The following is a 144,179-nucleotide window of genomic DNA, read 5'->3' on the forward strand; positions in this document are numbered from 1 at the left end:
TACTTTTGGTCCAAAATTGTAAAATTAGTATAGCTTTGGCTACTTTAATTTGAGAACCAGATACTATAGCTGGTCACAAGCTATGTACTTTGCTTCTGATAAAAAATTAGTAATGTAAATATAGGGACAGTTGATTGTGGAGGTTGCGTTGTCTTGTTTTCCTCCCATAACCTTTTGTCCGAGTATATTGGTTATTTCTTGAAACTATATTGGGTTGGATATGTCGTATTATCATTGGTGGTTGTAAATCGAAACTTAGAAAATGTTAATTCTTCTGGATCTAGTCACCCTGAAAACTAGATCCTTCCTGATCCAAACCCTTTTAATAACCTTGCGTTTTGGAGGCGAATGGATTTGTTTAGTAGTCGTTTTAGGTTTAGTCGTGGGTTCCTTATGTCGCGGTTTTTCAGGTTGTTTTGGAGGAGCTTTGGTTTTGACGGGCTCCTTAGGTGTTGGTGTTTGTTTAGCTTTAGTATCCTTCTTGAAATCATAGCTCATATCATAGAACCAACGATGATCATTGTTGCGTTTTTCACTGGTACTTGGTTCATATGGGGTATTGACGCTTTCCTCGAAGATAGTGTCAGATGCTTTGACAAAGTTAATTCCTTTTCTTAAATCCTGAGCATATTTGACACAATTTTCTTGGATATGTCCAGTATGACCACAGTAATTGCAAATCAAGTATTCAGGTAAGTTTGTATATTTTATCCTTCTGAAGTCTCGTTCGGAAGGGGTTGATTTGCATTTAGAGTGATCTCTACGACCGTAGCACTCGTGCCCTAAACCCATTTTCATGTTATTATCTGATTGCTTAGTTAGGAAATTTATAACACGTGTGCTACCTTCCCATTTTTCATGAACCTTTCTAGCATGCAACAGAAGTTCTTTTAAGGAGACTATTTCCTTATTGCATTTAGAATGGTCTGACTCTATGATTTTGGGAGGATGAGTCTCTTCATAATTGTTACGAAAGTTTTGGAATCTTTCATTTAGAACTCGAACCATCTCGGTATGCATTCTTTTAGTATTTGAAAGAACGGTTTTGAATTCCTTTAATTGCTGAGTTAAAGATTCGATCTCCTTCTTTTGATCTGAGATTACGGTTTCTCTAGCCGTAGCCTTGGACTCAAGAAGCTCTTTGACTTTCCTTAATTCCAATGTTATAGCTTCACTGGCTATAACTTTGGCCTGAAGATGCTTAATGTTGAGTTTTAGGTCTGAGGTTATAGCTTCATTAGCTATAACTTTAGACTCAAGAACCTTCTTCTCAGCATTTGTCGAATCTGAAGTTATAGCTATATTAGCTGTAACTTTAGATTTGAGCTTTTTGGCCTTTGCCTTAAGAAGTTGATTCTCTTCAGCAATATCGAGAATTTGTTCTTTCAAATCTTTCAATTCCATCTCTTGTTGGTGACACTTATCAAGAGATTGCTCAAAATATTCTATTAAAGCATTCTTAGAAAGTTTCTTGACACTCTTTTTAAGTTCAAGATAGCTTACCTCTTCTTCTTCTTCTGAATCGGAATCTCCTAGGAAGCAGCAGTAGGAGTCCACACTATCTTTATCATCATCTGAGAAAGGTCAAGACTAACGTTGCTTAAACATAGGTTAACAACTTCTTCTTCTTCTGATGCTTCGTCGTCCTCAGGGTCGAGATCTCCCCAGCAAGATGCTATCATAACTTGCTTGAATTCCTTCTTGGTTTTCTCCCGTTTTGCTTTGTCCTTGATTCTCTCCCATGTGGGACAGTCCTTAATCATATGACCGGATTCTCCACACTTGAAGCATCCTCTATTAGGAAACGTGTTCTTTGTCTCTGGAATTTTCTTATTAGAGAACTTATTATTGTTGTTGAACGATTTTGCTTGCTTATTTCTGAAAATGCGTTTGTTGAACCGTTTAGCAAACAAGACCATCTCGTCCTCTATTTCTACATCTTCCTCTTCCTTAGCAGAAGCTTGTAGAGCCATGCTCTTCTTATTACTGGACTCGGCCTCATCGTCTTCCAGGACGAGTTCATGAGCCATGAGAGCGCCAATAAGTTCTGCATAAGGAAGGGAAGTGAGATCTCTGACTTCTTCCATAACCGTGACCTTGGGACGCCATTTCTTGGTTAGACTCCTAAGTACTTTTCTAGCAATATCCTCGGAGTTGAAAGTTTTACCAAGATTTTTGAGCTCATTGACTATAGTAGAAAATCGTGCTGACATGCTATCAAGTGATTCATTATTTTCCATTCTGAAGAGTTCATATTTTTGAATCAAAAATCAATGCGATATTTCCTTACAGTCGATGTTCCTTCATAGGCCAACTCAAGACCATCCCATATTTCCTTGGCCGAAGTGCAAGAAGAAAAACGATCGAATTCAGTCGATGTCATGCCGTTTTGTAACAGGCTTATCGCTTTCGAGTTTTTCTCAGCCTTCTTGTAATCAGCCTCAACATAGTCTTCTTCCTTTTTCTCATAGGTAGTGCCTTCCGAAGATGCGACCAAAGTTTTGTGTGATCCGTTCTTTATAATCGTCCAGCACTCCCAATCATGTCCTTTTATGTAGTGTGTCATCATGTTTTTCCAAAGTCCATAATTCTTCCCATCAAAGACGGGACACTTAAGATACTTGGAATCCATTTCATACGTGTAAGGCAGCGGAATAAAAATAAAATAAAAAGATAAAAAGATAGACGGATCTAGCCTCTTAGCGGTTAGGCAATCAAGAGCACGAGGCTCTGATACCAATTGAAGAGTCTATCACACCCGAAATACTCGAGAGGGGGGGGTGAATTGAGTATTTAAAAATTATGCCTACTTTTTATTTTATATCAAGGTAATTAATTACTTAAAGTTTATTGATTAAACTTTAATTAATTAATTAATTGATTATGAACGTAATGAAATGACTGAAAAGAAAGATGCAAGGACACACGATATTTGAAGTGGTTCAGCTTCACACGTCGAAGCCTACGTCCACTATTCTCGATTAATAATTTTAGTACCTTACTCCGGATTACAAAATTATCAACCCAACTCGTATAGTTAACTCTAACTATAACTCGATTTGAATATCACTAGATATTCGATTTGACTATCTTAAGTTACTAAGAAAGCACTTGATTGTTCTTCTAAGTGTTCACACAATTGAACGAGTAAGAAACAATATGAAGTACTATTATCTTATGACGTAATCTTTAAGAAAGATAAGCAATTTGAAGAGCACGACTTTTCGCGAGTATTTTCCAAAACAAAACGATAAGACAATTAAGAATTAAACTCAAATATGTTTTGCAAAGATTGTTATATTTCGAAAAGCTTGGATAAATGAAGAATGATCAATTGTATTTATAGTAGAAGTGGGAACTAGGGTTTGCACGAAACCCTAGGATGCCGTGAGATAGGCGGCTAAGGCTATAAGAGATAAATCTTTATCTCTTTCCTAATTTAATCCAAGATAATATAGTTTAGGTAAACAAGATAAAAGTAAATCTTATTTAACAATTAAAACTATATCTTTAAGATGTTAGGATATGTAAACAAATCAAATCATATATTATAAAGATAGGAAAATATCTTATATAAATATAAGCTAGATTTGATTAGATAGGTTACTTAAACACAATCACCTCACACGCCCCGACGGTTTGCAGCTTACGGTTGAAACCCTAGGCCCGTGTCCATCTTGGATAAAACCTATCTCCTTGGATTAGGGTTAGATTAGATAGACTAGCAAACCCTAGGTAGCATGACGACCCATAAGTCGTTTTACTAACCAATAGGAATATGCAAGTCACCAATTATAATAACCCATAATTCAATTCTACTATATACACAAAAGATTTCGAAATATGTTTAAAAGAATTTTATCTTTTGAAAAACGATTTTAAAACTATTAAAATCGTGCCTTTAAAATGCTACCTAAAGTTATAGTAGAAACAGCTATAACTTTAAGTTTGGTTAGTAAAGTTATAGGTGAAATAGCTATAACTTTACTTTCCCAATACTCTTATCTTAAGATACCGTCATTAGATGAAGACCTATACTAACTAATCTTCCTGGAGATCTTCAGTAAAGGATCTTCTCTTTATCTTGACCAAAAAGCTCTTCATCTTGAGCTTTGTTAAAGACTTGATCTAGCCTTTTGCTTGAATGATCGTCATACTTGAAACTTGTTACAGTTGCTTATGATGCTTTAAGAACTTCCAATGTTATAGCTCAAGCTGCTATAACATGACTTGAATGATGCTTCACAAATCTTCAATGTTATAGCTAAGAAAGCTATAACATTACTTGCTAAACTTGTAATCTTACGTTATTCTAACAAAGACTAGACAAACGATTACAAGCAAGAGTATATATGAAACGAAGCATACACTTGTCATTATCAAAACTTAATCATATATCTATATGGTCCAACAGTAGTTTATAGAAAGTAGTCCGTTTTGCTTCAGACCGCAAGATACGTCTTAAACAATAAGACCTCTCACAAGTGGAAATCACATGGGTGGTGGGACACCCCATGTGCTTTCACACTCACTTCCTAAATGGGTATTTTGTGAGAGAAAATGGTCCGTCTTATTATTTCAGACGGATCTTGCGGTCTGAAATAAGAATTTGTGTATAGAAAGTGGTGTGGTTAGAGAAAGAAGACATTTAATTAGGTTCTGTTTAATCGCAAAAGTATGGATTTTGGATTAACAACAGTAAAGAGCATTTTAGTTTACACCTTTTCTATTTCTTCATTTTTTATTTTTTTATTTTGTTTTTTTACGTTTCCAAAATACAGGTTTGAAATTGTTTAGTTTGCATCCTGAAGTAGCATTCAGTTATTAGTATCTTAGTGGTAAGGACCAATCACGTTATTCACGTATTAATATTTGTAGTTAAACGCGGGTTTGAATCATGGTAGACATTAATTTATAGTACGAATCTTAAAGAAACCATGACAATTAGGATTTTAAGACAGTTAATTAATTGTCCTCAATTCAGCAACTTAACAATGTTAATTGTATTTTTATTTTGCGTCCAAGGCTCAGGAATTATGAACCCATTTTAGTATCAAAATATTTTTACTTTAATAGAAAACTATATCACAAATTCTCATTTAACAGTTAAAATCGATTAGGGATTGGCAAAATAATTGTCCTGTCTTAATAAATAAGGTATTATTTGATCCGTTTTATTCATAATATGGGTCTTAGAGATCTAAAAGATAAACATTTATATGTCAAGCGAGACTCGGGCATCAAAACTATCTATATAGATAAACCGTATTACAAACATCTCACAAATTTAATAAATAAATTTAATTTCTAAAAATTTAATACAGCCCCGTGAATTTTCACGGGTCTTACACTAGTAGTGTATGAAAGACGTAAAGAAGATATCCCTAATGACGGATTAAGGCCCCTATTTATAATAAAATAGGGGCATAACGTAAAGTTCCAAAAGGGGGTCAACCCCGATCGAGGTTGTCAGCCCCGATCGGGGGCGTGGGTTTCCGGGTATTCTTCTTCAACTCTTGCTTTAATGCTTCAAGGAATCTCATGCAACGTAATTAAGCCTCCTTAATCACCCGGTTAAATATGATATTTAGCATCTTAAGACCTTCCAAATAGCATCCTAAGTTGAGCATCTTATGTAGAATTTTGTGGACTTGTAATGTGGGCTTCATTTTACATATATTAAATTTTGCATGACTTCCCTAGTCCCTAAACTAAGGAAATTTAGCTACTCATATTAAAATGTAAGCTACAAACTTTGATATAAAAAATGATAGACATGTTTATAGAAATGATATAAACTAAATGATGAAACATAATATCTAATATTAAACTAATGTGATATAATAAAAGTACTAATGATAAACTATGTGATAACTAAAATAGAAATGTAAACTAATAAACTAGAATTAGAATTACCGTAATGGAAATGGAATTTAGGAACTAGACCTTGCAAAGAAGAACATATGTGAACCAAATGCTTCAGTATATAAATAACCAAATGTTTGATAACCAAATGCTTAACAATATTGAAACTACAAATGAAAACTAAGAGAGAATTTTGCTTAAGGCTAAATGAGAGTGAAATAGTGTATGAAAAACATAAAGAAGATAACCCTAATGACGGATTAAGGCCTCTATTTGTAAGAAAATAGGGGCATAACGTAAAGTTCCGAAAGGGGGTCAACCCCGATCGAGGTTGCCAGCCCCGATCGGGGGCGTGGGTTTCCGGGTATTCTTCTTCAACTCTTGCTTTAATGCTCCAAGGAATCAAAAGCAACGTAATTAAGCCTCCTTAATCACCCAGTTAAATGTGATATTTAGCATCTTAAGACCTTCCAAAGAGCATCCTAAGTTGAGCATCTTATGTAGAATTTTGTGGACTTGTAATGTGGGCTTCATTTTGTGATTTAATTAGCATTCTACATTTCACATTTCTTCATGCGTGGCCTTCTAATTTCTTCCATGGTCCATTTAGCTTTCATACTTATCCATATATTCTAGTGCTTGCAAATGTGATAAGAAAAAACCTCTAAATGCTTAGATCCCTACAAAATGTAACAAATACAAATAATACACCTTGAACACAAGATTAGCTTACAAATTTACTAATTAAAGTATGATATGCAATCAAAACCGAGCTAAAATGAGGGGTAAAAGTATATATAAAATGAACACATCACTCATAATACTACTCCCTCTACAAAGCTTTGGTGTAATTTGTGCTTGATTTCTTCCCAAATCCTTCTAGTTCATCCATCTAATCCGTTTCCAAACTAATTCAAGATGCCGAGAACTGCTGCCACATGACAGACTAAGAGGACCCGAGCTAACACTGCCGCCACGGAGGAGGTAGATGAGGGGAGCCAAGGACCCGTTGTTCTACCGGTACCCGAGTACCCGACGGTAATCTTTGCTGATTTCAAACAAAGGGATGCCTTTCTTAGCTTGCTGAGTCGCAACTTGAGACCAACAAGGTGCATAGATCCGGTTGTTTTGCAGGAGTTAAAGATAGAGGTAGATTTCCATCACATCTTTGAGATCTTGGGTTTGGAGGGATTGTTTCGGTTGAGGAAGCATTCGTATGTTTTTCTGACCCTTAAGTTTATGAGTTCCTTTCCTTATGACGTGGCTGGGAAGATGGTGGGTTTTCGGTTGATGAACACGAGCTTTTATCTAACCCTTAACCAGTTTGCCGATCACTTGATGCTTACCCGGGCCAAGAAGGGATATCTTAGTGATGTCCCGACTGAGTCCGGTGCTAGTACTTACCTGCCTTTGTTTACTGGTAGACCTGCCCTTACTTCGAGTGCTATGCTGATCAATGATGTTCAGCACATGACCTTATAGATCTTTCTCCGGTCCTTGACTTGTTTGTTATATAGGAGGAAGGATGTGAGTAAGCTTAACTTACATGAGGTGATATTGTTGATCTCGTACCTTAACCCTACCCGGGATAAAAGTTTTGCTTACAGTGCCCCGGTGATAGTATCTGCTAGTTTGGCTTTGATGGCTAGGTCTTCGACCCGCCACATCAGTTGCGGCGCTATCGCCACCCGCCTAGCTGAAAGGTTGACCAACTTCGAGGCCTAACCGACTCTCAAACCCAAGTGTCCAGTTGTTCCGACCTTGGATAAGGACTACTTCATTCATCAGAAGTGGTTGCGGGTGTTGGATGATGGAGGTTTAGCTTGGAGAGTGCGGGGTAGGAGTTGGATAAGAGTGCCTGACCCAGACCGCGTTCATGTGACTAAGTCGTTGACTGAGGCTGCCCCTGGTAGTGCGGAGGCTACCCTTCCTGATCATACGTACTTGATCATTGACGACCTCCTAGAGGCGATGCCTGAGCCGTTAGAAGGAGGCCAGACTAGGAGCGAGGACCAGGTGCCCAAAGAGGGTAGAGGACCCCGGAGAGCTAGAGAGGTTATTTGGGAATCGTCGTCTGTTCAGCCAGGACTACCCCATTACCAGTACTTCGGTTACCCTTCTTCCTTTAGCCCACAGATGCAGGTGAGCGAGCTCCCAGAGAGTGTGTCGAACGCCTTGGTGCTCCGAAACCTTCACGAGATGGTCTATGTTCAGGGTGTGGGGATAAACCTGGCCCAACCGGTATGATGGCGCGGCGTAGGGAACGATAGTGGTGTCTTTGACTCCTACGGGGTGGATCCGACTACATGGGGAACCCCTGAGAGCTACCCTTACGGATGCCTAGCGCCGTGGAGGAGTGGAGGAGACCCAGGAACGGGAGCAGCTACCGGAGGAGGGTTTGGAGGAGGCACGTCAGGAGCTTGCACCTCGGGAGCAGGAGGAGATGATGACATGGAGGAGGATCGTGGCGGTGACCTCGAGTGACCGTTTCTTATTTTCTGCTTGTTGTCGTGGACTTAAGTTGGATTGTTACTTTTATTTTGGTATTTGGATTTTATTTCGGTTTGTAATCGGCGATAAGGTCATATTTTTGTGTTTGGATTTTCTAAACTTGGTGTCGGTATAATGATGTCGGGGATGAAACCTGAACTATGGTATATTTCTTTGCTTAACACGGCATTTGAGGGTATACTGAACTGGAGATACTCGATCGGGTACCTCCAACTCGATCGAGTACCATGTATATGGCGTTTTAACGAGCATTCGGACCTGCACATACTCGATTGAGTATGTCTAACTCGATCGAGTACACTACTCTGTACTCGATCGAGTACACCTAACTCGATCGAGTACCTCTGCTTGAATATAGAGACCGTTTTACTTATGTCACTTGGAATCATGGGAGTATTTGTTTACGTTATATGTCGTTATCATGGTCGTTGATTGTTACCTTATGTTTTATACTTGTGTACGGGGTGTATCTAGGAAGTATGCAACGATTATAATTCTATGTGGTTACTAATCTTCTTTAATTATGATTCTATGCGGTTGTTAAGTTTATATAATCTTTTCGTAATCATTCTGGGGTGGTTATGTTTGGTAATCATTTTGTCATGATGTTACATGGACGAATTACTTTTAATTTCTATATATACCGGGTGGTATTGCTGGGCATGACAAATTTGTTTTTGTGTTGATTTTTCTATATTATATGTTAACATAAATCCATGATTAGTTTGTAATATCAAAGATAGGTGATGGTTTTTGTTTTATCATAATAAAGCTCGTCTTAAAGGCGAACTTCGGGGACGAAATTTCTTTTTAGAGGGGAAGAGTAATGTCGCGCGTGAAAATGCCAAAAACGTCGTCTTTTAAAGCAATTTAGTAGTAATTTAATTGTTGTTTCTTTTAGGATAATCAAAATGTTGTTTAAATGATTTAACCATTTGTGGAGTATTTAGTTGTTGCATTGTATAAAGATATGAATTTGGTTGAGTAATTTAATTGTGTTGACCTTGTTTGGGTATTGTATGGTGTTGAATTTGCTTGGTAAAATGGAAGTAATAGTTGTATGTATGCATCTTTTCAATTTTTAATGTTGGATGCTGACTCATGATGGAGTTGTGTTTTGATTGTTATGTTCACGAGAGTGGATGATGGTGATTAGTCCGCATGGGAGGTTGGGTGGTATGGTTGAGTATGGTTATAGTGGTTCTTGTCAGGTTGGGTTGTTGTTAGTTATCTTAACTTAGAATACACCTTTGGTTTGTGGGAGGTGATGAGTTGAACTTCGGGGACGAAGTTCCTTTTTAATGGGGGGAAGACTGCAATATCCACCCTGTTAAGGACCCGTTGACTAGCTGCTGACTGACCTTAGACACATGTTTGACCTATTGGAACCTTTACTAGTTCGGACTTGCGTCACAGTAACCTTTGGGATGTGGGAACTCGATCTAGCGTAGGCTACTCGATCGAGTAGTCTAGTGACTTGATCGAGTAGAGGCCACTCGATCGAGTAAGTCCCATACTCGATCGACTATGACGAGTTCAGCAATAAGTTATAAATCGTGAAGTTGTAAACCTAATTGACGATACGCCTTCTCCCTCACCAACCTTCTACCTTTTGAGATCCTTTACATTTAGAGACACCATGGAGACGGAGACTTGAGTTGGGTAACGGTCTTGTCGTCGGAATGCCGAGCATAGGTAAATTATCAGCATCATCCTTAGGTTTCGTTATGACTATGGTTGTTAGTAATAGGGTTTTTCCTACTGGTTGTGATAGGTGTCGATGGAGGTTGTCTTGCCTTCATATGGATGTATGTAGTGTTGCTGCTGATTGCTAAAGGTAGGTTTTCCTACTCAGTACAATTGATTGGTTATCATGTGTGGTGTGTAGTATCGTTGATTGTGTGATAGAATCATTGTGTTTGTGTGCGGGGTGCGTCCCTGGCTGAGTGGAGTCATCGTTGGGAATGGCTTCACGCCCTTGATTCGCCCCTTGTGGTTACCGTCACAAGGGGGATTTGCACATTAATAGACATAGATAATTCGCTTTATGGTTTTGAGCGGGGCTTAGGTGGAAAGGCTGCGGTCCCCACTAGCGGTGTGGAATATCTATTGTGATGGATATTCTGGCAGGACTTTACCTTCGAGTTAGTCAGATGGTTGATGAGTTATTGGACTCAAAGAGTGATGTGTGTGTGTGTTGTACCTTGTGTTGTATGTTGTTCTTCAGTTACTGACCTTGTGTGGTGTTGTCTGTGTTTCTTTCTTGTTATGTGTCTGCCGTGATCCATTATGATGAGTAGTCAGTCTTAGCAGGTGTTGATATGTAGAGCTTATCTGGGTGCGTTGGAGGGATGAGTCTTTCACCTGGTTTTGGCATGGAGTAGTCTCACCGTAGTTGCTTCTGTACATCGGTTGTATCTTTTCTTTTGTTGAGTTAAACTTGTAATAAACTTTAATAGTTCTTTTATTGACGTTATGATATACTGTTCCTCGGGCAACTGAGATGGTAATGCCCGTATCTGCTAGGGAAGGTCTTGTGCTCCTTGGTAGATAGGGGTGTTACACGTGGAATCTAAAATATCACCTAACTTCTTCAACAGCACTTGTAGCACTCCTCGGACTCGGTAGGAAGCATAGAACATGCAATTAAGAACAACGTTCCGGTGGGTGTGACACCAACCATCTCAATGACTGGATTCTTGTATATGTTGGTATTATACGTCGAATCCATGATTACCACGTAAGGATAAGCCAGGAACAACTTCACGGAATCAGGATATGCCATGAAAACATGTATGATCTCTTTTGTCTCGGTATTACACTCATGCCAATGCACGTATTTCGCTTGTACCGCTAGAGCCAACCTATGTTGAGCGGTGTTCCTTTCACCCCTAACTTCTTGTCTAATTTTCCTTGTCTCGTTATATATCTGGGTGCTTGACGGTTGAGGTTTTTTGGTGGTTTTCAAATGAAGATCGTTTTTAATATCTCTCGGTAGAAGCCCAGCCATAGTTTGTGCCTAACATATGCCTTCTCCTCCGCAATCAATCCCGTGAAGTGCCGATCCCCGTCCTTATAAACTGCTATGTTGTGGTTGTTTCGTCCGCTACCCTCAGAGGTTACAATGTTCCAAACTATCGTCACTTGATCATTTTTAACCATGTAATTTTGCACGGCACGAATACGGAACAAGCATGAACACTTTTGCGACCTCCTTTGCTTCTCGGGATCATCCGTTGGCGGGGGTAGCCCATGTCTTTTACATCGAAAATAACTTGCCAACAACCCGTTTTCTTTTCTGTTTTTTGCTCCGTTATTTGCTTTAACCAAAACAAACCCATTCTCGAACGCAACATTATTAGCCCAATTGAAAGCATCATCACGAGTTTCGAAATCTAAAGTTGTCACGAACAATGGGTTGTAATCAATTGAATTCTCGCCAAAAACTCTCCCACGAAACCTGCATCAAGCAATTCGGACAATAGTTAGACAATAAAAACTGTAACACCCGCGAATTTCCCATTTTGACATTTATAATTTAATTAACCATTCTATTACTTTATTTTATATTTTTAAATTACTTAATTTAATTAATTATATTTTAAGCCTAATATTTATAAAATTGTATTTTTAAGGTTTAAGTTATATAAAAATACATTTTTTAGTCGGATAGTAATAATAATAATAATAATAATAATAATAATAATAATAATAATAATAATAATAATAATAATAATAATAATAATAATAATAATAATAATAATAATAATAATAATAATAATAATAATAATAATAATAATAATAATAATAATAATAATAATAATAATAATAATAATAATAATAATAATAATAATAATAATAATAATAATAATAATAATAATAATAATAATAATAATAATAATAATAATAATAATAATAATAATAATAATAATAATAATAATAATAATAATAATAATAATAATAATAATAATAATAATAATAATAATAATAATAATAATAATAATAATAATAATAATAATAATAATAATAATAATAATAATAATAATAATAATAATAATAATAATAATAATAATAATAATAATAATAATAATAATAATAATAATAATAATAATAATAATAATAATAATAATAATAATAATAATAATAATAATAATAATAATAATAATAATAATAATAATAATAATAATAATAATAATAATAATAATAATAATAATAATAATAATAATTTCCGTCTTAAGTTATAATAGACTTGAGACGTATTTCCGTCTTGCAAAAGATCGTCACATTTCTCATGTGAGACTTAATTTAATCCGGACCAACCAAAAATCGACAACACACTCACCTACCTCTCTTACACTCTATACTTAAATTAATTTTTTTATTCCCTGACTCTCTCTCAACTCACCGTCCCTACCCCATTCCTTTCTAATTTTTCGAGTAACAACAACAATAACACAGTACACAACTCAAAGCTATAAACACCGTTAATCGTCCACCTTCAAGCTAAGATTTCTCCTCCGTTTCTCAACCGTTTCCTTTGATTTTTGCGCCATTAGCTTCCCCTTTCCATCTTTCAACTTTCTAGGTAAGAAAGTTCCACTCTTGTTGAGTTTTCGAAATGACCCGTCTTATGGGAATTTCGGTTTTGAGCTTAAAGATCCCGTCTTTCTCGTTCTAGGTGAAGGAATTGAATATCCGGAGGAAGACTCGTGCCTTGTGGACCGTTTATTTGAAGATTAAACAGCTTTCAAGGTAACAGTGATAGGTTACTCGACAAAGTGTCGATATTTTGCCATTTCTACTCGGTTTTCACTCTTATTTGTCGTAAAGTTTAGTTCTTTATGTCTTTCTCATATATGTGGTTGAATATGTGGATTTAGTGGTCATTTTACATGTTTCCTTGAGTATTTTCATAGCTTATTTCTCCTAAGTGAATTCGGCTATGGTGTTGTTCGAATGTATGTTGTTGTTCTTTTTCACGGCTGATTTGGCTGCGTTTTCTGGTTATTCTTGAGCCTTATTTTGGTAAAATTTGTGGTGGTTAATCATGTTTTAGTCGTGCTTATTTTCGTCTCAACTTTGCTTTCATTTCCGTCTTAATTTAGAGTCGATTGGACTATTTTGTACTCTATTTTTGGAAGCCGTGGAAGGGGTGTTTGAACTCTGTTTTTGGGCGGTAAATTGTCTTAGTTGTGGGCTGTTTTGGCGACGTTTTTCATGGTGGCCACGGGACTGTTTTGGACAGTCGAAATGGCGGTTGTGTGTGAGCTATTGTTGGATGGTATTTGGAAGCCAATTTGGGTTATGTTGGGTGTTGTTGTATGTGTAAACTATTAACTTCCGTCTTGTTTATCCTTCTAAACTTATGTTTAAAGTTGTCTCGAATTGGACTGCTTTTGGCTCGCTTTCATGCGGCTGTAATGGCTGTTTTGGAGTTGTTTTTGTAGCTGTGTATGGTCGGTTTGGGGCAGCCGTGGAGGGGTGGTCATGCGGGCTGTTTTAGTGGGTAAATTTTGGTTAATATAAATGGAAAAACCAATGTGTATTCTCGTCTCAAGCCTACTCATGAACTCGTCTCGTGGTTTACATGTATTGTTATTTTGGGCTTAATATGTTAATTCAATTGGGGTTAATATGTTTATTCAATTGGGCTTGTTATGTTTTCTCAATTGGGCTTATTATGTCTTATTAGTTGGGCTTATTATGTTTTATTAGTTGGGCTTGTATGCACCCTTTGGTTGTTGGGCCAACCCAATATCATGGCATAGACTTATGAATGACCCATTTGTTGTTAGTTACTTTTCACCTCGTATTTTACATAACGTAAATTATTCATTACCGTTTGTTATATTTTATTTAATTAGCATGTATATTTATGAAAGGAAATGCTTATCGACCTAATACAAGTATGAAAGATTTATTATAAATAATTACTTGTGAGGAGTCGTATTCTTATGATAATGCTTTTATGCTATACCTTTCTGTTTGACTTATCTTTACGCCCTACTTGTGCCGATCTGCCAAGTATGGGTTTAGCTCATATCTTCCGCCTCTTTCGGACTGTACTGCCGATTGTGGGTTCTCGACTTTCGATCTGTCGTTCGAGTCTTGGATGTGGACTGTCCTGCCGCATGTCGAATCGAGAACTGTACTGTCCCGAGAGTCTGGCCAGATTTAGACTAGGACTGAGTCTTTGTGATTATCATTGTCGTCCTACCAGGGGAATTATATTTAATGAGTAGTAAAGGTCTTGCTTGGTTATAGATATTGTTATATATCATTCATGGCAAGAGTTATGCCTTATATTGTTTGGATGTGAGAGTCTTGGTCCTATCGGATACTAGAGGTGAGATGCAAGCCTTCTAATTGCGATATGATCGCCGAGATTGATACGCCCATCCGTTCTTATGGTGAGATGCAAGCATAAGTATGAATGTGACATTAGTAGCCACGTCCCGTGCAATGTTTGTTAAAAAGGTTTCCAAAGTAATGGCTATGGTTTCCATTCACGTGTTTTTGTATTTTGGTTGATCCCTTACTTATCCACTTTATATGATTCGATGCCTAATCTCATATCTATGTTATATTTCCATAAAATGCGTGCTTTTGTATAAATGACCGTATTCTTGTCTTTCATATTATCTAATTATCTCACATGAATAGTGGAGTCTTTATTATGCTAATGTTGATCTATCTTGTTTCATCTCATTTAATTGCCATGTTTAAAGATAAATTTTGATGTTCATGTCATTTGTAATTATCTTACATGATTTACCTATTTGAGTTCCTTGTTATGTTTGTTTCGACAATTTGTGGCTGGGAGAACCTTGAGTTACTCCCCACTGACTGTGACTTTCATGTTTACATGAATGACATGTTTGTGAAGATGCATTTGTGGGGTTTAGACGTGTGAGCTAGCGAGCACCTTGGATTAGTAATTTGATTACTAGGATTGCTTAGACTCACCCTTTATCGTCTTGTCATTCGAGGGATATATTTTCCCTCATCTTTGACTATCACGTTTGTATAAACTTAATTTTATTTCTGCATACTTTATCTTGTTGTAAGTTTTATTGAACCCGCGCTTTAAACTTAATTAAACTACGCATCCTAAAATTGGTTTAAACATCCTAAAGAGACTTTTAACTAAAGTAAACTACCCTAATAATCCTAAACATCCTAAATTGGATATTAATTAAACTAATTTATTTTAACAATCCTAAACTTAATTAAACTAAGCATCATAAAATTGATTTAAACATCCTAAATTGGCTTTCAACTAAATTAAACTATCCTAATAATACTAAACATCCTAAATTGGCTTTCAACTAAACTAAATTATCCTAATAATACTAAACATCCTAAATTGGCTTTCAACTAAACTAAACTAAACTATCCTAATAATACTAAACATCCTAAATTGGCTCAACTAAACTAAACTATACTAATAATACTAAACATCCTAAACTAATCATAATTAATCAAAATAATAACCATAAACCCTAATTAATCAAAATAATAAAATAAATTAAACAAACCTTATATTAAATTAAGTGAGACAAAGAGATAAGGGGAGGGAGGAGCACGACGGCGGCACAGCAGGCGGCGGGCGCGGCGGACGGCAGGCGGCAGCAGGAAAGGGGATAGGAGAAGAAAAGGGAAAGAAGAAGAAAGGGGAAAAGGGAAAGGAGAAAGGGGAAAGAGGAGGAGTGATGTGCGGAGTAGGGTGGTGGTAGGAGTGGTGGTGGTGGGATATATGAGGGAGACGGGTTTTTAGGGATTTTTGGGTAAAAATAATTGAAGAGTGATAATGAGGGAGACGGGTTTGGCTGCTATCCGTATAAAGAAATCCTGCGACGGAAATTCCGTCGCAAGAATAAAATATTAATAAACCCTGCGACGGAAATTCCGTCGCATGATTAAAATAATATTAAAATTCCAGCGTGTTGTGAACTGTACAGGTGGACATTAAAAAAAGCCTGCGACAGAATTTCCGTTGCAGGGAAAATAATATTTTATTATAGCGATGGAAATTCCGTCGTAGTGTTTATTATTATTTTATTGTTGCGGCGGAAATTCCGTCGCAGAGTTTCCCGCCATGTCAGGAAAAATTGGCGCTCTAGGAGATTTGGCTGCTACGGAATTTCCGTCGCAGGTCCGTCGCAGACTGCGGGTAGCGACGGAATTTCCGTCGCAGTCGTTTACTTGCTACGGATTATGTTTCCGTCGCAATGAAACCTTTTTTTTTGTAGTGAAAATTTCCTAAATTTCAGCATTTTCTTATTGTATTTTCTTAACGTTTATTGCGGGGGTTCACAAAAACGATACATAACCTAAATAAATTACGTTAAAAGAAAGCAAAATAAGATAAAACGAGTTTATTGTCCGACCACGGACTGAAAGTTGACACTCAATAATTAATTCATGGCTAAACCGTGAGACTCAACGTTCGACCATGACCAAACATTGAGCCTCAACGTTCAACCATGGGCAAACGTTGAGACTCAACGTTCGTCCATGCGCAAACGTTGAGAATCAACGTTCGACCATGGTTAAACGTTGGATCTCAACGTTTGGTCCATGGCTGAACGTTGGATCTCAACGTTTGGTCCATGGCTGAACCTTGGGTTGCACAAATTTCATATTTACGCAAAAAAAACGCAATGTTTACTACTATTAAGTCAATACGTGACATAAATCAACTAATGAATAGAATTAACCGTGCGCAAAAAAATGAAAATTAACCAAATAATGAAGTGATTAAGTTGTTTACGTACCAGTCATTCGGGTTCCGTCATGTTAATTGATCTTGTTAATTGTTGTTGTTGGTTTTTTTTTTAATTTAGTTGATTTTTACTAGAATTTAATAGAAAATGTTTTAGAGAGAGAAATGAGTGTAAATGTGCAAAATGCATTATCGTCTTTTGAAATGAAAATGTCGTCGATAGTTACTAAAACATCGTCGATGAAAATCAGCTGTTGAACCATATAGCTTATATGTTTATGTTTTGATGATGTCAAGGTGATTTACTTTCTATATACTTGTTGCTTGTAATCGTTTGTTAAGTGCTTTAGAATTAACCTATTACGAGCTACGTAGAAGATTATGACAATTGCATGAAACGTTCAAGCCTTCAATCAAGATCAAACGGTTCGAGATCCATTCAAGTATTATGTGAAGACGAAGTCCGTCTAAAGATTAATCAAGCTTGGATGATGACGTAGCCTGTACTCGAAGATCTTCTTGAAGATTAAAATAGTATAGGTGATTATCTCGTAATGGTATCTAAGAATGAGTTTCTTGAATTGGTAAAGTTATAGCTTTGCAGCTATAACATTACTAGTAAAAGAGCTCAATGTTATAGCTCTCCTACTATAACATTGAAGTGCTGAGTTTTTACACACGACTTTTAATTGTTTCGAAAATTGTTTTATAATTGTTTAAAGTTTATTTTAATGTTTTAATGAAAGTATTTATATAATAAAGCCCGGTTTAGTGAAGAGTCCTAAAACTGTATTAAACGTTAATTAGTAGTTGTAATGGATCAACTTATGAGTTGGACTTTGCTATTAATTAGGGTTTCAACATAGCCTCTCTTAAAACCTAAATTCTAATTATATATTAAGACTAGGGTTTGTACGATTCACGAGGCTTATGGGCCGGGATATCTCGTGTTGCCTAGAGGATATTAGGTAAAGATTTTATTCTATAAATATATCTTTACATATCTTATATATCTTACTTAATATATTTGTTTATGGTTAAAGAAATTCTTGTTTTAGGAAATCTTATCATAATCTTAGAATTTATAGTAGAGATAATATTTGGAAAGATTATATTCTATCTTTTAGAATATTCTTTATTATCTTTTAAGGCTTTTAGGAAAGAGATAATAATAAGATATAATTTGTTTTTATATCTTAATATTTCGGCTATTAGGGTTTGACAAAACCGTGTAGCCTACTTCCTCTTCTCCTATAAATACTTTGCTATTTATAACATCTAAGATAGAGACCTTAAGCATAAAAAATTGATTTCATCTTTGCAAAGCAAAACCGTGTGTTTTAAAAGGAAAACCGTTTTGTTATTTTGAAAGGTCGTGTGTTTATAAAGCTCGCATACTCGTTCTTCATTTATCGTTATAAGATAATAGTGCTTAGTTGATTTCTTAACTTGTTCATTAACGTGAACCTTTGTTAGAATCATTAGTGCTTTCTTATTAGCGTAAGTTAGTCACTCGAGTATTTAACGGTACTCATTGAGTTACAGCTAGAGTTAGTTGTACGAGTTGGGTTAGTAAATTTGTAATCCGTAGAAAGGTACTAAATTTATTAATCGAGAATAGTGGACGTAGGTTTCGACTTGTGAAACTGAACCACTTCAAAAACCGTGTGTCTCTTCGTTCTTTCGTTTGATTTGCTTATTTCATTTACTTTCATTAGTTGATTAGTTAAAGTTTAATCAATAAACTTTAAATAATCAATTACATACACATAATCGAAAAAGCTTTAAAAAGTTTTAAATCCTCAATCCCCCCCCCCCCCCCGCTTGAGTATTTTGGATCAATAGACTCTTCAATTGGTATCAGAGCCTCGTGCTCTTGATTGCCTAACCGCAAAGAGGCTGATCTATCTTGTTTTTCATTTATCTTATCGTTTTATATTCCGCTGCCTATCACGTGATAAATGGATTCCAAATATCTCAAGTGTCCCGTCTTTGATGGGAATCATTATGGATTGTGGAAAAACATGATGACTCACTATGTGAAAGGACACGATTGGGAGTGCTGGAGGATTATTCAAAACGGACCGCACAAAATTCTTGTCACATCCGAGGAAGGCACTACCTATGAAAAGAAAGAAGAGGACTATGTCGAGGCCGACTACAAGAAGGCCGAAAATAACTCCAAAGCGATAAGTCTTCTGCAAAACGGAATGACTTCTACTGAGTTTGATCGGTTCTCTTCTTGTTCCACGACTAAGGAGATATGGGATGGGCTCGAATTAGCTTATGAGGGTACTTCCATCGTTAGGAAGCACCGAATAGATTTGCTTATGCAAAAATATGAGTTATTCATTATGGAGCCCAATGAGTCCTTAGATAGCATGTCTGCAAGGTTTTCAAGCATCATAAACGAACTAAAAAACCTAGGTAGGAAATTTAGTACTGAGGACATTGGTAGAAAGGTTCTTAGGAGCCTTACTAAAAAGTGGCGTGCTAAGGTCACTGCAATGGAGGAATCACGAGATCTTGAAACCCTTTCCTATCAAGAACTCATAGGTGCTCTCATGGCCCATGAAATTACTCTTAACAAGGATGACGCTGAACCAAGTCGCAATAAGAGTATGGCGTTAAAGAGTGAAGAAGTTGACTCTGAAATAGAGGATGAAACTGTTTTGTTTGCATGCCGTTTTAAAAATAAGATATTTCGAAACAAACAAAAAAAATCATCCAACAACAACAATAGCAAATCGTCCAATAAGAAGGTTACTGATTCTAAGTCATCTTTCGCAAATAGAGGATGCTTCAAGTGTGGAAAATCTGGTCATATGATCAAAGATTGTCCGACATGGGAGAAGATTAAGGACAAGACAAAACGTGAGAAGACAGAGAGAGAATTCAAGCAAGTTATGATGGCTTCATGTTGGGGAGACCTTGACTCAGAAGATGACGAGGAATCTGAAGACGACGAAGTGGCCAACCTTTGTCTCAGTAATGTTAGTCTTGACCTAATCTCCGACAGCGATGAAGAAAGCACAAATTCTCATTCAAACTATTGCTTTCTTGGAGAATCAGACGAAGATGACGATGAAGAGGTAAGTTATCTTGAGCTTAAAAAACGTGTTAAGAAATTGTCTAAAAGTGCTTTAGTCGAATACTTTGAACAATCTCTTGATAAGTGTCACGAACAGGATTTGGAACTGAAAGATCTAAAGGAACAGATTCTCGAAATCGCGGAAGAGAATCATACTCTCAAGGCTAAAGCTAAGAAGTTGAAATCTAAAGTTATAGCTGAGAAAGCTACAACATTAGATTCTACTATGGCTGAAAAGAAGGAATTAGAGTCCAAAGTTATAGCTAATGAAGCTATAACTTCCGACCTAAAGCTTAACATCAAGCACCTTCAAGCCAAAGTTATAGATAATGAAGCTATAACTTTAGAACTTAGAAAGGCCAAAGAACTTTTGGAAACTAAGGTCACATCTGATGAAGCAGTGATCTTAGACCAAAAGAAAGAGATAGATTCTCTTTTAAAGCAATTAAAGGAATCTAAGACTGATATGATCAATGTTAAGAAACAACACACCGATGTTGTGTTCATTCTTAACAAACGATTCCAAGACTTTCGTGATAACTTTAGAAAGGAAAATGATGTAGATCACACGAAATGTCAAGAGGAAATTAAAACCCTAAAAGACCTACTTCTACACGCTAGAAAGGTTCATGATAAGTGGGAAGGTAGCACAAAAGTCCTAAACTTCCTAACCGAACAATCTGACAATAATATGAAGATGGGATTAGGACATGAGTGCTACAGCCGTAGAGATCACTCTAAATGCAAATCAACACCCTCGGATTTTGATTTTAGCAAAAGGAAGTATGCTGACCTTCCTGAATACTTGATTTGCAATTACTGTGGTCATACGGGTCACATCCAAATCAATTGTGTCAAAAAGGCTCACGATATACGAAAACATGCCGACCACGCTAAAACTATTGACACGGTTGATGAGAATGATGAAACCCCCATTAAAGAACCTAACGAAGAAAGGAACAATAAATTCCGTTGGTTCTATGACATGGCCTTCGACTATAGCAAGAAACCTAGCACCTCACAAAATCCTTGCCGATCTCAACCTAGTAAACCTATTCACAAGGGAAATAGTCAAGAGAGACCTAGAGAAATTCCTAGACCTAGAGAAAACCCTAAACCTAGAACTCCTCCCAAGCGAAATAAACCAAGGGTTAGAAAAACGGTTATTAGACAAGTTTGGATTCGAAAGGATTTAGTTTATAGAGTAACTAATCATAAGGGGACCCAACTTAGCTTGGGTACCTAAAAACTGTATCTAATCCTTTATGCAGGAAGAAGTGAAAGAAAACAATCAATGGTATCTTGATAGTGGATGCTCAAGACACATGACCGGAGATAAGAACTTGTTTCTTTCACTCAAGCCCTTCAACGGAGGAAAAGTGACGTTCGGGGACAATAAAAAGGGAAAAGTCATCGGCATTGGCAAAATCGGAATTTCTAAATCTCACGCAATCAGTGATGTTTATCTTGTGGACGGTTTAAAGCATAACTTGCTAAGCATATCTCAACTATGCGACAAAGGTAACAAAGTAGTTTTTCATACTAATAGTTGTCGCATTATTATTGAAGGAACTAGCAATGTTATTCTAGAGGGCCTTAGAAAAAGGAATGTTTATATGGTAGATTTAAATGTTGTGCCTACTAACTCTTTCTCATGCATGAAAGTTACTCTTGATGATCCTTGTTTATGGCATAAACGGTTTGGTCACATTAGCTCACTAACCTTGAACAAGCTCAAGAAGTGGGACTTGGTGGAAGGCTTACCCAAGATCAAGTTCGACTAAGAAAAGATGTGTGACACGTGTGCTAGGTGCAAATAAGTCAGATCATCGTTCAAACCAAAAAGAGTAGTGAGCACAAATCAAGCCTTGGAATTAGTACACATGGATTTATGTGAACCTATGAAGGTAAGGAGTAGAGGAGGATCCAGGTACATCTTTGTTCTTGTAGACGACTACTCAAGGTATGTATGGCCTATCTTTCTTCTTCAAAAGACGAAACTTTTGATGAATTTGATTGTCTTATGAAACGCGTTCAAAACAAATATAAGACTAATCTTGTATCTATTCGTACGGATCATGGCACCGAATTTGACAACCAAACTTTTATAGAATATTGTAGAGTTAATGGTGTAGGGCATAACTTTTCTGCACCAAGAACTCCTCAACAAAACGGTGTCGTTGAACGTATGAATAGAACTTTAGAAGATATGGCACGTACAATGCTCTTGTGTAGTGGTTTACCTCGTAACTTTTAGGCTGAAGCCATTAGTACTTCTTGCTACATCCATAATCGTGCTATGATCCGACATATCCTTAAGAAAACCCCCTACGAACTCCTTAGAGGTCGAAAACCGAATATCTCCCATCTTCGCTGTTCTGGGAGTAAATGCTTTGTACATAATAACGGTAAAAACCGTTTAAGTAAATTCGACCCTAGGAGTGATGAGGCGATTTTTATAGGATATTCAGATCATAGCAAGGCTTACAAAATCTTCAATAAAAGAACTCTATGTATTGAAGAAAGTGTCCACGTTATTTTTGATGAAGATAACGTGTTCGATAAGCCTTTACAGGATGAGGAAGAAGACTTGGATGAACCCGACTTTCGTCTTTCAAGAGACGATCCCCCGGAATTGGAATTAGAGGACAATGAGATTGAGGGAACGATTGATGAACTAGATCGTTCCTCAAAAGATAAAAAGGAGAAAAGCAAAGTTACAGTTGATGATCATACTGTAACATTGACTCAAGACAAGAACTCCCAAACCAATGTTATAGATGATGTTACTGTAACATTAAATCCAAATCAAGGTGTAGAGTCCGAGGTTATAATCGGCTCAAAAACGACACCCGGATTGGATTCAGGGGGAACTTCCTCTAATTCCGAACCAAATGAAGTCGGGTCAAGCTCAAATAACGATGAAGAACCAAGCACTTCAACTAAATGGAAATACAACAGCTCACACCCCATGGACAATATTCTTGGAAATATTAAGAAGGGTGTTCAAACAAGACGTTCCTTAAACAACTTCTGTTCTTTCTACTCTTTTCTATCCATGATCGAACCAAAGAATATCAATGAAGCTCTCGATGAATCAAATTGGATTATAGCTATGAAAGAAAAGCTTCAACAGTTCGAAAGAAACAAGGTTTGGCATTTAGTTCCTAAACCAAAAGATCGTTCAGTCATTGGAACTAGGTGGGTCTTTAGGAACAAATTAGATGATGCCGGAGTCATTGTCAGAAACTAAGCAAGATTGGTGGTCCAAGGGTATAATCAACAAGAAGGAATAGATTATGACGAGACTTTCGCACCTGTTGCTCGTCTTGAAGCTATTAGACTTCTAATAGCATTCGCCGCACACAAGGGAATGAAACTCTTCCAGATGGATGTCAAGACAACATTCTTGAATGGTTATTTACAAGAGGAAGTCTTCGTTGAACAACCCCCTGGTTTCAAGAACATCAAATTTGAGGATCACGTGTTCAAATTGGATAAAGCCCTATACGGATTAAAGCAAGCACCTAGGGCTTGGTACGATCGATTATCTAAGTTTTTACTTGACAGTGGATTCAGTAGAGGATCCGTCGACAAAACCTTATTTCTAAAAACTGAGGGTTCTGGCCTTTTGGTTGTTCAAATATACGTCGATGATATTATCTTTGGATCGACCAACCGAAGCCTATGCAAATATTTTTCTGAGTTGATGACCTCCGAATTCGAGATGAGTATGATGGGAGAATTAAAATTCTTCTTAGGGCTGCAAATACAACAAACTGATGAAGGCATTAAAATCCATCAACAGAAATACATCAAGGAGTTGATTCGGAAATTCGGAATGGAAAACTCACATGCCATGCCTACTCCAATGGTCGAGAATAAGAAATTGACATTGGATGAAAACGGTAAATCACTTAATGAAACTACTTACCATGGGATGATTGGGTCACTGTTATATTTGACCGTAAGTAGACCCGATATTATGTTTAGTGTATGCGTTTGTGCGAGATATCAATCATCTCCCAAAGAATCGCATATAACGGCCGTAAAACGAATTTTACGTTACTTAATTGGAACGGCCAACTTATACCTATGGTATCCAATGGAGTGCAATTTTGATCTAGTCGGTTATTCCGATGCCGACTACGCAGGATGTTCTCTAGACAGAAAAAGCACGTCGGGTGTCGCCACCTTTGTCGGACCATGTATCATCACGTGGGGTTCGAAGATACAAAATTCGGTTGCTCTCTCAATCTTTGAAGCCGAATATATTATCATAGGATCTGGTATGTACTCAACTTTTATGGCTTAAGCAACAATTACGTGATTATGGTGTTGATGTAGGATGTATTCCTATTTTATGTGATAATACTAGTGCGATAAAATAATAATTTCTAAAAATCCCGCACAACATTCACGTACCAAGCATATTGAAATAAGACACCATTTTATACGAGACCATGTTGAGAAGGGAAATATAAAACTTGAATTTTGTAGTACTGAAAAACAATGGGCAGACATTTTAACAAAATCATTAGCTAGAGAACGATTTGAGACTTTACGGTTGGAAATTGGTTTAATCAGTGGTACCTAAGCTTCTATATATGTTCAATCTTTTTATGATTGACTAGTTAAGTTAAGATTGTATGACTGTGTCCGTATATTGCGTTGCATGAATAATTTCGTTTGTTGGAATATTTTTTATCATAAAATTCTATTGGTAATTTAGAATTTAGTTGTTATACAAACTAATTCCTTATCACAATAAATAAAACACACCAAATCTTTTATCTTTCTAAGTCACAAAGAATCTTTCCTTTTTGCAAATTCTTGTACACGGCTCAAACAATAAAACTCCTATACAAACACAAATTCCTTATTCTTATCCTTTGCCTAATAAATCTATCCCTTAAATTCCTACACCTACCATAATTCATACTCCTAATTATACACTTACCATATTTACTCTCCACTTGTTAACCCTAGCCTACACCTATATCTACCCCCTTGCGTGTTACCCGTCCACCCAACCCCACTTGCATACTTTTCTTTCTCTCAAATTTTTACCATCATCACAATTCATCTTCTTTACACAAACCATCACCATCACCTCCTTTTTCAACAATCACCATCATCATGAATCCAACTCATGCAAAAAATACCCGATCCTCAACCCGTCACCACCAAAACCGCCCCTTTCATAACCAAACATCACCTCTACCATCACATGATCCTCATTCCATCAATTGTCCTTCACCACAACCAAAACAAAATACGCCCCTGTTTCGTAGTCGGGACGAGTCGGTGTCCGAAGGCAAAAGACGCCGTCTTTTCAAAGGAAAAAATAAGGTGGTTGTTGATGACAGTGAAGCTGTGGAGGAACCCGAGGTAATAGTTCGGAATGGTGTTGCTCGTACTTTGCTTAGGGATGTTTCGAAAGCCGTGACAAAAGAGGGGTTAAATCGTGTTCGGCTTACACATGACGAAAGCATCTTAGTGAATCGAGTTTTGAGGTATTCCATTCATGGTGGAAGGTACTATCCGAAATCTTGGTTGGTTAATGTTCCCGCTCTTGCTTTCTTTGTTAATTTTCTTGATTTTCAAGGGTGGAGTCATATTAGTCAGTTTTTGGGTCCTGTTTACCCAGTTGAGGTGGTTCAATTCTTTGCTAGTGTCTCAATTAAGAAAGGAGTCTTGCATGCAGTTGTTAATGGAGTGGATGTGACGGTCTCTGTTTCGGATTTTTGCTCTGCTTTTTCGGTTCCCGATGAAGGAATTGAATTAAATCCGAGTCTTGAATGGTCTAATGTTGTGAGTGAAAAGGAGTTGTTAGTGAAGAAGTATTTTGAGGAGATGACGGAGGGAGGTAATATCGTGGTTCGTCCTCTCTCGGCAAAAATCAAGTTCCTCTTGAACTTTTTGTGGAACACAGTGGTGCCGAGGAGAGGAGGCCGTGATAAGGTGTCAAGTTATGAAGCTATAATGGTCTATTCTTAGTTGGAAGGTCAGAAAGTGAATTTGGGCAGTGTCGTGTTGCACCGTATACTTCAAACAAGTCTCACGGTGACAAAAGAGAAGTTGAGTACCACAATCGATTTACCTTATGGGATGTGGGTGTCTCGGTTATTGGAGATTATGCATGTGGTGGGACAAGATAGTTATGGTGTTAGTGCGCGGGACTGTATGTGCGACAAGTTGATCAAGCTAATGGGTCTTGTTGTTGATGGACCCGAGTTGCTTCTTGCAAAAGATGTTGAGAAAGCCCCGGGAGATTCGAGTTTGGGAGCTATGGAGTTAAAGTTGGAGGGGTTTATGAGTGGTTTAATGGAGAAATTAGAGGAGCATTCTACTAATTTGGCTACGGTGTTGTCACGGGTTGGACCATCTCGGTCTTTAGACTCGGGTTTGGATGCTACTCGGGTGTACTCTTGGATGGAGGAAGTGGACAAAAGGTTAGTGGGTTTTGAAAGGGAGTTGAAGGCAATACGTGGGGAAGTGTTCCCACACGGTGATCGTCTCACCTTCCTTACGAGTCAGGGTGGAGCTTTGGTTATGCACGGGAAAGCAATGGCGGGTGATCAAGCGCTCACGTTGGAGGCCACAAAAGCTCTTTCCTTGAAAGTGCTTAACTTTGAGAGGAGCATTGGTACACTTTCTCAGCTGGTTTGAAGCTCGTTTGACCGTCTTGATGCCTTAGAGCATCGTACTAGGCCCGACTACGTAAACCCGTATAAGACCCGTAACATTTGATTTTCTCTCGTCTTACCACATCTAGCCCTTATCTTACTTAGCTTTCTTTTTCTTATTGTTGGTGTGTTTAAACAATTCTCATTCGGCCCAATTTGGCAATGCACTTGTGGTTATGGCCCAAGTGTTTCATTAGACATGTGTTAATTCGGCCCACTTTGGCTTAAACATGTTTAATTCCTAGTTTGTATGATAATTATCTTTTGGATGCTTATAGTCTTGCGTGTTATTACTATTTCCTATGACGTTTTATCTCTTGTCTCGTCTTATATTATTCTAGTCATTTTTTATTTGTTCTTAGCTTTTCGATGATGTCAAGAGGGGGAAAGAACGTTTATAGTAAGCATCTACCTAAGCTTGCTCCTTGTCAAGACCAATTGTCTCTTAAAGTCCTTAAAGTTTCGGTTTTTGAAGAATCGTTTGGATCTTGCGTTAATCTTTATTATCAAGATAACGGTATTATATTGAGGGGGAACTACACAATTAGTCACATATGTTAGGAGGCTTGCCATCATCAAAAAGGGGGAATTTGTTGAACCATATAGCTTATATGTTTATGTTTTGATGATGTCAAGGTGATTTACTTTCTATATACTTGTTGCTTGTAATCGTTTGTTAAGTGCTTTAGAATTAACCTATTATGAGCTACGTAGAAGATTATGACAATTGCATGAAACGTTCAAGCCTTCAATCAAGATCAAACGGTTTGAGATCCATTCAAGTATTATGTGAAGACGAAGTCCGTCTAAAGATTAATCAAGCTTGGATGATGACGTAGCCTGTACTCGAAGATCTTCTTGAAGATTAGAATAGTATAGGTGATTATCTCGTAATGGTATCTAAGAATGAGTTTCTTGAATTGGTAAAGTTATAGCTTTGCAGCTATAACATTACTAGTAAAAGAGCTAAATGTTATAGCTCTCCTACTATAACATTGAAGTGCTGAGTTTTTACACACGACTTTTAATTGTTTCGAAAATTGTTTTATAATTTTTTAAAGTTTATTTTAATGTTTTAATGAAAGTATTTATATAATAAAGCCTGGTTTAGTGAGAAGTCCGGCGTTGTATTAAACGTTAATTAGTAGTTGTAATGGATCAACTTATGAGTTGGACTTTGCTATTAATTAGGGTTTCAACATAGCCTCTCTTAAAACCTAAATTCAAATTATATATTAAGACTAGGGTTTGCACGATTCACGAGGCTTATGGGCCGTGATATCTCGTGTTGCCTAGAGGATATTAGGTAAAGATTTTATTCTATAAATATATCTTTACATATCTTATATATCTTACTTAATATATTTGTTTATGGTTAAAGATATTCTTGTTTTAGGAAATCTTATCATAATCTTAGAATTTATAGTAGAGATAATATTTGGAAAGATTATATTCTATCTTTTAGAATATTCTTTATTATCTTTTAAGGCTTTTAGGAAAGAGATAATAATAAGATATAATTTGTTTTTATATCTTAATATTTCGGCTATTAGGGTTTGACAAAACCGTGTAGCCTACTTCCTCTTCTCCTATAAATACTTTGCTATTTACAACATCTAAGATAGAGACCTTAAGCATAAAAAATTGATTTCATCTTTGCAAAGCAAAACCGTGTGTTTTAAAAGGAAAACCGTTTTGTTATTTTGAAAGGTCGTGTGTTTATAAAGCTCGCATACTCGTTCTTCATTTATCGTTATAAGATAATAGTGCTTAGTTGATTTCTTAACTTGTTCATTAACGTGAACCTTTGTTAGAATCATTAGTGCTTTCTTATTAGCGTAAGTTAGTCACTCGAGTATTTAACGGTACTCATTGAGTTACAGCTAGAGTTAGTTGTACGAGTTGGGTTAGTAAATTTGTAATCCGTAGAAAGGTACTAAATTTATTAATCGAGAATAGTGGACGTAGGTTTCGACTTGTGAAACTGAACCACTTCAAAAACCGTGTGTCTCTTCGTTCTTTCGTTTGATTTGCTTATTTCATTTACTTTCATTAGTTGATTAGTTAAAGTTTAATCAATAAACTTTAAATAATCAATTACATACACATAATCGAAAAAGCTTTAAAAAGTTTTAAATCCTCAATTCACCCCCCCCCCCCCCCCCCCCCCTCTTGAGTATTTTGGATCAATAGACTCTTCATCAGCCATCTTTTTTATTTGGAACAAGTGATGTGTCAAGATGTGTATGAAGTGAGACACAGAAATGAGACATAAGATCCTCACTGATAGCAAGGTAGTGTGAACGGCAAGCGTTGAAGATAATCAGTTGGCCTAATTTAAGACCGTTGTAATTTAAATCTTCGAGAACCCGACTAACCTGAACCTAATTCGGAGTAACAATGAGCCGATTAGACCATCCTCAAGCAAGGTCAATTGCTTGGTCATGACCTTGCTTGGTCATGGTTAATCACATAATTAGCAATGTTAATGTGTGACCAAAGATGGTCAATTTGTGACTAAAAATAAGAAATGGTCAATTTGTGACCAAGGTTGATCAAAAAAGATGTCAAATTGACCTCCTTATGTGTCAATTTTCTATTTGTTGAACAATTATAAAACAATAAAAAAAAAGTACTCTATACTCTATTGCCCTGCTACTTTCAACTCAACAGCTCAACTCCACTACTCTTCTTCCATTTCTGTTTTAATTTAAGTTTTTAATGCTATGTACGGATGAACAAGAACAAACCAGATGAAAAACAAAATCTTCGGATTTAAGTTTTTAATTATTTCTGTTTTAATTTAAGTTTTTAATCGCAAACAAGAACAAACAAAATCTTCGGATTTAATCTACGGATGAACAAACAAACCAGGTGAACAAATTACTTCGGATTTAATCTACGGATGAACATACAAACCAGATAAACAAATTAATCTAACAATGCGCAAAGAAACGAGATGAACAATTACTCAACGGATGAACAAACAATGAAACAAATTAATCTTATTAATCTTAACAAAGACAAAACCAAATAGATTTATTAAATCTTAACAGCACAAAACAATTAATCTACGGATGAACAATGAAACGAGATCGTGTCCATACCAGCAGATGGTGTATAGATTAAGATCGTGACATACCAGCACAAATTAGGATCGTCTGTGGAGATCGTAGATGGAGATTAATCGTGTATTGAAGATGAAGATATTGAAGATAAAGAAGGAGATTAATCGTGTATTGAAGATGAAGAAGGAGACGATTGAAGGAGATAATTGAAGATATTGAAGATGGAGATTGTGTATTAATCGATTGAATGAAGAAGGAGATGATCGGCTGTGGAGATGGTTGAAGATGGAGATGATGGTGATAGGGATTGAGATTGAAGATTGAGATGATATAGATTGAAGATAGAGAGCGATATGAAGATGGAGATCGGCTGTTTCAATATGGCATATAACCCTAGATTAAGTTGAGTGTTACTCGATTTTTATTAATTGGCTATTCGGAATTAGACAAGTAACCGTTAATTAGATAAGAAACACGGTTACTTGTATTAATTATAACCGTTACCCGTTAATTAAATAAGAAACACGGTTTTAATAACTAGATGAGTTACTCGGTTTTAATTATATTTCAATATAATTCATGGCGAGATTCGTGATCACGCCACTCATAACGCTTTGAAAAATGATCTTATTGAGCATATTTGGGAAAACTTTCGTAACTAGAATTTGCTTTTAATGCATTTTATAATTTCGTAGTATTTAATATTTTTTAATTTAATGTTTTTTTTTTAATTATGTATGCGGTATTTCGAATCATGTTTTTCATTTTTTTTTAATTGTTAATGAAATCGTCTAATCACTTTTCAAAATTATAACATTATTTCATATTTTTTTACGTAAAGTTTTAGGATAAATAATGTGGAAAATGATATTTCCAATAATAGATAAATAATATATTTATAAATAATAGATAAATAATATATTTATAAAATGTTAGGATAAATAATTGTAAAAGTAAGAGAGAGAAAAGTGGGGTAGAGAATGTGGAAAATGATTGGGATTGTTGTAAAGTAGATAATGATTGGGTTGATGACCTAGGTTGCGACCTTCTGCATGGGAGGGTGAAAATGGGTCAAGATTAATAAGGTGGATTAAGAGTAAAATCGGGTCGTGACCTAGTTAACGTGACATTTGCTTGGGATGGTCTTATAGGAGATCCGGTCATCGAATTCAAGAGTGAGACCATATTGTACAGTATTCCTTTTGTTTTCCCCATGTGTGGTTGTGATTTATTGAGTACCAAAAATACAGAGGGCCGCAGCAGAGTGCTACAAATGGCAACTTCTCACAACGTCCAACAATGACAATTGACAACCGTTGTCACTTTATACTCATCTCCTCCTCTTTCCCTTTTCCCTTTATAAGTCATACAACACTCCTTTTCTTCTTCCCCACGCCTCCACTCTTTCACCATCACACCCATCTCTTTCTCTATCTCATTTATTTAACAATTCGGATCCGCCATGGAAGTCACCAATCTCGTCTCAATCAAAGAGGAGAACGAAGATGAAGTAGAACTCCAAGAGTTGTTTGTTTTCCGTAAAAATAGCAATGGGAATGGCGGTGTTTCGGATGAGACGGTGCCCAAGCCTTTGGAGAAGTTACATGATATGGGTCCACCTCCATTTTTGACAAAGACATATGAAATGGTGGAAAACCCAGATATAGATGATATAATTTCATGGGGTAATAATGGTCTTACTTTTGTAGTGTGGGATCCTCATAAGTTTAGCACTCTTTTGCTTCCTAAGTTTTTCAAGCACAGTAATTTCTCCAGTTTTGTCAGGCAGCTTAACACCTATGTATGTATCCTTATGTTGGTTTGGTTGTCATTCAATTTTTATTAAGTTTGGTTGGCATTCAATTTTTATTATGTGTTACAAGCAATTTGTTGCAACCCCCATCTCGGTCATTAGTTTTTATTAGAAAATATATTATCATATTGAGTAAATTAAAAATAACTGTTCAGTTTTTTAAAATTATTTTCTTATATACATTTTTAAAACTAAATTTAGGTGATTTATTCCGTATGTTTATCAACTTATTCCTTTTGTAACTTAGTCAATTTATATTTTGGAAGGTTACCAATAAAGAATAAATTCAAAAACATATGGAACAAGTTATCTAAATTGGAGTTTTGAATCTATGGGTATTAATTTTAAAAAACAGGATTTTAAAAGAGTTATTTTTAATTTACCCTATCATCTTAGGAAAATATTATTATGGTTATCATACTAATATCCTATAGAATATTTAGGAATATGCTTGGACTATCCTCCAACATAGTTTACTATATATTGTAACTGAATTCTCTAATAGTTTTACCTATTTCATTTTGGGTGTCAGAGTCAATTACAAACCCTAACATGAACAATTTGGTAAACATGTCATCAAATAATAGGTATCTCCTCTTTTCTTGGTCTTTCTGCGAAACCAAAGGTAAACAAATGACTGGACGGGGAGAGTATATTTTGTTGTGTTCCTGGGGTCGTTTTCGTATGCGGCCTTATTCATTTGTATATTTTTATCAGACATGCAGTTTAATACTTAGGGAGGGAGTATGCTCTGAACTACTAATTATCTATCCACTAAAATTTGTTTCAATTATTCATTTTCTGAGTTTAGTGAATCATCCATTTGTTTATGGGTAGATTATGTCTATATATATGTTTGTGAGTGATAATTAACTCTGTCGTGTGTTGTTTTGTGATACGCTTTATTGATAGATGATGGTTGAGGTCCAACTATTATATTTATTCTTAATATTTATATACAACCGCCTTACAACAACAATAATAACGACATTAGCCCATTGCCTCAGCCCCTCAGGGGCTCCGCGAATTGCGTGGTAGGAGGTTTGATGTATCCTCACCCTTGCTTTTTGCAACACAAAGAATCTGTTTTGGAAAGACCAATGATTAAAATTGGGTCAAGAACAGCCTTACATAATTATTTGTTCGTGTGATAATTGTATTTTGTATACAACATATGAGCTTATTTTCATCTTCCTGCCTCCTGCTTCTTTCAAATTGTGCAAGAAAAAGTCTTAGGCGACTCTAAGGGTGTGTTTGGATTGAGGTATTTGGAGGGAAAAGAAAGGGAGGGAGAGTAGAGGATTTAAAATCCTTTATTTGGATAGCAAACGAGGGTGGAGGGAAATGGAGGGGGAGAGATTTGAAGGGATCCAATTTCCCTCCTCCAAGCCTAATCAAAATCTCTCCACAATGGGCAAGATTTGGAGGAAAATTGTATTCAAACAACCACACTCCATTCCCCCTCCCCTTCCCTTCTCTCCCTTCCCCTTCCCTCATTCCTCCTCCCCTCCCTTTCTCTCCACTTTTGCTATCCAAACACACCCTAAGGGTGTTTTTGGATTGAGTGATTTGGAAGGAAAAGAAAGGGAGGGAGAGTAGGGAATTCAAAATCCCTTGATTGGATAGCAAAAAAAGTTGGAGCTTGATTGGATAGCAAATAAGGTTGGACGGTAATATGGAGGGGGAGAGATTTGGAGTGATCCATTTTCCCTCCTCCAAGCCTAATCAAAATCTCTCCACAATAGGCAAGATTTGGAGGAAAATTGTATCCAAACACCCACACCCCATTCCCCCTCCCCTTCCCTTCTCTCCCTTTCCCTTCCCTCCTTTCCCCTCCCCTCCCTTTCCCTCCACTTTTGCTATCCAAACACATGGAGGGAAAGGGAGGGGAGGGGAAAGGAGGGAAGGGAAAGGGAGAGAAGGGAAGGGGAGGGGGAATGGGGTGTGGGTGTTTGGATACAATTTTCCTCTTGTGTTTGGATAGCAAAAGTGGAGGGAAAGGGAGGGGAGGGGAAAGGAGGGAAGGGAAAGGGAGAGAAGGGAAGGGGAGGGGGAATGGGGTGTGGGTGTTTGGATACAATTTTCCTCCAAATCTTGCCTATTGTGGAGAGATTTTGATTAGGCTTGGAGGAGGGAAAATGGATCACTCCAAATCCTTCCCCCTTCATTTCCCTCCACCCTTATTTGTTATCCAAACAAGAGATTTTAAATCTCTTACTCTCCTTCCCTTTCTTTTCCCTCCAAATCATTCAATCCAAACACACCCAAGTGTAAGTTCTTATTAACATTATGGATAATTGTATGAAGTATAAGACAGATCATAGACTGAATAAAACCATGATCGAGCCTTAGAGGAGTTAAGAGGTTTCTAGTAGACTAGAATATATTTGTATTTTTAACTTCAGATGTGCTTAATAGTTTGCTAATTTCCTGTCATTGCTGTAATTGAACGCTTCGGTTATTATTGTCTTGGTCTGATTAAATAAATTCATTGTTTATAGGGTCGATATCTGTGCATTTATTTTACCTCTAATTAGTGTGTCTTTGTTCCTCAGTTTCCAAGTGTGACTTAAGTTGTTTGGTTAAATTTCATATAGGGATTCAGAAAAGTCCATTTCGATCAATGGGAGTTTGCAAATGCAGCTTTTCGGAAAGACAAGAAACACTTGCTCAAGTCCATAAAGAGGAGAAATCAATGTGTCGCGAATGATAGTTCAAGGTCAAAGTTCCAAAGAGAGATCGAAATCATCGAAAAGCTTAAGCTAGAGCAAGAAGAGTTAAAGGCCACGGTTCATGATCTAAAGCAGCAACTACTTGACTCAGAACAGTCTTTAGCCACCACAGAAGAGAGATTGAAATGCATAGAATGGAAGCAAAAGGAGTTCCTTCTGTTTATAGCAAAGGCAATGAAAAATACTCCTTTGTTTCAGCAGCTGTTGGAGAAATACAAGCAAAAGAAATGTTTGGAAAATGGACAAGCTTTTAAGAGGCGTAAATTAGCCTCGAGTGAGAGCCAGAATGATGACCCGCTTTTGATAAGCGTAAACCCAAACCTGGATTGTTGCCACGAGGATGGTCTGGTTGATTTAGGCACTCACTCTGTACCAGAGAGAAGTTCAAGCTTGACGACGTCAGGAACTAGTAGCCCTGACTTTTCATCTGGAAACTACATAATGTGGGAAAAGCTAATGGAGGATGATGTGATATGTGAGGATGATGAAGAGGAGGTGATCGATGCTAATCATACCAAATTCGTTCATGAATTACAAGATTTGATTGCAAAGCCACTTTCTTTGGGGAGCTTAGTTAATATTGGTCAAGTGGCTTGTCCAGGAGGTAATTGTTTACACTTGTTAATTTCCATATTAAGTGGAGTAAAAAAATGTACTCGCTATCTTTGGCTCGAGTTTATGCAATTTCAATTCGTGGTCCTTTGGAAACGGATCCTTAGTGTTCCTAACAATCGGATAAGACCATGTACTTTAAGACACCCTTTTAGTCAAGCCATCAAGAAAGACTGTGACGTTATGGTAAAATCTTGTTATATACTCCGTCTGTGTTAAGTCCTGTGTGAGGCACTTGCTATCTTTGGTTAGAAAGTGGGATGCCTACTCGGTCTCCCAGCCAAGTCTTTGATAACTTGTACATGTAAATAATTGATATTTGGTTTCTAATTCGAGTTTTGAAAAATGTGTGGCTGAAATTGTTGTCACCTTGTTGTGCAGGGCAATAGGAAAATGTAGACTCCATAGGAGCACAATGGAGTGCGCCGGTTTGAAGAGAGATCATGTTGTAGAGGCTCCCTTGGGCACCTAAGGTGGGTCAGTTGGTCCTAGATGCACATGTTGAACACGGGTTCATGGCAGTAGTTTCAACCTCAGGTCTAAAATGAAGTCTATAGAACGAAGGATGCAACCAAAATGAAGTGTCAATTAAAAATGGCTCCGAAGACCAATTTAACCAGAAGAGAAATATTCCTGGTTGTTATAGTTATGTAATGGGATGAGTTTTAGGAAGGGGGTATAAATATTGGTAGTGACTATTGTCATTATTATAATGATCTCAGGTTTGCTAGGATCCATTTGTACAGGTCCCTTTAATGAGTCCTAATGTTGTATAGATTAGGGCAGAGCACGGATCAGATATCCGATCCGAAATCGTTTTTGGATCGGATATCCTTATCCGAAACTCACAAATTTCATTATCCGGTATCTGATCCGAAACATTCGGATATCCGATTTTTAATATCCGAAAATTTCGGATCGGAGTCCAAATATCCGTTATCCGATCCGATTTCAAGACTATTACTTTCTCTGTATTTTTCTCTATCTTAGAAATCGATTTTCAATGTAAACTTTTTACAATAATTTGACTCTAAATCTATCTTACTTTTACATCACATCAAATTTCTTTTTGGACATTGGACTAAAACAAAAGCTAGTGGTAATAAATCATATGTAGTCATAAATCTAATAAATTATCGGATATCGGATATCCGAAATTTTTTAAACTACTATTCGATATTTGATCCGTATCCAAAAGTTTCGGATCGGATATCCGATCCAAACTGTTTTTCGGATCAGATATCCACTTTTTCGGATCGGATTCAGATCAGATATCGGATCAGTTCGAATAATCGAATTTTTTGCTCAGTCCTAGTATAGATATAGTCATATAGAGACCCTTTTTTTATCAAGGGATTTCTTTTTAAAACGACTGAGAATCCTCTTCATTTCTTAATTAACCGTTGTGATTTAATCTTGGGCAAAACCATTCCTTCAACATATCCTCAAATGCTGGTCTTTGTTCAGTTTAGGTCGGCTTATATATTTTACGCTCCAGAGTCAACATATTGAATTCTGAATCGAAACTAATACCCAAATAGTAGCCTACATATTGGAGCTTTATTTTGTCAATTGGTTGGGACAGGGGACGGATGGGCTACTTGACCTATTCTCATTGAAGACATGACATATCCGTCACAAGCTGAAGACGGATACCATTTTACCTCACAATGTACCCACTTTTTCTCTCTCTGCAACACTATTCATGTGGTCCCCTTTCTCCACTAACCCATTTTATTACCATTTTATCTCACAAAATATCCGTCACAAATGGTAACCCGTCACAAGGGAGACCAATTGGGGCTACTTTCTTGGGCTTATTTTTGGATGCCTTTCTTTCTCTTGTCAAGTAGATGTCCTTCGTTGTTGTTCTCGACGCAATTTTTATCTTGAGTCAGGCGGAAACAACCTATTTAGATTGCTAAGACAATGGTATGTAAAGTTGTATATATTCGACCCTGATAGATTTTAGAAGGGGAGAGTATTTCATAAACGTACTTTGTTATTGATAATCTTGTATTATGATATGAATACATAAGACCGTATTTATAATACTAGCTCAAACCTTAACCCTAAATCTAGAATATTGTTCGTACTAACTTATTATGCAAGATAGTAATATAATACTTCTATAACTTATAAGTGAGTTAATTACTTTGACTTGGTTACGTAACTTCTCTCTAAAAAAGTAGAGAGAGCTTCTTTCTCTCCCTGCGAGAGTTTTTTTATTATTTCCTCTTTATCTTCCCAATGCTCCCCCCAAATTCTATTGGATTCCCTGCAAAACCACTTCTCCTCCCACAGTTTTTTAGATTGTTTTCGTGTATATCCAAGCTTAATCATTGCTGATCGTCTTCTTCATTGGGCATGCATGCTTTTTTCTAGGGTTTTTCAAGGAATGGCCAATCATTGGATTCTTAGGCTGCAGCTAAGTGGTTCTTTGAGCTTCCAACAATAGGGTTGCATACGCTCCTTGAGGCCTATTTAAGGGGTTCTTTTTTTCCGTTTGAATCATCCTTCTCTCAATCTTTTCCTCTTATCCACTTTAATTATTTTCATCTTTTTGGGAGGCTTTAATGGCTTCTCCAGTCCCAAATATTTCTGGATACTACAACAGCTCTAATCAGGAGCCTTTTAACCCTGGTGTGTTTCTAAATCAACCTGATCCGCAACTTATCCACCCTAATTACCAATACATCCATGTCCCATACCCTAATGCTGAGTTTCAGCCTCAAAATGCCATGCATGCAAGTGCCTGGCGTTTTTCCAGAACTGGTGCCATGTTTAATCTGGATCCTGCTACACTGGGATGGTTAAGGGAGTTATGGGGTCAGTGTGTTCTGGGTTTTCTCGTCGATTATCGTATTTTCAGTGTTGAGAAACTAAACGATCTGATTAGGCGGAAATGGAAGACTAGAGGCAGGGTCTCTGCTTTGAAACTCGGCGATATTTACGCTATTCACTGTGAATCTGATGATGATCGCGAGGATTTATTAAAGCGCACCTACTCTACTTTTGATGGAGCTATGATGATCTTCACAAGATGGTTCCCAGACAGTGTTCCTAGGACTATTCGCTTTCCTTATGCGGATTTATAGGTTCGTGTATGCGGTCTCCCTTTTGAGTTATGGAGATGGCAAATATTGCTGGTCATTTACTTAGTAAACACTTTGAGGTGGAGCCTTTTGAGGTAATTCCTGCTAGTGATTATTTAAGGGTCAAGGTCCGTATCCAACTAAATGAACCTTTAGTTCCTGGTTTCTTTCTTTCTATGGATGGTGGATATTTTTTATGGATTCAGTTTCGATATGAAGACGTCTTTAAATATTGTATTCGTTGTGGTAAAATTGGTCATATTGGGGCTTGCTGTCGAGAGAATATTACGACTATTGTCTCTGAGGTCAATGGTATGCTGGACAAGGCTTCTAATAGGGGGTTTGCGATTTTTCAAGCTCAAAGTAACCACACAATGTTTAACTTAGACCTTAGGGCCACCCCTTCTACTACTAAATATGTTACTGCTAAAGTGCGTTTTGGTAGTCATAATGTTCAGGCAGATGTTAATTCCAACTTTGAAGAAGAATATATTATTGACTTCGAACTCGGCACTACACCTGGTGGTAAAGTTCACCCTGGTATGAGGTTTGCGGTCACTGCTCAGCCCTTCGCAGGTCCTATACTGTTTAATGTTGGCAGTGGAGTCCATTTTCCATATGTCAATGGTGATGTTCCTAATGGCGAGGCTTCTACTGATCATAATCCTGATAATTTTAATGACACTGCTATGGGTGATATTAATAACGAAGATGTTCCTGTTACCGTTAACCAGCACGATACTCCTCCTGCCCAAGATACTATTTCTGCTCCTGTTCCGGTTCCTTTGCATGTTGAAGTTCCTGCGGTGGCCTTCGTTAATAACGGTGTGCACTCGTCTGATTTGCCTATTCCTGATGATACTAATATACCTGCTCGCATTAATAATATTCCTTCCAACCCACCTCATAATTCTTCTGCTGATCATATCATGACTGATGCTCCTATTGAAAACACTCCTCCTGTTGCGGCTGTTTATGGTTCTAATTTACCAGTTCAGGGGAACAATGATGTGACTGGGGTGGGGGGTTTTCTGGCTGAAGGAGATCCATATGTTATGTACTCTAATTATGGAGGGGTGGCAGTACGATTTGATCGTGATATTCATATTCAGGAAGCAATACTCAATAGAATTGAAAGCGATTTTGGCTGGTCACGGTTAGATGATGATAGTAGAGGTTACAATCAAACTTTTGATCCACCTCCAGAAGGGTTGCCTATTATTTTTCATTACCACCAGCATAATTCTGAAGTACCGTCTGACAGGCCTACTGACTCTGAGATACAAGCTGCTATGAAACCTCAGAATAATGGGGGCAATGATCACATCATAAATATTGATGATTCGTCAAGTTCTCACTATTCAACTCCTGAGTGGCCCTTTCATAGCCCTGATTCTGATAATGACAATACTCATTTGATATCCGATACCGACTATAATGCTGAGATGGAGGGTGAGGTTAATACTATGCTTAGTCTCAATTTGGGCATTTTTAATGCTGCATCTTCTCATGTGGTTCAGGAACCTGCTGATGTTCAGTCTGCTATCCCTTCAACTACTCCTATGCCTGCTCCGTCTGATGGTCTTTCTTTTGCTGGTGCCTCTGGCACTAAGTTTCCTTGTGCCTTTATTACTGTCCACAAGAAGGCTAGCTCTTTGAATTTTGTTGATGCAACTGCTGCTTCTTTGAACGATTCTGACTGCACTTCTATTTCTAAGAAATGTAAATGTCGCTCTGATGTTGGCTATGCTGATATCCCTGGTTCTGCTTTGACATCAATTGGACATGCCAAGTCTTATCTCACGCACTTGGCTAAAAAAGCTTGCTTTAATTCACGAGTTCATCATGGTCAGAGTGTGTCCCACTCTTGTTGCGGCTTCCGTATCAAGGTAGGGGATGATGATAATTTCTGCTCTAGTGAAGATTCTGCCACTGATGGTGATTTGGGTGTTGCGGAGGTTGGCCCTATTCAACCTTCTCTGAAGATATGATAGGTCTCGCATGGAATTGTAGGGGAATTAATAACGTGCTCTCTCCTATTATTCCTAAAATAAGATCACTACTAGGTATTAGATTTTATGATTTCCTCTTCATTTTAGAAACTAAATGTAATGCGGACGCTGTAAGTCCTTTTTTTAGAGCTCTAGGTTTTGTGGAAACTTTTGGGGTTGATGCCATTGGAGCATCTGGTGGGCTGTGGGTTGGTTGGCGTAAGGGCTCGATGGTGAAATGTGTTATGAGTTGTACTAACTTCATCATCTTTTTAGTGGAAAAATATGCTAACGTTCCTTGGTATATCGTCTTGTTTTATGGTGAACCTGCTTTTTCTTCAAGACTGACTGTTTTTCAAGAATTGGGATCTTGGATTGAGTCCTTTACTCATCCCTTCATTATTTTGGGAGACTTCAACCAAGTAGAGTTTTCTCACGACAAGCAAAGCAAGAGCAAAAGTGCCATTACTGGTGCACTTAGTTTCAACAAATGGCGTCTTGAGCATGAACTTCTTGACATTCCGTTTAAAGGGCCTCGATTCACTTGGTGTAATAATCGGAAGGGTATTGACCGTGTGTATGAGAGGATTGATAAAGCTTATGGTTCTAAGGACTGGTTCCATGTCTTCCCAAATACGGGCGTGAAGCATTGCCCGATACAAATTTCGGACCACGCCCCTATTGAACTTGACTTTCATCTTACAAAAAACCACAACAAAAAGCCATATAAAATTGAGTCCTGGAACCTTGATAATGAAGATTGTATTGCCCTTATTCACTCTGCCTGGTCGAGTTTTGTTGTTGGTTCTCCGGCTTTCAGACTCGCAAGGAAATTGTCGATGATAAGGACACTTATGAAGAAATGGTCTTTTGATCAAAAATCTATTTGGCGAAATAAATGGGATGACTTTGATTTACGTCTTGAGGATGCACTGGAAACTGCTATTAATACTGGTAATGAGGCTCCTTTTATTTCTATTAATAGCGAGGTGACTGATTTTGCGAAGGCAGCGGCTCTTTACTGGAAACAACGAGCTAAACTTAAATGGACTGTTGATGGTGAAACTTGTACACGTTACTTTTTTAATTGGGTTAAGGGACGTGCCGGTAATAATTTCATTTTGGGGGTTAAAGACGACTCAGGGGCCTGGGAGTATGATACACAGGCGGTCAGTGAACGTTTCTACGCTCATTTTTATGATCTTTTCCATCCTTGTATGACTGACTCTACGCCTATCACTGAAAATGATCCTATTTTCCAGTCAATTAACATTAAGGTTAAGGAAGATGATGTTGATTTCCTTGGTAAACCCTTCTCTGCAAAGGATGTCCGACGGGCCGTTTTTCAATTAGGAGCTCTAAAATCACCCGGACCTGATGGCTTTCCGGCTTTGTTCTTCCAACGTTGCTGGTCTACTATCAAACATGATGTTACCAAAGCCGTCCTTAGTGTGCTTAATGGGGGTCATCTTTTAAAGGAGCTTAATCGTACTTTCATTGTCCTAATCCCGAAGTGCGCTAATCCTGAAAAAGTTGGAGAGTATCGTCCCATTAGTCTCTGCAATGTTATTATGAAGATTATTACGAAATGTATCACTAATCGACTCACCCGAGTGATGAGATACCTGGTTGGTGATTTTCAAAATGCCTTCATTTTAGGACGACAAATTTGTGACAACGTGCTTATTGCTAATGAAGCTATTGAGAATATTCATAAACACAAATATGGGAAATCTGGTAGATTTGCTTTTAAAGCTGATATGAGCAAAGCTTATGATCGTATACGATGGGACTTCATCCAAGCTACGCTTTATCGCTATGGTTTTCCTCCTAATCTTATCAGGTTGATTATGAACTGTTTGTCGTCTGTTTCCTATGAAGTTCTGTTTAATGGCGCACCGCTAAAACAGTTCAGTCCGTTGTGCGGGTTACGTCAAGGCGACCCTATCTCACCTTACTTATTTATTTTGTGCATGGAAGTTCTCTCACAGAATATACGTGCTGCCGTTAGTGATGGCTCCTTACATGGTATTTCTCTAGGCAGAGGCTCCCTCTCGATTTCCCATTTGTTTTTTGCTGACGACTCTGTGTTCTTCTTAAAAGATAAATGGGAAGCTTTCTTAAAATTGAAATATATTCTTGACAAGTTCTGTGAAGCTTCTGGGCAAGTTCTTAACACTGCAAAGTCGGGGGTTGTCTTTATTCCTAGCACTACCTTAGGTAAGGCTTCTATGGCCTTGAAGATTTTGGGCGTTAATCATCACAACGGTATTGGCAAGTATTTGGGTATTGAAACCGCTTCTGGTTCCTCAAAAAAGGCTATTTTTAATAACCTTATTGAAAAGGTCAAGAGACGTATTTCTTCTTGAAATGGTATTTTTCTATCACCAGCTGGTCGGTTAACACTTATTTCGTCTATCCTTTCCACCCTCTCTAATTATGTCCTATCGGTATTTAAAATACCGGTAAGTGTGACCAATAAGATTAACTCCTTGTTGTCGCATTTCTTGTGGGTTGGTACGAGATCGTGTTCTACTATTCACTGATGTAGTAAAAACTTTCTAAGTTTGCCTAAATCTCAAGGTGGTCTTGGTATCCGGAATCTTAATTGTATGAACCAGGCATTATTAGGGAAGTTAGCCTGGCGAATTATATCAGACAGGGACTCACTTCTTAGCCGTGTTTTCTACTCTAAGGTTCTATGTAATGACTTGATGATTTTCCCTGATTCGGTTAAACATGGCTCTAAAATTTCATGGGGTTGTCGAAGTATTATTTATGGGATGCATCTTGTCCTTCCTAATATTGGATGGAATTTTGGTTTCAACTCCAAGTTGAATGTTTGGTCTTCCAAATGGATTGCTGGACGGTGCCCATCGCAGGTTACTAGCTTTGGCTTCGAACCGCCATTATCCATGCTTGGTTTGACCATCAAGGATCTTTTTTTGCCGTCTATGTCATGGAATTATGAGCTTATTCATGATCTCTTTGAACCAGAATGGGCTAATAGAATTTGCGCCATACCTATCTGCCCATCTGTTGTGAGTGATACGGTTTTCTGGATCCCCTCCCCTTCTGGCCTGTATACTGTTAAAAGTGGATATGGCATTTCTCTCGGCTTTCATCTTGAGAAGTATGGCACGAGCAAAGACAACAGTAGAGCTAGTAGCAACGTTAAACAGTTCTGTAAATCTAAGCTTTGGTTCTTGCCAGGGCCACAAATCTGGAAGATTCTCATTTGGAGAATTATCACTAATTCGCTTTCTGTCGGAATTGAGTTTCAAAAGAGACACTTGATGGTTTCTTATCACTGTCAGCTATGTAATGACACAATGTCGACGGAATCTACTGAAAATCTTTTTAGGGACTGCACTGTGGCGAAAAGGCTCTGGGCTTCCTCTTCCCTCGGTATTAATGCTAATCATGCTGATAACTTGCCCTTGTCTGATTGGATCTTCAACTGGATTTCTCTGTTCTCTAAGATGGATGACTCTTCTACTCCTACCATTATTTTCATTTCTGTTCTTTGGAGTATTTGGTGTGCTAGAAATAATTCTATTTTTAGAGGAGTCGCGTTCTCGGTTGATCACTTCTTCCATCTTTAGACTAAGGTGGCTCAGACTGCACTTTCCGCTCTCTCCTTCTCTGATAATAGGAGTGCAACACTCCTATTGAAGGAGCCAGACTTGCGATTAGCCATGATTGAAAATATCAAGAATAGCGTTCCTTTTTATTTGATAGGTGAAAACTATAATTGCCTTTGTGCTAGAGCTAAGGTCGACGCAAGCTGGTCTGAAACCCTTGCGGCTTCCTACGGTTGGATTATCTATAATCCTGATGGGTCTTGCCTCAACATGTCTGATGTTGCCTTACGAGCGGAATCGGCTCTACAAGCCGAAGCTGTAGGTATCCGTAATCTCTTGAGATGGGCGGTGCATTCCAACATCCTTCATTTCGAGGCTTCCTCTGACTGTCTCCAGATTCTACTACAAATTGCAGGTGTCGTGACTCCTCATCACTTAACCAAAGGCATTGTTAATGATATCGCACTCCTTCTACCATCTTTCCATTGTCTTAGTCTTAGTTTTATTCCTCGTAATCTTAATAAGGTTGCCCATAACCTGGCTAGAACCGCAATGGGTTTGTAACTTTTTATAACTTTACAGCTGCAAAAAAAAAAAAAAAAAAAAACTTCTATAACTTATACGATAAGATATATGGTATATTCTCATATTATACCATATCTCTTATTTCCTTCCTAATACCCTCCCTCAAACTTATGGTAATTTGACCCAAATTTCCATGAGTTTGAAATTACAATACAATAATTAATAAGAAAAAAAATGTCGACTTTTCTTCGTCTTCATTATCTTCTTCTTCATCGGTGCGTATACGACTCGCCGACCACGATAATGCGTAATCGACTCGCCAGTCAAGATAAGTGCGTAACTCGCCAGTACATACGAGGGGTAACAACCTACCACTCAATTCAATATGTGCGTAACTCGCCAGTCAATACGTGCGTAACTCGCCAGTACATATGACTATACGAGGGGGTAACAACCTACCCACTCATATAAAGAAATACTCTTGTCTTACGACAAATAGATAAACAATATGCCTCGTCTCACGACACGAGAAGAGCCGAAAACAATGGTTTATGGGTCAAAACCCACCAGCGATTTGTACGGACATTGAGTAACATACTCAATTATAGCAGAAACTTTAAGGCAAATATGGCACCTCAACGAGATGAGCACTAACATCATCACACCATCATCTTTGTTTTCTTTCTTTACTTGTACAAATTCAAACGTACGAACGGCAAACACAATAAGGGTAACATAGTGTTTTTTTTTTTTTTTTTTTTTTTTTTAACTAAAGATAAATTTGACAGTAAATAACGAAATTCCGCCGGTAGGTCTCTTACGACATTATTAACCTACCGGCGAGGTAGCGGAAGCGATTTGTCTAGAGTCCTCAGGAAAGAGTCTTTGATACCATGATAGATTTTAGAAGGAGAGAGTATTTCATAAACGCACTTTGTTATTGATAATCTTGTATTATGATATGAATACATAAGACCTTATTTATAATACTAGCTCAAACCTTAACCCTAAATCTAGAATATTGTTCGTCTAACTTATTATGCAAGTTAGTAATATAATACTTCTATAACTTATACGATAAGATATATGGTATATTCTCATATTATACCATATCTCTTATTTCCTTCCTAATAGACCCCCTTGCTTGGTATTTTGCCCGAGCGATTGAAGTACTAAAATACTCCCTCTGTCCCGGTCATTTGTTGTCCTTTTTCATTTTGAGGTGTCTCAGTCATTTGTTGTCCTTTCTATTTTAAGAATGAATTTGATGAGTAATTTGATCATTGACACTCAATTCATTCCACTTGTCATTTAGTAATTGACCCCCTCCCCTTTCCTTGGTCTTTGTGCCAAAACCAAATGACAGAATGAATTTGATGAGTAATTTGATCATTCACACTCAATTCATTCCACTTGTCATTTAGTAATTGGCCCACTCCCCTTTCATTGGTCTTTGTGTCAAAACCAATGGACAACAAATGACCGGGACGGAGGGAGTATATTATTGTTGTTGTTGTAATCATTTGGAGAATTTTTCCTAAGAGTAACTGAAGCGCTCTTTCTCCTTGGATCAGTATTCTTTGTTCCCTTTTTTAATTGTTGTTTATTACAGTATGTTTTTATGAGATTAAATTGACTGTTAGTTTCATTACTAGCATGGGTAAAGGAGTAAATTCAATTTAGAGTTAACGATAATTTATGAATGTTAGTTTGATAAGGATATCTCTACTCAAAGGCCCCTATTTTGTGATCAACAATGAGACATGCACTTCTATGATAAATAAAAGCCTAAAAGTGCTGTTTTACAATTAGCCCGGTGGATCAAGGTGAACAAATTATGGAGTGTAGGACCTTCTTTTTAATAATGTGACCTAAAGGCTAAAGCTAACTAACGAGAAATGATTGTGATTTATTCCAGATTAATCCATTATTATTTTATTACAATCAAATCGAAATAGATGTCACCAGAAGGATCCCAATATTTATGGTCAGTAAGTGCGCCCATCAGTGTGACAAGAAGTCATGAAAGGTAACGCAAAATCTTATTATAGACGGCATATATTCGTCTATAACTAAAGACGGACCAAATACAATACCACATTCCTAATAGGACAAGCAACAAGTGAGATGGCGGGGATAAAAAATGTCACCACTTTCAAGTTATTTGACCCGTCTTTAGCTATAGACGGATATATCCGTCTATAGCAAGACTAGCTAGAAAAGTAACTAATTAGATTTGCACAAATTCTCATTTATGACGGCCAATATCCGTCACAACCTTGTGACGGGTCAAATAAAACTTACTTGAGAAGATAAAGACAAGCCTTTGTGATTATCTAGGCACTTTTACTTTTGTTTTATCTACCTCATGTGAATGATACTTGACCCGTCACAAGTATATCCGTCACAAGCGAGACTTATTGTTAGATTTGTCAAAAGATGACTCGACTTCAAAAATTTGATTGAACTCCGTCCTAAAATAACCCGCAATTTTATACCCGAACCCAATACGACTTGACCCGATAATAACCCGCACATTTAGGGTTAAGACCCGCAAAATAGGTAAATTTATTAAACTTTTGTATTCAAATCAAATAAAACTAATATAAAATGATAAAAATAAAATTGAAATTTAACAATTTTGGAATAAAACACGCTTATATTTATGTTAAAGCATCTCTTATCTACTCAAAGAATAGGTGATTTATATTATTTTCCCGCCAAAATGCATATTCTCAAAAAAAGAAACTAATGAAAATTATGTTCATTCACTAAATAAGGAAACTAATAATTACAATTTAATTCATCTACTATGTTTTCATTTAAATTAATCTTTTAATCAAGTTATATAATTTTCACTAAATTCTAAACTATAATATTTTAATTAAAATAATAAAATTGATATATATCCTTAATTATAAATTGTTTAATCTTGATGCTATTATTACATGATGAGCTGACCCATACTCCGTATAAAAGAAAACTGTAAATCGTTATAAAAATCTATATATATATATATATAGAGATTGGATTTGGTGATTTTGGTTCTTATGGTGAGTTGTGAGTTGGAGGAATCTCAGCCACTAGATTATATTAGAGATGAGTGGGCAAGATTAAATCTTACATGTCATATAAAACCATTATCATTTACTTATTTTCTCTTTTTTCTAATGTTACTTTTTTTTTTACTTTAATTTTTTTTTTCTCTTTTTTTTACCTGTGTTATTATGCTTCTTTTTTTTTACCACTTTGATTTTTGTTTTCTCTTATGTTTTTCTTTAATTTACTCATTATGTTACCTTTTTTTCTTTTTTTTTGTACCGGATTTTTTTTACTTGAAATTTTTTTACTCTTATTTTTTTACCTCTGTTATTATGCTATTATTGTGCTTCTTTTTTACCTGAATTTTTTTTACGACTTTGATTTTTCTCTCTTTTTTTATACCACATGTTATTGTGTTGTTATTGTTATTCCGCTGTTATTTTGATGTTATTCTGCTGCTACTTTGATTTTTTTTACGACTTTGATTTTTTTTTTCTTTTTTTTTTTTTACCACGTGTTATTGTGCTGTTATTGTGATGTTATTCTGCTGTTACTGTGAATTTTTTTACGACTTTGATTTTTTTTTCTTTTTTTTACCACGTGTTATTGTGTTGTTATTCTATTATTATTCTGCTGTTATTGTGATGTTATTCTGGTGTCACTTTGATATTTTTACTACTTTAATTCTTTTTTACTACTTTGATTTTTTTTACACTGTTTTTTACCGCATGTTATTGTGCTGTTATTCTGGTGTTATTGTGATGTTATTTCGGTGTCACTTTAATTTTTTTTACGACTTTGATTTTTTTTCCTTTTTTTAGCACGTGTTATTGTGCTGTTATTCTACTGTTATTCTGCTGTTATTGTGATGTTATTCCGGTGTCACTTTCATTTTTTTTACGACTTTGATTTTTTTTCTTTTTTTTACCACTTGTTATTGTGCTGTTATTCTACTGTTATTTTTTTTACGACTTTGAGAGAAAACGGTATCCGTCACAAGCGTCCGTCTTCAATGAGATTTTGTGATATATTGAATAATTCCAAAACTAAACCATTTTTTTGTTGTATCACATATTTTTTTTTTTTTTTTTGTTCTATCACATACTTTTTTTTTTTTCCATAAGACTTACCAATATAACATAAACAACTGTCGAATAATGAGCATTCAACAAAATATCACCCACATCTTCGTTGTTGATTTGTCGATTGCAGCAGTCTACAACAACCGAGTGTTTCTATCACATACTTGGGGAGCCACAAAATTCTTCAAATAGTTCGCCATTTGACCATTGGAAATGGATGGAACTTTTTCACCCGGTATATCAACAAGGCATCTATCTCTGTGCACCATTCATTTACAATTATTATACATCATCATCATACATCACCATCCCATCATCAACCGTACATCCTTCACCAATTCACATCTCACCGGTCCCGAAACCGACCTCGTGCAGCAGCATAGGCATCGAGATCCGAGCCCGACATCTGATAGAAGCAGCACCGTCCTTCGACGCAACAGCCGCGTCAATCACCACCGCATCACCATTTCACATCATCCATCGTCCTCCGACATCGAGCAACCGCCATGGACGCATCAATCAACCTCCATCATCCTCCCCTGCTCATTCTCGGCTCAAAGCAACCACCAGCACCCGCTCCTCCGTTTTCCGTCGCCATCAATTCAACCACCAAATCCAGCCGCTATAACTGCCAGACCATCAGTGAGGAACCAAGAAGCACCACCCATCGAGCCACCACCATTTCGATCTCCCCCGTGTAACCATTAATAACCATCGTGAACCTCGTAAGCAATTATGATTAGTCACAATGAAATGGAAATCGAATGAAAGGCGCCATCCATAACTACAAAATAAATTAAACTCAAACATCTAAATTAGGGTTTGCAAATAAAAACTGGAATCAAACAAGGCAACGACGGAATCAAAGGTTATAATAGTGAGCGACAGCCGTGCTTGAACAATTCATTAACGCGTTGGAAATATGGAAATAAGAGTTTCACTGTTGAACGCCATGGATGCAGTTCTCGTGTTTGATTAATTGTTTTTTCACACAAATTTGGGATTTTTTGGGATGTTAACTGAGGATGAAGAAAGATTTCAGGGAATATAATAGAAGAGAGAGAAACAAAAAGTGAAGTGTGAGGTAATTTAGAAGTCGCGCGTCATTGATTTATCTGCTTGGTTAATCTCAGCCGTAAGATCTTATTATTCAATGGTTTAGATTTTCCAAACTCACAACTCACCGTAAGAATCAAACTCACGAGATCCCGCCTCTATATATATATATATATATATATATATATATATAGAGAGAGAGAGAGAGAGAGAGAGAGAGAGAGAGAGAGAGAGAGAGAGAGAGAGAGAGAGAGAGAGAAGGGTTCTAGTAAGTCCCTCATATCATATGAGTCCCTAAGTCCTTATAAGGACATTTGGATGGAAGGGATGGAGGGATGAGATTACATCTCATTGAAGGGTCACAATTCTCCCTCCCTAATCTCCCTCCTTAATCCTTGTATAACTCCTTCTAATCTTGTATAACTCCTTCCTCATTCTAATTTCCCTACTCACTTCCTCATTATTCATTCTCTCACACTTCTCTCATCCCCTCATTCTCTCCCATTCTCTCAAAAAAAAAAAAAACCAAACCAAAATAAACTAAAACAAAAAAAACCAAACCAAAACAAAACAAAACAACAACTTCAACGACACCACCACCCTTCCACCACCACGAACCACCCCACAACCCACGAACTACCCCACAACCGGCCTTCCCCTCGCCACCACCAAACCCGCCTGCCACCCTCATCTCCCCGACCACCCTCCTCTCCACCACCCGCCTCCCTCCTCCCTCCTCCCTCCACCACCGCAACAACTCCACGACAACAACAACAACAACAACAACAACAACACAGCCACCACTCACCTCCTCACTCGCCCCCTGTAACCGCCGAGTCATCACTTCCCGACTAACCGCCTTCCTCTCCCGACAACACCATCCGGCCCACCATTGCAGCCCCCACCAACCCTTATTTTTTGAAATTATAACTTCTTATTTTTGTAGATCTGATTTATTTAAAAAAAAAAGTGAAGGTGATGGTGGCGTTAGGGGGCGGCAGCGACGGAAGGGGAAGGTCGATATGGTGGTGGTGGTGATGGTGATGGTGCTTGGTGGTGGCAGCGTGTAATTTAATTTCTTAATTTAATTTATTTTAATTTAATAGTGGTGGTAGTGGACTGGTGGTTATTGTTGGAGGTGGAGACGGGATCTTTGATATACAAGACGAGATTTTTCTTAAATCTTATTGTATATCGTCTTGTTTTATATTTTTTCAAGCTCCGCCTTGTTAAATCTTGTCTTGTTATATTTTTTTTTCAGATTTCGTATTTCAAATCTCGTTTTATTATTTATTTTCTCAAATCTCGTCTTGTAAAATCGACTTGTTATATATTCTTTTCAGATCTAATAATTTTTCAGATCTAATTCGTCTTGTTAAAGTTGTACTATGTGTAACTTCAATACTCATTATGTACAACTTTAATTCTCATTATGTAAAACTTTATTACACATTATGTGCAACTTCAGTTACCAAATTTTATTTCAATTATTGTAGATCTACCACTTTGCTTCCGTTTTTTTATTTTAGTTTTCGTTTTTTATGTAACACCCACGAATTTTCCGTATTGGCATTTATAATTTAATTAGCCATTTTATTATTTTATTTATATTTTTAAATCCGTTTTTATAAAATACGACTTTACATCTATAATAATATTAATGTTGATAAAAATATCCGTCTTGAGTTATAGTAAGCTTAAGGCGTATTTCTAGTGTAATATCGACCCAAAATGTCAATTTGGGCTTAAGGCAACTATGGACCTTTCTCTAATGTTCTTCCCTCCACCCATGTAAATGCTTGAAAGCTTATCTTCTTCCACCTAACAACAAATTTCAGCAACACCACCACAAACACAAACACCATTTTTGCATCTTACACCTCCATTAAAACACCCATAACTTGCTCAATTTTTATCCGATTCAAGTGATTTTCGCATCTATCTTCTCCTCTTTCCGCCCTCCATCTTTCTAGGTAAGAAAGGTCTCAACTTTCTCCATATTTCTCCTCTGGTCGTGACCTTTAGGGCACGAGTACCCGTGTTAATTTCGTTTATTTGTGTGTCAAGTTGCGGATTTGGGCAGCCGGAGTAGCTTTGGGTCGGAAACATGCTTATTGAAGAGCTAATGAGGTAACGGTGATGGGTTACTCGGTATTATGTCAATTTGTGTGTTTATATGTTGTGTATTGTTCCTTGTTGATATAAATTGTTAGTCTTTACGAATTGTTCATGTGGTGTTGGTTGAAACGTTTTTATACATATTTTCCATGTTTAATTTGAGTAAAGGTTGCAACTTTGGATTCATGGTGGAATATATTTATGAACTAGGTAGTTTAATTGGGTGAATTAATCTTTTACATGCTTAACAATCTATCTTAAGACCGTTTCAACATTTTTATATATGGCATGTTGGGCGTATAAATGCTGTTTTGGGGCGTGATTTACATGTGTTTGAGTTAATTTTCTTGTGCCCGACTCAAATGTATATACATGTATGAATGTGGATCATTTGTATGGATGAATAACGTTTTAATCATGCTTAGAAACCCGTCATAACCCCACCCGTGTTTGCCTGGATACCTGTCGTACCTGATTGGGATGAGCTCCAATGCCACTGAAAATGTGACAGATGGAACGACATCGAAAAATTAGGTGGTTTAGCCACTTGAATCACTCGATTCGGAGTCCGTATGAGTAAATGACGCCCGTTTTACCATTTCAAGTTCTATAAATATATATATCCTTTGTGTGTGATGGTTGTTTATGCTTTTTATTCGTATCATGAGCAAAGTTTTCCCTTGTTGACTCGTATATGCTTATGGGTGGTTCGGATTTTGGTTTGTTTACGTTTTGCCTCGTGTTCCGTATTAGTTAATTCATTCGTTATCGGTTATTTATACTTTGTTCAAGTAACATGTGAATGAGAAATGAAACTGATGGGGCATATTCTGCACCCGCTGACCGAGTCAACACATTGAGCAAGGTCAAGGATCAAAAGACAGCAAGTCAACATGTTAGACCGCCTAACCGACACAGCCTGTCGGCCGATCACTAGGGTCTCGGCTAGGCAACTAGCCAGCCGGGAGACATATCCGCGTACTCATATCCAAGACCCCTCGGCACGGAGTCAACAGGGCCCGCCGGCCTGCCATGGGTCCCTCGGCCGAGGGTAGAACAGACTTTCCACCTGCTATGCCACTTGGCCCACTTGGCCACTACGTGACAAAAGGTGAAAGTCTATAAATACTCCACTTCTCTCATTGAGAAGGGGATCCACAATCTAACCTAAAAACTCACTATTCATCTGGTATAAACTCCCTTATCTCTCTACAATATACTTTGTCAAGTAACACACAACTTAATCCCTTTAAGTTTACTGACTTGAGCGTCGGAGTGAGTACGCTCGGTGCAAAGCCGAGCCCTCAGTTTGTTCATCGTTTCAGGAGAAACCGAAAGGAAGAGTCAAAGCAAGGAAGGACATCCATTCACCAAGCTTACGTGGTAAACAATACTGCTCCGGAATCTACGCCCGGAACAATTGGCGCCGTCTGTGGGAATCAGATACTAGAAGCTAGTCAAATCCCTTACAAAAAACACAAAACAAAACCCACCCAACAAGCTAAGAAGATGTCAAAACAGCCAGAAGTAATTGTGACTGACGAAACCGAATTCTGCCAAGATGATACAAACCACACACGGGATTGGGCGATCCCCACCGGCCGAGTAATTCAACCGGCGTACGGGATGCCAATAATACCAGAAACACCGCTGCCTGCCGGCCATGTCACTATTATGGGACATGTGGTCGATGCAGCCAAACTGAAGCTGCTCTTGGACCTGATGGGTAATACGCCGATCACCCCCGCCGCAACGACGGTGACAGTAGCACACCCGCAGGTGACCAGGGCCCATAAAGTGACCCCGAACAACTTGTCCGGGGCAATGCAAGGAGTGGAGCATACTAGGACGCCGGCGGTGCCCGTGGTGTCAGTGGCCGACCAAAGTCCTTCCCCCACGCGAGGGAGGACAGCGTCGCCGCGGCATCAAAGAGGCCGCCCCTGATGAAATGAAGATAGAAGCCCGACTCTCCAAAGTCGGACAACAAGAAGCCCTTCCCGTCACGGGGAGAGAAGCCGGACTAGGGCCGCGAGGAGCCGATCGCCACGTGCCACTCGGCACGTGGTCAGACAGCCCCTCAGCACCTATGTCCTAGAAGTCCCGGTGCCGACTAAACTGAAGTTGCCACCCATATCATACAAGGGGGATAGCGACCCGACCGACCACGCCGAGGCTTTCGAGTCTTACATGTCGGTGTGGGAGCAACCTGATGAGGTTTGGTGCCAAATCTTCCCAACAACCCTTCATGGGATGGCCCAAAGTTGGTACAAGGGGCTACCCAATGGTTCGGTGTATTACTACGCCGACCTAAGAGACAACTTCATAGCCCAGTACTCTTGCAACAAGAGAAGGGCCCTGGAGACATCTGATCTCCTCACTATCCGACAGGGGGAGGACGAATCCCTCCGGAGCTACGTGAAGAGGTTCGACGCGAAAGCTCAGCAGATCCGTGAGCTGAATACCGAGCTGGCGGCCTTCGCACTGATGAAGGGCCTCCCGAAAGGCGAGCTCAAAAATGAGCTGATCAAGTGCGGGGACCTCAACCTGGACTCCGCCAGAAGGATGGCCGACCAGGCCATAAAGGTGGAGGACTACCACAAGACCTGGGTAGGCCACAGTGAATCTGGGCACTCAGGAAGGAGGAGCCGCCGCGACAACGAAGATGAAGGACGCCGTGACAGCAATAGGTCACGGCCCGAAAAATCCAGCAGGAAACCTAACTCGGCGGGCGCCGGGGGGAGTTCGGGACCATACACCCATAAGCGGTACAGCGGTCCCACCCCTCTGGTCAAGTCACCGGCCGAGGTCTTCGCCCTGAGCAAGAGCGAAGGGCAGAAGTGGATAAGACCCCCCAAGATGAAGAGGGAGGGCGACGCAAGCCAATTTTGCGATTACCACGGCCAGCCCGGCCATAAGACCGACGACTGTCGGCAACTGAAGAACGCCATTGAGGAGCTAATCCAAAAGGGGGCCCTCAGCAAGTACGTAGCCGGGAACCCTTAATCCAGCTCCGGCGGGGAGAAGAGAAAATCAGTATTCCACAGGATGGGAGTGATCCATGTTGTCATCGGAGGGAACGAGAACGGTGGGTCCGCTAATGGGCACAAACGGCACCTAAATGAGCTTTACCAAGCCATCAACTTTGTGCCCACCACAGCGACCCCCGCTCACACCGTCCCCGATATAACCATCGGAAGGAAAGACTACGAAGGAGTCGTAGCCCCACACAAATGACCCGCCGGTGGTCCACCTAGACATAGCCAACCATTTGGTGAAGAGGTGCCTAATTGATACAGCGCGCCTATACCAACATCATGTTCGGGGAATGCTTTCTCAATCTCGGTGCCGAAGATTGAGGACCCGAGCCCCCGCACCAACCCACCGTATGACTTCTCCGGGCCGGCCTGGTACCCCGGGGTCTATCGATCGGTGATGTTTGGCCAAGCCGATGCGGCCAAGAATGTTTTATCTGAGTTCGTGGTCATTGATGGTTCATCTGCCTACAACGTCCTCATAGGCCGTGTCACCTTGAGCGAGGCCGATGCTGTGATGTCCATCCGGGCCCTGACATTGATGTATGTCTCGGACCGGGGGAAGTCTGCTCGTCTCAAAGGACGAGAGGGACGAAGTGGTCAATGTCCAGATATCTGCCAGAGGGTGCAACATGCAGTCCCTCAAAGTGGCGAAAAAGTTAGAGAAAGGGAAGAGCCCATCCTTACGACATGAGGGTGATCCGATGAGCACCAACCACGTCGGCATGGTCGAAGGTGCCGAGACCGAGCAGATAGAGATTGACCCGGGGCGCACCGTAACTATCGGTGTCGGCCTGGAGCCAAAGTTCAGAGCCAATCTCCTAGACCTGCTAAGGAGGAACAAAGACGTCTTCGCGTACTCAGCCGCCGAGATGCCAGGTGTGAGCCGAGAGGTTATCGTTCACAAGCTGAACGTACTCCCCAGCGCTCGCCCTGTGAAGCAGAAGATGAGGAACTCCTCGGCCGAGAAAGATGATGCCATCAAGGCCGAGGTAGTTAAACTATTAGAGGCGGGCTTTATCATGCCTTGTACTTACCTTGAGTGGCTAGCAAACGTTGTAATGGTGAAGAAGTCATCAGGGGGGTGGAGGATGTGTGTTGATTTTACGAATCTTAATAAAGCATGCCCTAAAGATTGCTATCCCTTGCCTCGAATAGATAGCTTAATAGACGCAACGGCAGGCTACACTATGCTGAGCCTGCTCGACGCCTTTTCTGGGTACCATCAGGTATTCATGGCCGAAGAAGACATGCCTAAGTGCGCATTCATCACCATACACGGCACATACATGTACAAAATGATGCCGTTCGGTTTGAAAAACGCTGGCGCAACTTACACTAGACTGGTAGACAAAGTGTTTCAAGACCAAAAAGGGCGAAATATCGAGGCTTACGTCGACGATGCTATTGTAAAGAGCAAGTCTGACGACGAGCACCTGGCCGACTTGAGCGAAACATTTTGTTCACTAAGGAAATACAAGATGAAACTTAACCCAATGAAATGCAACTTCGGTGTCCGGGCCGGCAAGTTCCTCGGCGTGCTTGTCAGCGCCAGGGGAATTGATGCCAATCCAGAGAAAATCAAAGCAATTCTAGACCTGCCGGAACCGAGGAATCGCAAAGAGGTTATGATGCTGACCGGGAGGATGGCGGCTCTTGCCCGCTTTATCTCTCGGTCAGCCGACAAGAGCACCCCATTTTTCAAAGTGTTAAAGGGGAATAAAGACTTTTCTTGGGGAGGAACAGAGCACGCTTTCGTGCAACCGAAAGCTCATCTACAAACTCTCCCGACCCTGTCCCGCACCGACGGGGAAACTCTATATCTATACTTAGCGCTTATTACCTCGGCCACGGTCAATGCCGTAATCGTCGAGAAGAAAAAAACAAGCAAGAAGACCCAATCTACTTCATCGCCATACACTTTGTTGCCCGCCGAAAGAAATTACCCACTGATTGAAAAAGCAGCCTTTGCTGTCGTCGTTGCCGCAAGGAAACTAAAACCTTACTTCGACGCACATCCCGTAACGGTCTTAACCGACCAGCCATTGGAGAAAGCATTGGAAAAATTTGAACAATCCGGCGAGCTCATCAAATGGGCGAGAGCTATCCTGGCTTCGGCATTCAATACAAGCCGAGGCCCTCGATAAAGGGGCAAGCACTTGCAGACTTCCTTCTTTGAGTGCACATACCAAGAAGAATCACACCCCGGTGTATGGGAGGTATACACCGACGGGTCCTCCACGACGAACACTCGAGCCGGCATCCTTATCATCAGCCCAAACGGGGACGAATTTGAGTACGCCTTGAAGTTTACCTTCTCGGCCTCAAACAACGAATCCGAATACGAGGCGGTGATAACCGGAGTCGAGTTAGCTAGAGCAGCTGGGGCAGAACACATTGTGTTGAAGACAGACTCACTATTGGTTACTAACCAAGTCGAGGAGAGTTTGAGGCTCGAGACGACGGGATGGTAAGATACCCGGAAAAGGTAAAAGCCGACACAAAGAAAGTTGAAATCTTTCCAAATCCAATGCATCCCTGTGTCCGAAAACAACCGAGCCGACGCTCTCTCAAAACTTGCCGTTCAACCATCAAGAATGTCGGTCGAACCGTGCTTTGGTGGATATCGGGAATGCTAAAAGCATCACCGAGACCGTTGGCATGGTGGGCGACATAGAAGCCGAGACGACGTGGATGACTCCGATAATGAAGTACAAACTTACAAAAGAGTTGCCGGAAAACCGCAGTCTCTCCCGAAGATAAAAGGATCGCGCAAGGTACTTGCTGTTCGAAGGAGAACTATACAGAAGGTCTGTGATAAGACCACTTTTGAAATGTGTCGGCCCAGCCGACGCAGAGCTCATACTGACAGAGATTCACGAAGGCATCTGTGGACATCACATGGGGGCAAGAACGCTGGCCCACAAAGCTCTCCGAGCCGGCTATTTCTGGCCTACCATGCTGGAAGATTCCAGAACTAAGACCAAAAAGTGCAAGAACCGCGATGCATGCTCCGGTGATACATGCACCTTCCCGAGACCCGCAACCAAGATTCGATCCGTTACCATTTGCACAATGGGGGATGGATTTACTGGGGCCATTTCCGACGGCCTCCGGAGGAAGAAAGTACCTAATTGTCGCCGTTGACTACTTCACCAAATGGGTCGAAGCTGTCGCTGTACCTGCCAAGACCACGGCGGCCTTGAGAAAGGTAATCTGGGAAAACATCATAACTCGTTTTGGGTTACCCCAAGTCATGGTATTTGACCATGGCCGAGAATTTTGGAGTGACTTGGTGATGAACTGGCTAGAAGAGCTCGGTATCAAGTTCGCATACTCCTCCGTCTGCCACCCTCAGAGTAACGGGCAGGCGGAGGCAGCTAACAAGACAATTTTGAACGGTTTGAAAAAGAAGGTAGAAGATCTAAAGGGAAGATGGGCTGATGAACTACCCGGCGTCCTATGGTTCTACGAACCACGGAGAAAGAAGCAACGGGGTACAGTCCATTCCACCTTGTCTATGGGTCTGAGGCCGTCCTACCAATTGAAGCAACGGTGCCGACATTCAGAACGCAAACCTTTAACCCAGTCCAAAATGAGGAAGGCCTGAAAGCCTCCCTAGACCTGGTTGAAGAAAGTCGAGATACGGCACGACTCAACTTGGCCGTTTACCAAAACAGAATGAGAAGAGCATACAACCGAAGGGTCCACAAAAGGGACTTAAAAGTAGGAGATCTAGTCCTAAGAAAGTCAGCCGCCACCAACAAAGGAAACATCCATGGCAAAATGACGGCCAACTGGGAAGGACCCTACAAAGTAGTTGAGGAAATGAGGCCGGGTACATACCGCTAACCGACATGGAGGGAGTGCCTCTAATGAGCCACCGGAACACGTACAACCTCGTAAAATACTTCATATAGCGGCGGAGGTGTCCGAGACCGTTGTGGGCACCCCAACGCATGATTATTTCTAATAAAGAATGTTCCAAGTTTTCCATCAAAATGGAGTGTCCCTCCCATAGTCCTACAAAAGAAGATATATGTACACAGCAGACAGCGCCAAAACCTCGATCACCTCGACCGTTAACCGGGAGTGACGGGGGAACGAGCCAAAATGCTAACATATATACAACGAAATCAAAACGTTAACTCGGTTGCCCGCCAAAGCCGGAAGAAACGAGGGAACCACGACTTGCCCTCGGCTAATTAAGACCGAGCTTAAGAACGTATAAGTACAGTTAAGACGCAAATCTGACACCTCGGCAAATTAAGACCGAGCGTGAACGAGGACGCGATCAATGTCGTCTATAGATACGAACGCTGTCGCGCCGTAACCCCGATTCCCTCGGCCAAGGCTGGGAAGCAGCGGGGACACAACGACCGATACGCTAACATGTTCACAGCGGCGGTTGGGACACGCAAATCTGACCGCCTCGGGCGGTGGAGGAAGCGACCGACATGCCAACATGTTTAAAAACGTTAAAATACGATTGAGATACGCATTCTAACTGCCCCGGCAAAGCCAAAGGTAGAAACAGAAAAGAAGCGCTCAATTAATAACGTAAGAAGACAACTCAGACAAAAATGAGAAAAAGACCTCGGCCAAGCCAGAGGCAAAGTAAACAAACTCTTATTAAAAATGTTTACAGGTTACAAGGAAGAAATCGACGGCCGTCCCCATAGGGATAGCCTAAACACTACCTACCAAAGTTTACAAAAAAGGAACAGCAAAAGGGTATAGACATATGACATGAAGTGCCAAAAGATGGCAGGGAGGAAAGGCTTAATAATTGGCCCCCGAACAGCTGAAGCTATTCGAGATACCGGGTGAATCTTGTGACGACCGCCCGTCTCCCTATGCCTGTTGCTGCTCACCACCGGCGACATCAGCAGCAGCAACGGCATCACCATCGGTGGGCGACCCAGAATCCAACTTGGCAGCTTCAGCTTCAGCTGCCCTTGCCCTCTCAGCTTCCTCCTTGGCCGCCTTTGCCTTTTCAGCATGGGCCGCCTTCTCCGCCGCCTCCTCTTCCTCCTTCTTCACCCTTGCCTCCTCCACAGCCTTCTCCTCCGTGGCCTTCGCCTTAGCATCAAGCTTGTCATCAAACAGCTCGTCAAATCTCTGCCACGGGAAGGAGCCTTCAGGAAAGAGCTCCCCGATCACTTCCCTGGCGGCTTCTTCGGCCAGGTCCCGATATTGGGCGCACATGTTAGGGAGGATGACGCTTTGGAGCGTCTTAATGTCCAACTCCCTCTGGGCGATGATAGCCTTCGTATTCCGAAGCACCTTCCCCTGGGCCTTAAACAGGGACTTCCATTCGTCCCTCTTCTTAGCAGTGAAGTCGACGACAGCCTGAAGCTTGTCACGCTCCTCCAGCAGCTTAGCGGCTTTAGCCCCCGCAGCCTCAACCTTGGCTCTCTCAGCAAGGACCACCTTTTCAGCGTCCTCCCTAAGTTTTCGCTCAGCAAAGACCGCCTTTTCAGCCTCGACCTTGGCCCTCTCAGCTTCCTTCTTCGCAGCATCGAGCTCAAGCCTGAGCCGCTCAAGTTGTGGGCCAGCTTCGGCCATGACCTTTTCTTGCTCCATAATATGAGCACCGGCCATATCAGCCCACTTCGCCAGCATCTTTCTAATCTGGGCGGGGGAAGGCTTCGGGGAGGAGGAGATGATGGCGGCATCTTTACCGCCCGTCTGCGCAGGTCGCTTCTCAATAAGCCGTTCAGAGGGACCGGTAGATGGCGGCGGTTGATCTACAAAAAAGGCGGACAAAGCATCCATGTCAACATTCATTGACATACCGGAGAGCCTGTCATCAGGAATGCCTAAAGAACCACCTAAATCCGAGCCATGGGTTAGATCCGTACCAGTCTGGACCTTCTTAAATGAAGGGCCGGCGGAGTCCTTCTTTTCCCCTGCCTCGGTGACGGTGGTAGCAGGCATCGGTTCTTTTCTCTTCTTTGATGGAGGAGGACCCTTCGCAACGGTGACCTCCTCATCGGTAATATCGACGACCTCCACCGTCTCCTTTTGGACTGCAGGGATCGGAGGAACAATTGAAGTTGACGCCGTCGCCGCCGAAGACGTTGCTTTTCGCGTTCGGCGCGGCACTCTACTGGCAACCTTCGCCTGGGCCGCCGTCGCATCTAGGGCCTTCAACTGCTGGTCCATGAGGTCGTTTGGCGCCGGTCTGCGATCACGTGTATTGGCCTTCGGATGCATCTCAACAACGTTCTTGTCCTTGTCAAGTCCCATCTTCTTGAGGATTTCCTCAGACAGATCCGGGCCAAAACGGTCTGTAAAAGAAACGAAGCAAGAGTTAAATAGAAGAAATGAATCAAGGTTCAAAAACAGAAACATTAAAAGCAGAGATGGGCCTCACACCGACCCCACTCACCCTGTGCTAGGGCCGGTATGAGGCCGACGTGGCAGAGCGGCTCATCTTGAAGAATGATCTGCGTCGGGGGCATCCATCCCTTCGGCGACCCATCCTTATCAGTCTCAAACAGCTTCATAGCCCGCCATTCGTCCGCATTAAGATGGACCTTCAAGGCGTCCATCTTAAGCTTATGCCGGGAGACATATTTCTCACGCTCCCCTTTGCTCTCGCACTGCAAATTGACGCGGTCTTTGGAAGGACCGAGGCGATGGATAATCCCCGGAACCTCAACATATACCCACCGTGTCTTCCAGTCCTTGCAGAAGTAAGCTTGGGGACGGTGATATAACCTGGCTCTGGCCTGTATGCTATACCACCCCTTGCCACCTTGAACATTCATTCGAAGGTGATGAAGCCGGCGTAATAGGTTCACCGTTGGGGCCTCCCCCTTAAACTGGCATAGCCACACAAAGCCAACAATCGTCCGAATGGCCAACGGATGCAACTGTGCCACATCGACGTTCATTGCCTTAATTATAGCGACAAACGTATACATTGAGAGGAAACCGAGCCCATACTCCGTGTCTCATGTATACGCCGATACAACCCGGGAGGGCAACAGACGACCCGACCCTCTTTAGGAATAACAATCCTATACTCCCCGCCGAAGGAGAAGTGATGTTCAAAAAATCGGGACCAAACAATCGGCGAACTTATTGGTCCAAGCACGATCGGGCCGATCTTACAGCGCGCGTGGTCCAGGATTTGCGGTCTCTCCTCATCGGAATGAGTCTTTTCCTCATCATCACCGTCATCATCACCATCACCATCATCCGAGAAATCCTCCAAATACGATCATCAACCTCGGAGAAGGAGACCTAGGGCCCCGACCTTATCGGGATGGCGGGTGCCTCCTCCTCATCAAGGCGCGACGGGAACCCCCCAGCGCAGATTACTAGGTTCGGCATCGCGAGAAGACATGTTCACAACAAAAACTTAACAATTAAAAGTTGGAAAATTTGTTTGTTTACCTTGGGAAGAGTGTTACGCCGAGTATTGCTTCAAAGACTAGAGAGAAGTTTCGTCAAAGAAAACTAAGCGAGAAGAAGAAAATTGTTTTTTGAGAAAATGAATTTGGAAGGCCAAATTCAGGGGCTAACTGCCCTATTTATAGGGCAAAGCCCACTCAATCCGACCAATCAGGGCAAAGCCCATGAAGCGTCAACCAATCAACACCGAGACACGTGTCAAGCATGCAGACACGGAATGTCAATTGTCACAACAGTTACCAATCTTCTTTGACACGCTACTTGGCGGAATGCCAATCGACGTATCTTCTTCAACACGCTCCTTGTTATCTACTTGCCAAACGGCCAGCTGATCAACCAAGCTTGGCAAAGACCGCCGGGAAATCAAAGCATCCGGCACTCTCAACCTTGGACCCGCCGGCCAGCGACACCTTCTTTTCCACATTTGATGTCCATTACACATCCATGTGGAGGGGGATATGGTACGGCCGAACGAGAAACAAGCCGGGAAGAGGAAGCCGGGGAAGAAAATTCAACTTGCGCAGAATACGCTCAACACTCATCGAAGGTCCATGCCACGGCATAGACTACGCTGGGGGCAAATTGATGGGGCATATTCTGCACCCGCTGACCGAGTCAACACATTGAGCAAGGTCAAGGATCAAAAGACAGCAAGTCAACATGTTAGACCGCCTAACCGACGCAGCCTGTCGGCCGATCACTAGGGTCTCGGCTAGGCAACTAGCCAGCCGGGAGACATATCCGCGTACTCATATCCAAGACCCCTCGGCACGGAGTCAACAGGGCCCGCCGGCCTGCCATGGGTCCCTCGGCCGAGGGTAGAACAGACTTTCCACCTGCTATGCCACTTGGCCCACTTGGCCACTACGTGACAAAAGGTGAAAGTCTATAAATACTCCACTTCTCTCATTGAGAAGGGGATCCACAATCTAACCTAAAAACTCACTATTCATCTGGTATAAACTCCCTTATCTCTCTACAATATACTTTGTCAAGTAACACACAACTTAATCCCTTTAAGTTTACTAACTTGAGCGTCGGAGTGAGTACGCTCGGTGCAAAGCCGAGCCCTCAGTTTGTTCATCGTTTCAGGAGAGACCGAAAGGAAGAGTCAAAGCAAGGAAGGACATCCATTCACCAAGCTTACATGGTAAACAATACTGCTCCGGAATCTACGCCCGGAACAGAAACGTTTATTCATTACCGCTCATTATATTTTATAGATTGGGTTCACTATAATTTATATGGGGAATTTACATACTTTCTTCTTTTGGGCTTGTTATGTTTTAAATGTTGGACTTCACATGATTATATGGTTGGACTTTGCATGATTAACCTGATGGATTTCCCGTGACTTCAAGTATTGGGTTTTTATGACTTGTTTAATGGGTTCATAAATGAGTCTTTGAGTTGGTCACATTTTATCCCGTAAATTTCAGATAACGTAAATTATTCATTATCACTTGTTATATTTTATTTAACCGGCATGTTTAATTATGAAATGGAATATTTATTAATATAATACAAGTATGAGATATTTATTATAAATATGTACCTGTAAGAGTCATATCCTTGATAACGTCTTGTATTGTTCAGTTGTGAGAGTCTTGGTCGTATCGGATACCAGAGGTGAGCCATAGGCCCTCTAGTTACAATATGATCGTCGGGATTGATGTTCCCATCCGTACTTATGGTGATGCAGGCCATAAGTATGAATGTGACATTAATAATTTCGTCCCTGAGTCTTGGTCCTATCGGATACTAGGGGTGAGCCATAGGCCCTCTAGTTGCGATATGATCATCGTCCTATCAGGAGGTTGGAGTCCAGGATGTAGTCTTGTGTGTGGTATCTCGGACATGCTTTAAAGGTAGCCTCTGAGTCAGATACTCCGTCTGCACTTTGTGTTGGTCTTACACTTGTAAGAGTCGTATTCTTGTAGAAATGCCATATTACCATCGTATGTGCTTGACATACATTTACGCCCTACTTGTGCTGTTCTGGCAAGTACGGGTTTGGCCTACTTGTGCTGTTCTGGCAAGTGTGGTTTTGGGCCACTTGTGCTGTGCTGGCAAGTGAGTTTTATCTTAGTCTTTCCGCCACTTTCGTTTTGTTCTGGCGATTGGGATACTCGGTCTCCATGAGTAGTCGAATCTTGGGTGCATGTTGTGCTGGCGCACATCGAATCGGGATGTACACCCGAGAATCTGCAGATTTAGACTAGGACCGTATCATTATCGTAGTCCTACCCGGGGAAATTATAGTCTAAGAGTAGTAAATGTCTTGTATTATTTGGATGGTTACTTTGGTCATATCTCCTTGAAATACGTGTTTGTGGCTAAGCGGTCGTGTCTGTTTCCTTGTCTTTCTTCTCCATTTATTTTATTGTTGCTTATGCCTTATGATACCGTCATAGAGTACCAAAGATAAATTTATATTTCCAAACTACTACTATAGCTAGTGGCAGTCAGGGTCGAACCACAGAGAGGCGATGCAATTATTAGTTGTCTGATTTTAGTCTTAAAGTAACGAATGAGTGGGGGTTTGTTTTGAGTGATCTATAGCTAAAGGCAACAAAGCTAAGACAAATAAACGAGCTAATAAAAGAAGTAAATGAAATCAAATATTAAAAGGGTGCTAAGATGATCGGTTCACTATAGTTTCGGCGGCAGTACACTAGGTAGGTCTAAAACAATCACGTGAGACGGGAAAATAAGAAGTCCTCTCGGTCCATTCTTAACAGGTAGCATCTTTCGATCTCGCTACGGGTCCCTAATATCACTAATGCTAACTTTCGTCCTGAAAAGTGATTTAAAAGTCCAAATTAACTTATCTCTCGATCTTATTAATTTAGTCGTCTTAATTAGATAGTCTATTTCCCTCCCCTATCTTTCGATCTTATCGGGTCGGTCAATTCCTAAGCATTCAACTAGTCGCGTGCACTCGATTCGTCAAACATAACAATTAAATTAATTAAAACGAAGGTCTTCTCACGGGAGCCAGTCGATCGACCAGGGTAGGCGGTCGATCGACCGTGGCGCGATTTCAGGTCTTCCTAATTCTAATGTCGCCTACACTACAGATTCCCTACATCTTAGCACGAATGATTTAGCTACTCATGATTACGATAATAACAACAATAAACTTAACTAATAAAGCAATCGAATTCTTGACTAAATTAACTGAATAAATAACTAACATAGAACGATAATTTGGCTTTGGGAATTATAACTAGCAATTCTAAACTAAGAACGAATTAAAGCAGCGAGTATTAAACGAAGGAACAGAAAATACCGTAGGGAGAATTGAAGAGGAAAGATCAAAACCGAATGCAAAAAGTAAACTTTATTGACGGAAATAATCTAAACTAATGACTAACGAATTGTATGTTAAGAACTTGATGATAAAACTGGATGATAAAAACTGAAACCTAAAGCTACGTTATATAAGAATACAACGTGATTCTTATTTCCTAAAACCTAATTACCATGGGCTTCTATCTTCTCGTTCTATTTATTCACGTCAGAATTAATGGTTTGGTCGATCGACCATGCAGCTCAGTCGATCGACCAACCTACGCTGTACAGGAGCTACTGGAAGTCGTGCTCTGGTCGATCGACCATAGGCATCAGTCGATCGACCACTGTAGCTGGTAGTCTGCTTCTAAATTCTTCATAAAGTTGTCTTTTAGGCCTCGAAATGCGCACCAAGTTCGTTTCTTGAGTAAATACTTCATGTCAAATGCAATGCTAGGTACTTAGGGACGGATTTGGCCTGATATCTACTCATTTACGCAATAATCTGTAATATTACATGAAAATACGAAAGTAGACGAAAATAGGGAAAATGGTAGCTTAAACTACACAAATGAGCTCTGAAATGCGTGTAAAAGAGGGTGTAAAACATCATATTTATGACACGCATCAAACTTCCCCAAACCAAACCCTTGCTTGTCCCCAAGCAAGAACTAGACTCGATCCTAAAACCTAATGGAACGAGTTCAATCTCAGAGCGAAATGCAAACCGAATAGCCTAAACCAATTTAATGCAACAACTAACAATCAATTAGTAATATGAATCATGCAAACGAGTTATATAGACGTTAAGAACTGCTGAACTGTCAACTATAGAGACTTATCATTATGGATTCTCACGGATCGCTCATATCACACATAAGCACAGGTGAATATATGTAAAAGAATAGAAAGAAGTAATTTTGTAAAGACTCTCACCTAACTACGACCTATAAGAACATGCCTGCAGTCTAATATGAAAATAATCTCTACAACCGTACATATGCATTCCAACCAAAGAAAGGACCATGACACATGCCGAAGTAAATATGGATATGTGAGGTATGGGTAAGAAGAGGCAAAACAATTATGGGAATGTGGAGGCATAGGTGATCAAGCTAGTACCCAAACAAAACCATATGACAACATCCACTTCTTGCTCAAAATTCAACAATAAACCCGGTGCTAATTATCAAGCACTAAACTCACAATCTCCAATAGATGTAACTCCCCAAATGATATAAATACAACATGGGAGTGTAAATCACCAACTCATAAAGATTCAAACCATGTGATTTTGTTCTTTCTCGGGCTTTAGTCGATCGACCAAGATGGTCAGTCGATCGACCGGATTTGGCGCTTTTTCGAACACTGTTCTATTTTTTTTCTTCTTTTTTTTTTCTTTTTCTATATTTTTTTTCAAACTTTTTTCTTTCCTTCCCTTCCACCATTTCACCAACATCTTCTCAATAAGAGCATATGCAACCAAAAATAATAAGAACATTCCCAAAGACTAATACTACTGGCTTGACAAAGGCAGGCTGAATATAGGATGTAGTAAAAGGGACAAAAGGCTATTTTTGGCTATGAGGGGTTTATGGGTAAAATGAATAAAGGGAAACCTCTACCACATGTGTCAACAAACCACAAACCGAATTCATACAGGTATTAAGCAGATCAAGTTCATATTTATGTAACATGTCTTATAAGGAGTACTACTCACATTCCTAAATAAACTGGTCATGAATGTCACCAGTTATAAGCTCTAAACCTCAGAAAATGATGTAGTTTGCCAAAAATCTAAGTCAAGTCTCAAGTTCAGCAAATAATTAACGAAAACTCGTAGACTATGCATGTGTGATTCTACTAATATTATGTCAATTTGCAAGACTTAGGCATAAACAGCCGAAAATGCAATGTCATCATTGAAATAATACCGTTCCGACTCAACCTATATGCTAAAATAAACGTGAATTTTGTATGTTTTTTTTTTTGAAATTTTTGGAAATTCTTGGATTTTTGTATATATAAGGGAAAATAAATAACAATGCAAGACATAAAATGCAGTAAACGTGAATGCAAAATAGAATGAATGCAACGCAAAACCCTTCCCCAAACCAAATCACACAATGTCCCCATTGTGCAAAATCATATAATGAAATAAAAGGGAAATGGGAATTTGCGATAAATTAAATAAACAAGACATAAAAAGGACTCGGAAACTCACAAGACTTTAAGCGCAGCAAAAGGAAACCTCCCCAAACCAGCGTGAGCTAGGAGGTTTCAGTAGCCAGCAGTGCTACCATAGGTACCTGAAAAGACAAACAAAAGTACCGTGCGTAAATCCGAGAAAACAATTTATTAAACGCAAAATTATGTGTAAAATAAAGAAACGGAAGAAAACAGAAATGAGTCGGAGAATAAAGTGGAGAAAAGACTCCCTCAACTCCGTAAATCGACCAAACACAAAGCAGGGAATGATCGAAAACAGTACAAAGAAATACTGGCGGTCGATCGACCACATCACCCATCGATCGACCGAGTGAACAGAAACAAGCTCCTGGAATTCGCAGCTCAGTCGATCGACCATAGGAGGCAGTCGATCGACTGGAAAACCTGCTGTAAGTTCTGATTTTCTTCGAATTAGCTCAATAAATTGAGCCAATATGGTCTATAAACCTGCAAATACACATAATAACGCGCCCAAAATTGCGCAAAACCCAAAGTAACAGTCTAAAGTATTTAAAATCCTAAGCAAACTTATTAAAATGCGAATTCTCGCGCACACAAAAGCAAAAAAAAGTCTAAAAGCAATAAAATGTTTTGTAAAGTCTTAATCAACTAATAGTTGATCAAGAATGGCCACGGAATGGCCCACTTGCTCGGCTCCTGGCTACAAGAAGTAGCCTCTACAGTGCTCATCTCCTCAGCTGCACTCCTATCAACTTCAACATCCGCAGAACTCAACGGATCAACAGCTTCAACATCTCCCCAATCAATGACTTCATCTGACTCGTCAAAATCCAAATCGGACTCCGTCACTTTGACTGGCTCCTCATCAGGCTCCTCATCAGTGCCATAGCTAAGACATCCTAAGCCGCCTCTTTGAACGATTGGCTCCTTCACAGATGGAGCAACATGCAGCTCTTCCTTCCCCAAACCAGCTCCTGCAATAGTCAAAACAGAAGAATCTTCCTCCAGGTTGCTCCCAATCTGGAGCGGAGGTGTTACAACAGGAATAGGCATAGAGGCAGGCATATCAGAAAGCAAAAAATTAGATTTCTTCTCAGAAATTGTATTACAAGTGACTGGCCACATAGGATATTTCTTCATAGATGTCTGGGCAAAGACAATGGAATGTTTCCCTATCTTAAAGGTCAATGTCCCTGAGCCAACATCTATAACTGCACCAACAGTGTGCAGAAATAGTCTACCCACGATGATAGGGATGTGAGTATCTTCGGGCATATCAAGCACAACGAAGTCAACAGGGAAGAAGAACTTTCCTATTTGCACAGGAATGTCCTCTAAGACTCCTATAGGCAGGACTGCAGAACGATCAGCCATTTGTACTGTCATGTTGGTAACTGCAAACCTAGTCAATTTCAACTTCCTAGCTAGACTCAAAGGCATGACACTAATACTGGCTCCTAGGTCACATAATGCCTTCTCAATAGAAAAGGTGCCAATATTACATAGGACTAAAAAACTACCTGGGTCTTCTAGCTTATGAGGTGCAGTATGGGTCAAATAGGAATATGACTCCTCCGTTAGTACGACAGATTGCACAGTACCAAGTGACTTCTTTTTAGACAAAAGTTGCTTCATAAATTTCATGTAAGCAGGCACTTGATTAACTAATTCAAGGAAAGGAACTTGCACATTTAAGCTACGAATAACATTTTCAAATTTGTTAAATGATACCTGTTCCTTTGTCGGCACTAATCTCTCTGGATAGGGGGCTGTAAGAAGCAACTTAGCTCTCTCCTCTAGGTCTCGCATACCTGCATCAATGGATTTAGGCTGAAAATCCACTACCTTGTCCTTGTTATAGCTCGAACCTTCTTCAGACCGTCTCAAGAATGAGCCATTAATCGTCATTGGGTCATACTTTGGAACCGGAACTGACCCATCAGCATTTGGGTCTTGCCTCAATAATTTCGGAGTCGTCGTACCCCGAAATAAGTGGTCCCTCAAGTTATTAGGCATTGGAGGACGAAAAGGTTCAATATCGCCAGCTACTGTCGATCGATCGACCATGATGGTCGGTCGATCGACCGACTTCTACTGAACCGAAGCATCTTTTTGCGTGTTTGATCGATCGGCCAGGGTATGTCGATCGATCGATCGACGACATACCCGGCGATCGTCTTTTTCTTGCTACTGTTCACCACGGCCTTTTTCATGCTCGGTTCCGCCTCATCTTTTCAAGTGACATCCTCAACCATAGCGGGCCCATCGAGTATAGACCCACTCCTCAAAGTAATAGCATTTAGGGTCTTTTTTTGATCCGGCTGCGACGGTAAATGCCCCGGAGCTCTTGTTGCACTCTTGCTTGCCAATTGGGCAATTTGACTCTCCAACATTTTCATCCCGACCTCTCTAGCTTGAGACTCCTTTAGCAACAAATTTTTCAACTCGGCAAAATCGGAGCCATGGGACTGCAGCAGCCTGCTTTGCGAACATACTGGAGGCTTTTGGTACGGCTGCTGCTGCTTATGAGGGGGCACATAGCTTTGCTGCTGCTGCTGCTGCTGTGGACCCGGATTAAGGACATTCTGGTTAGTCCACCTCAAATTGGGGTGGACATTAGAGGGATCGGGATAAGCACCAGTTTGCCTATAATGTTGAAAGGCAGCACATACTTCAGTCGAACTAGGACAAAAATCCGAAACGTGTCCCTCAGCTCCACACCTCTTGCATATAAAGGGACCGTCTGAAACTGCATTAACTTTATAAATCCCTCCTTTTTTAGATCCCCCAAAATCTATCTTGTCAAACCTTGCAGTAAGGGCCTCTATTGCAGCTACATCAGGTGATTCAGCTGACCTCCTCTGATTTCCTCTAGAATTGCCATGCTCAGCTTTATGGGTGGCAATGTCATCAATGATATTCCACCCCTTCGTCTCACCACTATTTTCTTGAAATCTCCCATTGGCTGCAGCATCTAGGATAGCTCTTTGATCATCATAAAGACCATTGTAGAATTGGTTGCACAAAAACCATTTCTCAAACCCATGGTGCGGAATGGTTCGCACTAGTCTCTTGAAACGGACCCATGCCTCATGAAAATCTTCATCAGGACCCTGTTTAAAGCTCGTGATCTGAGCTCTAATTGCATTGGTCTTCGAGGCAGAGAAATATTTCTTGTAAAATGCTAGGGCCGAGAGAATTCCGTCGGTTATCCCATTAGCGGCTCGATCCAAATCTCGGTACCATTCCCTTGCGGATCACGAAGAGAGAATATGAACATAGTCTCCTTCACTGTCCTAGGTCACACTGTTTGGTGTGGGTATGGAACAACAATAATCAATGAATGTCTCCATATGTTTGGCGCATCTTCATTTGCGGCTCCCAGATTGGTTTCTCCCAACCAAGTTAATATAAGACGGTTTCGCTCGAATTTTCTATCCGTCCCGGTAATGCGAATCCCTTATAGAGATTCTCAGCTGTCGGCTCAGAGTGACTAGCTATACTTGCTTCTTCAGCCATATCTGGAGATGTGACGGTCTCAGCTGAAGAAGTGGAAACAGGAGATGAAGGTGGATCCTCCTCAAATAGCTCGTTCTCGTAGTAACTGGACCAGTACTCAGCTCTTCCTCTCGTCGGCAATACTCTAGATGATCGTCTCAACTCGCGCAAAGTCCTTTCGATCTCAGGATCTAATGGTCTCAATTCACCACCCTGTGACCTGCGCATAAGAGGAAACTACAAGTAGAATATGAGAAAAGTTTAAGGAACAGATGTCCCTTAAACTAAGATAAAGACCAAAATAAAAACAACCAAAAAATTAAACAATTGCCTCCCCGAAAGAACGGCGCCAAAATTTGATACCGTCGTAGAGTACCAAAGATAAATTTATATTTCCAAACTACTACTATAGCTAGTGGCGGTCGGGTCGAACCACGAGAGGCGATGCAATTATTAGTTGTCGATTTTAGTCTTAAAGTAACGAATGAGTGGGGTTTGTTTTGAGTGATCTATAGCTAAAGGCAACAAAGCTAAGACAAATAAACGAGCTAATAAAAGAAGTAAATGAAATCAAATATTAAAAGGGTGCTAAGATGATCGGTTCACTATAGTTTCGGCGGCAGTACATTAGGTAGGTCTAAAACAATCACGTGAGACGGGAAAATAAGAAGTCCTCTCGGTCCATTCTTAACAGGTAGCATCTTTCGATCTCGCTACGGGTCCCTAATATCACTAATGCTAACTTTCGTCCTGAAAAGTGATTTAAAAGTCCAAATTAACTTATCTCTCGATCTTATTAATTTAGTCGTCTTAATTAGATAGTCTATTTCCCTCCCCTATCTTTCGATCTTATCGGGTCGGTCAATTCCTAAGCATTCAACTAGTCGCGTGCACTCGATTCGTCAAACATAACAATTAAATTAATTAAAACGAAGGTCTTCTCACGGGAGCCAGTCGATCGACCAGGGTAGGCGGTCGATCGACCGTGGCGCGATTTCAGGTCTTCCTAATTCTAATGCCGCCTACACTACAGATTCCCTACATCTTAGCACAAATGATTTAGCTACTCATGATTACGATAATAACAACAATAAACTTAACTAATAAAGCAATCGAATTCATGACTAAATTAACTGAATAAATAACTAACATAGAACGATAATATGGCTTTGGGAATTATAACTAGCAATTCTAAACTAAGAACGAATTAAAGCAGCGAGTATTAAACGAAGGAACAGAAAATACCGTAGGGAGAATTGAAAAGGAAAGATCAAAACCGAATGCAAAAAGTAAACTTTATTGACGGAAATAATCTAAACTAATGACTAACGAATTGTATGTTAAGAACTTGATGATAAAACTGGATGATAAAAACTGAAACCTAAAGCTACGTTATATAAGAATACATCGTGATTCTTATTACCTAAAACCTAATTACCATGGGCTTCTATCTTCTCGTTCTATTTATTCACGTCAGAATTAACGGTTTGGTCGATCGACCATGCAGCTCAGTCGATCGACCAACCTACGCTGTACAGGAGTTACTGGAAGTCGTGCTCTGGTCGATCGACCATAGGCATCAGTCGATCGACCACTGTAGCTGGTAGTCCGCTTCTAAATTCTTCATAAAGTTGTCCTTCAGGCCTCGAAATGCGCACCAAGTTCATTTCTTGAGTAAATACTTCATGTCAAATGCAATGCTAGGTACTTAGGGACGGATTTGGCCCGATATCTACTCATTTACGCAATAATCTGCAATATTACATGAAAATACGAAAGTAGACGAAAATAGGAAAAATGGTAGCTTAAACTACACAAATGAGCTCTGAAATGCGTGTAAAAGAGGGTGTAAAACATCATATTTATGACACGCATCACCTTACTTGTTTATTCCATCATTTCTTTTATCCTTGTTGGTTTAAACACGTATGATCCCATGTTTAGTTATAAGTCGATTCACTCATAACTTATCTAATATGATTATTTGTTCAAGTTCTTTGTTATGTTCGTTTTGACATAATGTGGCTGGGAGAACCCTGAGTTACTCACCACTGACTGTGGCTTTCATGTTTACATGAATGACAGGTTCGTGAAGATGCATTTGTGGGGTTTAGACGTGTGAGCTAGCGAGCACCTTGGACTAGTAGTCGGTTTAGTAGAATTGCTTAGACTCACCTTTTATCATTTGTCATTCGAGGGATATATTTTCCCTCACCTTGATTATCACGTTTGTATAATTCAATTTTATTTTCACATTCTTTGTTGGTGTTTTATGTTTTAATGAACCCGCGCTTTAAATTTTAAAAGTTTTGAAAATTTCCTAATTTCCGCTTGAATTTATAATTCATATTTTCCGCTTTATCGCGGGGGTTCACAGTTGGTATCAGAGCCTTTGTTGCTCCCGACGCACACACGTGTACCCCAAATTTAAATGTGAACTTGACCTTGAATAACGAATGAGAGATGGGTAGACTTAAGGACCTAAGGTGGTAGTCTGTAGTGTGTTTGTTCTTTGTTATGTTCTAACATGTTTGTTGGTTGTCAATATTTTTGTACCCTTGGATCAATGACCGTGAGCTTACCTACTTGAAGATCAGGATTTGGTGCCTATTGCCGGGAATTGAAGATTTGTTCAACCTTTGAAGAATGCTTCTACTTCCTCGAAGATATTTCTCATCCTTTGTGTATCTTGCCTCATTCTTCTAATTCTTGATGCTTATTTATTCTTCTAAACTCTCTTTTCTCTTTCCTTGAAAGCTACTCTTATACCCCTAACTTGTCCTTTGTTCCTTACTTATCATCCCTTAATGCCTTTTTGGATAGTATCCTTTCTTTTGAGGAATGTTGACCTTGGTTGAAAAATTTTGACTTTTGAGTAGATTGTTTTGAGAGGTTGTGATGTTAGAAAGACCTAGCTAGTGTGGTAGGACATACCTGGATGTTTCTTATGCTTAGTTGCTTGACATGAAGTGAGTGTGGTTGATTAGTGGAATTCTTAGCGTTGTAAAGTGTGAGGTGCATATGTTACTAAGGTTATAGAACTTGGTTTTGTTGTTTATGTTTGGGATTGGAAAGGCTTGGGAAGTTTAGTGAGACGTGTCTTGGGATGCTAGTGCCTAGTACTTGACTTAAAATGGATGAGATTGAACGGTGGATTTGAGGATGTAGGATTGACTAAGTAAGTCGAGTTTGTGATTGGCTTTCATAGTTGCTTTGGATATGAGGGTTTAATGTGTATGTTACCATATGACAAATGCTAATTGTGGGATTATTAGTTTGTCTAAGTGAATTATCTTGATTACTATTTGAGGTATGGTATGAGAGTGAGACTAAGCTACATTGTTCGGAAGTCTTAGCGCTTGTTTTAGTAACTAGAAAGGATAATGGTATAGTTGATGCCAATTGTTAAGTTGAAGGACATAGTTTCAATTTATGGTTTTAGAAACTTTGAAGTGGTATTGAGTACTTGAGATGATGGGATGATGATGTAGTTGAGTGTAGTTCCGCTTTTGGGAATCCATAATAAGTAAAAGGATAGAAGGACTCGAGATCCTATGGAATTTTCAAACTTGAGTGATTAGGCATCTTTCTCAAAGAGTGTTTAGTAGAGTGAACTTTTATGAAAGGAGTTTTAGGTTGACTTGTTACTACCTTACCCCATATGAGAACCTTGTGGAATAATTGAGAAATCCTTTCTGGGAATTTAAAGTTTGGAATTAGGATCCTTGATTGAGGATTCTACCATTTTGGGAAACTTATAGATGACACTGGTTGGATATGAGTATAGCTTTGTTGGAAACCTTGACCTTGATCTTGTGGAAGTTGTTTGTGGATATTTGAGAATTTGGAGTGATGAGATCACACTTGTAGTGAAGTACCTCATTTCATGGAATAACTTAGGATGAAATAACATAAGTGTTTCGATGAAGTCTTTGGGTGTTATGCGGTTATAAGTTTTGTGGTTAGGAATTTTTCGGAACGGTTTGGGATGATGTTGTTGTTTGAGATTTGTGTACCCGGCGTTTCCTTCTTGTCTAATCCCCTTTCTTCTTTGACCATAAGCGTTACCGTTCATACCTCCTGATAACACCATTTTAACCCCCATATTTTGATGTCCCGGACCCATTTTGTCATGATAAATCAAGCATTATGAACTCATTTAGTTAGTATTAGCCTAGTCCGAGTTATTTTCCCTCATGCTTAGTGTAAGACATGTTTTGAGCATTTTTCCCGTACTTATGAACCCTTTTGTAGGTACCGTGCTCGAAAATATAAGAACGGGACTTGGAGCGGAATTTACTTGAAAAAAGGAAGCAATAATGAAGAATCGCAACCGAGGGAGTAAACTACACCCGGCCGGGCACAACTTTACCCGACCGGGCACAACTTTACCCGGCCGGGTATCTCTCACCCGTTTGGCGTTTTTAGCGTTTTTTTAGCCCATTTTGACATTTTACCCGGGAGGGTACAATTATACCCGCCCGGGCATAATTGTACCCGCCCGGGCATAATTGTACCCTCCCGGGTAAAATTGTACCCTCCCGGGTACAATTTACTCCCTCGGCTGCAGTTGTTTTCGTCTTCTCTTGTATTCTCACCTAACTTTTTGTAAGGCATATAAATACTTAATTTCCCAGAAAATTAGGGATCCAATCCTAGTTTGGGGAAGAAATTTGTAAGGTTAAGAGAGGAAACTCAAATCCTTTGTAACTTGGCAATCATTCTTCATCAATCAAAGATTATTATTATTGTTCTTACCTTGTTCTTCCTTATTGTTCATCCTTTTAATAGTTGGTATTGCTTCTTTCCTTTTTCTCTTTTCTCTCTTGTTCTTCAATTGTTTTCCATTGTTGTTTGTTGTTGTTAGATTTCTTTTTGTTGGAATTTGTTGAGACTTGTTGTTTGTTGATAGTTTAGTCAAAATCTCTCTCTATTGTTTGTTGTTCATGCTTTTGATTGGAATTGTTCACATAAAGCTTGAGACTTTGATAGATTTGATAAAGCTTGGGTCTTTTTGAGTTGATTCACTTACTCTTAGCCTTATTAGTTGATTTCCATCATCTCTTATCACCATTACATGCTCTATCATAAAATTCATAACATCACCATGTTTGTTGTTAAAGTATCCTCCTTTATTGCTTGTCTTGCTAAATTGACCATGATTAGTGAGTAGTACCCTTACTAGGGTGCGATTGGGCACTTACATGAGTGATTAAAATGCTTGATTCCATTTAAATAGTCATTAAGGGGAAATTGGGGGGGTTTACCTTAGGATTTATTTTGTTAATGTCGTGATTTGAGATTTTGGTTGATTGATGACCCTTGTCCACCAATGGGAATTGGTTAGGTCCTAAGTTGACCCCCCTTTTTACATCCTTTACCTATTTGGGTTGAACCCGGGAGGGAGAGCCTAAAGAGGGTGCCTTTGGGGACCGGTTTGACCTTCACCTTTGGGAAAAGGGTTGGGAAGGCCGGGAATTTATTGTATACTTAGTGACTCCTAGCATAAATCGACTACCTTGGGGATGGCGCGCGTTCCTAGGGTCTTAGAATGTTATATAGGAGATTCCGAGTCATGAGCCCGGGAGGGAGTTGAGTCGGTAGGTCTAGTGTCCTATTATGAGCCCGGGAGGGAGTCAATAGGCGAGTTAGAGGCGTTTTCCCCCGCCTTGTGTACCCAAGATGACTTATTGCCGGAATTAGCATGATAATCATGAATGTTTGTAGCCTAATCGTGCCCTAGTCTTTTTATATCTTGAGTAACACATCTTTCCTTTTAGTTTTCTCTTTGAATTTAGTTGTTGCTTATTTAGTTTAAATTGTTTGTCATTTAGTGTAGCTTACTTAGTTATTTCACCAATCAATCCTTTTCCTTTGACTTAGCTAAACTTAAGAATAACAACAATTAGTAGTCTCCCAAACTCCTCGTGTTCGACCCTTACTAGTGCAACGCATCGTTCACTTGCGAGGTTTAACTTGAAACCATCAAGTTTTTGGCGCCGTTGCCGGGGAGTTACGGCTAGATATTAATCGTTTTTGTTCTAGTTTAGACTAAGTCCTTTGTTACTAATCCTTTCTTTCAAGTGCTTAGGTCTTTTGCATGAGTAGGCGACGAAGAAGAGGTCAACCAACATATCCACTTGATCTTGAAATTGAAGCCACGGCAAGAAGACTTAATTCTCTAAGAAGAAGGGGTTTACTAGATACACCACCAATAGAAGAAGGTAATCACCAAGAAGCTACCGAAGTGTTTGAAAATCCTTTTGGGGTTTTAGAAGAAGAACCTAACATCATGGGTGATCCGGTTCCGATAAGAGAGACTATGGCTCCTAAGCACATAGTCAATCCAAGCATCCAAAGACCAAGAATTCAAGCTAATAACTTTGAAATCAAAAATGCCTTGCTCAACCTTGTTCAAGACAACCAATTTGGAGGAGGTCCCTTGGAGAACCCAAACGATCATCTAAATGACTTCCTTGAAAATTGTGATATGTACAAGTCAAATGGGGTTTGCGATGATGCGGTACGCCTTAGGTTGTTCCCCCGTTCACTTAGGGGTTCGGCCAAGGATTGGTTGAAGAATTGTGACCCGGATTCCTTCAAGACATGGGATGAGTTGGCTTCGGCATTTTTGAACAAATATTTCCCACCCTCAAGAACGGCCAAAGTCAAGAGTGAACTACAAAGCTTTACTCAAGAGGAGGATGAGACCTTATATGAGGCATGGGAACGGTATAAGAAGCTCCAACGGTTATGCCCTCACCATGGCATCTCCGAGGCCGAGCTAGTGAACAATTTCTACAAGGGGTTGACTCAAGACCTTCGGCTTTCACTGGATGCGGGATCGGGAAAAGGTGCCTTAGACATTTTGGGGCATAAAGCGGCAAAAGAGATAATTGAGGAGATGGCCTCAAGAACTATGGAATGGGGAAGTGATAGGCAATTGAGAAAGGGCAAGAGCAAGGATTCTAATTCGGTTTTGAATGTGGAGGTTAAGGGTATGCTAGATGAACTCACCCAACAAGTTGCTTTGCTAAATTCAAAACCACCAAGCTCCGATATGAGACAAGTCTTGTCTTGTGAGTTGTGTGGGGAACAAGGGCATACTCCCATTGGGTGTCCCTTGATTTCACCCCTCCAAGAGGAATGCTATGAGCAAGCAAATGGAATTTGGGAATCCACAAGTGCAAGGCAAGGGTTTAACAATAATAACAACAACCAATTTGTCAATGGAAAAAGAACTCACCCTTTCTTGTCTTATGCTTCACAAAACATTCAAAATCCAACCACTTCCCAACCTCAACAACAACAAAGGTTCAATCAAAACTCTCAATTCCAAAGACAAATTCCACCCGGTTTCCAAGGGAAACAATTTGTCACCCAACACCATCAACCATTTGGGGGTTTCAAGGGACAAAATTTCAACCAACCTCAAAACCAAAACTTTCAAACCCCTCAAAAACCTTCTTGAGAGCAAGCCTTTGAGCAATTGGTGATTGCCAACCAAAAAGTCGACTCAAAGCTTGACAACCACATTGCCTCACAAAGCCGGGTTAATGATGAAATAAGAGCATCCCAAAAAGCAACGGAAACTCATGTAGCCCAAATTTCACAACAATTGAGTCAATTGGCTCAAAATCCGGGGAAGTTTCCGGGTAATACGGTTAGCCCAAGGGGGATGAATGCGGTATTTTTGAGAAGCGGAAGGCAATTGGAGGAGGTTGAGAAATCTCCTAAGTGGAAGAGGAAAAGGGTGTCTAGTGAAGTAATGAAAGAGCACCCGGTTGAAGTTGTGGAAGAAGGTGAAATTGAGGTGGAGAAGTCAACGGAGGTGGAGATAGTTGACCCTGCAAAGCAAGATGAACCGATTCCAACTAAAGCCAAAGATTATACTCCACCACCAAGGGAGTATGTTACACCGGTACCCTTTCCACAAAGGCTTGCAAGGCCTAGGCTTGAGAAAAAGTATGAGAAGTTTGTTGAAATTTTGAAGGGAATGAATGTCACAATTCCTTTCCTTGATATGATAACCGAAATTCCATCATATGGAAAGTTTCTTAAGGATCTTGTCACTTTGAAGAAGAAGAGTGGAGAGGTGCAAACCATCAACCTCTCCAGGGAATGTAGTGCAATCCTCACTAACAAACTTCCTAGCAAAATTGAAGACCCGGGAAGTTTTTCTATTCCTTGTTCTATCCAAGGGGTGAAGATAAAGAGAGCATTGTGTGATTTGGGAGCAAGTGTTAGCTGAATGCCTCTTTCATTGTTCAAGAAGCTACAATTTGAAGATTTGAAGCCTTCAAGGATTTCTCTACAATTAGCCGATCGTTCGGTCAAGTATCCCTTGGGGGTGATTGAGGATGTTCCTTTGATGGTAGGGAAACTTGTGATTCCATGCGACTTCTATGTCATGGACATGCCCGAAGATAACAATGTGCCTAACATTTTGGGGCGACCTTGTCTAGCCACCGGTGGAGCAATGATTGATGTGAAGAGTGGGAAGTTATCTTTGCAAGTGGGTGAAGACAAAGTTGAATTTGAACTTGCCAAGTCTATGGAAGCTCCATCTCTAAGCAACTCTTGTTGTAGGGTGTATATGGTGGAAGATAACTTGGATGAACCTAATTTATGACCTTCATTTTTGGATCCATTAGAAGCTTTCCCAAAAAATGAAAAAGGAAAAGAAGAGTTGAAGCTTTAGTGTGGAGGGGATCACCCCAATGTGATCCCTCCCAAATTTGATTCTAGCACTAATACCCCTTCAAAAATGAAGAAAAGGGTTGAGAAGAAGAAACCAAAAAAATGGAGAAAGAAAGTGAAAAGAAAAGGGAAATGTGAACCAAGCCTCGAAAATGAAGAAGTTATTGTCCATGACAAGAAGAAGCTTGAAGAAGAAATTGCCCGAAAATGGTCAGAAGTGCACCACGCCATAAGCGGTGTACATGAAATGTTGTCAAAACTTGGAAGCTCTTACTCCATGGGAAAATTTGAAGTTGTTAAAGGGATAGCGGGATTCCAAGAGGGGGATCCCGGTTGATTGAAGACTCTTTGATGAAGAGGTTTGGTGGAGTTACTTAACAACCACCGCAATGTATATATTCTCCTTCTCTTTAATTAAGTTTTTATCGCATTTGGCATTTAGTGACATGATCCAAATAGGAGTTAATCTAAATTAGCTCTCTATGCATTCATGTAGTATAGTTTGCATTGTCCTTTCAATTATTGCATATAGTATAGAGCATGCATTGCATTCTTATTTTTAAAATCACAAAAAAATTGAAAAATGACAAAAACCAACAAAAACATGTTCTTTTATTTCTCTAAATGCCCTCCCATGTCTATAAATAAGTGTGGGGAGGGCCTAAAAAAACACCAAAAACATGCATTTTCTTTTTTATTTTCCTCCACACATTTATTTCCATTTGGAAGTAATGTAAATAAATAAGTGTGGGGAGGAAATTCACATATTGAGAAAAATACCAAAAATATGTTCTTTTTATTTTCAAAAATTAAAAATACAAAAATATGTTCCTTTCTTTTTCTTATTCACTCCCTATGCTTTTGTCCATTGAGGACAATGTACATTTCAAGTGTGGGGAGGGAAATATCCACTCTTGTGAATATTTGTTTATATTTGTAAATACTTTTAAATTTGATAAAATTTCAAAAAAATCCATAAAAATTGAAAATTTTCAAAAATTTACAAAAACATTTGCATTGTATATATATGTCTTATCTAACCTTTGGCATAGCGCATTGAACATTTGAGGCAAAAAGGAGCTAGAAGACCGCTTGGTATAATCCTTCCTATCTCTTACTCCTTTTTACTATTCTTTCTTTTTGGTATCTTGGATATTTTGAAGGAGAATGGGAATTTTGTTGCCTTGGGTGTCTCCTTGGGAGACCATATGGATTGTTGGTGTTGATGCGTGCTGCTAGGATTAGATATTGGTTGCATGTTTATTTTCATGTTCTTTTGATTTCCGCTTGCATTTTGTCACATGTATATATGTGTTGTGTTTCCTTCTCATTGCATCGAGTTTGTATATAAAATTTTTGAACAAAATTTGGTCTAGGAAGGGAGTATGATACCCTCTATGATGATATTGTCTAGGTCGTGTCTTTCCCCTCTTAGTGGCTTGTACCTTAGAGACTTCCTTGTTAGGGTGTTTGCTTGCAAATACCCGGGGAAATGAGGCTAGACCGGAGAGTGTCGACCACCTTGTGAGACCATAGACCATAGACTAGGCCTAGATTTCGACATAGCTACTTACATGTGAGATTTAGAGCCTCCTTGGGACCGGTACATCCATACCCGGTCTCCCATAAGTGTGAGTAGGCTCCTTGCGTGGTATGTCACATCACGACGCACAAGCATGGCGTCCTTTCCTTTTAGACCATGAGATGTTCATTTATATGCATATTTTGAAACAACTAGTTGCATTTCATTGTTAAGCCTCACATTGCCAAATAAGCCTAATTTTTCGACCCTTTAGACTAGGTTTTATTTTGATAACCCCTTTTGAGCTTGAACCTTTTTCTTGACACCTACAAAACTAGCTACATACCATAAACAACCTTCCCTTATCAAGAAAGTTGCTTACATGTTGTTGGTTGTATGAAGAAGGGAGTTTTGAGTCCTAGTTGATGATTTGAGTCGGAATAATTACCTTCATTTGGTTGGTTTGAATAAAGAGGTTTTGAAAAAGAAAAGAAAAGAAAATAGAAAAGAAAAAAAATGTGTAAGAAGAAAAAAAAAAAAGAGAAAGAAAAAAATTTCATTTATAATTTGTTTGATGAGAAAAAGCCAAGTAACACTCCTTTCATCATTGGAGTAGAAAAAGGCGTTGCAAGAATAAAGGGGCACTTGATGTTTTTCCTAAGTGAATCGGGTTTACACAATTTTTGCTTGATTTTGGCAATCAAATCTCTTGTTAGGGTGTAAACGTTATTCATTGGTTGCAATAAGGTGATAATTTTCGTGTTTTTCCAAAGTGAGTCGGGTTTGCACAATGTTTGCATTAATTCGGGAAACCAATTTTTGTTAGGGTGTAGACGTTACTCATTTGTTGAAATAAAAGTGGAAGAAATGGAATTTTGGCAACTTCTTGATATGTACCTCCACATTTTTCCCAAAATGGTGCTTGCACCAACCCCGTTTCGTCCCGTCACCTAGCCCCGTTACAACCTTGTTTCTCTTTATGCATATTTTCTTTTTTTTGCATCTCATAAATGGTCTTGTAGGAGAGGATTCCATGTTAGATTGCGGGCATGTCTCACGAGTCGAGTAGTAGAGTGATTTTGGTTACTTTTTGCACAAAAATCACCCGTTCTAAAAACAAAATGAGAGATTAGTGAAAACCGTGAGGAAGTCGGTAGTCTAGGTCCCCTTAGTCATGGGTCGGTATGGTTGAATCTTGTGTGTGTTGTGTAAATCTTGAAAGTTAGGCTTGATTTCCCCCTTTGCCCGCCTTTGAATTTGTTTCCTAGGCATTTGGTTGTCATATTGAGGTTGCTTGAGCCACAACTAGGACATTGACACCCCGCCAAGACTATGAGACGGTATCTCCCGACCAAAACCTTTAATTATTCAAAGCAAAACGGCCGCTTAGATGAGGAAAGCGGTTTGACTTTTTGTTAGATGCATTCTATTGCTTTATTTTGTGCTTTCTTGATGAATGCATCGCAATTTTGTAGCAAGACCCAACTTGCCTTGCAATAGGGCACTTTTCCCTCACGAGTGTCAAATTGTGAGTTGAAGGGGCGTTGAGTGCGCTAAGACTCAATCGGCTAATAGTTTAGAATAATTGTGTGATGCTTATATTGTGCACACACTCTTGATGGATATTATAGTAGTCTCTTGTGCATTGGTTTTGGACTTACTCGGGGACGAGCAAGGGTCAAGTGTGGGGAGATTTGATAACACCATTTTAACCCCCATATTTTGATGTCCCGGACCCATTTTGTCATGATAAATCAAGCATTATGAACTCATTTAGTTAGTATTAGCCTAGTCCGAGTTATTTTCCCTCATGCTTAGTGTAAGCCATGTTTTGAGCATTTTTCCCGTACTTATGAACCCTTTTGTAGGTACCGTGCTCGAAAATATAAGAACGGGACTTGAAGCGGAATTTACTTGAAAAAAGGAAGCAATAATGAAGAATCGCAACCGAGGGAGTAAACTACACCCGGCCGGGCACAACTTTACCCGACCGGGCACAACTTTACCCGGCCGGGTATCTCTCACCCGTTTGGCGTTTTTAGCGTTTTTTTAGCCCATTTTGACATTTTACCCGGGAGGGTACAATTATACCCGCCCGGGCATAATTGTACCCGCCCGGGCATAATTGTACCCTCCCGGGTAAAATTGTACCCTCCCGGATACAATTTACTCCCTCGGCTGCAGTTGTTTTCGTCTTCTCTTGTATTCTCACCTAACTTTTTGTAAGGCATATAAATACTTAATTTCCCAGAAAATTAGGGATCCAATCCTAGTTTGGGGAAGAAATTTGTAAGGTTAAGAGAGGAAACTCAAATCCTTTGTAACTTGGCAATCATTCTTCATCAATCAAAGATTATTATTATTGTTCTTACCTTGTTCTTCCTTATTGTTCATCCTTTCAATAGTTGGTATTGCTTCTTTCCTTTTTCTCTTTTCTCTCTTGTTCTTCAATTGTTTTCCATTGTTGTTTGTTGTTGTTAGATTTCTTTTTGTTGGAATTTGTTGAGACTTGTTGTTTGTTGATAGTTTAGTCAAAATCTCTCTCTCTTTTTTGTTGTTCATGCTTTTGATTGGAATTGTTCACATAAAGCTTGAGATTTTGATAGATTTGATAAAGCTTGGGTCTTTTTGAGTTGATTCACTTACTCTTAGCCTTATTAGTTGATTTCCATCATCTCTTATCACCATTACATGCTCTATCATAAAATTCATAACATCACCATGTTTGTTGTTAAAGTATCCTCCTTTATTGCTTGTCTTGCTAAATTGACCATGATTAGTGAGTAGTACCCTTACTAGGGTGCGATTGGGCACTTACATGAGTGATTAAAATGCTTGATTCCATTTAAATAGTCATTAAGGGGAAATTGGGGGGGTTTACCTTAGGATTCATTTTGTTAATGTCGTGATTTGGGATTTTGGTTGATTGATGACCCTTGTCCACCAATGGGAATTGGTTAGGTCCTAAGTTGACCCCCCCTTTTTACATCCTTTACCTATTTGGGTTGAACCCGGGAGGGAGAGCCTAAAGAGGGTGCCTTTGGGGACCGGTTTGACCTTCACCTTTGGGAAAAGGGTTGGGAAGGCCGGGAATTTATCGTATACTTAGTGACTCCTAGCATAAATCGACTACCTTGGGGATGGCGCGCGTTCCTAGGGTCTTAGAATGTTATATAGGAGATTCCGAGTCATGAGCCCGGGAGGGAGTTGAGTCGGTAGGTCTAGTGTCCTATTGTGAGCCCGGGAGGGAGTCAATAGGCGAGTTAGAGGCGTTTTCCCCCGCCTTGTGTACCCAAGATGACTTATTGCCGGAATTAGCATGATAATCATGAATGTTTGTAGCCTAATCGTGCCCTAGTCTTTTTATATCTTGAGTAACACATCTTTCCTTTTAGTTTTCTCTTTGAATTTAGTTGTTGCTTATTTAGTTTAATTTGTTAGTCATTTAGTGTAGCTTACTTAGTTATTTCACCAATCAATCCTTTTCCTTTGACTTAGCTAAACTTATGAATAACAACAATTAGTAGTCTCCCAAACTCCTCGTGTTCGACCCTTACTAGTGCAACGCATCGTTCAATTGCGAGGTTTAACTTGAAACCATCACCTCTTTTCCTCGCTTCATCATGCTTCTCCTTAAAATTTGATGTTGGTAACCTATAAAACTCTATCTTTGACATCCTTGTGGATTTGACTTCGAATCTTACCCCTATGAAATTCATCATAGCTCTTTTGATTAGTTAAGTTTGAATCATTTTAGCATACTTGTATCTATGATGTCCAAGTTACTTTTCCTTTCGTACAATTTCTAAACATTTTAAACTACCATTTTTGGTTCGTTGTTAAAAATCTATATTACTCTTACAAAACCTTACCTATTTTTAAAAAGTTCGAAAATAGAAATTTGATTTAACTCCCTATTTGTTCCTTGAGTATAGATTTCCTTATCATGATTTTAATTACTAAACCCGAGATTATTTTAAATTTTATCCAATTTCAATTAACTTTGATCTATTTATGATTTCTTTGTAAAAGTTTGATGTTATCTTTTCACAAACTTGACTCCTTTTTAATTTAAAAGTGAAACCTTTATCTCTATTTTGGCTTTTGTAAAAGAAAATTTGAGTGGATCACCTTTTTCTTTTGATTTTAACGCTGATTGGATGTTAGAACTCGTTATTGGAGACGTTTGATAACTTGTTTTACGCTTGTCGGTGAATTGATTTTGTTCTAAATCCGTCTTTGACTTGGAAAGTTAGCGTTCTTGTGTACACGACAAGAGCAATTTCGTTCCATGAATGAGACTTATACTTGGAAAACCCTTCATAAATATTTTTGAAAACATTTTGATTTTTGATTTATACAAATGATTTACCTTTCGATCTGGTTCTGTCGGAAAATTTTAATTGAAACTTTTGAAAGAATTTTAATTCTTACGATAAGTAACCTTTTAATGTTTTGGTTACCGATTCCAAACTTCCAGTTTTATTGTATATAACCTTTTCATTTCTACTTTCAAGTCTCGAGGACGAAACTTTTTAAAAGGTGGGGTGATTGTAACACCCACGAATTTTCCGTGTTGGCATTTATAATTTAATTAGCCATTTTATTATTTTATTTATATTTTTAAATCCGTTTTTATAAAATACGACTTTACATGTATAATAATATTAATGTTGATAAAAATATCCGTCTTGAGTTATAGTAAGCTTAAGGCGTATTTCTAGTGTAATATCGACCCAAAATGTCAATTTGGGCTTAAGGCAACTATGGACCTTTCTCTTATGTTCTTCCCTCCACTCATATAAATGCTTGAAAGCCTATCTTCTTCTACCTAACAACAAATTTCAGCAACACCACCACAAACACAAACACCATTTTTGCATCTTACACCTCCTCCACTAAAACACCCATAACTTGCTCAATTTTTATCCGATTCAAGTGATTTTCGCATCTATCTTCTCCTCTTTCCGTCCTCCATCTTTCTAGGTAAGAAAGGTCTCAACTTTCTCCATATTTCTCCTCTGGTCGTGACCTTTAGGGCACGAGTACCCGTGTTAATTTCGTTTATTTGTGTGTCAAGTTGCGGATTTGGGCAACCGGAGTAGCTTTGGGTCGGAAACATGCTTATTGAAGAGCTAATGAGGTAACGGTGATGAGTTACTCGGTATTATGTCAATTTGTGTGTTTATATGTTGTGTATTGTTCCTTGTTGATATAAATTGTTAGTCTTTACGAATTGTTCATGTGGTGTTGGTTGAAACGTTTTTATACATATTTTCCATGTTTAATTTGAGTAAAGGTTGCAACTTTGGATTCATGGTGGAATATATTTATGAACTAGGTAGTTTAATTGGGTGAATTTCATCTTTTACATTCTTAACAATCTATCTTAAGACCGTTTCAACATTTTTATATATGGCATGTTGGGCGTATAATGCTGTTTTGGGGCGTGATTTACATGTGTTTGAGTTAATTTTCTTGTGCCTACTTGTGCTGTTCTGGCAAGTGTGGTTTTGGGCCACTTGTGCTGTGCTGGCAAGTGAGTCTTATCTTAGTCTTTCCGCCACTTTCGTGTTGTTCTGGCGATTGGGGTACTCGGTCTCCATGAGTAGTCGAGTCTTGGGTGCGTGCTGTGCTGGCGCACGTCGAATCGGGATGTACACCCGAGAATCTGCAGATTTAGACTAGGAACGTATCATTATCGTAGTCCTACCCGGAGAAATTATAGTCTAAGAGTAGTAAATGTCTTGCATTATTTGGATGGTTACTTTGGTCATATCTCCTTGAAATACGTGTTCGTGGCTAAGCGGTCGTGTCTGTTTCCTTGTCTTTCTTCTCCATTTATTTTATTGTTGCTTATGCCTTACTTGTTTATTCCATCATTTCTTTTATCCTTGTTGGTTTAAACACGTATGATCCCATGTTTAGTTATAAGTCGATTCACTCATAACTTATCTAATATGATTATTTGTTCAAGTTCTTTGTTATGTTCGGTTTGACATAATGTGGCTGGGAGAACCCTGAGTTACTCCCCATTGACAGTGGCTTTCATGTTTACATGAATGACAGGTTCGTGAAGATGCATTTGTGGGGTTTAGACGTGTGAGCTAGCGAGCACCTTGGACTAGTAGTCGGTTTAGTAGAATTGCTTAGACTCACCTTTTATCATTTGTCATTCGAGTGATATATTTTCCCTCACCTTGACTATCACGTTTGTATAATTCAATTTTATTTTCACATTCTTTGTTGGTGTTTTATGTTTTAATGAACTCGCGCTTTAAATTTTAAAAGTTTTGAAAATTTCGTAATTTCCGCTTGAATTTATAATTCATATTTTCCGCTTTATCGCGGGGGTTTACATTTTATTTTTTTAGATTTCGGTTCTTTTTTTGTTATTTCAGATTTCGTACAACTTCACTGGTCATTGTGTACAACTTCAATGCCCTTATGTGCAACTTCAGTGATCATTGTTATTTGTTTTTTTTTTTATATTTGGTTTGTTGTTTGTTGTTTTGTTTGGTTTTTGGTTTTTGTGTTTTGTTTTTTTTTTTCACCTCCCTTTTATCGGTCTCCTTTTTTGTATGGGTCTTTGTTTTGTTTTTGTTGTCCATTTTTTTATTTTTCAGATTTGGGTTAAAGTTATACAAAAATTAACTAAAGTTATACAAATATGGATTAAAGTTATACAAAAAATTAGACTAAAGTTACATAAAATTTTATAAATTCCAACTAATTTATCGAAAATGACTAAAAGTTATACAAAAAAAGACTAAAGTTATACAAAAATGGACTAAAGTTATACAAAATGGACTAAAGTTATACAAAAACAGACTAAAGTTATACAAATATGGATTAAAGTTATACAAATAAAAACTAAAGTTATACAAAAATTGACTAAAGTTATACAAATATGGACTAAATTTATACAAACAGTACTTATATCAATTCAAATTTGGACTAAAGTTATACAAAAAATTGGACTAAAGTTATACAAAAATGGACTAAAGTTATACAAAAATGGACTAAAGTTATACAAAAACAGACTAAAGTTATACAAATATGGACTAAAGTTATACAAATAAAGACTAAAGTTATACAAAAACAGACTAAAGTTATACAAATATGGACTAAATTTATACAAACAGTACTTATATCAATTCAAATTTGGACTAAAGTTATACAAAAAATTTGACTAAATTTGTATAACTTTAGTCCATTTTTGTATAACTTTAGTCCATATTTGTATAACTTTAGTCTGTTTTTGTATAACTTTAGTCTGTTTTTGTATAACTTTAGTCCATTTTTGTATAACTTTAGTCTTTTTGTATAACTTTTTTGTATAACTTTAGTCCAAAATTGTGTAACTTTAGTCCATAATAGTATAACTTTAGTCCAAAATTGTGTAACTTTAGTCCATAATATTATAATTTTAGTCCTTTTTTGTATAACTTTAGTCCAAAAATCGTGTAACTTTAATCCATAATAGTATAACTTTTGTCTAAATGTAATTAAGATTTGAAACTAACACAAAGTCATTGTTGTACATAATGTAAGTTAAAGTTATACATAATGTCAGTGGAGTTATACATAATGTCAGTGAAGTTATACATAATATCAGTGAAGTTATACATAATGTTCATTGAAGTTATACATAATATCGGTGAAGTTGCACACAATATAATTGAAGTTGTACATAATGTAAATTAAAGTTATACATAATGTCAGTGAAGTTATACATAATGTTGATTGAAGTTATACATAATTTTAAATAATTTTATAAAACAAGAGGTTGGAGTTATAAACATTGAAATTTGAGAAAAAAATAAATAAATATACATTTAAATTTAAATACTAAAACTGAAAAATTTATATAACAAGACGAATATTAAAGAAACGACATTTGTAAAAATAAAAAAGTATATCATAAAAAAAAAACGATATTTAAAACCCGAATTTTTTTTTAAAAAAAACGTATAACAAGAAGATATTTGAAAAGAATAAGTAACAACAAAAACCAACAAAAATTAACAAATAAAATAAACCGACCCCAAACAACAAATTTAACACAAAATCTGGAAAAAAAAAAAGTGACGAAAGTAACCGAGACGCAAAATCAAAAAAAAAAAAAAAAAAAAAAAAAAAAAAACGAGTTTATAGAATTTACTGACGGCGGTGGAGGTGGGTGGCGGTGGGGGTGGGCGGTGGGTGGTGTCGGGTGGGATAGTGGTGGGTGGTGGTGAATGAGGAAGAGAGAAATGAATGATTTATTTGGGTTTTTCGATTTATTTGGATTTTTTGGGTTTTTTTGATTTATTTGGATTTTTTGGGTTTTATTTATTTATTTGGGTTTTTGGGGTTTTTTATTTATTTGGATTTTTTGGGTTTGTTATTTTTTGGGGTTTGAGAGAGGAGATGAGTTGTGTGATATGTGAGAGAAGTGGATGAGAAGAAAGGAAGTTATAATGAATTAGTGATTAATTAGAAGGATTAGTGAGGGAGGAGAGAATGAGTGATATTAGTCCATAAACACACTTTTTGGAGGTTGATCTTGGCCATCCATTTTCACCATCCAAGGGCCCTTAATAAAACTTATGGACTCAAATACATATGGTGGCCTTACATGATATCTTCTCTCTCTCTCTCTCTCTCTCTCTCTCTCTCTATATATATATATATATATATATATATATATATATATATATATATATATATATATATATATATATATATATATATATATATATATATATATATATATATATATATATATATATATATAGAATTGGGATCACATGAGTCCACCCTATCTTTTTGAGTCCTGTGAGTCCACTTATGTATCACACTCTCTACACAAAAATATCACGATTTTTTTTATGAATAATTTTTTTTTTTTTTTTTTTAAGTCCAGCTGTGATATTGTTTAGTTTAACCTGTGATATTGTATGCGTTCAGTAAAAGAGTATCACAATTTATACAAAACAATATCACACCTTACAATAAACAATATCACTGGTTGTACTAAACAATATCACGGGTTATATAATACAATATCACTCCACTTAACTTAACTCCGCCTTTCACCATGTTTATTGTCATTCATCTTGTCCACCATTGTAATCCGCCATTATTTATATCTCCCCTGTCACATAGCTCAACCCCATTAGTTAGTATAACATATCGAATCGAATACAAAATACACAAAATTTATATTAACATCTATAAAAAAATTTATAGCTATAAAAGACTTTTAACCAAGAATCACCTTCGAAAGCATCGAGTCATGGTCAACATAATAGCCCTAGCAAGAAATGGAAGGACGCAAAAACCATTGAAATTGAACAATAAATTAGATCGTCTTCCACAAAAATGGAGGAAAGTGAAGCTACTCATGTGAACTGGGCAGAAGAATTGACGGATACTGCAAAAATGGTATTTATTGCTTTTAGTCTTATATTCCGTCCATTCATTCCATTTCAAACGGATTTTGATGAAAAAGGTTTGTTGATATTTCAGAGTATGGATTTTCATCGGAGAGTCGACGCTTTATTGTAAATGACATTGGTAATGAACCTCAGAATGTTGAACAGCCTTCAATAAATGGTTAGTTAAAATTACGAAAATTTTTATACAAATTAGAGATTTATGTCAGGATAATCACTCTCACTCAAGCTCCTGTCTGTCTTTGTTAGCATCACGCCCGGACAACCTCAAGGATTCTGCCCCAATAAATAACGCACCCTCTCGATATTCTTACTCGTATAGCGCGTGATACATAAGTGGACTCACGAGACTCAAAAATATAGGTGGACTCACCGGATCTTGCCTCTATATATATATATATATATATATATATATATATATATATATATATATATATATATATATATATATATATATATATATATATATAGTCGGGATCCGGTGAGAACTCCTAAATATTTGAGGATTGAGGATTAGTGAATACAATATCACATGTTCTTCAATACAATATCACGAAAAATTTGACCTTTGCCAAAAAAAATTTTTTTTTTTGAAAAAAAAAAATTATAATTTTTTTTTTTGCACAGGTGTTTTTTTTGTGTGATATTTTATCGAATAACCTGTGATATTGTATTGAACAACCTATGATATTGTAACGAAATCCTCAATCCTCAAAAAGATAGTGTATCCTCACATGATCACATTCCTATATATATATATATATATATATATATATAGAATCAGGATCCTGTGCGAACCAAATTATGGTGCGAACCGTACGAACTCCCTCACAACCCTTAGATCAGACAAACCAACGGCAAATAATAAACCCTTTAAACACATTATCTCTCATGTACTTTTCCCCAAACCTCATTTCAACTCATTACTCCAACACTTAAACTTCTATTCGTCCTCATCCAGTCATCGTCATGTCACCGGAGCTCCGGCATCAAACTCGCCGCGCACCATGCCTACTCCATTGTCATCGGCGGATCACTCATTCCTTTCTCCATCGATTGTCCGATTAGGCATCAAACAACAATTTTCTTTTGAAGTTCTTCTTCATTTTTCAGGTCTATAATTAAATTTTTAAAAAAATGATAAAATGAATATATCTCCATCGTCATTTTGCTCCTGGAGTTGCGTCAAACTACTCACATTGGCTAGATGGTGTGAATCTGAGGCAGAAAATGGTTGCGCGGTGGTCTAAAGGATAGAGATGGAGCTATGGCGGTACGAGTAGTAATGTGACGATGTTGGAACATGGAAGGTTATGGTGGTGAGGTGGTGTGCTGGCTAGAAGTCGTGATACCGGAGGAATTAATGGTTGTAGGCGGCGACGATTTATGAGCGTTTATTGGTGTGAGATCCGATAATCGTGGCAAAACAACGATTTCTCCTGGCTACTTAGGGCATGGTGTTAATTGGTGTATATGGGGTTGTGTAATTGTGGTTGTGTCGTGGTTGTCGCGGCGTGAAATGACGTCGGGAAGGAGAAGTGGAGCGATATGGTCGCCGGCGATATCATCGGAGAAGGTTTGAGGTCGCCGACATCATTTATGGTGACAGATGGTGTCGCCGGCGCGGTTAATGGGGGTGTGATGGTCCATTGTCGGTGTGTTTCTGGCTTGTCGCAGGGATGCGTTGTGGTGCGGTGGTCGTGGTTGGGTTTTGTTGTTGGCGGTGGTGGTAGGAGGGTGTGTTGTTAGACATAGGTCGGGGAAGTTATCGTCGTTGTCAGGTAACGGGTCGGAATGCTCAGATTTGGTCATTTTTTTTCATCTTGTGTTTGTCGGTAATTGTGGTGGCGGTAGTTGTGGTGGCAGCGGTGTCATTATCAGCGGTGGTGGGTGCAACGGTGATGGTGGTGGCAGTGGATACACAAAATATTACCCCAGATACACACGGTATTAATTCGAGATACATGTGTATCCGGCTGTATAACCATGTGTATCTGGTATTAATACAATGTGTATCCGGAAGTATGAACTTGTGTATCCAGAAGTATTATAATGTGTATTTGGCTTTCATGTCATGTGTATCCGCAATAAAATATAAAATGTATCCGCAAAAAAAAAAAAACGTATCTCCGAGAGTTAGTGTTAAAATTTGTAACAATTTCCACAAAGTGTATCCGCTAATAACATAAAATGTATCCGCAAATAGTATAAAATGTATCTCGGAGTTGGTCTTAAAACTCCCAAAAAAAATATGTAAAAATTTTAGTGTGGAAAAAGTGTATCTAGATATGTTATAAGATGTATCTGAATAAGAGGTGTATATGGTAAGTAGATAAAGTGTATCTGAAAAAAAAAAAAAAAAAAAACTGCCTAATTAAGCTAGTTAAATGTAGGTTAAAGACGTTAAAATGATTAAACTGAACCCGCCCCTATATATATATATATATATATATATATATATATATATATATATATATATATATATATATATTGAGAGAGAGAGAGAGAGAGAGAGAGAGAGAGAGAGAGAGAGAGAGGCAAGATCCGGTGAGTCCACCTATATATTTGAGTCCATAAAACAATATCACGAATTTTTTTTTCGAAATTTTTTTTTTTTCAATTTTTTTTTTTCAAATTTGTTTTTTTTCAAAAATTTTTTTTTTTCGAATTATTTTTTTTTGGTGTAAGTTGTGATATTGTTTAGTATAACGTGTGATATGGTATTACAAAATAATATCACGATTTTTTTTTTCAAAAACTTTTTTTTTTCAGCTGTGATATTGTTTAGTATAACGTGTGATACAGTAAGCTGTGATATTGTGTAGTATAACGGGTGATATTATATTACAAAACAATATCAATTTTTTTTTTTTTTTGGAGTATAAGCTATGATATTGTTTAATATAACGTGTGATATTGTATCATGGATTCACTGACTCAAAAATATAAGGTGGACTCAAAAAAAAAAAAAAAAAAATATATATATATATATATATATATATAGAGAGAGAGAGAGAGAGAGAGAGAGAGAGAGAAGAGATCAACTAAGGCCAAGTATATGTATTGAGTCCATAAGTTCTATTAAGGGCCATTAGATGGTGAAAATGGATGGCCAAGATCAACCCCAAAAAAGTGTGTTTTATAGTTAATCTCACCATCTCTCTCCTCCTTCACTAATCCACTCTAATTAATCACTAATTTACTATATACTCCCTCTATTTTTTTATATATGACTTTCTCACATTTCGAGACACTCTCTTCTCTCTTCAATATCTCTTAAAATATAAGACTAAATATTATGATATGTATACTCAAATGAAAGAGTTTTTCGTAAGGAATTTAATGGTACCATTTTTATATTTTTTGAACAAATATATTTTTGTAAATATTAAAGTCAAAGGCTTACCTCGTAAATGCAAAACGTCATATATAAAAAAGTGGAGGGAGTATTTGTTTTCCACTCATCCATTTCTCTTTCATCTTACACATTTCACTTCTCTCTTCTCTCAAACTCTCAAAAAAAACCCAAATAAAAAAAAAACCCAAAAAATTCAAATAAATAAAAAACCCAAAAATCCAAATAAATAAAAAAAAAACCCAAAAACCCAAAAAAATCAAAAATCCAAACAAATTAAAAAGTTCTCTTCCTCTACACCACCACCCCACCCGACACCACCCACCGCCACGAACCACCGTCTCATAACCACCGCCGCCGCCAACCCCACCGCCGCCGGAACGTTTTTTTATTTTTTTTTTCGTTTTGGTGTTATTTTTTATGTTTTGAGTTGTTTTTTTCATTCGTTATTTTTGTTGTGTTTTTTTCATTCGTTATTTTTGTTGTCTTTTATTTTGTTTATTCTTGTCTTTTTATCTATTTTCTCAATTCTCGCTTTTTTTACATTTTTTTTCTTAAGATTTTGGGTAAAATAAATCTCATATAATAAGTTAATTTTAATATTTTGAAAAAATAACTTTATTATCTCGTTTGTGGTGGTAGTTTGGTGGACTAAAGTTATACAAAAAATGGACTAAAGTTATACAAAAATGGACTAAAGTTATACAAAAATGGACTAAAGTTATACAAAAATGGACTAAAGTTATACCAAAATGGACTAAAGTTACACAATTTTGGACTAAAGTTATACAAAAAATGACTAAAGTTATACTATTATAGACTCAAGTTATACAGAAAAGGATTAAAGTTATACAAAAAAGGACCAAAAGTTATACTATTATGGACTAAAGTTATACAAAAAATGACTAAAGTTATACTATTATAGACTAAAGTTATACAAAATATGTACAACTTCAAAGACATTTTGTACAACTTCAATCAACATTAAGTATAACTTCACTGACATTATATATAACTTCAATCCACATTGTGTGCAACTTCAATGACATTGTGTTCAACTTCACTGTTATTATGAATAACTTTAGTGCATATTTGTATAACTTTAGTCCAAATTTGTATAACTTTAGTCCATATTTGTATAACGTTAAGTCCAAATTACTCTAGTCCATAAAGTGACATTATTTAGTCCAAAATTGCGCAACTTTAGTACAAAAATGAAGAGAAATGAGAAGAATAAGAGATTTAATATTTTAAGCGTATAACTTTAGTCCAAAATTGTATAACTTTAGTCCAAAATTGTATAATTTTAGTCCAAAATTGTATAAATTTAATGCACGCGTGTATAACTTTAATAGACAAGATGTATAACTTTAATGCACCCAGTGTATAACTTTAATAGACAAGATGTAGAACTTTAGTCCAAAATTTGTGTAACTTCAATTTATACAATGTATAACTTTAGTAGTTAATAGTATAACTTTATTTTGATTATTGTATAACTTCAGCCCAAAATATGAAACTTGAAAAATAACAAATTAAAAATTAAAAACAACAAAGATCAAAAATTAGAAAATACAATACAATAATAAACAATCTAACAAAAAAATATAGTGGACTGAAAAAAGTAGATCTGAAAAAAATAAATAATAAAAAAAAATCAAACTTTAATAAAAGAAAAAACCAAAATCCAAACCAACAATACTAGAAAAACAAAAATCTTTATCTAAAAAAAAACCATAATATGTAAACACTGAAAAAAGGCCAAAAAAAATAATGAAAAAAAAACCGAAAGACATCCCACAAACCAAATTCTCAAAAAAAAATAATAGTGTAACCAAATTCTCAAAAAATTTATATATCGTGTGTATAACTTTAATGCACGCAGTGTATAACTTTAATAGACAATATGTATAACTTTAGTCATAAAAATTGTAACTTTAATGTTTCAAGGGTAAAACTTTAGTCGTAAATAGTGTAACTTTAATGTTTCAAGGGTATAACTTTAGTCATAAAATGTATAACTTTAGTCGTAACTCGTAAATAAACAAACAATACTAGATCTGAAAAAATAAAGCCATTATCTAAATATCAAATTGTAATATAAGACATATTTGAAATAAAAAAATATAAAATAAGTAAATAACAACACACAACAAAATAGTATAAATTGTATAACTTTAATTTTTGAAGAATATAACTTTTGTCGTAAATAGTATAACTTTAATGTTTAAAGGGTATAACTTTAGTCGTAAATAGTATAACTTTTATGTTTTAAGGGTATAACTTTAGTCGTAAATAGTATAACTTTAATGTTTTAAGTGTATAATTTTAGTCGTAAATAGTATAACTTTTATAAAACCAAATAAATATGAAAAATCGTAATTAATCAACAAATATTAAATCTGAACAAATTAAATAACAACCCATCAATAACCAACAAAAATTAAAAAACCAAATAACAATAACAAAATAAAGTAAATCTGAAAAAACACTAAAAAAAAAAGAGACAAACACAAGCTAATTAAAGAATTAAAAAACCAAATAACAAAAACACAAAAATTAAAAAACCAGATCTGGGAACCATTCACATGAACCAAATAACAAAAACACAAAAACACAAAAAACGAGAAAAAAAACGAGAAAATCAAATAACAAAGACAGCGGCATGAACGAATCTGAGAAGGGGTTTGGTGACCCGGTTTAGGGCTTCGTTTTTGAAGGGGTTGCGGGTTGGTTTGGGTTTTGGTATGGACAGATCTAGGTCGAGGGTGGTGAGAGGAGTCGAATGGTGGTTCTGGGTGGCCGTGAGGGTGGCTGTACGTGGCGGGAAATGGGAGAGAAAGAGGGATGTCGGGTTGGTTATGAATGTTGATGTCGCGGCTGTTTTTGCGGTTATTGCCTCTGTTGTGGGTGGTGGCTGCCGGCATGGTGGCCACCCTTGAAACCACCTTGGTCAGGCCGGCACAGTGGTAGTGGTGGCGGCCACGGTGGTGGTGGTTAGTGTAGGTGTGTGGTGTGTGTGTGGTTGTTGCGGGTGGGATTTTTGGTGTCGGGTGGGATTGTTGGTGGCGGTAGTTGATGGGGTGGCAGCAGTAGGGATGTGGCGGCAGACCGGTGGTGGTCTCGGGATGTGGCTGTCGGGTTTGGGAAATGGTGGCTGTCGGTGGGGTGGTTTTGGGTTTGGTTTTTTTTTGTTTTTAGTTTGTTTTGAATTGGTTTTTTTTTGAGAGAGGATGGGAGAAAAATGAGAGAGAATGAGTGAATGAGAGAGAAGTGAGAGAGTGAATTATGAGGAAGTGAGAAGGGAGATTAGAATGGTGAAGGAGTTATACAGGATTAGAAGGAGTTGTACAAGATTAGGAAGGGAGATTAGGGAGGGAGATTTATGGCCATCCATTGAGATGTAATCTCATCCCTCCATCCCTTCCATCCAAAGGCCCTTATAAGGACTTAGGGACTCATATGATATGAGGGCCTTACTAGAACCCTTCTCTCTCTCTCTCTCTTTCTTTCTCTCTCTCTCTCTCTCTCTCTCTCTCTCTATATATATATATATATATATATATATATATATATATATATATATAGGCGGGATCCGGTGAGAACGATCACTCGGTGCAAACGGTGAGAAGGACCTACAATAGTAGTTTAAATAAAAAATATCACGGGATATTTCGAAAATCCTACGACGCGACTAACCTGACTGTTTGACAAAAAAACCAAAAAATCTCTTTCTCTCTCTACTTTCCAAAACTTTTCCCCCAAATCAAAACAAATATTTCCGCGAAAAACATAGAAAATTCCGCGAAAACAATCAAACTACAGCCGCCAAAATCGACGAAATTGATCATAATCAATGGCGTTGATCATCTAATTGATGTACTGTTATAATATTTTTCTGATTGATTTGGTGTGATTGATGCATGAACAATCGATTTTGTGATTTCGATTGGCATTCCAGAATTATTTCAATCGTAGAAAATTATGGATGTTGAGGGTTCTAGCGATTTGGGGGAACATACTGATGCGATTCTTCCAGCTGTTAGCAATGATATCGTGCAGTCATCATCTCATCTAGGTATGTACATCTGCAAATCAGTTGAGATAGCCTTTTTTATAAATCGTTTCAATAAAATCGTCTGATTGATGTATCTATTGATCATTTTGATGCGTATTCATACTAATTTAAACATAGGAAGACAAATTATTACGATTACTGCTCATGTTTCATTAGCCTGATTGGTATTATAAATTGATGAGTCTGATGGATATGAACAGTTGTCTTACCGGTCTGGTTAGTGTATGTGATATGCAATTTGTTTTAGAGTTGATTATTACACTTGCTGATCATGTTTCTTATGCACGCTATACAATATTCTGTTTAGTTCAATAGCATGTATATTAGTATAATTGATGTAATTGCCATATATGGAAAACGTCCCTGGTAGAATAACGAAACCGCCCTTAATTAACCAGCGTATATGAATATCGTATCCATTAGTATAGTTGATGCGTTTGTGTTTTTCAGCAGCGTATCTAGAATTATAATTAAGGGATATACCGATTCGTGTCATAATAAGCATTTGACTTTCTGCCTATGACGAAATTATTAGACGTGATTGGTGTATCTTGACGTCTACGTTAAGTAGTCAGTAATGAAAAATACGATATGTCAGCGAACAGGCACAAATTTCTGTGTTAATTTCTGTGGTTTTTTGTTTTCTAATTAATTTTGTGCTTTTGACTAAATTAGCGTACCTGAAAATTATATTTGTTGTGCATCAGTTATTTGAACTCGCTGCTTATACCCATACTGTTTTACTTTGTAGCGTGCATAGATGCAGGCTCACCAATCATCGAGACAACCCCGAAGGAAAGAATACCTGTATGTGCGCCAGAATTGAAGCCTGTTTTGGGTATGATCTTTGATAAACTAGAGGATGGGCTAGAATTCTATAAAGCTCATGCTGCTAATTCTGGTTTTAAAATGAGGAAGTCGACGCAATGAAACATAGACGGGGTTGTCATGACTAAGTATTGTGTGTGCAGTAAGGCTGGAGAAAGTAAGCCTAGAGGGAAGGTAAAAAAGAGACAGAGAACTAGAATTTTATGTAATGCAAAGATTTTTTTTCGAAGAAATGAAAAAGGACAATATGTGATTGTTGACTTTCATGAAGGTCACACCCACCTCCTCTCAACACCAAACACCGTGGTGCATTTGACCGAGTCACGAGAATTAACCCTTATACATAAAACCATGATTGTTGAGAATTCTAAAGTGAATAAGGGGCCTGCGCAAAGCTTTAGGATGTTCAAAGAGTACGTGAAAGGGTATCAAAATGTAGGGGCATCACTCGAGGACTTCAAAATTTTTTGGAGGGATGTGAAGAAATTTATTAAAGGGTATGACGCGCAAATGATGATTGAAAATTTCATGCACAAAAAAGCCATGTGTAGTTCGTACTACTTTGATTTTGATGTTGACGATCGTGGTCGACTATCTAAGGTTTGTTGGTTTGACCCTATAGCTATAAAGAATTACAGTCTCTTTGGTGATATGACGTCTTTTGACACGACGTTTAATATGAACACATATAAAATGATATTTGCACCTTTCACGGGGGTTGACCATCACAAAAAATGTATGACATTTGGAGCAGGACTTATAAGGAAAGAGACTGATGAGGATTTCGTATGGTTGTTTTGAAAATTTTTCGAGCGCAATGAGCAATAAGTATCCTGTGTGCATAATTACTGATCAAGATAGAGGCATAAGAGCATGGGTTAAAACAGTGTTCGGGGACAAAACTCAGCACAGATATTGCATGTGGCATATCATGAAAAAGCTGCCAGACAAGATCGGAACTACGCTATATCGAGAAACTAACTTCATGAAAGAGTTGTGCTCCTGTGTTTGGGGCGTAAGATATCGAACCGTCCGAGTTTGAGGAACGGTGGTGCTCGATTATATCCTCGTACGGGCTGACCGACAATGAATGGTTAGATACGATGTTTGACAAAAGGGCTTCTTGGATCCCAGCATATTTCAGGGATTTATTTATGGGTGGACTAATGAGAACCACGTCCATGTCTGAGTCCGGGAATAGCTTTTTCGATAATTTCATGAACCCAAACTTAACTTTGGTTGAGTTTCTTATGAGGTTTGAAAGTGCTATGGACGCTCAACGATGGAAACAGTCCAAATTAATAGCTGAGTCAAAAAACTCCTTCCCTGATCTAGAAACGCCTCACCCTTTGGAAAAACACGCTCCTGAGTTCTACACCCCAGTGATGTTTTCTGAATTTAAAAACGAGTGGGTGGCTGCTTGTTTCACCTGTGGTGTTAAAATATTAGGGGTTACTACCAGTGACAGCATCCCCATTATTGATCGTGAAAAAGACAAGGTTTACTATGTTAACTTTATCTCTGACGAAATGAAAGTGAACGCACTTTAAAAAGTTCGAGAGACATGGAATTTTGTGCCGTCATGCGCTTTACGTGTTGAAAGAACAAGGCCTTGACAATGTTCCGGATCGATTCATTAAGTAGGTGGAGCAAATTGGCAACATGTCAACCGATTTGTAATAATGTGCCACATACTTTAATTGAAGATTGTAACTCATTAGATGTTAGACGGCACAAAATTGGTACCTTATGGTCCGAGGTGTTCTCGTGTGTGACGCTCGCTGAACAAAAACCTGAGTATGTTGATGAATTGCTGGGTATTTTGAAAGGTTTTAAAGACAAGATAAGCGCACAAACCAGTACGTTAGAATGTAGTAGTAGTAGTAACACGGGTGATAGGCTGAGAAAGAAGAACAGAGAACTTGAGATGCTCTTAGGAACAAAAATACCAAAGGAAGTGGTTGTCTTACGTCCTATTCAGTCAAAAACAAAAGGGTCTGGAAAAAGAATGATGTCCCAAAAGGAAAAAGCTACAAAAGAACAGAAGAAAGCGGCCAGGAAATGCAATGCTTGCGGAGAATTAGGATTCCATGATAGTCGGAATTGTCCTGGGAGAGTATGATTCCATGATACAGGTACACTATTAATTTTGGTGCATTCATTATTAGAGAATACTGGTGCAGATTGAATTTGTTTAGTTGGTACTTAATTAAGGGATAGTATTGTTGTATCTAATCAAATTTGTAACCTTTAATGTTTTATAGCCTTTTTTCGTTTCAGGTATGAACAACGAAAAGAGTTGCGGATCACATACACAAATATAATGAATAATGGCGGGAGGATTTGAGACTTCATTTTTGATCTGTTATATGGGATTATTGAACATTTTTTATTTTGATCTTTTTTTTTTCCTTTGTATGTCTTTTATTTTTTATTATTCGTATATCACAAGATACTAGCGTATCTACATGGATTATATGTGCATCTGGCAAGGCTGAAAGTGTATCTATCAGGATTGTGCATGGAAACACTTGTATTAACATATACAAGTGAAAGTTTATGGAAGGCTTGAGTTTTTGATATTAAGAGCTAATGAATCTGCTCGTTTTTTGATATGTGAATTGGTAAAAAGTAAACTTTCAGCTATTGTCCAATAACTGATGATTTCCTAACTATGTACAAGAGACAAAAAGCATGAATATTAACACGACTGTTGCACATGTTTTACATGAAAATCGTACCTATTAGTATTATTTGTGTAAAAATGCAGCGTAAAATATTAATAAACAATGATTCACGAATTTAAGTTCCATAGACAAAATCCTAATATTGTATGACATCTAATTATCTATTACCTGATGATTTCATTAGACACGATTGATATTGTATGACACTAAAAAAAAAATATTCGGTTGTTGGTGGGTTGTGCAAGTATATATTATTAATATGTTATCACGATTGATGTTGTGTCTATGTGCAAAAGTAAACGAGCGTGTATATTAACACGATTGTTGCACATTTTATACATGATGAGCGTACTTAGTAGTGTAATATTGTATGACGATTAATTTATCAGACCATTGCCACATAGCAAAAAGAAAGAGGTTGTCCAATTCCTAGCCCATTGCCACATAGACACCACCATTTGTCTAAACACAAACAGACGGAATGGGATGCATATCCTACATATTATCCACAAAAAGTAGGGGCGATGCCCTTCCATTACAAACTGTCAAAACTATCATGATTCCATATCCAACGGGATGCCACGGATGAAAACAACATGAACCAAAGGCGTTTCAAAAGACGCCTTGTACTTAGATAACCAGATACACAGATAACCGTAAACGAAGTTAATACAATGCAACAAAACCCCAATTACACCATCACAAAGTCCATAAGATGTACATGACTTTTACTAAGCCTACATGTCAGCCACAATCCTGCCACAATCCTGCCAAACGCAAAGCCGCTCCCATGACTTTTAGTAAACCTACATATCAGACATGAGAAAAAAACGATGTAAACCTTGTACTTAAATAGATGTGATCAGTTAAAACTAACGATAAAGACAAATGAAAAATGAGATTTATTTTGAATAACTTACGCTTGTTCTCCTGCCAACGTAACAATTTGAGCGCGACGTCCTTCCTATATCCAGTCAACGCCTTGAAGTTGCTTTTGTCTTCCCACAGATCTCGGTTGCGTCCAGCTTCTAACCACTTGAGAACATGAACGCCGCAATCAAACCTTCACCAAACAAAACTAAAATAAGTACCAACACAGGCGGCCTTACTATATCATCCGTGCACAAACACCTCATGTCCAGCATACAAAAATCAAATAAAAACATGGGACATATCGTCGCGACGCACATACTGCATTAAATGTACCTAGCAACTGACTTAGTGTGACATACTCAGGTGATAAGTAAATAAAAAAAGATGAGTACTTACAGATTTTGCTATTGAGGAACAATCAGAGTCGAAAACTTAGCTAGAGGCACCCCTACAAGATGCTTGTACCCTTTGGACCGGCATAAGATCTGGAAGACATTACTAACCTATAAAAAAACGATACATTGAACCTATTAGTTATGAATCATTAAGGAAAGCATTATCTGAACGAAAACATTTATAATATTTAAAAAAAATATACCACTTCCGCAGCAAGTTCAGTGTCAGCCCGGATATCCTTAGGACGTAGTGAGTTCAGAATATAGTTCGTCTTCATCTCCAGATCACACACGATAAGAAACCAGTGTTCGTTATCAATGATGGGTATAAAAATCTGTTGGCAAAATTACAAGACGTATGGTATGAATGAAATGAGTTTGATCTTCATAAACGAAAAATACAGTGTGATACATACCCACATTTAAAAAAGACAGAACAATATACTTACAGCTTTCACACACACCCCATCTTTAGGCATATATGATGTTTTGATGTAATTGCGACCAAGATTTTTATCTCGTTGAGGATTGAGATGCTAGAATAGACAAACATATTGATTAGTAAGTCAAACATTCAAACTGATAATATTAAGTGAATCACGGATGAAAAGGGTAACACTCACACGTGCGGTAGATGGGATATACAACAAATCTGGCTTGAGCATAGTTGAATAGATCCCGAACATATCGATCACCTAAATTGAAAAAACGAGTGTTGTTCTATACTACATAAAATAGAAAGAAACACGTATGAAAATTAAGAAGTGACCATACCATATCCACAACCCATTTCCGAGGTTTCAGAGAGCACATGCCCTCTTTTGTTACTTGCCCAAAGCTTGACTCGACGACTACGTCACTACAAAAATAACGTATACACCAACGAAAAAGCTCAGTATGTGCTATTTCTAACAACGCATATAAAGTTGACAAGGTAAACATGCTAAAAAGGATGAAACATTACTCTTTAGCTGATTCTCCCGCACGTAGAAGGAACACGTAGTCTAACAGGTGTGTATCAGTATATTCCACTTCCTGTACAGCCGCTTGTTTCCTTTAAAAAAACGAAGAAGGAAAATATAATTAGTAAGATTAACGATCACTTGCAAACAAAAAAGAAAACAAAAAAAAAAAAAAGAAGAAAAAGAAAAAGAAAAATATGGGTGCTTGCCCAGATTTGACGTTGAGACGCTTCGCAGCCATCAACACTTGTTTTGATAATTCGTTCTGAGGGCACGACAAAATAGCAAAACAGTACTTCATCTTCTGTTTAAGAAGGATCTTGCCAATTGCAGCCCCTGATCTAGACTGGATGATTCAATATGTGAAAAACTTGTTAATGAGAAAGTTGTGATTACTTATTTACTAAACGTACATAGACAAAAAAAGGACGTATCTTACATTTATGATCTGAGTTTTGAGCATTTGGCGGCACCCCGTATATATCTCCATGTAACACATCAGATAAATGCCATCGTCCACGACGTCAATCACATGCGTTTTGCGGACGAATTCTTCACATGAGAAAAACTGGACTGCCTTAAATCTGGATGATTTAGGGGTCATGTCACATCGAACAAAATCCCTCTGAAAAAGTCAGATTACCATCAGAAACATCAACGGAGTGAAGAAAACTAAATCCAACGTTTGACAAAGTGAACTGGTATGCGCAAAATCATATTCTCACCACCATGCGGACAGAATCAGAGAAGTCTACTGATTTAGGAAGCATAGGATGAATGACTTCAATCGTTTGGGAAACCATGTTGACACAAATCAGATGCGGCTCACGGAGTGTAAATGGGAACAACATCTGGTTTTGAAACACATATACCAGCCTTAGTGGAAACATAAAATGGACAAAACTGACGAATGCTACTAAAAATAAAAAAGACATAGTTGAAGCTCACCAGTTTGACTTTCTCGTATTCGGTTATATTTTCACATTTAATTCACTGAAGTTAAACATATTTAACAACAATAATAAAGTCAGGTAGGACGATAGCATATTAATGCAAGAATATCTATATAGGAAAACACATCATTGATTAAAACTAAAGGTTAAAACAAACATAGATCAATCATAGGATAACTTACATTATGAGTAACAAAAGTGTATAAACGCAAAGGGGATGAGACAACTTTTAACTCCTCTCGCTTGTTCAATATATTAGCCCATGCATTTATCACATTTGTAGAAATCTTTGTGTCTGAGATAAAGGACATTAAATCGTATCTTCTTAGCTGGAACAAACGATTCCTGAACAATACCTCGCTGAAAATAACAAGATAGTCAGAAACATTAGACAAAAAATATAGATACGTTCTGATATATTAACGAATTACCCCACAAACTGATCACGATTAAACATTTAACTTGAGATTGAAATAGGTTGTAAAAAAAAAGATTATAAATACCTTTCATCAGATCCCTCCTCAAAAACCAAGTCAGAAACATCTTTCTCCGGTTGGCTCAATTCAGAAAACATAGATATATTCCTTTAAATAAAGGGTGACTTGTATACATTTGGAACAACTACGTCTCTCTTGTTCTCTATGTTAGCAGCATGGTGGACTACGTGAACTGATTCAATAGGTGCATTAGGACAGTCGGGAGAAACAACAGGTGCATTAGGAGCAGCAGACGGGGGGAAACAACAGGTGCAGTAGGACAGTCCGGAGAACCAGCTGGCTGCGATTTATTTTGAGATTGAAATAGGTTGAAGGTCGGGAACTCAGGAGTAACTCGTCTTTTCTTTGGTACAGGTACATCCACTGGATCCTTGTTCAACGCGTTACCCAACGCGATGGCCGCTGCCACAAAGGTAGGATCGTTCCAACAAGGGTCGTCATTGCTGCCTTCTGGTGTAGATGGAACACGACCACCATGAACCTCGGAGGCTGACCTACCCCCTGTAGCAGGCGTATCCTTAATAGTGCGTGAATCTGCACCTGAACCCGGGGCAGCAGCAGATTCATCAGTGCGCATGTCATTGCCACCAACAACTGGGTCACCCCGTCCGCGATCCACTTTTGTCCCAACCTCATCTTCGTCTACAATAGGTGGTGTTAACTGAAAACCCCTAGTAGAGAGTCTCGCCATGGCGGACAATGACAAAACAACTGCAGAATTCGGCATTATACGCTTGGCGGTATTAATAGAATCTGCAAAATTAAAATGCGAGTAGCAAGGGCTTTATTTGTGCTTGCCAGCGTTTCAATGCAAGAACTGACATGTGATCTGTTGGCATCGTGCCCATCATGTCCATTGTTGTCAGCCGCATCATCCTCATCATTGCCAACAATATCATCATCCTCAGACACAACATCAGGTGCTGTTCTGCCACGGCTCTCCACATACCCAGGACCAAAGCAATCTGGGTGCTTTACCAACTATGTATCAATGAAACCAGAACCAAACCGATGAGCTTCCCTTTTTTCTTTAGATATTCGCAAAGATATCGCTTCCTTCGTCCATGTACATAATGTTGGGAACACCCGCTTAACTGATCTAGCCTTAAAAACCATCCTATCGAGGTAAATGAAAATTAAAACCATTATATGACCTTTATAGATCTTCTTGCAGCTCCCATTGGCCTCCTTCTCCTTCTCATCTCTCCACTGTTCGACACTTGCAATTAAGTTTCTTCGGGTAAAATCGCACCATCTCAGTTTTGGAATCAAGGAGACATCGCTCAAACACTTGAGTATTCGCACACTTGGAACACTTCCCTTAATTCCCATAAGAAACGCAGACACAACATATACGATAAAATTTCTCTTGAAATCGTCCCCACCATGTCTCTGTTCAGCCATCTTATGCAATATGTGGGTGTTGGTAACTTTGTCAACACCCTCAAACTGAGACTTCCATGCATTAACCATCTCTACAAACACCTCGGTCTGATCAAAACGAGTCGCTTGCACTATTTCTACCTCACCCATAGGTAACCCCATGGCAAGATGAACATCTTCATCGCGAATAGGCAGCTGGTTGTTTAAGAGGGAAGACGTGAATGGATCAAATCCTGAGACAAGCCAGTGTGCTAACTGCCCGGGAAGCATATCCGTTTTAAGGCACAGGATACCGCCAAAGCCCATCTCTTGAATGTCTGAGATTTGATTGTCGGAGAGGCCACTATTGATGAAATTTAGAAGACCGCTAGGACTCATCCTTGTTTTCAATACCGGAAAATCTTCAGAAGGATCACATCCACTTGTTGCATACTTGTGACAGGACTTCTTGATGTCCGCTTGTCCCCGCTCCGTCTAGTGCCGACGTTTCTGAACGTGTTCTCTTCATAATGACACCTGTAATCATAAAAAATGTAGATGTCAATGTAATCAATGTACCTAACCAACAACAAATGCGTATGGACATATGTGATAAACTGAACCTATATCTCACGGTGCAAAACACATAGTAGCCTCATTGAAAATGATCAAGCTAAACAAAAATAAGCCATGAAAAAGGTTTCCAGAAACAATATGCATAGGTACATTGAAACACACAACATAAACTAAAAACGTATCCAAAGAACTCATTCAACGTACATATAACCCGTATTGACGTACTGACCGCACATAACCCCATAAATGAACAAAACTCACATCAACACACAAACAATCCATGAAAAAAATACTCTCCCTACATACCAAGGGCATCACAGATACGTTACAGCGGAAAAATAAATAAATTGCAAAACAAATGCAGATGTGGTCACCCTCTTGAAAGGGCACTGATGCAGTCATTGTTATTAAACTCAAAATAACGTACGTATGGGCTAAATAGACGTGATTAACGCGTATTAAAGTGCACCTACACCCTAAAATACTCATTAAGTGTAAAACCCCAACTGAAACACACAACAAAACAAAAACAAATAAATAAAATAATACAAAAAGTCAAAAAAAGCATATAACGCACACACAAACTTATGCCAAGCATACAAAAATGCCACAAATACGTAGGACATATCAGTAAGTCAAACAAACCACATGAATGTACCTATCAACTGACAAAGTGTGACTGATAACCGTTGTGACGTACCTAGCTGATACGGAACCATTAAAACGTATAAAAACGGCAGATAACGCACACACAAACTTAATTCTGAAGTAAACACAAGGACATAACGTGGAAAATACACATAAAATTAGCTCAACAAGAAAAAACAACAAAAAAAAAGGTTGTAAACAACACAAATTTCAGGAAGAAAAACTTCAAAACTACAATCATGTTAAACTTAGAATGCTAACACAGCAAAAAGGAGGAAAAAAAATGTAAAATCGAACAAAAAAAGTAGGGAAAATATAATACCTAGTTGAGAATACACCAAGACGACGATGCTCTTATATTGAAACAGAACAAAAACCTGCATGCAACCGAACGGAAGTAAATATCAAATAAAATCAATGAATAAGCCGAACATAAACAAAAATATACCTAAAATTAATCACGACAGTAATAACAAATACCTAATTAACAGAATCTCAACCGTAACGCAGATAAACCTGCATTAATGATTTCGAAAGACAACGACGAAGTTAGATTCAGCTTATTAAAGGATAATTCAGCTTAATAAAACAAATAATCGAAGAAATAGGCATTAACAACTAAAAGTTGAAGATCAAATCATACCAAAATACTTGCGAAGTTCATAGAAATAGAGCGATTAAGTAGAGTCGAACGAGAAAACGGCAGACGAATGATAATCGATCATCGTTATCAACAATTAATTCACCGCAAATTGACGAACAACTGATTTGGGGAAGAAATTAGGGTAAACCTGCATTAATGATTTCGAAAGACAACAACGAAGTTAGATTCAGCTTATTAAAGGATACCTCAGCTTAATAAAACAAAAAATCGAAGAAATAGACATTAACAACTAAAAGTTGAAGATCAAATCATACCAAATTACTTGCGAAATTCATAGAAATAGAGCGATTAAGGAAATTAGAACGAGAAAACGGCAGACGAATGATAATCGTTCATCGTTGTCAACAATTAATTCACCGGAAATTGACGATGAAATGATTTGGGGAAGAAATTAGGGTTTATGGTGATTTGGGGGAAAAAGGTAGAGAGAAGAACGAAACTAAAAAAATGAAAGGAGAGAGAAGGAAATGAAAAAATATCACAAATATATATGAACCGCGTAAAATAGAAAAAGTAGGCAGACCGTATAAAATCTGTTATAAAATCCTACTATTGTAGGTCGTTCTCACCGTTTGCACCGAGTGATCGTTCTCACCGGATCCTAAATATATATATATATATATATATATATATATATATATATATATATATATATATATATATATATATATATATATATATATATATATATATATATATATATATATATATATATATATATATATATATATATATATATATATATAGAGGCCGAATCCGGTGAGGTAGTTAATTATATGGCGAGGCGGCCGGCCTCACCAAATTCCTTCATTAATCCTTCATTATATGGACTAACTTCCTATTATTCATTGGGCTGAAAATTTAGGGGTCACTCCAAATCTTTTCATTTAGCCCAAAATACTTTCTCTCACTAAAATATTATATCATATAATAGCCCAATCACACAATATCTCTCTAAAATATAACAAACAAATTTTTTTTCTGAAAATTTTCTTCATCAAGCAAACTCGTCTTCAACGGAAATTCTTCAGCAAGCGAGCTCATCAATTTGTTCATCGATTGTTCGTGAATTTCATCAAAACAACATTCAACAACGTTGATTCAATTAATTTCAGAAGAAAAATCGAATAATTTTCAGGTAATTTCATAATTTTCATCAAAATTGAGTATATTCATACAATTCTGTCAATTCACTCATAAATTGATTATATCAGGTTCGAATTTGATCAAATTGAACGATTTTGTAAATAAAACGTTCGAATTTGACCAATATTTTGAGCGATTTCCTTTTTCTCAATTGCTATGCTATGGAGATTGTTCGTGGATTTCGTATTACTTACTAAATTGTTTTTGACGATTTTGCAGCTCTAATTGCTATGGAGATTGTAGATATCACAATGACTGATGATAATAGTGTTATTGAATCAGGTATATCGTTTTTTATGTAATTTTGTAAAAATCTCATGTTCTATGATTCAATTTGCATTTGTCAAAATTTCTGCTCGATTATTATGCAATATATGGATCGATATTGTATCTCAGTTTTTTTCCAAGGTTTAGTTTATGAATTGAGTTGATTTTGTGAATCTTAGAACCTAATTGTGTGATTTGTAGAGTTGGTTGAATTATTCTTTATGTGATTATCAATTGAGTGGATTTTGTTGTTTGGTGAATCTCGGACCTTATTTTGTGAATCTCAGACCTAGTTTAGTGAATCTTAGAGCTTGTTTTGTGAAACTTATCATAAGTGGTTAGAATCACCTTTTCTACTCTTTTACTTATTTTGTGAATCTCAGATCTAGTTTAGTGAATCTTAGACCTTATTTTGTGAATCTCAGACCTTACTCAGTGAATCTTCGAAAAATTAATTAAAACATAATATTCAGAAAACTTAAAAATCTTGTAATTTTTCATCACATAAAATTTCGCAGGTTCATGGCTTTCGAATTAACTAAACAACAACATTCAAAAATAAAATAAAATGAAAAGCTGAAAAATTAAGCAAGATATGATATTTGTTTAGTTTATCAATCACGCCTATTTGTTCGAGGCAATGCACATAGAGCAATATTGATATAGCTATAGGTGCAGCATTCATCTGCATCAGCGAGTGATCTTCCTGCATGTTTAGATGAATATGGGACTCTTCTACATACTGGAGTGTAGTTAAAATATTTTGAATCAAGCCTTGATGCTACCCATAGAAAGGGCCCCTGAACTCGGGAATAGGTAGCCAGCCATTCAGATCTAGTACGCCCAAATTGCTCAAACTTCTCCTGCAACTTAAAAGCCTGTTTGCAGCCATTGTCATTTGTGCCAAATTGAATTAGTACTAATCCCATAAAATGACAAGTCTGCCTGCACATAACAGGGACCAAAGACTCTATCTCATAACCTTGGCTCATTAAACAATCTGCCAATTTAGAGAGGCCAGGACAAACATACTTCCCTTTTTTATCCATATAACCTGGAACATTCGCCAAAACACAAGTATAGGGAAATACAAATAAATGAGACATTGTGTGCAATAGGGATTTTTGAAATGTTTTACAGAAGAGAGAAGAGAGGTTATTGGTATATACTATTATGTTTGAAAATTAGATATTTATAGGCCTGGTATTTGGCACAACCACAACAGATGCTGTTCACATTACCCATATATTAAATTTTTTGATTGTTCAATTTCCTTTTCTTGGGAATGGAAGTGTTATTAACAAATCAACAAAATATCCTCATACATACAACCTGACCTTTTCTTAAAAGTGAATTCATAATCTTCACCAAAAAATTTTAAATTATTTGAACTAATAATCTGATACTTTATTTAGTGAATCTCGGACTTTATTTGGTGAATCTCAGCCTTTATTTAGTGAATCTTGGGCCTTATTTTGTGAATCTCTGTTGTTAAACGTTACTAATGCAATTTATTTATTTCTTATTGTGTAAATCAGAGACCCTAGTTTGTGAAACTAGAAGGTTATTTTGTGAATGTGAGATGTGACTTTGTGAACCTTTTATCTTCATAGGTATTGATTCAAATGTCAATAACAACTCACAGTGTAGTGTGACGCCTCGTGTCGGTTGTGGTGAGGTTCCTTGCTCTAATGTTGGTTCTCATCAGGATGGTGAGGGTTCTACTGCTGTCTTAACAACCCCTACAATGCCAACTATTTCCACACCTACTACTTTGGTAACTTACACACCGGGTGGCACTGAGCAATGGATAACTAGGATTGAAGAGAAGTTTACACCCGTGCTTGGCAAAACATTTGTGGACTTAGAGTCAGCAATGTTGTTCTATAAAATTTATGCTATTGCTTGTGGGTTTGAAGCAAGGAAGTCTTCAACTAAGAGGTTTAAAGATGGGACTATTCGAACAAAATGCATGGTTTGTCATCGTCAAGGTTTTAATAACAGGAAAAATCGTCCTCCAAAAGCTGATGCAAAAACAACAACTGTTGAAACTGGTGACAAAACAAAAGCTGGTGCAATAAGTGCAAATAGAAAAAAAAAACTGCTAAAACCAAGTATGAAAAAGGGTGGAGTTGCGGTGCGGTGAAGTTTAGAGTTCCAATAAGCAAAGTGGTACAAGAATAAATAAAATTAAAAGGTGGGGTTGTGAAGCAATGATAAAATTCATGTACCATGAAAAGATGTACAAAATTGAACAATTCCGTGAGGGTCACAATCACCCAAAGGACGCGTGTCAAAAATAGGGAATTTGAGAAACTTGCTCTTAATATAAATCAACTGAACGAATATCATAAGCAATTGATTATACAAAATTCGAGATTGAATGTCGGGGCTAGTTTAACATACAAATTATGCAAGGAACAAGCAGAGGGTTTCGAAAATGTTGGAGCTACCCTTACGCAGGTCAAGAATTTCCAAAGGGAAGTAAAGTGTCTACTTAGTGGCAAGGATGGACATATGTTCATCTCTCGTTTAGAAACCCTCCGAGAAACAAAAGGGTTGGTATTTTCATATGAAACAGATCTTGACGATGCCTTGACAAGAATTTTTTGGACAAATGCGGATTCCATCAGATGTTACGCATTGTTTGGTGATGCTATTTCATTCGATCCAACCTATGGAACGAACAAATATAACATGAAATTTGCACCTTTCACTGGCATTGACAATCACAAAAAATCAATAACATTTGGATGCGTGCTTTTAGATCATGAAGATGATGACTCGTTTATTTGGGCATTTCAAATAGCCACGAAAGCAATGGGTGGCAAAGAACCCAATTACATCATCGGTGACCAAAATGCCTAAATAATAAATGCGATTCAGTGTGTTTGGAATATCTTACTTTTGTGAATCTGGTTATTTATTTGGTGAATCTTGAAGTTTAATTTGTGAATCATAGAGCGTGTTTTGTGAAAGTTAGATCTTGATTTGTAAAACACAAAGCTAATATTCTTAAACTTGGTCATAAGTTGTTGAAATTGCCTATTTTGTTATTTCTCTTATCTTGTGAATCTGAGACCTTGTTTTGTGAATCTCAGACCTTATCTTGTGAATCTAAGACCTTGTTTTGTGAATCTCAGACCTTATCTTGAGAATCTCAGACCTTATCTTGTGAATCTCAGACCTTGTTCAGTGAATCTTTGGGCTTGTTATGTGAAACTTGGTTGTGGTTTAAAATCATCTATTTTACTCTTAATTTTGTGAATCTCAAACCTTATCTTTTGAATCTCAGACCTTGTTCAGTGAATCTTTGGGCTTGTTATGTGAAACTTGGTCGTGGTTTAAAATCATCTATCAGTCTCTTAATTTTGTGAATCTCATACCTTATCTTGTGAAATGTCAGACCTTGTTCAGTGAATCTTAGGGCTTGTTTTGTGAAACTTGGTCGTGGTTTAAAATCATCTATTTTCCTCTTAATTTTGTGAATCTCGGACGTTATGTTGTGAATCTCGGACCTTGTTCATGAATCTCAGTGCTTGTTATGTGAAACTTGGTCGTGGTTTAAAATAATATATTTTGCTCTTAATTTTGTGAATCTCAGACCTTATCTTGTGAATCTCAGACTTTGTTCACTGAATCTTTGGGCTTGTTATATGACACACAAAGCTAATATTCTTAAACTTGGTCATAAGTTGTTGAAATTGCCTATATTGTTATTTCTCTTATCTTGTGAATCCGAGACCTTGTTTTGTGAATGTTAGAGCTTGATTTGTGACAAAAGATCTCTGACAATAGATAATGTGGATTTTGTGACTTGCAGCCGTGTTCAAAAAAGCAAGACATCGCTTTTGCATGTGGCACATTATGAAGAAAGTAACAGACAAGGTTGGGAGCACAATTTGCAAAGAGACTGATTTCTTAAGTCGTCTGAACAATGTTGTCTGGAGCGAGGACTTGGAGCCTGAGGAATTTGAAGAGAATTGGGCTAAAGTTATTAGCGAGTTTTCGTTAGAAGAGAATAAATGGTTGAGTGATAAGTTCGCGGAACGAGATCAGTGGATACCCGCTTATTTCAGGAATGTGCCAATGGGCAACATTTTAAAAACCACACAAAGATCAGAGAGTTCGAATAGCTTCTTCAAGAGATTTGAAAATAAATATGGGACTCTTGTAGAATTTTGGATGAGATTTGAGAGTGCCATGGACCAACAAAGGCACAATCTAAAGCTTCTCGAAGCACAGAGCCACAACTCAATGCCTTAAACCCTATTCGGGTCAAACTGGGAGGCCCATGCAGTGAAGGTCTATACACATGAAGTGTTCTTTGATTTCCAAAAGGAGGTTAAATTTTCGGTAAATGCGTGTAGTGTTTGTGGATACACCCCACCAGATCCAGTAACTAACTTTGAAGTTTCAATTGTTGAGGACGCGAACAAGCGAAAGAGATATGCAGTTGAGTACAATCGGAGAACAATGGATGTTCGTTGTGCATGTAAATTGTTTGAAAGGAAAGGTATCTTATGCAACCACATCATTTGGATTTGCTCGGGAAAGTTTAAGGAAATTCCTGAGAAATACATTTTGCGTAGGTGGAGTAAGAATGCACTCAGAAACCCGGTTTATGATTTGAATGGAAATCTACTGGAAAACAATGATCTTACTTTTGGTAATAGTAAGTTTGATATGTCTCGGTGTGGTCCGAGATTTACGCAATTGTTGGTATGCTTAAAAGAAAAGAAGAAGAGTCAGATATGAGAGAGTTTGCCAAGCTAATAAAAGAATTTCGAGAGAAGTTGGAGCCAAACCCAAAGCCTTTGACCAAAGAACAAGAATTGGAGGCCCTTCTCAACTGCAAGGCTCCAAAAGAAATCAAGATCTTACCACCTAAAGTCTCTAGAAACAAAGGTAGTGGTAAAAGGATGGTGAGCGGCAAAAAAATAAGGCAATTATGAAGGCAAAAAAACCAAAAAGGTTGTGTGCTAAGTGTAAACGCATGTCACACCATGATAAAAGAAATTGTCCAAATGAGTTTGCAGAGCATCCTTCTGAGAATCAAGTATGTATAATTCTACTCTTGTCTTTCCATTTTAGTGTTGCTTGAAAACGCAACTACTATTGTCTACTAATTCTTTTTTTTCTAAAAAAAAAGTATCTAATAAAGGTTTGATTCTTCACATAGGGAGACACATCGGAAGAAGAGGAAGAGGTTGAGAATGAAGAATGATGTAATGAGGAAGAAGAGGAAGATGATTGAAGAAGACAAGTTTTAAGCTTGTTTTATTTTTGTCAACGTTGTGAATCCTTATTTTATGAAACTGGAACGTAAAATTGTGAAACTTGGTTCTGAATCTAGCATCAAGCGTTTTTATCATTTCAGACCTTGTTCAGTGAATCTTAGGGCTTGTTCTGTGAAACTTGGTCGTGGTTTAAAATCATCTATTTTGCTCTTAAATTTGTGAATCCTGGACCTTATTTTGTGAATCTCAGACCTTATATTGTGAATCTCAGACCTTGTTCAGTGAATCTTAGGGCTTGTTCTGTGACACTTGGTCTCAGACCTTATATTGTGAATCTCAGACCTTGTTCATTGAATCTTAGGGCTTGTTCTGTGACACTTGGTCTCAGACCTTATATTGTGAATCTCGAGACCTTGTTCAAGTGAATCTTAGGGCTTGTTCTGTGAAACTTGGTCGTGGTTTAAAATCATCTATTTTGCTGTTAAATTTGTGAATCTCAGACCTTATTTTGTGAATCTCAGACCTTATATTGTGAATCTCAGACCTTGTTCAGTGAATCTTAGGGCTTGTTCTGTGAAACTTGGTCGTGGTTTAAAATAATCTATTTTGCTCTTAATTTTGTGAATCTCAGACCTTATCTTGTGAATCTCATACCTTTTGCTCAACTCATTGACAATGTCAATGTCAAACTTGGTCGTGGTTTAAAATCATCTACTTTACAACTATCAAAATATCTTTACAAGAGTTGATGAAGGCAACAATCTTTACAACTATCAAATATCTTTACAAGAGTTGAAATATCTTGCCTCGAACCATTTTTGCTCAACTCAATGTCAATGTCAATGTCAAATTAACTATCAAAATATCTTTACAAGAGTTGATGTAGGCAACAATCTTTACAGGAGCCTCGACCCACTTTTGCATATTATGACTTCACGGACAATTGTCTTCCTTAATTAAACACCTATACAACCAAAAACAAGTACAATCGACTTATTTACGAAAAATTTGCCAAAGTTATGAAGAAATGAACTTCACATCATTTTTAAGACAATGAAGTGTACCTTTGTAATATTTTTATCCCATCTAAGTAGTTCCAATACGATCGATTTTCGATATTGTGTCAAATTCTGCCAAGAGAAACATATATTAATGAAGTATATAGACAACAAACCTATCTTTATTTGGAGAATATCAAACCTTGTTTTGTGATTCTCAAACCTTGTTCGGGAATCTCGAGCTTGTTCGGTGAATCTCGGACCTTGCTTGATAATGACCATGTTTCACCAAAAAGCTCGAGATTCACTGCACAATGTCTGGGGTTCACAAGATAAGCCTTATTTTCGTATACTAATGAACTTACCTGAAAATATTCACTTTTGGTCCATAAACTATCATCATCCAAGGCACTCAACCACTTCAGCAGAAAAATTCCACAATCATAACTAGACAAAAAAAAAACAGTAAATGGCTCAAAATAATAACTATTGATCTGTTAACAAAAGGAAAAATATACATGCTTACATACCTTGTTGTTTGTTGAGGGACTTTGAGATTGACATATTCGTTCGTGTGCATGAACTCCAAAGATTTATATGACTCTGGCAAAATAGCTGAAACATGATGTACCTGAAAAAGAAAAGGCAATAACAAAATCAAAATATATTTTGGAATATACTTTTAAAAGAAAAGGCAATAACAATAATTTGGGAAAAAAAAAATCATACAATCTTTTTGGCATGCTTGTTGTCAGGATCCACATTAACAGCCACGCATGAGTCAAGGATGAAATTTTTTCCATGCTTTATATCACAGACACAAGCCCACCAATGCTGCGGCTATGTGTTACTATGGAAAGGGATAAAAACCTGAGATAGTAAATGTCCAAGATTCACAAAATAAGGTCAAGGATTCACAAAACAAGGTCGAGGATTCACAAAACAAGGTCACAAACTAAGTTCAAGGAGTTCACAAAATAAACTCCAGGATTCACAAAACAAGGTCCATGATTCACAAAACAAGGTCCAGGATTCACGAATTATGTTCCAGGATTCACAAATAAGTTCACAAAATAAGGTCCAGGATTCACAAAACAAGGTCGAGGATTCACAAAACAAGGTCAAGGATTCACGAATTATGTTCCAGGATTCACAAATAAGATTCACAAAATAAGGTCCAGGATTCACAAAATAAGGTCCAGGATTCACAAAACAAGGTCAAGGATTCACAAAACAAGGTCACAAACTAAGTTCAAGTAGTTAACAAAATAAGGTCCAGGATTCACAAAACAAGATCCAGGATTCACGAATTATGTTCCAGGATTCACAAATAAGTTCACAAAATAAGGTCCAGGATTGACAAAATAAGGTCAAGGATTCACAAAACAAGGTCAAGGATTCACAAAACAAGGTCACAAAACTAAGGTCAAGGAGTTCACAAAATAAGGTCCAGGACTCACAAAATAAGGTCCAGGATTCACAAAACAAGTTCCAGGATTCACGAAATAAGGTCCAGGATTCACATATAAGGTCCAGGATTCACAAATATCTGACCTTGTCGATATGGCTACCAGCAGGTGGAGTGTAACTGTCCTTTATGTGTGTACCCCAAATTTCAGGGTTCTTTTCTCGATCAAGACTCTACAAGTCACAAGAAGGCAATTTTAGAAACAAAGCAACTTAAAGAACGCAAAATACTTGAATATCAACATATAAAGGATTTGAGACTGACAAATATTGTTGTTGGGAAGTAGAATTTCTTCTACTGAATGTGCACTTAATTCCAAATATATCAATGACCTACAAAATTAAATTTGTTAGGAAACATACACATCAAGTGACGTGAACAAAATGAAAACATGGGCAGGAAAAGGAAAATAATACTCAGGGGTTACTTACCTCATCCATAATAAGACCTTTCGGTCCAAGACTACGCAAAGCTTCTCTTGTGACATCCATCCACGGAGTGGACACCATAACGTCACTTCATTATTGATAAAATTCAATTAGTAGGTATATTTATTACAATAAAAAAAAATCAGAAAATGAAAGCAAAAATATGACATTACTGTATATTTTTCTTTGCTTTCTTTCGAACAAAATGCATCAATTCATTGTCAGTGTATAGAGGCCATTCTAGTGCATCATTTTGTACTATTTCTCTGGATAGGTTCTCTTGATTGCACGCCCTCAACTCCTTACTGGAAGATGGTTTATCGAGGCCGGAAACAATTGGTGTAGAAGGAGGATCATTGTTCCCTACCACAGGAGGAGGAGTAGAAGTTGCAGGAGTAGCTAGAACAGTAACAGTGGGGTGAGTGGGCTCATTGATGGAAGGGAAATCATCAATAGCACTGGAACTTGTTTGCATATCTCTTTCAGTTGTTCTCCTCCTTTTGTACTCAACGAACCGTTCTTGATTATGATGATCATCCGCTACCGCTGTGGGCTCAGAATGGTCATGTTGTTCATCATTGACAGGAGAGGCATCATCACTGACGAGAGGGAAATCATCAGTAGCAGTATTATGAGAGGGAGATAAAAGATGATCAGGTTGTTCATCATTTTTCCCTACCACAGGAGGAGGAGTAGAAGTTGCAGGAGTAGCTAGAACAAGAATAAATGGGGTGAGTGGGCTCATTGACGAAGGAAATCATCAATAGCACTGGAACTTGTTTGCATATCTCTTTCACTTGTTCTCCTCCTATTGTACTCAACGCACCGTTCTTGATTATGATGATCATCCGCTACCACTGTGGGCTCAGAATGGTCAGGTTGTTCATCATTGACGAGGGAGGCATCATCACTGACGGGAGGGAAATCATCAGTAGCAGTAGTATGACAGGGAGATAAAAGATGATCAGGTTGTTCATCAGCTTGAATACAAGATGTTGAAGGTTCACGAAATCGTATGATTTGGCATTCTGGTTTTGGTGATGAACGACGTGACTGTATTAATTGCAAAGCTTCACCCATCACGTCCAATGCCTCCAACAATTCAGCTAGATTATCCCCACTATTACCCTCCACACTCTCCTGTACATTACCCTCCTCATTATTGTCTTCTTGAGATGCCCTAAAACCATTTGCAATACCATCTACAGCTACAACTAGTTTAGAAATTGTTGCTGAGGAAGGTAGTTTGCTCAGAGCTTGGCTAGCAAGAGATTTGTACTCCATGAAAGCTTAAACCATGACCTTTGCGGAAACTGCAAGTTTATTAACAAACTCAGTAGTACTGCCTGAATTATTAGGTAGAACATGATCAACATTTGCGGAAAGAGCAAGTTTATTAATAAACTCAGTAGGAGGATCAGAAGGTTCTTCATCATCAGAATGTTGTTGTTCACTTGTTTGCTTTGAAGACTGCCTAAACTCAATAGTAGGCAAAGGTGCGCTCGGTGGCTTTGAAGACTCCCTAAACTCAATAGTAGGCAAAAGTGCATGTGCCTTATGCTGAGTGATGACCAGTGGAGGCTCAATTGAACCCTTGCCGAAAGTTCTATTGTCCGAATTTTTGTCATTCACTTCCTGCTTAAGTCTCTTGGATATAGCTTCTTTAGTCCAAGTTGAGAGCGTTGGAAACTGCCGGGTAACAAGGCGTGCTTTGTAGACACATCGGTCTAGATAAATAAAAACCAAGACCATAATAGGTCCACCAAACCAATTTTCTTTCAGCTTTTGGGTCTTCCACTCCTCCGTTTGCCAAGACTCAACTTGGTCAGCCAATTTATGTTTGATAAAATTGCACCAGTTGAATTTGGAGATTAACTCAGTGTTTACCAAACTTTTAAGAAGTCTCAAACTTGCCCTATTGCCTACAACACCGCCTAAAAGAGCATTGAAGATATAAATGATGAAAGTGCGTTTGAAATCATCTCCACCATCTTTTTGTGTAAAGAGCTTTTCCATAATGTGTTTGAGCTCAATGGAACTACCTTTGTATTGACTTTTGAAATCCTCCAAAAGAGACACATAAGAAGGGCACTTATCTCCAATTTTTGCTTCTTCGACAATGTTTGGACCCATTGGCAATCCCATGCACAGATGGATATCTTCCTCTAAAACAAGGAGTTTCCCATCACACAACGATCCTGTACAGTGGTCATAATTAGAAACTAGCCAAGACGCCAACCGACCGGAACAACATCTGTTTTAAGATGCAATAGAGAACCAAATCCCATTTCTTGTATAGCTTCAATCGCTTATCTCGATAGTGGATTCTCCTTATAGTTGAGAAAGTGGTAAAGCCCGAAGGAGACATCCGAGTCCTCAACACAGACGCGTCTCTTTTGTAAATTCTTGTCTTTTTTTTAGGTGGCTCGAGACTGGTTCGGTAGCTTCAGAGAATCAGCACTGGTTGAACAATCGCTTCATTTTTGATGGCTTCCTATTATGCACCAAGTAAGGCAAAATAACATCAGAACTAAAATTCGAAATGTAAACATTTTAAGTAAGTTTGACAACAGAGAAGGTGATTTCATGCACTTGTTAACAAGTATAACAATATTATCTTCCAGTTTCACAAAACAGGGTATGAGATTCACACAATTAGGTCCCAGATTCACACAACTAGGTCCTAGATTCACGAAATGCAAATGAGATGTAGCTACTGAAAAACTTAACCAACAATACATTTAAAAACTGGCAATAAATAAGGATAAGATAATGAAAACAGATAAGGTGATTTCATGCACTTATTAACAAGTATAACAATATTATCTTCTAATTTCACAAAACAGGGTCTGAGATTCACACAATTAGGTCCTAGATTCACAAAACTAGATCCTAGATTCACGAAATGCAAATGAGATGTAGCTAACAAAAACTGGCAAAAACGAGCGTCATAAACCCTCAGTAACAAAAACATTTAAAAACTGGCAAAGAACATGCATCCAAAGAACGATAAATTAATCACAAAACCATACGCAAAAGAATCGAAATATACTAAAAAAAACCTAAACCCTCACTAACAAAAACTGTCAAAAACCCTAAACCCTCAATAACAAAAACTGGCAAAAACCCTAAACAATAATTTGACGAATTAAAGAAGTTGATTGAAAATTATGGTGAAAAATACGAAACAAAAGGAGGATGAATCGAAATTTGAGAAAGTAGATAGAAAAATACCTAATTTGCGGATAATAGCGAAGAAAAGCTAATGGCGGGGCGAAAGCTCAATGATAATGGCGGATAATAGCGAAGACGAGCAGTTAGTGAATATGGAAGTTGAAGAGAGAGCAGTTAGTGAATATGGTGAATATGGAAGTTGAAGAGAGTGAATATGGAAGTTGAAAATGGTGAAATTTGAAAATTGCGAAATTGTGAAATTGCGAAATTGAAACCACGTGGATCTTCACTTAAGATGTTTGTTTCACTCAATGTTGTGAATCCTGGAACTTATCTTGTGAAACTGAACATAAAATTATGAAACCTAGACCTGAATCCAAAGATTAAGTATTTTTGTGATTTTGTTCAAAATTTAGTCGATGTCATCGTTCCCCAATTTAGCTGAATCCAAAGATCGTTCCCCAATGAAATAAAGCCTTTAGTTGATGACATGAAACATGTAATTGTACATAATACAGAAAAGGATGCGAATCAAATGAGAAGGCGGCATGCATTAAACATCTTTGTCTCTCAATAAAAGACCGTCATACGAAGTACACCCGTCTCATCTTATGGTCAATCCAAGTTTCACAATTTCTTGTAGCATTACATTCTCGACTACTAAATACATTCTCGACTACTAAATACAAGATTACAGACTAAACAATTCATGGTACCATTACAAACAAACAAGGTCATATGGCCGAATTAATTTTAGATATAGCAGGCCTGCTGAAGCAAGGGATGGCCGCCACTGAACACATATCCATCGAAGAATAATCATTTGCTTGCAAAAGACTGTCCATGTCATCAATGAAACACCTATACCATGAAAAACAAGTAACAATTAACAAATGTTCACCAAAGTTATGACGAAATGGACTTTGCATTAATTTTAAGTCAAGCAAGTGTACCGTTTTTGTATTTTTATCCTATTTAAGAAGTTCCAATATTATCTTCTTTCGATAGTCAGACAATTTCTGCAAAAGAGATTTTCATACAGTATAGTATATATTTAATATGTAGCAATGGCAAGGTAGGAGGCAAAACCCGTAAATCTATACCTCAAAATATTCACGGTTGGTCCATAAACTTTGATTGTCCAACGCATCCAACCATTTCAGCACAAACACTCCACAATCAAAACTACAAATAAATAAACATTTATGAGTAAAAGAAACATCTCAAGTGAACATCAACTATTCAACCATTCATTTCAAAAATATGGGATTGGGTACATGATTTTGGTCAGAGAGGGACCATTAAAACTTGTACAATATATCTCATAATATAGCATAAAAAACGAAGATACATGGTTACATACCATGTTTTTTGTTGAGGGACTTTAAGGTTTTCAATTGGGTTCATGTACATCAACCGCAAAGGTTCAAATGGAGATGAACCACCACAAAGAACAGATGAAACTTGGTACAACTGGAACATGAAAAAGCCAATAGAACATAAAAATATGACAGGGATATATTTTTTGGGAAAAAAACTAAAGATAAATACTCCAAAATTTTTTGGGAAAAAATCATACAATCTCGTGGGCTGTGTGGTTATCACGATCCGCATGTATATCGGTGCTCGAGTCGAGGATGAAATTTTTTTTTGCTTTAAATCGCAAACGCAAGCCCACCAATGACGACACTTATCGTTAAACATAGGGATAAAAACCTGCAATAGACAAACCAATTAACAATACACATGAACGAAAATAAATAAAAAAGAACATAACTAGTAGAAGAGGATCTTTCACCTTTTGGATATTGCTCCCATCAAATGGAATGTAATCAGGCTTCATGTATTGACCCCAAATAGCTGGGTTGCGTTCTTCATGAACGGTCTGCATGTGACAAAAGTAGGACCATTTTAATAAACCAAGGAGGAGCAAATACTTGAATATCAACATCTAAAGGATTTGAAGCTCACATATACTGTGGTTGGCAAGTAGAGGAGATCTGATCTACCGAGTGTGGACTTCACTCCAAACATATCAATCACCTACAAAACAAATTTAACAAAACATAGGCAAAGGATTCACAAAATAAGGTCCAGCATTAACAAAATAAGGTCCAGGATTCACAAAATAAGATCCAAGATTCACAAAACAAGTTCCAGGATTCACAAAAATAAGCTCCAATATTCACAAAACAAGGTCCATCATTCACAAAATAAGGTCTAGGATTAACAAAACAAGTTCTAGGATTCACAAAAAAAGTAAAATAAAACATGAAAAGAAAAAGGAAAGGAAAATGATTCTTACCTGATCCATAACAAAGCCACGTGGTCCAAGGGTCTGTAAAGCCTCTCTTGTGACTTCCATCCATGGAGTGGACACCATAGCATCACTTAAATAATGAGGAAATGCAATTAGTCAATATCTCTCACAATATAACTTTTATATTGTAAAATTAAATAAAAATCATATAACTTTTATATTGTAAAATCAAATCAAAGCAAAATCATTACAATTTAGTTTGTGCCGATTTTGATCTGCATACATAATCCAACAATTGCTGGTCACTGTAAGGAAGTGGTCGAGAGCCACTGCCACAATACGAGCATATAAACATCATTTAATCAACTAAAGTACTAAAGGTTTTGCAAGAAAAATATAATAATATTAAAAGAAGAAGGTTCTTACAAATGGTACACGACTCCATTCTAGTGCATCTTTTTTCACTCTATCTCTTAATACGTTCTTACCACATGTAATAATCTGATAGCACACCCTCAGTGCAAAACGCTTCACCTGAACTTCCTATAAATGCAAAAAGGGGAATAATAATGTGTTGCAAACTTATAAAAATTTATATTTATCAATGTATAAATAGAGTTGAAAAAGTAATCTTACAGTAAATATGGTTATTGGACAATCACTTTTGTTTCCTTTGTAATTCTCCAATATGTTCAATAAATAGATGCCATTATCTATTTCATCAGAAGGTAAGTTTGATTTTGGGATAAACACTTCGGGCGTCCACAGAATACTTCTCTCGTCTTTGCACCTTTGGTTTAAGAAGCCGGATGAGCTTTTCTTTCTGTATGTACAAAAGAGAAATCAGTCTTTCTTAGCACAGGTATAAACAAAGGAAAATCATCTACTCAGACCTTGTTCAGTGAATCTTAGGGCTTGTTCTGTGAAACTTGGTCGTGGTTTAAAATCTTCTATTTTGCTCTTAATTTTATGAATCTCACACCTTATCTTGTGAATCTCATACCTTGTACAGTGAATCTTAGGGCTTGGTCTGTGAAAATTTGGTCGTGGTTTAAAATCATCTATTTTGCTCTTAATTTTATGAATCTCAGACCTTATCTTGTGAATCTTAGGCCTTGTTCTGTGAATCTTAGGGCTTGTTCTGTGAAAATTTGGTCGTGGTTTAAAATAAAATCATCTACTTTGCTCATAATTTTGTGAATCGCAGGCCTTATCTTGTGAATCTCAGGCCTTGTTCAGTGAATCTTAGGGCTTGTTATGTGAAACTTGGTCGTAGTTTAAAAACATCTATTTTGGTCTTAATTTTGTGAATCTCACACCTTATCTTGTGAATCTCAGACCTTGTTCAGTGAATCTTAGGGCTTGTTTTTGTGAAACTTAAGTGTAGGCTTCACAAAATAAAGTCATACATTCACAAAGTCATTTCCTAGTAGAATCACAATAACACACATTTCCCTAAGCAAAATGGAAACAATAGACGTACCAAAGGTTGGATAAAACAAGAATAATCAACAGATCTGCCTTTCATAGGATGGATGATTTGCACTTTGCTACTTTTAGTTCTGAGGTCGATACAAATCAAGAAAGGTGAGCAGGAGGCGGAGACTATTGGAGCGAAAACCTGAAAAAGGACAAAAAGTTAACTGAATTAAAAAAGACAAAAATGCAGTGAATAAAAAAGACAAAAATGAACTTAAGTTGAAATATAAGCAGACCAAAATCAAAGACTTACTAGTTGAACTGCAGAAACATCAACATTGGAGAGACACTGGGAACAAAAAAATAAGATCAGTATGAGTAACGATTAGAAGTGAACATCATGTAAAATACACTCAGAGAATTGGATAAAGTACAGGGTAATAAGACTAACACTTTCATTTCTATACGGCACAAATAAACGAGAAGGGGAAGTCCGGGATTTGTGTAATACTCCGTATTTATGGTCTTGGGGGTACTCTATCGAGTAGCCCTTACTCTGTCGAGTAAGGGTATGTTGCAGAATAAAATAGTTTCTGACCTGTTGGGCACTCGATCGAGTAGTCAGGGCACTCGATCGAGTAGGGGGTACTCGATCGAGTACCTTGGGTACTCGATCGAGTGTCCGGTTTACGGGGAGTTTTTCGCGGGTTTTGTTAATTATGCGATTAGGGTATTTAAACTTAATCGTCGTTGTTTTAATTCACTTTTACCAAAACCTAAAACCTGTTTAAGAGAGAAAGCAGTCAGTCATCTTCCTAATCGCATCCTTGACAATTCCCGGAGTTCAGACGGTCAGTTCGTGTCGTAGTTCGTGTCGTTGGATTCCTTGCGTCAAGGGTAAGCTTTTAATATAATTTATATAATGTTTTGCTAGGTTTGGTCAAACCCTAATTTAGGATTTGGGGGTTTTATGAATAGTAAGTAATTGGTAGTCTTTATATGTTATATGTTAGGAGGAGAATTCATAGAAGAGGCGTTTTGAGACACCAGTAGATACCGTCTCACGTGTTGTGCTTTCCGGGATTTCCTACTCGCATTAGTCCCATAATGGGATATTGGTGATGTCTTTGTAGTTAGTTGCTTGATATGATGATTGTGTGTAATTGTGCTTGTGGTTGTGTTGTTGATGGCTCTCGAGATGCGTTCTCGGTTGAGTGGGGTCACTTGCGGGAGTGATCTCACGCCCTAGTTTCGCCCTTCGTGGAACCCGCCACGAAAGGGGATGTGCACATTAATGGGACAGGGTTATCGCTCGGTACGATGAGCGGGGCTTAGGTGGGAACGGCTGCGGTCCCCATCGGCGGTAATGGTCCAAAGTGGACAGATCGGTATTGAGATGATGGGAGTTGGTGGTGTATGTGTGTGTGTGATGTTGATTCAATTGTCTGTTTGTCTTATTATTGTTATTTATATTGATTGTGTGATTAGTACTGACCCCGGTGTTGTTTTGTAAAACCTGCGGTGATCCATTCGGGGATGGTGAGCAGATATTGAACAGGTATAGAGATGATACTGGGATAGCTGGGATGGCCACGACATGACGATAGAGTCTTCCGCTGTAGTTTAGCATTTATTTACATTTCGATGAGAAAGATAGTTTGGAATAATGTATTGTACTTTCAGTTTGGTTTCGAGGATTGTACTTATTCATTAAACTACTTATAATAAATGTTGTTTCTGTTTTGTCTATTTGATTATCATGCCTCGGGCAACCGAGATGGTGATGTCTTCATACCTGAGTGGTCCTGGTAAGGCACTTGGAGTATGGGGGTGTTACAAATGGTATCAGAGCGACGATCCTGAAACCTGTAACCAATGAACTTAATGAACATAGGGAGTCAATTAAAATGAACCCGGGGTAAAAGTTGTAGGAGCTAGTGCAAAGGCTTGGGAGACGTCCTAAAGTCGCGGGGGTCGCCCTACAACTTTGAACCGGTCACATGGGGAAAGTGTTTGTCGAGTCATCTGTATGTTTGATTAACGTGTGCAACAAAGTGATGAAGTGTGTTGATTGTTTGGTGTTGAAATAGGAAGTTGAGCAAGTGAAAGGATATGATATGTTGAACATGTTAGTGAGATAATAACATGTTGAATGATTTACAATGTGGCTTTAATAGCATGATGAATTGATCTTGTTGATAGTATAATAGATGCGTAGCATATGTATTCTGATAGCATGTGATTTTATAAAGTTAGCATGTTAGTATACGACGTAATATGCGGGTAACTCTTACGTTTTGGGGGTACTTGATCGAGTGAGGCTGACTCGATCGGGTAGGTTTTTGGCGATTTTGAGTCCAGAATCGAGTTTTGGGGCACTCGATCGAGTAACTAGGGGTACTCGATCGAGTAGGGGGTCACTCGATCGAGTAGCCTAGATACTCGATCGAGTGGGTTAGAGATCAGAAGGTCTGTTTGGTTCTGGAGTTTGGGTACTCGATCGAGTACATGGGGGCACTCGATCGAGTAGCCCGTTACTCGATCGAGTGGGTTTGGATACTCGATCGAGTAGGTCCTATGCAGCGCGTTTTCGTGTTTTGAGGTTTAGTATGCGTGTTTATGTTTATCCCTTTCTTATATAGCTTCAAGATGCCGCCCAAGAGAAATGCTTTGTACGCGAGAGCTGAGCTTATGACTACGGATGACATCGTTAAGATGTTGGAACACCAGGACGCTCTTACTGAGACCCTGAAGAGAGTGAATGAGGACAAGGATAAGAGTAAGGAGAAGGAGGTTGACCATGCTAAAGTCAGCCTCTATATTGCGAGGTTTAACCCGAAGGAGTACAAGGGAGTTGAGGAGCCTAACCACCTTGATAGTTGGCTGAGGGAGATGGAGAACATACTGGATTTAGTTCGTCGTCCCCGATGAGATGAGAGTGGATCAGGCTGCATTCTATCTGAGGGAGGCAGCTGGCAAATGGTGGGATTCAGTAAAAGTGAGTGCCAAGGAGATATATACCAACCAGGGGTTACCTGCTATACCTTGGGAGGAGTTTCGTAGGGTCATGAGGAAGGAGTTCGTACCAGAACATGTGTGGAGTAAGTTGAGGGAGGAGTTCGACAAGTTTAAGATGACGGCTGAGATGTCTGTGGCTGAGTACTACAGACAGTTCAATGAGAAATCCAGATATGCTGAGGATATGGGTTTGAGTGAGGAGAATCTGGCTTTGAGGTTTGAGAGAGGGCTAACCACGAAAATTATGGATAAGTTACCCGTGGGAGTCCTTACTGATGTGAAGGAAGCGTATGAGAGGGCTGGGAGAGCTGAGAGACTAGTGGAGATGGCTCAGGAGAGGTCGGGTGGAGAGAAGAGGAAGTCTGAGAGCGAGGGTGGTGGCCAATCTAATTTCAAGAAAGGCAACCACAATCAATCTAAGGGATTTTCTTCCTCGGGTCCGGGTTTAGTGCTTTGGAACTTCCTTTGGGCGAGGTCGTGGGAGTGTGAGCAACAGTGGGAGTGACTCTTTTTTGGTTGTGGTGGCGTAGGCCACAAGAGACATGAGTGCACGAGCGCACCGGATCCTTTCGAGACCTGCGCAGAGCTTTGCGAGCAAATGCACCACCGGATCATGGCCAAACCGGGGAGGTCAGAGCTACCAGAGTGGAGGCAACCGCAACGGCGGTAATTCTTATCAGAAGACACCGATGAACAACAACAACAATCAAGGGTCGGGTGCTAAGCCGACCGCATCAGCTAGTACTGTCCAGGGAGGTGGGCAGAAGACCAGTGGCAAGTTGTTCATGATGGACAAGAAGGCAGCTGAGGAGGATGCGCACGTTATCACCGGTACATTCCTTGTTAATGGTATTCCTACGTTTGTTTTGTTTGATTCGGGGGCTTCTCAATCGTTTGTGTCTTCGAGTCATGTAAAACAGTTGGGGTTGAGAGTATATGAGTCTGTTAGGGAGCAAGTTTTCATACCTTCAGGTGAGTCTGTATCGTGTGGGAGGTTGTTTAGAGATGTATCTTTGATAGTTGGGCAAGTCGATTTCCCTGTAGACTTGCTAGAGTTTCCTTTTAATGGTTTTGAGATGATAGTTGGGATGGATTGGTTAGGAAAATATAAGGCTAAGATAGACTGTCATCAAAAGAGAGTGTCCCTAAGAGGTCCTAAGGGTGTAAGTGTGTCTTATCGTGGGTTTCTAGTCAAACCCAAAGTTAAGTTGATTGCAAATTGTCACTTTGAAGTCGTATCTGAGGAAGGGATGTCCTCGGATTTTGTGCCATGTGAGAGATGACCGGATAGAGAGCCCTAGCGCTTGATGAGATACCAAAGGGGTGGGGAGTTTGCGATGTTTTTCCAGAGGAGATTCCGGGGTTGCCACCGAAGAGGGAGATAGATTTCACCGTTGAGTTGAAGCCAGGGACGGGGCCAATCTCTAAGGCACCGTACCGTATGGGTCCTAAGGAGATGGAGGAGCTTAGGAAGCAGTTGGATGATTTGATAGAGAAGGGGTACATTAGACCAAGTGTATCGCCTTGGGGAGCACCGCCTCTGTTCGTGAAGAAGAAAGATGGGAGTTTGAGTCGTGCATAGATTATCGGGAGTCCGAACCGTGTGACGATAAAGAACAAGTATCCTTTGCCAAGGATAGATGACCTGTTTGATCAGTTGAGTGGTGCAACGGTCTTTTCTAAGATCGATTTGAGGTCGGGGTACCATCAGGTGAAGATTAGAGATGTGGACATACCGAAGACAGCTTTCACGTCGAGGTATGGCCATTATGAGTATGTGGTGATGCCATTTGGGTTGTCTAATGCGCCGGCAGTGTTTTATGGATTTGATGAATAGAATCTTGAGACGCTTCTTGGACCAGCTTTGTGGTGGTGTTTATCGATGACATCTTAGTCTACTCTAAGACTAAGGAGGAGCATGAGGAGCATCTGAGGATCGTGTTGCAGACTTTGAGGGATCATGAGTTGTATGCTAAGCTGTCCAAGTGTGAGTTCTGGTTAGAGAAAGTTGCTTTTCTGGGGCATGTAATCTCTAAAGATGGGGTAGTCAGTGGATCCGGCGAAGATTGAGGCGGAAAAAGTGGGAAGCACCGAAGAATGTTGCTTTGAGGTTAGGAGTTTCTTGGGTTTAGCCGGATACTACGCGACGGTTCGTGAAAGATTTCTCCAAGATAGCTAGACCGATGACAGCGTTGATGAGGAAAGAGAACAAGTTTCGTTGGGATGAGAGTTGTGAGACGGCGTTCCAAACCTTAAAGGAGCGTTTGACCACGCTCTGTCTTGGCATTGCCTGAAGGGAGCGAGAATTTCGAGGTTTATACTGATGCCTCGAAGAATGGGTTGGGATGTGTGTTGATGCGAAATGGTAAGGTAATTGCCTATGCTTCTAGGCGGTTGAAGCCTTATGAGGAGAACTACCCTACTCATGACCTGGAGTTGGGTGCAGTGGTGTTTGCTCTCAAGATTTGGAGGCACTACCTTTATGGAGCAATCTTTAAGGTATTTTATGATCACAAGAGTCTCAAGTAAATCTTCACGCAGAAGGAGTTGAACATGAGACAGAGGAGGTGGATGGAGCTGATTGGTGATTACGACATGGAAATCATCTACCATGAAGGAAAGGCCAATGTTGTTGCTGATGCTTTGAGTAGAAAGAGTGTACATTCCTTGTGTACAGCTCTATCTTTGATGAGGCTGAGGGATGAGGTAGCGAGCTTTGGGATTCATATGATGCGAGAAAGGAGATGCTATGGGTGATATGACAAGACACATGGAGTTTTATGATGATATTCGAGGTAAACAGGGCTTTGGATCCTAAGATAGTGGAGTGGAGAGTCGGAGTAGAGAAAGGGACAAAGTCCCTGGTTTTCCATTCATACAGATGGTAGCTTGAGGTTTGATGGTAGGTGGTGTGTTCCTAATGACGAGGAGTTGAAAAAGACAATCATGACGAAGCGCATTGCACACCATATTCGATTCATCCGGTGGAGACAAGCTTTACAAGGATTTGAAGAAAACGTTTTGGTGGCCTGGGATGAAGAAAGAGACAAATGAGTTTGTGTCCCGTTGTCGACATGCCGAGAGTTAAAGGGGAACAGAGAAGACCACAAGGTAAGGTTCGGTCTTTGGAGGTGCCTGAGTGGAAGTGGGAATCCATTTCCATGGATTTCATTGTGGGTTTACCTAAGAGTCAACAAGGTAACAATATGATTTGGGTGATAGTGGATCGCTTGACCAAGTCGGCTCACTTTGTTCCAATGAAAGATACATGGACTAAGGCACAATTGGCTATGGCCTATCGAAAGAACGTGCTTAAGTTACATGGAGTCCCTAAGGACATAGTGTCTGACAGAGATGCGAGGTTTATATCGAGGTTTTGGAAGGAGTTGCAGGAATCGTTGGGAACAGACTTTGAAGATGAGTACAGATTTCATCCTGCGACAGATGGGGCAGACGAGAGAACAATCAAGACTCTTGAGGATATGTTGCGAGCTTGTGTGATGGATTTTGGTGGTAGCCGGGAGCGGAGAGGTTGGACTTAATAGAGTTTTCTTACAACAACAAACTATCACACCGTATTGGTATGGCACCGTTTGAGGCGTTGTATGGGAGGAGATGTAGGAGTCCGATCTGTTGGGACGATAGTCTTTGAGGCGTAGTTTTAGGACTAGAGATGGTACATGAGATGGTGGAACAGTTAAGATGATCGGGAACGGATGAGAGCAGCCCAGATCGACGTAAGAGTTATGCGGATCTACATCGTCGGGACATAGAGTTTCAGGTTGGGGACAAGGTTCTTCTGAAAGTGTCTCCTATGCGAGGAGTTATGAGATTTGGGAAGAAAGGCAAGCTAAGCCAGAAGTTTATAGGGCCTTATGAGATCTTAGAGCGAGTTGGGGAAGTGACTTATCGTTTGGCTTTACCGGCTGCTTTGGAGAAAGTGCATAATGTGTTTCATGTATCGCAGCTGCGGAAGTATGTGAGTGACCCGTCACATGTGTTGGAGGCAGAGAGCTTAGAGCTGGATGAGTCTTTATCATATCTTGAGGTACCTAAGCAGATCCTAGACCGAAAAGTTAGAAAGACCAGGAGTGGTGAGACAGTTTTGCTTAAGATCCTTTGGTCTAACCATGAGACTGAGGAAGCTACATGGGAGGCGGAGGATATCATGAAAGAGCGTTACCCTTTCCTTTTTGATCAGGTATGTATGGTTACGGGGACGTAACCTTGTTTCTTTTAGGGGGGTAGGAGAAGATCGCGAGAGTTTTTAAGAGTTTTTACACCCCTTTTATATGTTGTGTCGGTATGTTTATCGGGATAAGTTGGGTTAGTAGCATGTTTTACGTTGTGTTTATTTTGACCTTCGAGTCGGGAAGCTTATGGGAGTACCTTTGTTTAGTAGTGGTTTGAACTTCGGGGACGAAGTTCCTTTTAAGGAGGGAAGACTGTAATACTCCGTATTTATGGTCTTGGGGGTACTCTATCGAGTAGCCCTTACTCTGTCGAGTAAGGGTATGTTGCGAGAATAAAATAGTTTCGACTGTTGGGCACTCGATCGAGTAGTCAGGGGCACTCGATCGAGTAGAAATACTCGATCGAGTACCTTGGGTACTCGATCGAGTGTCCGGTTTACGGGGAGTTTTTCGCGGGTTTTGTTAATTATGCGATTAGGGTATTTAAACTTAATCGTCGTTGTTTTAATTCACTTTTACCAAAACCTAAAACCTGTTTAAGAGAGAAAGCAGTCAGTCATCTTCCTAATCGCATCCTTGACAATTCCCGGAGTTCAGACGGTCAGTTCGTGTCGTAGTTCGTGTCGTTGGATTCCTTGCGTCATGGGTAAGCTTTTAATATAATTTATATAATGTTTTGCTAGGTTTGGTCAAACCCTAATTTAGGATTTGGGGGTTTTATGAATAGTAAGTAATTGGTAGTCTTTATATGTTATATGTTAGGAGGAGAATTCATAGAAGAGGCGTTTTGAGACAAATTTGTAGATACCGTCTGCGTGTTGTGCTTTCCAGGTAGGATTTCCTACTCAGTATTAGTCCCATAATGGGATATTGGTGATGTGCTGTAGTTAGTTGCTTGATATGATGATTGTGTGTGTAATTGTGCTTGTGGTTGTGTTGTTGATGGCTCTCGAGATGCGTTCTCGGCTGAGTGGGGTCACTTGCGGGAGTGATCTCACGCCCTAGTTTCGCCCTTCGTGGAACCCGCCACGAAAGGGGATGTGCACATTAATGGGACAGGGTTATCGCTCGGTACGATGAGCGGGGCTTAGGTGGGAACGGCCGCGGTCCCCCATCGGGCGGGGCTGGTCCAAAGTGGACGATCGAAGATTGAGATGATGGGAGTTGGTGGTGTATGTGTGTGTGTGATGATTCAAATTGTCCTGTCTTTTGTCTTATTGTTGTTATCTATATTGATTGTGTGATTAGTACGACCCGGTGTTGTTTTGTAAAACTGCGGTGATCCATTCGGGGATGGTGAGCGAGATATTGAACAGTATAGAGATGATACTGGGATAGCTGGGATGGCCACGACATGACGATAGAGTCTTCCGCCGTAGTTTAGCATTTATTTACATTTCATTGAGAAAGATAGTTTGGAATAATGTATTGTACTTTCAGTTTGGTTTCGAGGATTGTACTTATTCATTAAACTACTTATAATAAATGTTGTTTCTGTTTTGTCTATTTGATTATCATGCCTCGGGCAACCGAGATGGTGATGTCTTCATACCTGAGTGGTCCTGGTAAGGCACTCGGAGTATGGGGGTGTTACAATTTGAACATCTCATTACTATTTAAGATCTCACAATACACATCTATGACATGAGATGATATCCGATCGACTTCAGGCACACTCTTCAACTGGCTCCTAGTCAAAGTCTGACATTCACTTTGGAAAAGAAGCTTCGTTTCATCATATGATTCGCCAAGTATAAAATCTAATACTTGTTTCTCAGCTTGATTCAAATCCTTAAAAACATTAAGATTCCTTTGCAAATAGGGCGATCGGATAACTTCACTGAACTACAACCCTCCTCTTACCACGACCCTAACATCCTCTTCAATTGGTAAGGAGATAAGGAGATGGGATTGCAGCAGAGAGCTGGGGTTTTGCAAGGAACACGGGCAATCGACTTTGCCAAATGACGTGGCGATCGACGAATATAGACATTACTGACAGATCGTTTACTGACAGATGTTTTATCAATTGTTGAAACAAGTGGAGTATCTGGTAGGCAAATAACATCACGGGTTGTCTTCATACCACGGTAGTAGGAGGAGTAGGAGGAGTATCTGTTATCTCAATAATTGTAGGCTCGGTGACGTCCTTATCGGAAGAACATCATCCAGAGCGGCGTGAGAGGATGTGTTCCCTACCAAAGGAGTGGGCTCGGTGAAAGGAGGGATGACATCCACAAGGAGGGATGACACGGCATATGTGTCGGGCTCGGGCTCGAGTTGAGACAACAAATGGGCATCATCTGCTAGAAGCCTAAAGGATGGGTATTCTGCATTTGGTGGTGGTGAATGATGTCGCGCAATTGGTTGCAAAGCTTCACCCATCGCATCCAATCCCGCCAACAAATCACCTCGTCCACCCATAAAAATTATCCACATTCTCCCCAGCTTTCTCCACATTCTCCCCACCTTTCTCCACATTCTCATGAATATCGTCAACCACTTTCTCGGCGATGTTCTCATCCGTAATGTCCGACACCTTTTCCTCATTCTTCACATCGTTCACATTTTCAAAGATCATCCTCTTGTTGAGATAACTTAAAACCTTCGCTATGCCGTCTACAAATGCAACTAGTTTCTTCACCGTTGTTGTTGAAGGCGGTTTGGAGGAGCTTGACTAACAAGTGATTTGAAATCCGAAAAGCTTGAGCCACGCTTTGCGGAAAATGCAAGTTTATGGAGAAACTCACCAAAGTGCCTTCATTCCCGTGTAGCGGTAATTTTTCAGCGTCAACCTTCAGATGCTTTATCTTGAATTGTTGACTTGGAAGACTGACCAAGCTCAATCTTTGGAGGAGGAGGACACAATCGTGGAATATGGTGGTTGAATACCATTGAGGCTCAATAGAACCCCCGCCAAAAGTTTTCTTGTCCGAATTTTTGTCATTCGGTTCCTGCTTAACTCTCTTGGTTATAGCTTCTTTAGTCCAAGTTGAGAGCGTTGGAAACTGCCGAGAAACAAGGCGTGCTTTGAAGACAAATCGGTCAACATAAATGAAAACCAAGACCATAATAGGTCCACCAAACCAATTTTCTTTCAGCTTTTGGGTCTGCCACTCCTCCTTTTGCCAAGACTCAACTTGGCCACCAATTTGCGTTTGATGAAATTGCACCGTTTGAATTTGGAGATCAACTCAGTGTTTGCCAAACTTTTAAGAAGTCTCAAACTAGCCCGATTGCCTACAACACCGCCTAAAAAAGCATTGAAGATATAAATGATGAAAGTGCGTTTGAAATCATCTCCACCATCTTTTTGTGTAGAGAGCTTTTCCATAATGTGTTTGAGCTCAATGGAACTACCTTTGTATTGACTTTTGAAATCCTCCAAAAGAGACACATAAGAAGGGCACTTATCTCCAATTTTTGCTTCTTCGACAATGTTTGGACCCATTGGCAATCCCATGCACAGATGGATATCTTCCTCTAAAACAAGGAGTTTCGCATCACACAACGATCCTGTACAGTGGTCATAATTAGAAACTAGCCAGTACGCCAACTGACCCGGAACAACATCTGTTTTAAGATGCAATAGAGAACCAAATCCCATTTCTTGTATAGCTTCAATCTGCTTATCTGATGGTGGATTCTCCTTATTGTTGAGAAAGTGGTAAAGCCCGAAGAGACATCCGAGTCCTCAACACAGCGATCTCTCTTTGTAAATCTTTGTCTTTTTTTTTTAGGTGGCTTAGGGACCGATTCGGTAGCTTCGAGGGTGCTTCAATAGAGTGGTGCAAGTAGCTTCAAGATCGTCCTCGGACGTCGCTTCATCCTGGCTTGGCTTGATTCCTACAACTCGGTAAAACCTATTATTCACAAAGCAAGAAGGAAATAAGTTCACAAAATAAAGAAACTTGGTCGATGGGTTTAGATTCTCGGACCTTGTTTTTGTGAATCTCGAGACATTGTTCATGAATCTAAGAGCTTGTTTTTTGAAACTTGGTCATTATAAGTGGTTAAAATCATCTATATTGCTCATACCTTTAATTGGTGAATTCACAGACCTTGTTTTGTGAATCTCAGACCTTGTTCAGTGAATCTAAGGGCTTGTTTTGTGAAACTTGGTCATTATTAGTAGTTAAAGTCATCTATTTTGCTCATAACTTTATTTGGTGAATTCACAGACCTTGTTTTGTGAATCTCAGACCTTATTCAGTGAATCTAAGTCCTTATTCAGACCTTCACAAAATAAGTTCCAGGATTCACAAAATAATTTCCAGGATTCACATAATAAGTTGCAAGATTCACAAAAGAAAATCCACAATTCACAAAATTAGGTCACAAAATAAGTTGGTCATTATAAGTGCATGGAAGAATATGTAAGAAAACAAATACAAAATTAAATAGAAAGTCAGAAGTAAAGAACATTGCATAATACATAGAAAAGTGATCCATGCAAATATTTAAAACAAAAGTACAACATTACATGATAATTTATGTTATCCAAAATGTTAAACTAAGACGTACGTAATTATACAGAAGGTTGACACTACTACGAAATTATACAAAATAACAAAAGGGCAAAGTTAAAACCTTAAAGTGCAAAGCCCTAGTTACACACATAGTACATTACAAACAAGGGACAACTCTAGACTATATATACATCATCATCAGAGGTAAGTCAAGAAAAGATATATCTCTACGAGTGAGTAGTAAGTCAAAAGAATGCCAATAGCTATATCTCGTTCTTCACTCGGCGTAGCTTTTAAAACAATCAATGACTCATTAACTGCACTGCGTGCAACATCATCAAGAGCATTGAGATGAGTACTCTGAGATGGAATTTTTGCTTGCATATAATGCAGTATGAATGTGGCAATCATATTCTCCGTCATGAAACATTTGCATGTTTGAAAGACTATGCTAGGACCCCTACGAATAGTCCGAACACCATTCATATCATTTATGTCTACGAAAAGCCAATATGCCAAGGTGACCCCAGTGCACTTTTGTGTATCCGAAATAGTTGAGCCCAATTTCGACAAACGAGCGCCATATTTGCTTTATCTTCCTTATGATTAATTTTTGAGAAGATTTTTTCCATAAGATCTTCATTATTGAAAACAGAATGACATGCTTGATAGTGACGGCCAGGCACTATAACTTCCTTTAACGGCGAAAAAGAGAAATCCATAGTGTTTGTTTTTCAAAGTGACATAAAGTTCGCGAAATGACTTTTGATCTTCGTCAAGAAGATTAACAACACAACCATTGCACCAAGGTGTCATACTTGTCTATGAAACAAGTGAAATACAAATATTAGATAAACAAAAGAAATGTGAAAATACAAAACACAAATTCCTAGGTAGTTGGACTAACAAGCTGGGAAAATAAACAAAGGTGAAGGAGATTCTCAGACCTAGGAAGCACAAATTCCTCACAAAATTAGATCTAGGAAGCACAAAAACCGGGAAAATAAAAAGGTTTAGATTGTCAGACCTTGTTTGGTGAATCTCAGACCTTGTTTACTGAATATCAGACCTTGTTTTGTGAAACTTGGTTATTATAAGTGGTTAAAATCATCTGTTTCACTCATTCCTTTATTTGGTGAATTCACAGACCCTGTTTTGTGAATCTCAGGGCTTATTCAGTGAATCTAAGGGCTTGTTTTGTGAAACTTGGTCATTATAAGTGGTTAAAATCATCTATTTTGCTCATACCTTTATTTGGTGAATTCACGACATCGTTTTGTGAATCTCAGACCTTATTCAGTAAATCTAAGGGCTTCTTTTGTGAAACTTCGTCATTATAAGTGGTTAAAATCATCTATTTTGCTCTTTTCTTCTTAATTTGTTTCTCTGCTTCTTTGTAATCTCAGACATTATTCAATGAACACTCAAGCAACAACAACAGAAGACAAAGTAGCTAGTGTAATTTATGCAAAACTCTGAAATTATGCAAACCTTTGAATAATCGCAGACCTTATTTAATGAGAACTCAAGCAACAACAACAGAAGTAAGATGAAGTTTGAAGATAATATAACAATAAGCTACTGGTTTCACAAATTTACCTCCTAGATTCACAAAATAAGTTCTAGGTTTCACAAAAGCAGGTAAACCAAATCTTAACAAACAGATGACAAAAATTAAGGCCAAGTTTGAAGATAATATAACAATAAGCTACTGGTTTCACAAATTTACCTTCTAGATTCACAAAATAAGTTCTAGGTTTCACAAAAGCAGGTAAACGAATCTTAACAAACAGATGACAAACATTAAGTCCAAGTGAAAAATGAACAATAAAAATGAAACTTCAATTCAAAGAAGTTTATAACCTAAAATTTAACTAATTAATGAAGTTTATAACCTAAACATTAAGCAGGTAAACATGAAATCGGCAATAACTAACAATGAACAATAACAATGAAACTTCAATTCAAAGAATAATTAAGCAGATAAAGAATGCATAAAAAATCGATGAAAATCGAATGAAGGAAAATAGTGAAACAAGAGCAAAACTCCTTATTTAACCTAATTAATGAAGTTTATAACCTAAAATTTAACTAAATAAGCAAAAAAATCAAAATCTAGTAAAGAAATAGAAAGGAACATACGAAAATGCGGAGAAATCGACCGCAATTGATTTTATGCGTTCCTCTCGTGTTCGATTATGCTCACAAAGCGATCAAAACCTGCATAATAACAACAATAATTTGACGAACTAAATAAATTTGGAAATTAAACTGAAAAATACAGAATGAAAGGAAGATGAATCGAAACTTAAATTAGTAGATCGAAAATACCTAATTTGTGATGATAATGCAGTACAAAACCTCCTCACTCACTAAACGGAGGTCGAAAGCTAAAGATAATGGTGGTAGGAAAGCTCGGTGATAATGGCGGACGGAAGCTCGGTGATAATGGCGGACGAAGATGATTTGAAGAGAGAGAAAGAGTGTTATCCAACAAATGCGTAAATGAATGTTATTCAATGAAATGTGCGTGTGTTTGTTGGAATTAAATAGGGGACACGTGGCATCATCTTATGAGTCTATAATATTTAGATCCAATGGTATGGAATGAGTTCAGCCGCCTCACCCTAAGAAGGGTGCCTCACGAGATTCAATTTCTATATATATATATATATATATATATATATATATATATATATATATATATATATATATATATATATATATATATATATATATATATAGGATCCTATGAGAACTCTCTTCCCATGAGAACCATGAGAACCTCTCACAACCGTTAGATCAAATAATATGACGTCCCAGATCTGAAGCGCGTCGTAGCTATTCTAAGTAAAGGGTATTTTTGTCTTTCCCTCGTTACTAACTCTTTCGTCCCTTACTTCTCTGTTCATCTTCCTCATTTTGCTAAAGGTAATTTTATGCAATTCCATGTCCATTCTCTCTTCAATTTCTCTCCTTTTTTTTCTTATCGCTTAGGTAAGAATCATTCAATTTGTTGTTTATTTCTTTTTAATGCACGAATCGTTGTCTACTCCTTATACTGTTATCTTTATGTTCAATATTTCAAGGATTTATAGTTGATTTCATGCTTGTTTTTGTAAATTTCTCATGTTTATGTGCTTGTTTCTACTTATTAGCGTTCAATTCTATTGTATTTACAATGTAATTTTATAATATTGTTCTCAATTGGTTTTGCCTCATTTCTTAGGGTTTATGTTTCGATCTATTGATTTGATTGTTAATTACATCAATGATGATCTAATTTCATAGCAAGGTCACTTGTTCTTGTCGATTTGTAAAGCTATATTTTGGTTGAGTTTGTTTATCTTCAACATTTCATGGTTTTTTGTGGTTTGTGTTTTTTCTTGAAGATTTCAACCCAATTAGCTTCCAAGTTCATCTTTCTACACATATATGTACATTAAACCACCCTTGCATGTACATTACATACAACTTTGTAAGTTTTATATCTCAGTCTGATTCTTAAGTATATCTATGTCAATTTATGCTTCCGTTGCGTTTCTCATTGATTTTAATGGGTTATCTTCTGATTTGTATGTGTTTATTGTAGATAGTTTGAAAAATTGCAAACAAAGTTTGGATACAAGGAACTATGTTGAGGGTCCTTTGTTGTTTCTAATCGTATACACGTTCATCTCTTTTTTAGTGCACTTGTTTATTCTTTTTGCATGTTGCTCTGGCCCATGTTTAATGTCTATATTTTTATGTTTCAATTGTTTTACGTTGACCTATTTATTCACAAACATAGAGTAATTAAATGAAACTATTTTACCCTTAAGGCCTTGTTTGGATACCAAAACAGAGGGAAAGGGAGGGGAGGAGGAAGGAGGGAAGGGAATGGAAGGAGAGTGGTAATGGTGGATGTGAGTTTTTCCTCCAAATCTTTTCTATTTTGGAGGGGAAACATTATGGCTTGGAGGAGGGGAATGGAGAGATCCATTATCCCTCCCCTCTAAATTCCTATGCATCCATTTTGCCAACCAAGCAATGTATTTTTCATCTCTTTAAATCTCTCCCTTCCCTTTCCCTCCAAATCCCCCTATTCAAACGAACCCTAAGGGTTGGACCACTGCTCCTCAACGTAACAAAAGATAAGCAGATGAAATCATTACACTTTGGAAATTTTTAGTAGATGATTTAATATTAGAAAGTTATTCATTCTGTCCAGATTTGCGTAAACCAATCAGTTTTTCCAACATGCGTTTAGGCACAACATCACTATGAACATAATTCTATGTATAGCTTAAATGTTATGTACATATGATATATGTGTTGTGAACCTATGACACATATTTTTTGTACCTATGTTTTCTAAGCTTAATTTATTGCCGCTTTCGTTTACCATTTTGTTGTAGGAATATTTTCATGATCTTGCAATTACAACTCAAGCAACTCATATATTATCTTTATAATTCTTGATATACAGCGTCGTCCTTCCATCTAATCAACAATGGCCGCATAAAGGAATTGCAAATTGTGGTAATGAAGCTAATGAATTAACCAAGTAAAGGAAGATGTTCTTGGTCTTATTGGTGCACTAAATCTAGTCTGTACATATTTTTGTAAAACACAATTATTCGTTTAAGCTATTGTATATATGACCAAGTTTGGTCTTCTTGTCATCACGGTGGAAAGTACTCTTGAGTTCTTTTAAGTCCAATATTTCATGTAGATAAAGACCAATATTTCATGTAGATATGGACAATGTAGAAATAGATGCTCTAATTTCAAGATTTGATTTCATTTGTAATCTATATATAAAATTCAAAAGAATAAATTTAATACTAAAGTTATAACTTTATCCAAAACAATTAAGTACAGGGGAGAAGTTAATATAGTTTAAAGACAAGTACAAGATAAAAATTGTAGAATAAATGTTCCTTTGAGCATTTATCATATAGGACATGTAATAATTCACTACTTATCGTTAAAGCAACTTTTAATAATTTGTCAAACTACATCAGACAATAAACTATAAAACATAAAAAAAAAATAGTTACAATACAAAATAGTTAATTATACATTACTAACTACTTGTTTCCGCAAACCCTTACATGACTCGTAACGTATGGAATACCCACTCTTATAATCTCTATCAAATGTTGTTCTGAACCTGCGGTACGCCAGTACATACTATATAATCCTATGACACGCACCAACTAATAATTTGTCGAAACCATATGAGAAAATATATCATACAATATTAAACAACTTTAAGAAAATTCAGTAACTACTTGAGGTACAATACAAAATAGCTAAGCGTATATTATTAATTAATTATTTTGCAAACCATACAATGAATCCTAAATTATAAGACACAAAAAGTTACAGTTTGAAGACAAGGATAAGATCAGACATAATATATATATCGTAATATTGAGGGTGCTATGCACTTTCTCCCTCCAACCTTCTCTTCCACCTTCTCCCTTACTGTCTCACAATCGAATAGTTTATTATATATCGTGTAGGGTAAGAAGACAAGTGAATGAAGAAAAATTTATCGGTAGTGTGAGGATAAGGTCGAAGAGAAGGTAGAAAAGAGAAGATAGATAGTAATTCTCTTATTTTATTGAACCTATGGTACAAGTATTCTGAACCTATGCTATATTTATTCTGAACCTTTTGTATATTGACCTTGTTATTCACTGCATCTCACTAATGTAACTCAAGTAACTCCTAATAACATATCAAAACAACATGAGACAACAAACTACAAAACATGAAAATAAACTCTTACATGAATTAAGTACGGGCTACTCAATATTGTAATCTATCAAATGTTGTTCTGAACATACGATGCATTTTTTATGAACCTATGGTACATGTGTTTTTGAACCATTGGTATAAACGAAATTTCTTTCAATACCTATCATTAAGACTATGTATGGTGTAGAATACCTCCAACTGTTCATCAAAATCAAACTTAAGAAATTAAACCATACAATATAAAACAACCTTAAGTACATTTTATAACTACTCAAGCTACAATAAAAAAAAGCATACACATATTCCTAATTATTTGTTTCGTAAACTCTAACATGAATTATAGAATAAGAAACACCAAGAATTACAACCTAAAACGTGTAAACATGCCGTCAAGTTACTTACACTTCAATACAAAATATTCGAATAAATGAAATTTACAGATGAAGTAAACATAATATTTTCTTTCAAATAAATTGTTTACTTGCAATATAATTAAATTATTTGATTTCTTTGTAATTGATGATTTCCTAGCGATTAATTTGTTGATCTTTGTTTAGATGGATGAATTGTCAGTTTCCTCAATTCTTTAGATTGGTTCTCACATTTTTTTTTCTTTACCAAGTATAATTGGGAAAACAGGGGTTCGGAAAGGAGTTTGTAAGACTAAGAGCACAGACTAGTTTTGTAATATGTTTATAATTAGTTAGGGGGATGGCGCGCGTCAATCTGATACATTGATCTTCTTTATCCAATGGTGGGGATTGGTTCTCATGGTTCTCGTGGGAAGGGGGTTCTCATGGGATCTTAACCCTATATATATATATATATATATATATATATATATATATATATATATATATATAGAATTAGGATCACATGAGTCCACCCTATCTTTTTGAGTCCATGAGTCCATGATACAATATCACACGTTATACTACACAATATCACAAATTACAGTTTCACACGTTATACTAAACAATATCACAATCGAAAAAAAAAGTTTTTGAAAAAAAAAATTTGAAAAAAAAAATCGTGATATTGTTTTGTAATACAATATCACACGTTCTACTAAACAATATCACATCTTACATAATAAAAAAAAAAAAAAAAAAAAAAACTTTTTCGAAAAAAAAAATGAAAAAAAAAAAATCGTGATATTGTTTTGTAATACAATATCACACGTTATACTAAACAATATCACAGTAAAAAAAAAAAAAAAAAAAAAAAAAAAAAAAAAAAAAAACTTTTTCGAAAAAAAAAATCGAAAAAAAAATTTTGAAAAAAAAATTTTGAAAAAAAATTTGAAAAAAAAATTCGTGATATTGTTTTGTATAGTGCGTGATATTGTTTTATGGACTCATGGACTCAAATATATAGATGGACTCACCTGGATCTTGCTTTATATATATATATATATATATATATATATATATATATATATATATATATATATATATATATATATATATATATATATATATATATATATATATATATATATATTAAATTAGGATTACATGAGTCCACACTATCTTTTTGAGTCCGTGAGTCCAGCAAAAAAATATCACAGGTTATACGAAACAATATCACATATTATAGTAAACAATATCGCTACTATTGAACCCCTTCCACCTGCTCTTATTATATTCTTTTCTCATACTTATTCTCACTAATCGATGATAGTACCGAAACTCCGGCAAACACCGCCATCCACATACATTTGACCTCCTTTTATTTTAATATGACCAATCTCATACAAAAAACATTATCTAA

The 144,179-nt window shown here is 38.1% G+C and overlaps 4 protein-coding genes, 2 long non-coding RNA genes and 1 other non-coding gene across 7 annotated transcripts; 6 read left to right on the forward strand and 1 right to left on the reverse strand.

Annotated features, from left to right (window-relative positions):
• The first annotated feature begins 31,315 nt into the window (after positions 1–31,315).
• LOC141605748 (heat stress transcription factor A-7a-like) lies at positions 31,316–36,066 on the forward strand. Its single transcript, XM_074424631.1, has 3 exons — positions 31,316–31,750; positions 34,360–35,098; positions 35,488–36,066. The coding sequence occupies exons 1-3, from the start codon at positions 31,412–31,414 to the stop codon at positions 35,493–35,495; spliced, it is 1,086 nt and encodes a 361-aa protein (XP_074280732.1). The 5' UTR covers positions 31,316–31,411; the 3' UTR covers positions 35,496–36,066.
• Positions 36,067–51,346: 15,280 nt separating this feature from the next.
• On the forward strand, positions 51,347–73,850 carry LOC141609077 (uncharacterized). Its single transcript, XR_012527190.1, has 3 exons — positions 51,347–51,454; positions 51,549–51,611; positions 73,631–73,850. It is a non-coding gene; the product is annotated as an uncharacterized LOC141609077 (long non-coding RNA).
• Positions 73,851–77,702: 3,852 nt separating this feature from the next.
• On the reverse strand, positions 77,703–77,809 carry LOC141610337 (small nucleolar RNA R71). The gene has a single exon (XR_012528240.1). It is a non-coding gene; the product is annotated as a small nucleolar RNA R71 (small nucleolar RNA).
• Positions 77,810–79,289: 1,480 nt separating this feature from the next.
• LOC141607905 (uncharacterized) lies at positions 79,290–79,670 on the forward strand. The gene has a single exon (XM_074427253.1). It carries the CDS (start codon positions 79,290–79,292, stop codon positions 79,668–79,670), a length of 381 nt encoding a protein of 126 aa, XP_074283354.1.
• A 6,453-nt stretch (positions 79,671–86,123) lies between these two features.
• LOC141609078 (uncharacterized) lies at positions 86,124–87,451 on the forward strand. The gene is made up of 3 exons (XR_012527191.1): positions 86,124–86,246; positions 86,341–86,403; positions 87,330–87,451. It is a non-coding gene; the product is annotated as an uncharacterized LOC141609078 (long non-coding RNA).
• Positions 87,452–100,064: 12,613 nt separating this feature from the next.
• LOC141607906 (protein FAR1-RELATED SEQUENCE 5-like) lies at positions 100,065–100,511 on the forward strand. The gene has a single exon (XM_074427254.1). The coding sequence runs from the start codon at positions 100,065–100,067 to the stop codon at positions 100,509–100,511; it is 447 nt and encodes a 148-aa protein (XP_074283355.1).
• A 68-nt stretch (positions 100,512–100,579) lies between these two features.
• On the forward strand, positions 100,580–101,083 carry LOC141607907 (uncharacterized). The gene has a single exon (XM_074427255.1). It carries the CDS (start codon positions 100,580–100,582, stop codon positions 101,081–101,083), a length of 504 nt encoding a protein of 167 aa, XP_074283356.1.
• The last annotated feature ends 43,096 nt before the right edge of the window (positions 101,084–144,179 follow it).

This window comes from Silene latifolia, chromosome 10 (assembly GCF_048544455.1).
Source record: "Silene latifolia isolate original U9 population chromosome 10, ASM4854445v1, whole genome shotgun sequence".
In the NCBI taxonomy this organism is placed as follows: Eukaryota; Viridiplantae; Streptophyta; class Magnoliopsida; order Caryophyllales; family Caryophyllaceae; genus Silene; species Silene latifolia.

What these genes read in the sequence shown, in the direction of transcription:
- LOC141605748 (XM_074424631.1), top strand. Translation starts at nt 31,412, where the DNA reads ATGGAAGTCACCAATCTCGTCTCAATCAAAGAGGAGAACGAAGATGAA. An exon ending in TCAGGCAGCTTAACACCTAT is followed by an intron (nt 31,751 to 34,359) that starts GTATGTATCCTT and finishes AATTTCATATAG; the next exon opens with GGATTCAGAAAAGTCCATTT.
- LOC141607905 (XM_074427253.1), top strand. Translation starts at nt 79,290, where the DNA reads ATGCCTCTTTCATTGTTCAAGAAGCTACAATTTGAAGATTTGAAGCCT.
- LOC141607906 (XM_074427254.1), top strand. Translation starts at nt 100,065, where the DNA reads ATGTTTGACAAAAGGGCTTCTTGGATCCCAGCATATTTCAGGGATTTA.
- LOC141607907 (XM_074427255.1), top strand. Translation starts at nt 100,580, where the DNA reads ATGTTCCGGATCGATTCATTAAGTAGGTGGAGCAAATTGGCAACATGT.